The 143,268-nt window shown below is 44.9% G+C and overlaps 6 protein-coding genes and 1 long non-coding RNA gene across 10 annotated transcripts; 5 read left to right on the forward strand and 2 right to left on the reverse strand.

Annotated features, from left to right (window-relative positions):
* Window positions 1–1,431: 1,431 nt before the first annotated feature.
* Window positions 1,432–2,739, reverse strand: LOC123484756. The gene is made up of 3 exons (XR_006658676.1): window positions 2,650–2,739; window positions 1,801–1,865; window positions 1,432–1,584 (listed from the first exon to the last, which is right to left on the reverse strand). It is a non-coding gene; the product is annotated as an uncharacterized LOC123484756 (long non-coding RNA).
* Window positions 2,740–6,006: 3,267 nt separating this feature from the next.
* LOC121533298 (insulin-like growth factor-binding protein 4) lies at window positions 6,007–21,738 on the forward strand. Its single transcript, XM_045215447.1, has 4 exons — window positions 6,007–6,987; window positions 15,383–15,546; window positions 15,769–15,894; window positions 17,693–21,738. Exons 1-4 carry the CDS (start codon window positions 6,627–6,629, stop codon window positions 17,828–17,830), a joined length of 789 nt encoding a protein of 262 aa, XP_045071382.1. The 5' UTR covers window positions 6,007–6,626; the 3' UTR covers window positions 17,831–21,738.
* Window positions 21,739–23,527: 1,789 nt separating this feature from the next.
* Window positions 23,528–33,794, forward strand: LOC121533987 (SWI/SNF-related matrix-associated actin-dependent regulator of chromatin subfamily E member 1). Of its 4 annotated transcripts, none has more exons than XM_045215443.1 (11): window positions 23,540–23,817; window positions 24,883–24,935; window positions 25,433–25,485; window positions 25,999–26,103; window positions 27,012–27,092; window positions 27,429–27,560; window positions 27,767–27,938; window positions 29,556–29,728; window positions 31,484–31,585; window positions 32,072–32,312; window positions 32,525–33,794. In XM_045215443.1, exons 1-11 carry the CDS (start codon window positions 23,648–23,650, stop codon window positions 32,746–32,748), a joined length of 1,506 nt encoding a protein of 501 aa, XP_045071378.1. In that variant the 5' UTR covers window positions 23,540–23,647; the 3' UTR covers window positions 32,749–33,794. The 4 variants fall into 4 exon arrangements, with proteins under 4 accessions (XP_045071379.1, XP_045071378.1, XP_045071381.1 ...); XM_045215445.1 differs by lacking the exon at window positions 23,540–23,817 and adding an exon at window positions 24,012–24,131; XM_045215444.1 differs by lacking the exon at window positions 27,429–27,560 and having other exon boundaries at window positions 23,528–23,817.
* A 2,392-nt stretch (window positions 33,795–36,186) lies between these two features.
* On the forward strand, window positions 36,187–40,294 carry LOC121566761 (C-C chemokine receptor type 7-like). The gene is made up of 4 exons (XM_045215451.1): window positions 36,187–36,263; window positions 37,753–37,799; window positions 38,242–38,663; window positions 38,944–40,294. The coding sequence occupies exons 1-4, from the start codon at window positions 36,248–36,250 to the stop codon at window positions 39,599–39,601; spliced, it is 1,143 nt and encodes a 380-aa protein (XP_045071386.1). The 5' UTR covers window positions 36,187–36,247; the 3' UTR covers window positions 39,602–40,294.
* An 8,356-nt stretch (window positions 40,295–48,650) lies between these two features.
* Window positions 48,651–60,347, forward strand: LOC121532832 (tensin-4-like). Its single transcript, XM_041838625.2, has 13 exons — window positions 48,651–48,704; window positions 50,589–50,865; window positions 52,828–53,191; window positions 53,400–53,761; window positions 53,896–53,991; window positions 54,247–54,378; window positions 54,908–55,000; window positions 56,648–56,725; window positions 56,893–56,955; window positions 58,715–58,886; window positions 59,019–59,087; window positions 59,271–59,297; window positions 59,426–60,347. Exons 2-13 carry the CDS (start codon window positions 50,607–50,609, stop codon window positions 59,556–59,558), a joined length of 1,848 nt encoding a protein of 615 aa, XP_041694559.1. The 5' UTR covers window positions 48,651–48,704; window positions 50,589–50,606; the 3' UTR covers window positions 59,559–60,347.
* Window positions 60,348–62,189: 1,842 nt separating this feature from the next.
* Window positions 62,190–90,591, reverse strand: LOC121533986 (keratin, type I cytoskeletal 18). The gene is made up of 10 exons (XM_041840389.2): window positions 90,134–90,591; window positions 89,637–89,841; window positions 84,867–84,949; window positions 82,817–82,970; window positions 76,195–76,476; window positions 74,091–74,225; window positions 73,256–73,476; window positions 68,679–68,938; window positions 67,270–67,372; window positions 62,190–62,632 (listed from the first exon to the last, which is right to left on the reverse strand). Exons 2-10 carry the CDS (start codon window positions 89,832–89,834, stop codon window positions 62,401–62,403), a joined length of 1,668 nt encoding a protein of 555 aa, XP_041696323.1. The 5' UTR covers window positions 89,835–89,841; window positions 90,134–90,591; the 3' UTR covers window positions 62,190–62,400.
* Window positions 90,592–133,165: 42,574 nt separating this feature from the next.
* Window positions 133,166–138,477, forward strand: LOC121533982 (keratin, type I cytoskeletal 13). Its single transcript, XM_041840386.2, has 8 exons — window positions 133,166–133,653; window positions 134,605–134,687; window positions 135,049–135,205; window positions 136,008–136,172; window positions 136,468–136,593; window positions 137,183–137,403; window positions 137,845–137,891; window positions 138,077–138,477. The coding sequence occupies exons 1-8, from the start codon at window positions 133,243–133,245 to the stop codon at window positions 138,178–138,180; spliced, it is 1,314 nt and encodes a 437-aa protein (XP_041696320.1). The 5' UTR covers window positions 133,166–133,242; the 3' UTR covers window positions 138,181–138,477.
* The last annotated feature ends 4,791 nt before the right edge of the window (window positions 138,478–143,268 follow it).

Genomic DNA, 143,268 nt, shown 5'->3' on the forward strand with positions numbered 1-143,268 from the left:
TTTGTTGGCATTCTAGGGTCATGCACTACTCCTAAAACTTGTATTATTCAGAAACATAAAATACCATAAAATACCGCCATACCGTCAAAAATGAGAATAATATTGTGAAATGATATTTTGGCCATATCGCCCAGCCCCACACCAATAAGCCCAGCAAGAGTAGGCCTACACCCCAAGCATTGCAAGTTTAAGACCCAAACCCTGCAAGTGTATACCCCAAACCCTGCCAGTGTATACCCCAAACCCTGCAAGTGTATACCCCAAACCCTGCAAGTGTATACCCCAAACACTGCAACTGTGCACCTCATACCCTACAAGTAAACCTCAAGCCCTGCAGTGTATAGGCTATGCCCTAAGTCCTACAGTCTATATATCCTACACCTGCAACTGTGCACACCTCAAGTCCTGGGCTCTGGCCTGCAACGCCTGTCCCTGCTGAGTGTCAACCAACCCTTGTTGAGACTTTAGTTATATTCCATCCAGAAACCACACTGTGGTCTCAGCAGTGGCAGATGTGCTGAAAAGCGGCGCTTGGTTGTCATGCAAAGCGCTCAGTGGTGCGATGGAAACTTTGCACAGAGAGAGGCCCCGAATATATGAAAAATCTGCCGATGTGCGCGTGAGCAAGCAAATTTGAAACAAATATAGAGTCCAGGGCCTGAGAGCAGTGAACTGCGGGGCGTGCTTCAGTAGAAAAGCAGAGATACAGGGTTACACCATGTAGCTGTGGCAAAAGACTAAAATAAGGAAGAGCATGGCCTCCAATAGTAGCTCCAGTAGCCTGTCTCTTACAGCACATCGGTAACACTTTATTTAAGGGTCCATAATAAACCATTTACAAGGCATTTAAAAACAGTTTGCTCACCATAAAAAAAAAAAACATTACTCCCACATCTGTAAATGTTAGTAAGTTAGTTATTCACACACATATATATGTTGTGTGTCTATTCTTTTACCAGGTACTGCAGGAATGTCTACCAATGGCCTGCCCATCTTTTGGTGAGAAATTACACTGGTCACTCAAAACATTTATAAAGTACACATAAAGTATAAATAGCGCTCACTTAAGATTAGGGACTGTAAAAAAAAACTTATGTATACTTATAATTACGAATGATTAATAAATGGTTTATAAATGGTTTATTACAAACCCTTAAACTAAAGTGTTACCAGCAACTCCTCTAACTCAGGCTGTACAATGGAGTCAATGACTGGTTAACACTTTGAATGTGTCCCAGAGAGTATCTGGGCGTCTGACCCCCTTTGTTCGCAGCCTCTGTTACGCCCAAGGGCTTGTTGCATATCATCCCATAGGTCGGTTGCGTATTGAACGCAAGTGGGTCAAACTAGTCAATACAGCATGGTTTTGGGACAATGTTCTCATGAACAATTTGGGACACGTCTCATACAACGTGTGTTTCGTACCTGTCATTCCTTCGTTTCCTGTGGGTTCCGAGCACTCCATTCCACTCTCTGAGTTCTTCTCTGGGGCCTCCTCTTCCTCTCCCTGTGTCTGCCCTGCCTCTTCTCCTCCCTCCTCCTCCTCTGCCTGTGGCCTCTCATCTGTCACAGCGCTGCTAACGTCTGTGAAGAGACCATCACCATATTAGTCTTTAACACAGAGCCTAACACACATCTCAAACCGTATACGTTTTTTTGGCCACCATTTTTCTTTTGTAAGTCAACTTATGACCATTGCACTATGCACAACATCCTTTTTGCAACAATAAATATTATTAGCCTACGTTATGGAATATAAGTCTTATAGTGAAAGTTCTAAGTTGAAAAAAGCTGTCATACCCATCGTTTCATCTTGTGATGACTTGAGCTCTTGTTTTTCCTCTGTGTTCATCTTCAATGATTCTCTGTGGAAATAAAACACAAAAGAGGCAGTGCGTCAATCAACCCATTACTGCAAAAGTTAACATTTACCTCAGAAAGTTCTAAATCAGTTCTAAATCAGTTATTATATGTGAAATAATAATAATTTAATTTAGCATATTCACATGGAATTAGTGACTTTTCATGCAAGACTACTTGAACAGCAATATACTTTCACAAGCCATTAAATAGGGCATACTCAATGCAATATGTACATAAATTCAAACATTTAAGTGAAAATAATGGTGAAAACTACTAAATAAATGTGTGGCTAATTGTTCATGCATGGTCCATTGCTCAACCCTAGCAGTTCATTCAAATGAAGAAGAAAAAATATGACGTTCACTGAACATGCATTTCCTGCCAAGTTGATGCAAATAGAAAACTGTGAAAGAGACATCCAACTCCTACGGCATTTTAGCCATACTATTCTCCAGAATATTATTTTATTTTCAACAGAAAAGACACCTTGCCATTGAAGTAGTTAATTTATTTGACAAAATTAAGCCCTATTTCTTCCAGCACACTTACATCTGTTTTTGAGGATAAATTAAAAAAACTAATAGTTGATGCTTAAAATAATATAAAACTCTCTCATTATCACAAGACTTATAGAATTGTAGCTAAATGCACCTATTTTAATGCGAACTATTCTGTTTTTATACAGTAGGCCTATCTTCCTATTCACATTCCCTATTCCTATGAAAAATATGTTTAATTCAAGGAAGACAACAGCAGCTTTCATAATCTCTTTTTAAAATGTCTTACCTGTATGTATCTTCCACCTGATATTGAAGCGCTCACGTGCAGTTTTAAATTCACCTGTCTCTCCCGCCGTTCAGATTCCCTTCTCCGCCACTGGAGAGGCTCGTGGTATGGAAATGCCAAAGTTGAATACGCTAAACTTTGGAGACCGTCTTAAAGGAACAGGGACTGATTTTTGCCATAACGAAGTGATGGAAATACTTTGTAATAGTATAGGAAGATGAGACTGAAAACATTTTAAGAATGGAGGTGAAGTGAAACTGTTTAAGTGGCAAATATGCATTATACATTTATGAGTGGTTTTATCATTATGATATGAATAATTACGATCGATCAAAACAGGATATTACAGTAGCTGTTCAACGACGGCTCCATCTAAGATGCAAGTAACCCTCCTTGTGGCCAAAGACTGCTACTGCCTCCTCTTTCCGTTTAAAGTGTTTTTGTGAATGAATCCCTGCCAAATATTTAATCATTTGCCAGTAAGTCTATCCACTGATTGCATGAATAGACCATGACCATGCTTTCAGAAGAAACTTTTGTTTGGGTAATGGATAATGATGCATTCAAGTGAAGTGCTGTGGTCGACCGGTTCAAACACAGCCTTTTGTTCTGTCTACCACAGGTAGCCTTTTGGTTATAACGGGATCGTTGCTTTATATTTTCAATTTTTAAATAGGCATATGGATTGTAATTATGGATAACCCACTGACAGCTCTGATACTAGTTGCTGGGTTTGACTGAATGATAGTCAGGTTTTCTATAGCCTACTATAATGTGCGTGTGTGTGAATATGTGCTTTTTAGAGTAGTGGCATTGGACATTTCGGACTAAGACAGAGCAGCAAAAAGTGCTTTACTGCAGCTAGGGACATGCAATCAGGTGTGTGTGTGTGTATTGTAGGACACTGACTAACAGAATCACAATCTTATCTGGAAATTTGCTGTAAGGGCTGATGCAGACCGCACATTACTGACTCACCCCCTTTCCCGGCCTCATTGCTAACTAACCACCAACTGACCCAGGCAGCACCCAATGTTGTATCCCTGTCTCTCAAACACATACACATCACATCACACACACACACACACACACACACACACACACACACACACACACACACACACACACACACACACACACAATGCACACACATGCACACACACACTCACACCTCATAAATGGCACACCACCTATCCAGCGGGTTGAGCTCACTACAGTTGGCCTTATTATTTCAGGAGAGATGGCAGACCAATAAACACCTCCACTGATGACACCTGTGGATTTCTCTGCCGCTGTTACAGTACAGGCTTATTCACAATCCAGTTGACATGCCAAAACTAAACAGTTGAAGAAAGGTTTTGTTGTACTATTTGTGTTCTAATATTGTACTAATTTCTTATTCATTACTTAACGGCCCCTATACCAAGAGACTTGGATAGGTATTACAAAAGGTATTGCCAAAAAGCAATAATGGGTAATGTGGGGATTTGTACTGAATATCAGTGAGGCCCACTACACCAGTAAAGAGGACTACTAATGTAGTCCAAAATGCAAAATACTTAGATTCACTGTGCGAGACTAGACGTTGATATCTTGCAGAAAGCTGAGACATTTGTTGCATGCCCCTGTCGTTTTCTGCTCATATATCAAGAGAGGGAAGGAAGGAATCTCATTGCTAACAACACGTAGCACCCACCTGAGTGGTACTACACTGCCTAGTGAGGTTTGGCCCACGGCCCATGGCCCAGCCTATGACAGCAGGCCACCAGCCTGAAGAATGAAAAAAAAGACGGAAGTAAAGCACACAAAGGCATTACAATACATGCTGGGTTACCATGGTAAAACACAAGCAGAGGAACATAAAAGAGAATTGCCGTCGTCCCAGCGCTCTGTAAGCCTTGGAACCAAATTGTTGTGAATGAGAAAGAGCCTGGACACACACATATACACACACACATATACACACACGTATACACACACATATACACACACAAAAGACACAGACACTAACACACACATAGGTGACCTACTAATTTACATTCTCTAATTTACAAACACACACCCACAATCGAAACACTCCCAGCTAGCGGTGTAGTTCAAAGTTAGCTGGCGAAGCCCTCTGTGGGAGAGGGGAGGCTTTTTTAAGACCTGTGGGGGCAGGACTACCACGTGGAGGGCACTGTCCATTTGCCTGTCCATTTGCCCTTTTATAGCTGCACCGCACAGTTAGTTGGAGAGAGAGAGAGCTAGAGAGAGAGAGAGAGTTTATTTCACTTTTGTTTATTATCTATTTCACTTGCTTTGGCAATGTAAACATATCTTTCCCTTGCCAATAAAGCCCCTTGAATTGAATTGAATTGAGAGAGAGAGAGAGAGAGAGAGAGTGAGTAAAGGGCAGATGCAAAGGGAGGAAAAGAGGGATGCTGGTGCCACACACACACTGGCCACACTAACCAAGGCCATGTGCAGGAAAGGGACATGAGGTTGCCCATGCTTTGTTATTTCAACAATGCTTTGTCATTATCTGGAGGTGTATGTGTGTGTCTTTGTGAAAGAGAGTTTAAGATGGTATGGAAGTGATGTTTCTTTATACCCTTTCTGTGTATATGAATGCCTTTTATTGCGAGTGAAAATAATAGCTTTCCAGATAAGTTTTTCTCTCTGTGTGTGTTTGTGTGTCAGTGTGCAAGTGCATGTTCATGCTAGTGTGTATTTAGAGAGAGAATGAGGGGGGATAAGAGAGAGAGAGAGAGAGAGAGAGAGAGAGAGAGGGGAGAGTAGGGGTTAGTGGTTCAAGGCAAGCTATTGTAATGATGTGAGTTAGCAAATTTTTGTGTACACAGTCATTGTGTTAGGGTGAAGGTGCTGCCAGCTCTTGAGTCTGTACGTGAGAGAGGAAAAGGCTTTAGTTACATATTTTGTCCCTGTGATTCTGTGTTATTAAGGGACAAAAAGTGAAATACTCATTGTGTGAATATTCAACACAGGGAAAGAGAGAGAGAAAAAGTGAGAGTGGGTATAGAGAGTGAACGTGTGTGTGTGTGTATGTGTTAGGAAGAACGGGTGAGAGGGTGATTCAGCCCAGTCTTTCTTCCCTGCAATTCTGTGTGAGCATTCAAGATTGAGAGAGAAAAAGTGAGGGAGAGAGTATGTGTGTGTCTGTGTGTGAGAGCATGAGTGAGAGACAGCAAGAGAAAAAGAGAGAGTGAGGGAGAGAGAGAGAGAGAGAGCGCTTTAGCCTGGCATTTCTTCCCTGTGCCTTTCAGCTCCTCTCCCCCTGAAGAAGGAGGCGTGTCCATTGGCCAGCAGTATAAATTCCAAGAGGAACCACTTGTGTAGAGCCATTCTCAGGAGCAACCCATTGCACTGCACACCAGTGGAAGAGGAAATTGCTACTCGACTTGAAAAACGTGTGTTTTGATGCCCCTTCCCTACACCTGGACATTGGCAAACAGACTTTTTGTCTTTGCACTATAAGAGGCCTCATGGGCTCTGTGTGAATTCTACTTGAAGGGAGAAAGACTCACCTGAATAGACCAGTGGACATCCGTTGGTGCATTTGTTCTACTTCCCAACATATGAAAAACCACTTTGTGCGACTCAAAGACTTAAAGACTTTCGCCGCATGGGAGAGCAAGGACTAGATATTTAACATTCTTTGATCTACCTGCATTCTTTTTCCAACATCCTAGGACTAGGAAATTCAGCGTAAGAAAAGACGAGGTTAAACAGCAGGGGCATTGTGTTCCAACTCCTGCCAAAACCCCTGCCACCCGAAACACCAACCAGCGGGCAACATCAAAGACCAAACCCTCCATCCGACCTCCCTCCTCCTCCTTACCCTCCAAAACTAAAGCAGAGACCAAACAGTTGTGGGTGAGAGAGCAGAGAAACAGCAGGAATACTAACAAACGAACTGCGGGAAAGTGCAAGAGAAATCAAGGGCAAAGGTTTGAGATCACGCCTTCAGAACTGCCATGGTGCGAGGTGGCGGTGCGGCTATAGCGCCGCCCTGTTGGGGCCTGTGGGCGGTGGGCGCCCTTTCGCTGGCGACGCTGTGCCTGACAGAGGAGGCCATCCGCTGCCCCGTGTGCTCCGAGGAGCGGCTGGCCAGCTGCCAGCTGCCTGATGGCAGCTGTGAAGAGACGGTGAGGGAGACGGGCTGCGGCTGCTGCCCCACCTGCGCCCTAGCCAAGGGGGCGCACTGCGGCGTCTACTCGCCCCGCTGCGGCACGGGGCTCCGCTGCTACCCGCCACGGAACGTGGAGAGGCCCCTCCACTCGCTCATGCATGGCCAGGGAGTGTGCACCAATGAGAGGGACGTGGAAGAGAACTCAGGTGAGACAAGAGGGAAGGAATGGTTGCGGGCTACCGGTATCTTTAACGTTTGTCCACTGATGTGGCTGTATGTGCAGGTGGCATCACTGTGGTCACCCTCCGTTTAAAATGGGTGCTGCATTATGTTATCCCACCTTATTTTCTTCAGTGGTTACTTCTGTTGTGGTCCAGCACTCCATCTTGTATTTTAGGCTACTGTACTCAACATTCTTAGTGGCGCTCTGGCATGCCTACCCAGAATTAGGACATGTGTGTGTATGAGAACATCGCCACCTCAACAGTACCCTCAGTCGTTTTCCAGGTTAGTACTGTATATAATAGGATGTAACTGTAAATCAAGCCTGGCGGACTGGTTGGCATCTCTCTCACACTCTCTCTCCCTCTCTCTCCCTCTCTCATGTTGGATCATAGCCGGTCCGGTTGGACCATACGCAGTTAAGAGGGCCAGGGTGCCGGGGCTGGGCCAGAGTGCTCTCTTCCTGCTCCATGCTCTTACCTGAGCTGGGGAGGGTGTGACAATGTGCTGCTTGTTTGCTCTAATCTCCGCTAAGCCTCGGCCCAGAGCACACACACCAGCTCGTCACGCACGGCCTGACGTGAGAGCACACAGTCCCCCCGCTGTTTTGCGCCCGGCCGTACACAGTAAAAGGGCACCTTCTGCCTTAGACAGAGCAGAAAAGGTTTCGGTCAGAGAGAGATGCACTGTGGGGATAGTATGGCTGGGCGTGTGTGTGTATGGATGTATCCGTGCTCTGTGTGTGGGTTTGTATGTGTATGCATGTGTTTTTACGTGTGTGTTCAGTGTGTATGTGTGTGTGTGTGTGTGTGTGTGTGTGTGTGTGTACGTACGTACGTACACTATATATACAAAAGTATGTGGACACCCCTTCAAATTAGTTGATTCGGCTATTTCAGCCACAGCCGTTGCTGACAGGTGTCTAAAATCGAGCACACAGCCATGCAATCTCCATAGACAAACATTGGCAGTAGAATGGCCTTACCGAAGAGCTCAATGACTTTCAACATGGCATCGCCATAGGATGCCACCTTTCCAACAAGTCAGTTTGTCAAATGTCTGCCCTGCTAGAGCTGCCCTGGTCAACTGTAAGAGATGTTATTGTGAAGTGGAAACGTCTAGGAGCAACAACGGCTAAGCTGCGAAGTGGTAGGCCACACAAGCTCACAGTATAGGACCGCCGATGCGTGTAGCGCATAACAATCGTCTGTCCTGGGGTTGCAACACTCACTACCGAGTTCCAAACTGCCTCTGGAAGCAATGTCAGCACAAGAACTGTTCGTCGGGAGCTTCATGGAATGGGTTTCCATGGCCGAGCAGCCGCACACAAGCCTAAGATCACCATGTGCAATGCCAAGCGTCGGCTGGAGTGGTGTAAAGCTCGCCACCATTGGACTCTGGAGCAGTGGAAACGCATTCTCTGTAGTGATGAATCACGCTTCAACATCTGGCAGTCCGATGGACAAATCTGGGTTTGGAAAAGCCAGGAGATCATTGCCTGCCCCAATGGATAGTCCAACTGTAAAGTTTGGTGGAGGAGGAATAATGGTCTGGGGCTGTTTTTCATGGTTCGGATTAGGCCCCTTAGTTCCAGTTAAGGGAAATCTTTACGCTACAACATAAAATGACCTTCTAGATGATCATGTGCTTCCATCTTTGTGGCAACAGTTTGGGCAAGGCCCTTTCCTGTTTCAGCATGACAATGCACCCGTGCACAAAGCGAGGTCCATACGGAAATGGTTTGTCGAGATCGGTGTGAAAGAACTTGACTGGCCTGCACAGAGCCCTGACCTCAACCCCATCGAACACCTTTGGGATGAATTGGAACGCCGACTGCGAGCCAGGCCTAATCGCCAAACATCGGTACCCGACCTCACTAATGCTCTTGTGGCTGAATGGAAGCAAGTCCCTGCAGCAATGTTCCAACCTCTAGTGGAAAGCCTTCCCAGAAGAGTGGAGACTGTTATAGCAGCAAAGGGGGGACCAACTCCATATTCATTCCCATGATTTTAGAATGAGATGTTCGACGAGCAGGTGTCCACATACTTTTGGTCATGTAGTGTCTGTGTGAGTGTGAACTGAATGTGAATGTGTGAGAATGCATTATATGTGTATTTGTATGTAGTTGTGAGTGTATGCATGAGTGTATTGATGTAGCTGGTGGGTGTATGCACCATATGTGTGAATGAATGTCCATCTCTGTGTGTCTCCTGTTATTGATCTCAGCATGGTGGTCATGCATGTGTATGTGTGTGTGTGTTTGTGGATGTGTGTGTGTGTGTGTTTGTGTGTGTGTGTGTGTGTGTGTGTGGGTGTGTGTGTGTTTAACGAGAGGAGGTAATAAAAGCTGCCTGTCTGCCTGTATGAAATGACTCTGTAATGGAGTGTGGCCAGTCTCAGGCTATTAGATCTCTCTGCAATCAGTAATTCATTCTCACTCTCTTCATGGCCCCCATTCCTCCTCCTCCTCTTCACTGGCACTGCAGATGTCTGACTGACTGACTCCCCTTTTACTGGAGATGTCTTGTTCACTTCTCTCGGCAGACATCTTGATTCAACTCCTGTCTTTTTCCTCTTACGGTAGTCACATTCTTCTTCCTACTGCAGCAGCAGAGGTCTGGTTCCACTTTAACATCTAATACTGTATGTCTTATCTGCTATTCCTGTTCCATCTTATTCTTCAGATGGCAACAGACTCTTTTTTTGTTCTTCTGTAGCAGATGAAACTGTTCCTCCTCTTTTATTCTTCCTCTTCCCTTCCAAAGCAGGGGAAACTCGTAGGCAGTTTTTCACAGTGGCGATTTCCATTATGCCAAATAAGTTTGGTAGCGATCGTAAAAGCGCACCGCGAACGAAGCAATTCTCTCATTTGTTCCAGATCTCATCCACACTGATTGTTCCAACATTGCTTCTTCCACCAGCAGCACTGCTGCCGGGACCTCAAATGGTTATTGGTAATGGCAGTGAACTATCTCCCAGTGCCAAGCAGCACAGCAAGGCAAGACTTTGGACAGACTTGAACAGCCCTCAACTTCCAGGCTGCGTCTGCAATGTCACCCTATTCTCAGGGCTCTGGTCAAAAGTAGTGCTCTACTTTAGGGAGAATAGGTTGCCATTTCAGATGCACTTCCAGAGACTCAAGTCTCCAGTCGTCTCTAGCACTGCTGCATCTGTTTCCCCCTGGGCCTGGGTGAGTTGCTGCTCCTCTCCCCCCTGCCTCGGAGCGCATCGCCCACCGTCCAGCTCCGCTAGGATGAGCTCATCGGCACGCTTGCTGCCAGAGCAGAAATGAGAGCCTTCTGCTCTTAGAGCGAGGCCAGCCTAGGTTAGGCCAGCACATTGCTTGACTAAACGGAATCAGAGAGAGGGGGAAAGCTGTTTAGTGCATGATAAAAGGTTGACTGTCTTGGTTTTGGCTTCGTACCGTCCTCTGCATTGCTTAATCTGGCTGAATGTTTTTCCCTGAACATTGTTTACTGAATAACTTCGCCATCCATGCCATTATGTTGTCCGTTTGAGGCGAGCAGCGCTGAAGCAGAAGTGGGCTAAAGTGTGAAGGTTAAGCGGTTTGGGAGTTCTGGTAAACTCTCTCAACAAACTCTCTGGTGCATGGGGTTGGAAAGTAAACCAAAGCTCAACACTGGGATAGTGGGATTCCAGAACATTGAAAACAAAACGTGTCAGCGATTGATGAAATGCTAAATGGTGTCGAAATGTTTGGACGTTTTGTTTTCAATGTTCTGGAATCCCACTATCTCAGTGTTGCGCTTTGGTTGACCCCCCCCCGGGTCCTATCATAAAGCAAAGTAGCCCTACTCAATAAGTCTTACATCAACACTTCAGTGCAACGCCTTTGAAACCCCATGCACCAGAGAGACAGGAAGAAAAGGGAAAGAGAGAGAGAACAGAGAGAGAGGAAGAGAGAGGTAGGAAGAGAAAAACTCAAGCCACAAGTATACGAGTTCCTTTGTGGCACATTTGCCAGGTTTATCCATTATTAAACCGAGGGGTACATCTCCTTGAGACGCTTCCCGCACTGCCCCAGACCTAGCAACAGTGAACGTGCCTGATAAAAATAGAAGAGGGTTTAAAAAAATATTTTACGGATTCCCAAAGAAAAGGACACCGTAGGGAGAAGTGTATGACTGATTCTGAATTAACAACACATGTACAGATGAAATACTACCATCATGCAGCAGTCCAAGAGACTGCAATGCTCCCTCATATCCCAATCAAACGGTCAATACTCAGACAATATAACATTTCCTACGTTTTGTAAATAAACTTTTCTCAAAGCTAGCCTACCATTTCAATGGACCGATGCACAGACCATTTAAATCTGATGAATACATGTCCAGATGCAATCTACTGTACACCTTCTGTCACTTTCCTTTGTGAAATACATATGGATACAATGTCCTGGATTGTCCTCTCAATTGAATCAAGTTGAAAGCTACAGTATTCGTAAACTCAATTTCCATAGCAACTGTAAGTACTGGAATACATTCTGCATATTATCATGTCCTGCAGGTCTAATGCAGTTCCTTAATACCAGATTCTTAGAAACGCTCTCTCAATTCTAATTCTTAGAAATTGTTATGTGGGCTTGAAATCCATTCAAACATTCCGACTGGGTCTCCCTTGGTGTCATATTCAAATGCTTCACTAACCTTTTAAACTTAGAAACGTATAGTATTTACAAGCAGATACAGATGTCAATGGAAAAGTCATTACTGTCATAAGGTGTTGCGAATGCCATTCATGCTGGTTTGAAGCTTACATACGTGTGTCTGATGTACTGTATGTAGAGTATCTGCATTTTAGGCTGGCCTTCGGTGGCACTTCTGGTCAACCATCTGTTCTTGTCAACCATCCACAACTCCTGTTCTTCTTATGATGTGAGGAAAACACTTGTCTGTGTGCTCACTGGAATTTTGAAACGGATTAAATCATTTCTCTGTGGCCGATGAGGATCTGTTGGGAATAGGGCAAACCAATTGCAGATGTCCCTGATGACATGTTTTGGTCCTTATTATTTGTTTACTTTGAGTATTTATCCCATTTGCAGCAGAACTCAGTAAATGTGATTAGCTAATTGCTCCCTCCATGGAACAATGGATCTAGGACCCCCTCCTGGTGTTGGAGCTGTGGAGACAGAGATACACAAACAAACCAACTGATGCTGAGTAACAACACAGAGCGATGATGAGCGCTCACTAGCTGGTCATAAAATTAAAATACGCCTAATCCTCGGAGCACAGTGAATTCAAAGTCCCTCATAAACTGTGTGAGTTCATGTGTGAACGTATTAAACAGCAACCGCAGCAACATGCTTTGTTTGGAAACATCCCATGCAAACACTGATATTACAAACATCTGGCAGGGGATTCAGCCAATGGTGCATTGTTTGAACAATCGTTCATTAATTTTGAATTAAGCCTGTTGTATGTATGTATGCACAGTTTGCACACTAAACATGTAATTTATTAATTCAATGACTCACTTATCTAATGATCCAGAGACTAAAATATACTGCAATTAAAATGTGCTTAATCACTATGAACAATGTTACTATTGGCATGAGTAGTGTGTTGCTGTAATGTTTTTTGTTGTTGTATTTTCGTGCATGATCCAGTTTTTTGGGATATTCTTACTGTATATGAGCAAAAACAACCCATACCTACCAGTAATTATGGTTCAGTTCTTATTTCATGGATAATTCATTTTGGCCCACTTTTGTGGGGTACCTACCTCTATTTATGGCTGCTACATGGTTTTAGCAGGAAGTCAAATGAAAGTTGAAGAAAGAAAGGGAAGGGCAGTTTTGAACACAGCCCTTTTTATTGTAATGATGTCCACATGTATTATTTTACAGTATAGAAATATGTCACACAAAGCACTTTTCTATGGACCAATAAGCTTAAAATACCCTAAAAAAGTGGAGGGTAACACTTTAGTTAAACACATTGTACACATTCTTGCTAATGCCAGCTTACATAAAGAGCAATGAGTTGACATAGGATATGCAGTGGGAGACAAATTGTGTCAAACGTGCACTATTTACATTTAAGGGTGCCAAACGCCCACTGTCTCCTCACCCAGATTTCCACTGATGCAATGACGGCTGACGATAAGCATCTCGCTAGCTGACATACTATATAGTGTAACAAAGTCCAGCCTACGGAGCCATACATGTCCCCCAGGACAGTGTTGAGACTAGTTCACATGCTCCATCCAGACTCCCAGTGACAGCTGCAACTGGAACATTGGTGTTCCATGCCACTCTCTGAACCTCTGTGGGCTGGGGGCTGGGAGTGGGAACGCACCACCAACACTCATTGGAAGAAGGTTAAGTCAGAGCAAAGTACTGAAAAATGGTTTGCAACTCGGTCGGTTGCAGACTAGTCTGCGCTAATTCAATGATATGATGGAAGATGACGATGGTTTGAGGGACCCAGATGCTCTTGAACACACATTAACTTTACATGAACCTCCCTGTTGACATGTTCATGGCCTTTGGTTTTTAAACGCTGTCAAAACAGAGGGAAATCATAGAACCTTTATCAGAACAGTCTTAAAATCGAGTCCTTCTTTATCTTGGCTATGCACCTGTGGCTGGGCTTGGATGCGAGTGCATACTGCACACTGTCCATACTTGTGTTCTTCATCGTAACTCTTGACAATGGAATCTAGCTGAAATGGTTGGCCCTGGCTTTTTTTCTGTTTATTTAACATTATGATTTTTTATTAAAAGAAGATTATACTTGGATTATTTTCCTGGAGTGCGTCCCCCCTTTCTATTCTTCCTCATAGCAGCCTGCCTTGTGCCTAAGCCTGTCTGTGTTTGAAACTGAGATGTTGATACAGTCCTCCCGAAACCACACAATGAAGCAGCAGCTTCCTCCCCAGAGAAAAGCAGTGGCAGCAAACAGGACATGGCACCCCTGACCCACTTTTAAATAATTTTGTGCTTGTGTGAAATGGCACTCCAAAGGAGCATGGATTCGGCAAACCGCTAAATGGCAAAAGAGAGAAATAACAATTTACAGGGAGACGGGAAAACAGCTGAAGTCGTGCTGGGTCTGGCGGAAAGTGCTGATGAGTAAGGCCAACAAAAACATACAAACAGAGACACTTCCCCCCGGTCGGCAGAGCACAGCCTGTCAATCAACTTCAGAGCAACTCCCTCACCTCAACCTCATGTAGAGAGGTACAGTATAGAAATGTAAACCACTCGTCTCATGACTAAAATATGACTAGAATAGCTAAAGGCAAAACCCTTTACCCCAAGTCTGAAACAGGCAAAGGTCACCGTACCTCACGAGTAGGCTAGTCTATCCGTTGTTCAATAACAAAAATAACTTCACAACAAAACCTGTTGAAAGCTAATTGCCATTTAATCCTAATTACAGGGTGAATTCCTTTGGAAAACTGGAAAGGTCAGAGAGAGCAATGCCTTCACATTGCATAAGATCTGACTATGAGAGAAAGTAGGCTCCCAAAAGCAACGCTGACATGAGATGCCGTTCGTGCTTTGATCTTTCCAGTGATCTGACAGACAAAGCTCACGGCCAGGCTCTGGGTGCTATAGTTGCAGTGCCAACCCATGAAATGCCACAGGTCACAACCAGATCAGCAAAGAACAGTTGGTGGGGGAATAACTTGTTTGGGTTACCAACCTACCCTGCAAAGGCCACAGGTGAACAGCCAGAACAAAACAGCTGTAAAGCCCTCCACACTCCATACGTTTGCCCACCGGCACCTCGTGACACTGCAAAATACCCTCTTACAATCTCCATCTGGCACAGTAAGGGTTTATTCTGCTGTAGGGGAGGGGGGTGCACTTTCCTGAGGAAACAGCTGGCTGTCTGCAGGGCCAAAGAACTGGAGGATTATTGTAAGGTAAATGTGGCACAGGCCACAATGGGTGGGCAGGCAGTGAGGAGAGAGGGGGTGGTAATTTAAAATGCATCAATAGCTCTCCTTGGCAGAAGTATGGTGCCAGTGGTTAAACAAAGACCAAGAGAGCTGAGGTCCAAATTGGGTCAGATCAGTGATATACTGTAAATGACATACATTATATTATACATTTTCATGCAATCAACAAATTGCATAAAGTCTCTGAGAGGTGGTGTAATTGACAGAGAATCTTGTCAAAAATGGCATGGTCTATTGTTTTAACTGTTGTGTTGTGACACGTATGAGTTGCGACTTTGTACGGGTTGGGATTGCGATTCTGTGTAGGTTATAGCTCTAGAGGTTTCCCTTGTAAAAGAGGTCTATTGACATTGATGGGACTTGCAGGATAAATAAACGTTTTAAGTAAAATGTCTGTGACTTGTAGTGTTGTGACTCAATGTTAACTCGTGTGTCCCACAGCGATGGAGAGACAGGATGAGATCATCCCTGAGCACCCCAATAACAGCAACATCCGCTGCAGTCCCCAGGACAAGCGCTGCATCCAGAAGACCCTGGCCCGCCACCCCGCCAAATCCACCAATCAGAGAAGCAACAACGCCAGGGAGGACCCAAAGGCTGCCCTGGTGAGAGCGCCAACCACCGTTCACCTCAGTATAGGAAAAGATTACACATAAAGATTACGTATAGGAAAATATTACATACGCACATTTAAAGTATTTGAGCAGGTGCTGGATATTTAAAAAAAAATGTCACCCCATAACTTTCAACTAGAGTCTAGTTGAGGCTAGTTACTAGACCAACACAGGTCTAACAGTTTTAAGACTCATTCCATCTGTCTTCCTCAGGCTCCATGTCGTGCTGAGCTGCAGAGAGCGCTGGACAGACTGGTGTCCAATACTCGCACTCACGAGGATCTCTACAGCATCCCCATACCCAACTGTGACAAGAACGGAGACTTCCATGCCAAGCAGGTTTGTCGACTGACAAGCAGTCATTATCACACTGTTATCTATATTATGCACTATTCATGAAGTAATCCTTGACGTACTCTGAAATGGCAGTTTATTTATTCCCTATATAGTGCACTAATTTTAACCAGAGCCCTATTGGGCACTACCAAAAAAGTAGACCACTATAAGGAATATTGTGCCGTTTTGGATGCAGACATTTATCCAGGTAGTCTGTGGAGAAGGTCTTTAGCAAGGGAGATCCGATCGTCTGTCATTCACTCTGTCTGGTATCAGACAGGCACATACGAACACACTTGTTTTACTGCGCAAACAATCCCGTCTAATTTCGTAACGGCTCTATTAGCCAAAACACAAAATGTGCGTGTAACAGTATTGTTTTATGTGAGCATTTTCTCCTGCCAAGACTCCACATCTTCAGGCAAGCAAAGTGATTTATCAAAGGAAAATCGAGCTGAACCGTGTACGTACAACACAACACAGTGGTTAACCTAAAATGTTTGACAGTAATCGCTTCATTGCTGTGATGGATGTCATTAGCTTTTCGAATGAATTATTTCTTGCTATGTCTGAAATGGGCAACTTTGTAGATAAGACTGGGAAGAATCTTAGAACATGGAGTCAGATAAGGCTTGTTGCTCTGTAGAGCTGAATACGCTACAAAGCAACAGGCGTAGCAGAGTCAGTCAGTGATGAAAGGCTTACCCTGCCAAGGGCATCAGAGTCTGGGGTTAGGCTCGATTGTGTAACTCAGTTAAAGTACCCTTGTCTGCTCTTTATAGTGTGTCAAAGGCATCTGTTTACTGTTTAACTATAATTGCACTATGGTAGAACTCTACGGCACCATTTGTGAGCATAACTAAGGTTATGAGAGGTCATCTGGCAACTTTTCATTGCACAGGAGGAATCTCAATAGGAAAGTTGAGCCAGGCTGATGGGTTGTTTCAAAACCACCCCAGGCAATGTAGAGATACTAATCATTCAGTGGTTGTGAGTCATCCAACTTGCGGTTTCTATTACATTGATCCATGTTCACACTGCTGAGATTGAGGGGCTTGAGAAAAAGTTAATAACTAAGGGAACAATGTCGAATATAACAGTGGTTTGAATTTTAAGGTACCTCAGGTTTGAATTTTAAGGTACCTTAAAGATGGAATCCGCAGTAGGGGGAAACATCGCAACTGGCCACCCAACACTGTTGTTATTGTTTTAGTTTTCGTTTCTGAGCTGAGGAGCGTCGTGCAACATGGGAAAAAAATAATTGCAGTACATATTGCGCTCTTCTATCGCGCGTGCAATGATGTCCGAGGGGGACAAAAAGTGTTTGTTTTTTGCAGGATCTAAGTGCTATAACAAACTGCATACCTTATGCCAGAGTCCCCGCGGTTTTTCTGAGCGAAGTTTTCTGAGGCAAAAATATATATTTAGTTGTTAGACATAAAATACTATAAAGTCACCAGGAAATCAGCTCAAAGTGATTTTAATTTAGAAAATCTGTTCCCAAGTATTCCCATGCATAAATAGAGAGGCATATGTGATCGAATCGCAATGTAATCAAGGTTTGAAATGATTCTGTTTTTGTCAAATACTATATCTGTTTGGGATTCTTGCACCCAATTTGCAGTGTACAAATTATTTATAACTATGACCAACCAAGGCTGAATGTATTTGGGGACCCCTGCCTTATGCCATCTATCTATATCATATCCCTACAGTAACAACTATGTGTTCTTACTTCCTATCATGCAACAAGTGCCATTTGGCTTCTGAGTGATACCTGTCTTGTTTCTTGTGTCTACAGTGCCAGCCAGCGCGTGACGGGCAGCGGGGAAAGTGCTGGTGTGTAGACCAGAAGACGGGCATGAGGCTGCCGGGGCCCCTGGAGCTGCGGGGGGAACTGGACTGCCACCAGCTAATGACTGCAACCATGAGAGAGTGAGGAGGGGACCGGCGGGGCTCCCGGGGGGGGGGGCAGGGCTTAGGGCCAGCCAAATTCTACTTGTGCTGATTAGTTACAACTATGGAAGGAAAGGACTTAACCCTAAAGCCTCACTTCACCTGAGGCCAACGGTACTTGTTGAATTTTACTATTGTTTGTTTCCGTGTGTGAGTCTGTATGCATCTTTTTGAGCACGTGTGTGTTTTGATTCTGTGAAGTTAGGCAGGCTCTTGCTTTAAATAACAGGTGGCAAACAACAGGCCCCCTGTTAACATTCTTCTCAAAACAGGACAACATTGGTTTTGTTTAGTCTAGTTGAACTCTGATTTCCATCTCTTAGCATCTTTGAAACAAAAAACATAAAAACTTTATGCATGAGTTAAGTGTCCTAATATGGCTCACCATCGACCATTTAGCAGCAGCTGTAGAAGATAATGAATATTGGGAGTGAGAGAGAGAGAGACAGAGAGAGAGAGAGAGAGAGAGAGACAGAGAGAGAGAGAGAGAGAGAGAGAGAAAGCAACCAGAGTCTCCCTGCTTTGAATTACCAATTGATGATAAACCGCAGCTTTTCACAACATTTGGAGACATGAAGTGAAAAGAGAGATTACTTTTGAAAGAATAAACTGTACCTCTGAGAGGAGCCGAGAATAGATGTGCTTTATCGCTATCCCCCCCTTCTCTCCCTCCTCTTCGCATCGCCCCTTCTCTTTGACTGGGAGCTCTCTCTCTGGCTTATTTGTCCAGGGGGACTGGCAGCATAGCTGGGCTCAGAACTCTGTACACTGCTGATAGGATAATCTTGTTTCTCCAGCTGGGGCTGAAGTGCTAAGACGCCAGTGCTGCTGCTCTCATGTTTGTATGAATATGCTTCTATATACAGGATTTCTTTCCAACCAAGAGACTGATTGTTGGCAGTATTGTGGAGTTTATAGTGGTGCTATACACTCATTGTGCCAAAAAAACCAACTGTTCTTTTCTGTGCTTTTTGGGGCATTGCTTTTAGAAGGAGACAGAGATACAAACTCCCAGATGAGGTGGACAATCTTAGAATGGCCTAAATGTGTGACTGACCACAAATACTGTCTAGTGGCAAAATATCTCCACGTTTTTACTACATTGATTAAATAAAACATACAAGTAAATGCACAGATATCAGTGGGAGCATTACTATAGTTAACTTCCTGACTGTTTTATGGACTAATGTAGTGACTTTGCATGCATAGTAGCATGTGTGGGTAGTGAAAACTTCTTATGGATATAAGAGAAGAGGACTTAGTGACTGCATGATGAAAAAACACGCTCTAGACAGCCTCTGTAATTGCTAGCTAGCTGAAATGTTCTGAGAAACGTCAGATGTCTATATAATAACATTAGAAACCTCACCGAGAGATAGCATCCTGGTCATATATGGACTCCATCCAGTATCAATAAGTGAACACCCTTGACTTTTACTCTGGCAGAGCCAGTTATCAGGTTTGACATCATCGATGAAGCAGTATATGAGCCAAGGAATCATTGATTTGTATTATTATGTTGACAAACTTACTGGTGCATCATGCTCTACCTACCTTGCCAATCATACCTTCCACATATACTACATGGACAAGACTGTTAACATCCCTACAGCGATTTGATTGTACTGTATTACAAATGGGAGGAAAATATCATAATTGGTTCCCTGGGGCTATGATCTATGATCTGATTGGTTGATTGACTGACTCAGGCTAAAGCTGTGGACCACAGGGAGTTCAGGAGAGAAGACGACCCTTGAATACATGACAGTCTGATCAGTGAGTTCAGCGAGGTCGGTCGTTTGTCATTTCTAGAAATGGATAGTGCACGTAATCCTCCCCTGAGAGAGTTGGGTTACTAATTGACTCCAGGAAGGATTCATCTCGCCTGGACGTTCATTACTAGGGTTAATAGTACACAGGCACAGTGAGCTTCATGTAGAGCGAGGCGAGGGGACAGGGCCGAGGGGGTAAACCAGACGGACATGGGGAGCTGTTGTCCCGCTTCCTCTTTCAAGAACTGAAAGAACAGTGCCGGACAGGACAGGTTGTCCGAAAATGGACTCCTACAAATGATAGCCAGCTCTTTTTGTCAGCTGAGATGTGAGTGGATAGACTAGAGGGAGAGGAAATAGAGACACCGTGTGAGAGAGAGCTAGAGAGTCCCAGCTACATTTGTATTGCACTGATTTACTCTCACAAAGCCACATTGTGTCCGTAAACTTTTACCATTCACTCTTTCTCTCACATACCCCTCTGGTTCGACAGAGGAGCCTAGAAATCATTCAAGGGCTTTCCTCTGGCTGTTATCAAGAGCAGCTGAACACATTGCTAGTCCAACTAAGCCCCACATAGCAATGCCCTTCATCATGGTCGTGCTGTCATTGCTGCCATGGGTAGTAAATGTTGGGACAGAAACATCTCATTTCATTAGGCAACATTGAACATTCACACCTCCCAGCCTGGGGACCAAGTAGATAGAACACCATCTGTGCTACATTGCCGTTGAGAATCACAATATCAAAGACATTTGGGTCGATGTGTGACATGACCTGACATGACATGAGCCGGTCCAAAGATAATTATTATGGACTTAGCCAACTGTATTGTATATGTAACTTGCTTCCTTGTAAAAAAATATAATAAAAAACTGCCAAAGTTATCCAAAGGATTTATGGGGATACTTTATGGTAATACTGCTGCAGTTTACCTAGTAGTCCCTCAGTCAATGACTTATCTTCTGAACTAATTACTAACCTGTAGAGATTTACTTAGCCTACACATGGTGAACTTTGACGAAAGCTTTGACCAACAAACAAACATCCCCAGTGGGCTGGCTGAACCGACATCCAGTTTTGCCTGCTGCTGGGTCATTAACCTTGAAACTGAGCCTTTATAGTTAATATTAGCTTTTTCTCAATTGACAAGTCCCTAAAACATATTTTTGGCTCTCTGAGGCTATTCAATGAAACAGGATGCTCTTACTTTCCACCACATTCCAACATGACATCCCCTATTCCCATAGAATACCTAAGAGCAGTTCCGCCCCAGCAGCCCCCAATGAAAAGCCCATCTTACAAAAGCTGGTCATATTTTAATTGTCATTGTAAAAATTCCTTGTTCTAAACCGTAATCACACATATCTTCAACAAAGCTACTGATGTCATTCCCAACTAGAAAGACATAGGAAATGGTATTAAGGAAGGAGGATATACTGCAGCAGATAAGTTGATTGTATTCCAAACACAATGAAGTGACATGAAGAAAGAAAGGTATCTCCAAAGAAGTTACGAGCAAGAATATTTTGAGGTATGAAACCCCAAAAAACTATAGGGGTGCTTTGTGTACATTAAATGTTGATATTCACTTGTCATGTACTGTATGAAAAAACACCATACATAAGTCTAAGGCCTTATCTGAGGCATAGTACATTCCATTTCAGTGCTACTGTAGATATTACCTCTAGGTAAAGTAGTGCTATGTTTCAAGTGAATGGTCCTGGTTTTCCTTTTGGATCCAAGACCTTCAGTGTTTTACCTACATTAAACTGTGTATACTTACGCTATATTACTTGATCTCTAACTTTTGCTCTACTGTACTTGTATTTCTGAGGGATATTCCTGTTTGCCTTGGACTTTACCTGTTAATTTTACTGTAAAAAGATTCAAAATAATGTTTGCATGTGTAGCCTAACTATATACTGGGTTTAAACATGTCAAGATCTTGTGTGTGTGGTCCAGAACAGGGCCATGCTTTAAATACATTGAAGAAAACGCAGCAAGAATTTGTGCTTGTCATGGAATAATGATTTGGTTACCTTAGAAATGTTTACTCAATGAGAGAATTGTATACATTGTATTAGATCTAATGAAATTATAAACGTGTAGCATCTCATCTCCCGCTTGATTCTTTTCCCGTCTAAACGGCTGCATGGCATGTAGTTAAATTGTTAATGTATGTTAGATCATGTACCAAAATATTCCACCACACAGTAGATACTGAGTTCAGGGAAAGTGCATACAGTGCTGAGTGTAGGCCATACTGATTGCACAAGAACTAAGGGTGCACTTCTAAATGGGTTGTTTCAGTCATTATGTCTGGACCATCAAAGGCAAAGAAAAACATAATCTCATTACCACCACACGATCATAGCTACATTTCAACAGGTCAATCAACCGGGTCAGAAAGGCTGAAGTTTCTGTCAAATGAAAATCTGAAAAATCTCAAGAATGTATTTTTCCGGATGTAACTTTTGAAGACTTGTTAACAGAAATATATATTCTAACTCCACTTAAATATACACGTCGTTAACAGTAATACTCAAGGCATGTCCAACGAATACCTCAGGGATGATACATCATAATAATGTGACTGCCACCGCTTCTAAAAATACCAGCACGGTCCACCACCAGAGTAAACTTTCAAGGTTGCTTAGTTCCACTGCCTGAGTCTATTTTGGTGAGCTCTACAGGCTTAAGAAGAACTGTGCCTGAATCAGAATGGGAATACAGCGGGACTTTCAGAAAAAATTCCTATGCCTAATCCAAAATGGGAAGTCCATAGGGATTTATGTGGAATCCTCTGCTTGATTTAAAATGGGATTGGCCTTTTCCAGCCTGCAGGCATCCAGAATCCCACAGCTGTGCCTAGGAGGCCTGGGGGTGTGTCTGTTAAGCCCTTACATCTGGCATCTAGTCTAGGGGTCATCCATCTCTGCACACCTCTGTCCAGGACATGAACAATAGGCAATATGAAATAATTACGAAATACAATGGACTACTGCATAACAGGTGCCACACATCAAGTAATTGATGCAGTGATGGAGGTCAAAGTACGCAAGCTGGCCTATCCATAGATATCGAACAGTACTATCTCAATGGGCCTATCTAATGAACTGTTGCAGAGCAAATAGCAAAGGTTTTTATGTACTCAAGGTATTTGAACTGTATTCAAGGTTGTGTTGGAGGACAATACAAATAGAGGGTCACACCATGATCAATAGCCTGACAAATGAAACAGCAAGTGGATTATAGCAGAGCCATTAAAAAAAAAAAGACACAATTTCAATCCAGGTCAGAATAGTTATTATAATGACTGCAACAAACAAAGAAAGCATTACTGTTGACATGTACAGCTTGCAAAGAATGTGAGCAAGAATGCAAAGTATTTGAGTTCTAACAACATAGGAGCTACGAATGGACCAGCCTTGGCTTTTCTCAAAACCCTTTTTGTCAGTGAAGCAGAATGAATGCAGCTAAGTTTCATGCTTGGGTGACATAAGAAATATGTTTTTGCATTTTTATCATAAAGAATTTGAAGCTAAGGATAACACTCCTCTTGGCAAGCCATGGAATATGAAAATGTATGGTCAGAATGAATTAGCAAGAGTAATTCTTCTGCCATAAGCAGTGGCAGCTCAACCTTGGATCAGTGCACCAATGACAAGACCTGTCATCATGTAACTGCAGCAGCATAGTTCAATTAGTGCAGCTTATATGGGTTATGTATAAATTATAAATGGTTAATGAATTCTTGCAATGTCCTCCTTATTGTATGTTCATGTTCATTACAGATTCATTCACAGTTCACTATAGTGAACCAGTGTATTCAGATTATTTGATTCCAAATCAGTAATTGGTTAATTATGAATTTGATAGTCTCAAATTCAGTATTATATTGCAACATCATCACACGTGTATTCATTATGTAGCAATTCCTTTAGTAATATATTGATTGAAAAATGTTAACAATGAAATTAAGTGATTCAATTTAGAGTAGGCTAGCCTTGGGGTGTAATGCAAACATGATGCCCTTAACAGAGGAGAAAGGAATAGTTCTGGAAAATTCTACTGAAATGTGTGTGGACCCCATATCATTTTTTTTTTTTTTCATTCTGAGGACTGTTTCTGCTAGCAAGCTAGCTAAACCTGATTCTAGCCTTACACACACTGGTGGGGGACAAAGGATTTTGGGGTGAGTTTGCTTTCCATTACTTTCACTTGCTTGCTATGTTAACTAACCAAAATATGAAAAGCAATAGTATTCATTAATTGATTTATGTTGAATAGTCTTTCAATTGTATGCCAGGAATTTATGTAAAATGCCACTTTTGTTTGAATAACAGATTTACAGATACATGCAAGGTGATGATGTGACCATTGTGACAGCTCTAGCTAGCAAATAGCTTATTCATATACAGCGTAGGAGGTAGTGGCTATCAAGCTAGCAGGGTGCTTGCTAAATTCTCTGATCCAAGGTTTTTCATGGCAAAATCCACATCCAAAACGGTAGTTTATCTGGTTCGGGTATAGTCACTGTCAATCTGCTGTTTTAACGGTTCAAATCAAAATTGAAATGTTTCAGTGACAGCTAGATAGCTAACGTCAGTTTGCTTTAATCTGAATGCTTAGTAGCTAGCTAATGCTAGCTAGCTGACAACGTAGGCGGAGTATCAAATATAGTATTCTGTATCTTAGCTTTTGTTAAATAATTTAAACTGCAGATTATTCGCCTTCTCCACAAGTTACCAAGCTAACTGATTATGTTATCTACGTTTGCATGCTCATCATCTGCTGATCAGATGGTCCAAGTTAGCCAGCTAGCTAGCTATAGCTAGTAGCTACATAGCAAGTAGTTAGCTCGACGTTACTAGCCTCGCTAGCTAGCACAGCTGGGTGTCAGCCAACTGCGCAAGATGACAGCGCTTTATTTTTCAGCAAATGCATTTCCATTTATCTGCTTTATTTACGTATGTGCAATTATAAGCAAATGCCATTTCAAATAATGTAAGCGATGTTTTTGCACGCGAACAGCTTGCTAGTCGTCACATCAAACCACTGTCATGTTCATGCCTGTCCACTGACACTGTTGTGATGTTGCACATACGTCGCCTGACATCATTTTGGCACCAACATCTCTTTTGTCCTCCCTCTCAAACTACTTACTTTCTTTGCTATTCAATTGTAGAAGGACTGTAATAACAAATGAAGTTAATGAAACACCTAAATGCTTTTCCCCATTATAATGTGTTTATTACAGACCCAATGACTGGAATAAACTGATAGAATTCTTCCTCTCTACCAAGATGTCAAGTAAGAAATTGTTTGCAATTATAAGTTTAGCCATCAGATAATGAAAATATGAGTACTTCTGTTAGGTCTCTGACAAAGCTGGGCAACTATGGCAACAAAAATGTGAATATACAAATGTATATGTTATCACAATAAAACAAATTGAGTTTCAGCATGAAATATTAACTTCTGGTAGCCTATATGATTTCCTAGTGGTCCGAGCTCAGGGTAGAGCAGGCGCAGAGGGGTCACACCACCAACACAAAAATGTATGCACGCATGACTGTAAGTCGCTTTGGATAAAAGCGTCTGCTAAATGGCATATTATTATATTATTATATATTATAGTATTATATAATTGATAGGTTAATAATTCGCCATCATGTATTTGCTGAGAGAGAAATAGAAAATCACAAAATTCATATCTACCTTGATGGGATTGATTTAATCAACAGTGAGAGATGTAAAAGTGGGCTTTTTGCCTCGATTTTAACATCTCACCTTTTCTTTCATAACAGAAAGAGAAAGAGAAAGGCCATATGCCCCTCCCCCTCCCCCAGCCCCTACAACAGTAAGTATTTCTGATGGCACATGGGAAGCCATTTGGAAAGGGATGTCCCATAATAACATTCATCCCGGCTATTATCTTTCCATGTTAACTTGCTACTGTCCATTTTGAGAGGCACACATTTTTTTGGTCTAACTTGTTTTTAAAAGTGGAATCCATTTGGCCATGCAATACAGTATACCCTGCAGATAGTCCTGTTACCACAGTAGAGTTGGTCAATGCAATAGGCTTTGCAGTCTCAGATAATAAGCTCCACTCCCTAAGATGTGAGGGACCATTTATAACATACTGTAGACTATACATTATTTTCATTACAAACAACACTAATGTATAGATAACACTGCTGTCTAGATTATCCTTCATGTTGCTTTAGCATGAGTGCAAGTCTTTTTCAGTTGCTTTTTTCAGCTTTCCAACATTCATGTTTTCACAAGTTTTTCATTGATTTTGTCTTGTTTTACCCCATTATTTGATGTCATTTCTCATCTGTGTTTCTATCTCATTTGTCTCCATCAGCAATTGCCCAACACCCCCGGGTTTGTGGGGTACAACCCATACAGCCATCTGGCTTACAACAACTACAGGCTGGGAGGGACAACAAGCAGCAACAGTCGGGCAACGGTAGGAATATAATGACGTAGCGAAAACACAGGGATAAAATCAGAGAGACACAGACAACTGAAGGAAACGAACGTCAATATTTAAAATAACTGTCTAGTTTGATTGAAACGGCCTAATGTAGCTTGCTTAGTGAAACTCAGTAATAACGTATATGCAGATGTGAGCTATAACAGCTCTTGACAACTTTGATCTTTTGCTTTGTTCAGAAATAGTACTTTTTCCAGTGCTTATAAGAGCAGACATTCTTGCACAGACAGACAGTATGATTCGTCTAACCCATTCCATTACCAAGGCTTTCTGAGATGTATGCCATCCCAACATTCCTCTGCTGCCTCCATCATACTGTGCAGACCGGCCAAGCGTCCATCTGTGTGTATTCAAAATCGCTCGATCCTGCCCTTCAAAGTCTGCATTGCTGACAGCCATGCAAAGTAACCCATGCCATCAGCGTTGCCATGGCATTATAGACCCACTGCTTGGCATGGGTTTCGGCTGCTACGGGAATAATTCAGTCGCTGCATGCAAGATGTGGTTGGCACTCAGATTCTGATAATGGCATTATGTCGCGCAGTGTGCAAATCTCAGCTTTAGGGAGATTTTGTATTTTCTTCAATCAGCGTTACTCAATCATAGTCTCTGTGTGACTTCTGTACACTGGTTGGGCTCAAACAGGATTTAATTTAAAAAAGGCGATTTAACTTATGGTGTTGTAGTTTGATGCATCTTTGTTGGAATTTTTACATATACTTTGTTGAAGGTTGGATGATCAACTATGTGGATGCGTATTTTTCTGCAGGGTGTTTCTCAGTCGAGACTTTGCTTAGTGTAAAGTTGTATGACTAGTCATTTTTAGCACCAGTTGGTGTCCTAACTTTGACTTCTCTAATAAGTGCCTTTTTATTTCCCAGAATTCTTCAGGAATAAACATTCCAAAGCCACCCAAGCCACCAGACAAGCCGTTGATGCCTTACATGCGATATAGTCGCAAGGTAAGTTGTCTACACGCAACATTAGTTAAACACAAACTGCTCCACCGTGCGCACCATTGCAAGACATATTCAAATGCTGTACTATACCCTTACAACACGCAGCACTTTAGCCAGGGTTAGGGACGAGCACTTTTAAGTTAAACTACACATCGTCTGCCCCATGAGTCCACGGAGGTAGGTGTGAACTGTGAAACTTGACATACAGCAGCCTAGTCATTAGGAGTACTACAGACAGACTGGGATATCTCCCTGGAGATGGAGTTTAAACACGGCCTACATAGGTTTGTGACCTATCTGCTTAGAGATAATGAGCCCCTGTCTGGTTCTCATCACCAGGTTTGGGATCAAGTAAAAGCCTCCAATCCCGATCTGAAGCTATGGGAAATTGGGAAGATAATCGGTGGCATGTGGAGGGACCTCACTGATGAGGAGAAACAGGATTACTTGAATGATTACGAAGCAGAGAAGGTTTGTTTTACCGGGGTGTTTATTTACGGGGTTGTTATGGGTGACCAGTAACAAGTGTCTCCAACAGTTGTCAGAAGGGTCCCTCCAGTCATCATTCCTTCCTTTGTAAAAATACTGAGTAACTTTTCTTCAATGTTGAATAGTTTGTTTTGCATTGAAGGGGCACGTGTCTCTCCCTTTGTTACATCTGTGTCTCTCCTCTACAGATTGAGTACAATGAGAGCATGAAAGCCTACCACAACTCTCCAGCCTACCTTGCTTACGTCAACGCTAAGAGCCGTGCCGAGGCTGCTCTGGAGGAGGAAAGCCGACAGCGCCAGTCTCGTCTCGACAAGGGCGAGCCATACATGAGTATCCAGCCAGCAGACGACCCAGACGGTAAGACACTCTCAGCACTACTAGTATTACCATGTCAGTCACACTCTGGTTCCCACACCATGTTTCAGCAACTGTGACATCACCTTGGTGTCAATTTCAATCCCTCCTCTCTTTGTCACACTTGCTACTTCACCATATAGGCCACACTCCATTTCAGCTCTGTAGTATAAGTCTGGGCCCTGTATTTGAGATCAATGGCTTCAATGAGTTCCAGCAAGGAACAAGGCAACACACATCACATAGAAAACTGGACTTCTGAGTTACACCCTATACGAAATGATCCTTGTCTCGGATCGAGCTGGATAATGGTTTACAGGAAATGCATAAAAAAACTTGTGGTAATTGGAAACACCCAAGATATAAAAATGTAATAATTAGTATCCCTATGGGTTACGTTCTCAACAAGCTGCACGTACATTGATGACTTCAAAAAGATTTGCCACATGAGTTGCTTTATAGACATTTGAAACCCCACCTCTTTAAGGAATACCTGGGATAGGATAAAGTAATCCTTCTACCCCCCCTTACCCCACCCCACCCCCCAAAAAAAAGTGGTTATCCCACTGGCTATAAGGTGAATGCACCAATTTGTAAGTCGCTCTGGATAAGAGTGTCTGCTAAATGACGTAAATGTAAATGTAAAATAGATACAGAGAATGGGGAGAGTCTGAACAAATTGTTCTGTTGGTTTTGGAGAAAAAGCACCAAACAATTATAAGTGAAGATCAACCAATGGAACAAGGCGTTGGATGAAGATGATGATCATTTTCGAATGACGTCTTTCTCCACCATAAAATGTATGATGTCAATATGAAGCCAAAATTGTATTTCTTGCTCTCAAATGCACAGACAATCAAATGCACCCATTGCTATTTTCAAAGGGTAGCATCCTTCACAGACTTCAAATGAAATGGGTGTTTGACTACTGCAATAAATCACTTTATTTATTTTGTTTTAGATTTTTTGTCAATTTAAGGACTTTTGGCCTAACGTGGAATAAATGAATTCTCCATGTGTTCAATAAGAAGTTGACCTTATTAAAGAGACAATTTCTTCTCCTACATTTATGACATACTTTGATGTTAGTATTATAGAGGACAGCTTAATTTGACCCTGGATCTTTAAAGAAAAGTGTCATGTACTTATAGCTTGGATGTTCACTTAGTTTCGCAATATCTTCTACTTTTTCTAAGAAATAGTAAGAGCACGAGCGCCAGTAAAAACCACTAAGACGTTTCTGGAGTAAATGTGTAAGGTTTTTGAGATTTAGGGAGAGAGAAAGATGAATCTTTAACTCTCTACCCACACATGAATGTCATTTCACCATTCACCACAACAATGTTGAAACTCCCTTTGTAAATGTGTATAAGTATATTCATACAACAAACATGTAAACAGCCAACTATGCAGACATTTCCTACTGATATAAATGATTTAAACAAACGTAGGTATATAAATATTAAGATATGTCAGATCAGATTTATTTCCTGATGCCTACGACCTCTATACTTGTTGGGTGAGAACTCCGCTCTGTACCCATTGACAGTTGTATTCATTGAGAGTGCCCAAACTAGCCCACATAGCACCCGCCACGTACCCTTTCATTCTCTTTCCCAGATTACGACGACGGATTCTCCATGAAGCACTCGGCCGCCGCCCGTTTCCAGCGCAACCACCGTCTGATCAGCGAGATCCTGAGCGAGAGCGTGGTCCCCGACGTGCGCTCCGTCGTCACTACCGCCCGCATGCAGGTCTTAAAACGGCAGGTCCAGTCTCTGATGGTGCACCAGGTATGCTACGCTGGGTCTGTCAGTCTTCCTAGATACATATACAGTACCAGTCAAAAGTTTGGACACACCTACTCATTCAAGGGTTTGTCTTTATTGTTACTATTTTTTACATTGTATAATAATAGTGAAGATATCAAAACTATGAAATAACACATATGGAATCATGTAGTAACCAAAGAAGTGTTAAACAATATTTTATATTTGAGATTCTTCAAATAGCCACCCTTTGCCTTGATGACAGCTTTGCACACTTGGCTTTCTCTCAACCAGCTTCACCTGGAATGCTTTTCCAACAGTCTTGAAGGAGTTCCCACATATGCTGAGCACTTGTTGGCTGCTTTTCCTTCACTCTGCCGTCCGACTCATCCCAAATCATCTCAATTGGGTTGAGGTCGGGGGATTGTGGAGGCCAGGTCATCTGATGCAGCACTCCATCACTCTCCTTCTTGGTAAAATACCCATTACACAGTCTGGAGGTGTGTTGGGTCATTGTCCTGTTGAAAAACAAATGATAGTCCCACTAAGCCCAAACCAGATGCTATGGCGTATCGCTGCAGAATGCTGTGGTAGCCATGCTGGTTAAGTGTGCCTTGAATTCTAAATAAATTACAGACAGTGTCACCAGCAAAGCACACCCACACCATAACCCCTCCTCCTCCTTGCTTTACGGTGGGAACTACACATGCAGATATCATCCGTTCACCCACACCGTGTCTCACAAAGACGGTTTGAATCAGAAATCTCACATTTGGACACCAGACCAAAGGACAAATTTCCACCGGTCTAATGTCCATTGCTCGTGTTTCTTGGACCAAGCAGGTCTCTTCTTCTTATTGGTGTCCTTTAGTAGTGGTTTCTTTGCAGCAATTTGACCATGAAGGCCTGATTCACACAGGCCCCTCTGAACAGTTGATGTTGAGATGTGTCTGTTATTTGAACTCTGTGAAGCATTTATTTGGGCTGCATTTTCTGAGGCTGGTAACTCTAATAAACGTATGCTCTGCAGCAGAGGTAACTCTGGGTCTTCCTTTCCTGTGGCGGTCCTCATGAGAGCCAGTTTCATCATAGTGCTTGATGGTTTTTGCGACTGCACTTGAAGAAACTTTCAAAGTTATTGAAATGTTCCTTATTGACTGACCTTCATGTCTTAAAGTAATGATGGACTGTCGTTTCTGTTTGCTTATTTGAGCTGTTCTTGCCATAATATGGACTTGGTCTTTTACCAAATAGGGCTAACTTCTGATTGGCTCAAACACATTAAGAAGGAAATAAATTCCACAAATTAACTTTTAAGAAGGCACACCTGTTAATTTTAATGCATTCCAGGTGATTACCTCATGAAGCTGGTTGAGAGAATGCCAAGAGTGTGCAAAGCTGTCATCAAGGCAAAGGGTGGCTATTTGAAGAATCTCAAATATAAAATATATTTTGATTTGTTTAACACTTTTTTGGTTACTACATGATTCCATATGTGTTATTTCATAGTTTTGATGTCTTCACTATTATTCTACAATGTAAAAAATAGTAAAAATAAAGAAAAACCCTTGAATGAGTAGGTGTGTCCAAACTTTTGACTGGTAGTGTAGATGTTACTATACCTAGCCCTATCATGTTGGATGTTCCCAGTCATGGTGTTATTGTCATGGTAACCTGGATATCTGATCCTTTCTCCTTATTTGATAATTCAGTAATGATTAAAAACATGTAATCAGTCAGGTAAATTGACAGGTCTCTCTCTGTGTGTCTGGTCCACAGAGGAAGCTAGAGGCAGAGCTACTTCAGATTGAAGACCGCCACCAGGACAAGAAAAGGAAATTCATTGATGCCACGGAGTCTTTCACCAGCGAGCTGAAAAGGGTATGGAATCATCATCTAGGAACTTGTATGCAATCCATTGTGTTGCACATAGTAAATATTACAGTGTTGACCTCAGGCTATGTGCAATGGGCCAGTTCTGTATTGTAGAGATCCGCAGCTGCTAACTTTATCCATGTGTATTGGCTAACATGCGGCGTCATCACTTAGAATTTGTAGACTGACTCGTTGCAGTTCTGAATCCAGATACTGCACTGTATAGTGAATACACTGTGTTGTCCATACCCCAGGTGGCGCCATTTACTTAGAGTCAATTTACTTCCTCTGCTTCACAATGGGCAATTCAATGTAGTATTATTGTAGAGGAAACAGGAACTGTGCCAAATCTGATCAAGGTATACTCACTAATCACAGTCCATGTTACTAATCACAGTTGCACAGGTGTGAGATTGATTGTGAGATTAATAGCATTAATCCCCAGCATTAATCCCCGGTGGGAGACTCAACATGTTGCCACTCTGTGCCCAGCTGTGTTGTATGAAAGTGGAGGTGGACATGGAGAAGATATCTGCAGAGGTTGCTGCGGCAGAGGAGGCATCCCGCAAGCGTATGTCGGAGCGGGAGAAAGAGGCATCCACGTCCTCTAGCCTGGAGGAGGAGCAGAAACCAGTTGGTCCGTCAAACAGCAGCAAAAGCCAGCATGAGTCTGTCAGTGACAGCAGCAACAAGGAGAGAGAGGAGACGGAACCCAGCCTCATGGATACTGGTGGTGAGGCCCAACAGTATTAATAACTAAACTGTATGGTTTTTTAATGTATGGTTCTGGTCAGGTCCCCTGAGTTAGGTTTTCTCTCTTGGGTAGATGCTTCTCTTGGTAGATTGACTGCTAAGCGCATTTTACAACGTTATTTTCACGTTTGAAAGTAAATTGGTACAAACGTGTTTGCTGTCTGCTAATATTTCCTGCTTTCTTGGTTACAGAGAAGTCAAAAGCCTCGGAGGAGTCGGCGGCTCGTCCTGACAGTGAGGTTGAGGAGGGTGCGCCGTCAGAGGACAAGGAGAGTGTTCCGGAAGGGGTGATGGAGGAGGGCACCAGTGACAGTAACACGGGGTCGGAGACCACCTCTGCCGTGACGGAGGACGCCCCGCCCAGCGAGCCAGCAGCCTCAGAAGGGCCCAGCAGGGCACGCCCTGCCGCCCACTGAGGAGTCAACCTCTGACCTTTGGGCCGAGAAATGTCCATGATGTGTCACTCCATCTCTTCAGTCACACTCAGATGATAACACATTGTACATTATCATCTATGTGAAAAAATCTGTGTTTAGATGGGCTTTATTTCAAATGTGAAGTTTTATGCAATTGGTTGAATCTTCGGAGCTCTGTTGACAGGGTCAAAATGGATCTGCTGTCAATTTGCAAAGCGCTTCAAGTCTGCAAAGCAAAGTAATTATCCCAACGAAAATGAATGACATCTAAATTGAGTCACAATAAGCCCACGTGAATTCACCGTATTTCCATCACAGACCACGGTGGCAGTCGAAACCAACCATCCATCCTGTCAATATATCAAAACATATCTCCTGTCTTATTCAATGGTACTATATCTGGCAGACACCAGATCTTACCGATTGAGGCTGGTTGTAAAAACTGTCACAAAAAATAAGTTGTTCAATGTTTAATTACTTGTTCTTTATAGTGTAATGTTATTGTTGCTTTCAATTTTATTTTTGCATGGTGTCGCAACTCCTCAAATGAAAGAGTTTGCTTAGTAGACTCTGGCCGATATTTTTTTATGTTTACTCGTAAGTATCAGTATTAAGTGACAGTATTGTCTCAGGAGTTAGTAGAAATAAGTCGTTGTTTTCATTATTTATTATTATTCTTGTGTATTGTGAGTCCTGGGCCCAGTCCATCCGTCCACCAACCTGTTGTATGCTAGGAGTTCATCCATGCTGTACAATGCTCTACCAGTCAGTGTTCTAAAGTCTGCTAGCTCTCAATCAAATCAAAAGCTGTATGCTTAGAACAACCTTTCAGTGTTATGTGATTTTGATCAGTAGTACAGTGTTCAACCCAGAACAAACTCTTAAATGTTAATATGCAATGTAATAAGCAGTGTTACAAGGTTTGCTTGAACGTGAGTGGTTTTTAATCTCATCCTAAAGCAACTTGAGCAGAGCGAGTCATCAACATACCGTCTTAAAATCGATTTTGTTTGACATATTTATACCAATAAACTTTTCTACCCTGACATGACGTTTGTTTTCAATGTCTCACGCGGTGTGTATAGAATGGTAATCATTTAAGGTGGTTCATATTAACAGTTCCCAAACTCAGGCTGAGGTGACAGAGGATAATTCCATTTTGGAATTGTGACCTATTTGAACTGGCCAGCTTTTATGAGACATAAAAAACTCTAGGCAGAATGTGGTACACTTCCAACGGCTTATCATATACAATCTATGGCACCCAATACTGATGATAGATTTGATACTATCTGTAAAAGATGTGGTCATCTGGTCTGTGTCTGATCTGCAAGGTACAAGGAAGTGGGTGAGATGAAAAGGAATTTGCATTGGTTTCCTGTTTTCAATGTAGCACCGCTCTTTCCAGCTGTCTGAGGTAGTGTTATCTTTTGTAGTTACCATGTTTTAAACTACAGTATTTATATTGTATTGACCTGATGTGAGCAAGAGAGACAGGTAGAAGATAAACAGAGAAAAGAGACTCCACGTGCATGAACCACACGAGCTGCCCCATAGAATTTGAATTAGTGGAAAAGACATTCCCATTCAAATCAACATTCCATGATGGGTGGACCGTTGACCTATTGAGTTTACTCCCCCCCCCCCTCACAATAATTACATTTCAATGAGCAGCCTTCTGCAATAGTGATGAGATTTGTCACAGCTTTATTGTAGCTGCAGAGGTGCACAGTTGCCACCCTGCAGCAGTCACCTGGATGCACAGAACTGTGGTTAGTGTTTCTTGCTGGGTTCCTTTCCTGAGCACAGTGAAAACTCAAAGCCGCAACCGCACAGGCAGACAGGTGTGCAGCTTGTGCAGAGTTGGGGAGAGTAGAGGAGAATAAGACTGAACGTGACCTTTACTGACCAAGGTAAACCAAGACAGCAGTCGAACTGCCACCACTGCCTAAACAAAAGTGTTGTGGTGGTAAACACACAATGACAAACGTATACTGTATGAGTATTGGTTTTACTTTTGGAGAAATTACTGAGACTTTTGTGTAAATCACTCATTTGTCGAGGTTGTCAAAGGGGACATGAAGAAACATTAGTATCTCTCTAATATTTTGGATTAAACACACATAAAGCATTGATTGTAATGAATCTGTCTGTATGTCGCTCTGGATAAGAGTGTCTGCTAAATGACTAAAAATGTTAAATGTAAATGTCTCACCTTAGAAGTACTCTACATATCAGCCACTTGCTCTGGGAGGCCTGTTTTGTAGTTGTTGGTTTGGCAAACATCCAGAATTGGTAAGACACTTAAAAAGAGTCCCTTCAATGCATGCTGTTTACAGAATGAGCATCCATCTTGTTTGTTACTTAACTGTGCAGTAAATACTGTTCAGTATTTTTTAAAAGTTATATTTGTACTTTTATTCTCGCTAAATGTAACTCAAAGTGGGGTATTTGCTATGATAAAGATTTCATTTTAATACAGACTTTGTAATACAGCCTTTTCATCCAACAGATTATAACCCTTTTGGTCCCAGACGGTTCTAAATGGAACCCAAAATAGTTCTACCTGGAGCCAAAAAGGGTTCTACCTGGAGCCAAAAAGGGTTCTACCTGGAACCAAAAAGGTTTCTCCTATGGGGACAGTCGAAGAACCCTTTTGGAACCCTTTTTCTAAGAGTACATACAGTACATCTATTGTAATGATAAGCAGTAAGCCCTGTCTAACCTTCCTCAATGCTCCACCTGAAAGGACAGGCAGGTGTGGGGATAAACTGCAGACAATAGAAAATAGTAGACAAAAGTAGAAAATACAATTAAAATCAATGTCTAATGGCTTTTAATCTAACATCAGCTGTAAACTCAGTCAGAGATGGCATGGCCAATTTCATCAACATCTAAGCCTATTGATAAGTAATGGGGTTGTAATGGCGAGGTGAGAAACCAAATCTATACCAATTTAGGGCCTAAATATTGTGTTCTCAATGAACTGATGTAGCCTATTCTTCACTGTAGACTAAAAATAAACATAAGTCTTAACAGCACAAGCGCAATGGTGTTATCTTTCTAGTGACTGTGGGTTGAAAATAGAACAGACGATACATTTTCCCTTGACCACTGCGGTCACTAAGATATTTGTGTGTCTGAGTGTCTGTGCTGAACATCATGAACACTAATTTCCTCTCATAGGGTGCAATAGCTGTATGCAACAGTTCAGGTAGTAAATCACAAACTACAAGCAGGGATGCAGTAGCTTCTCTCTGTACTGTCATACAAATTATAATACCGAGAATAGTTTATTAGCCAACAAAATTTGCATTCACTCTCATTCCTAATAATTGTTTTTCATTAGACACCCAGGGGAGTAAAGGTGTCTTTTTTTTTTAGCTTAGTTCAAAGGGGAAACTAGCACCTCACACAACCTCATCTAGACTAGCAGGCTGTCTCTCTACTTTCACAACCTGTGTACTGAGAGAAAGCACAGTTGTAACTCTCAATCAACATGACCTCTGTCAAAGGTGAGCACATCATTCAATGTTTTATGCATTTTCATAACTGTGGAAAAGTGATTTGAACATCTTACTACTGTAATGTAAACCATCTAATTAATGTATTTTAAATAGTTGATTATTCATAGGATATTAGCTTCCTGCAATTTTCCAACTAATAAGAACAAACACTTGAATCAAAAGGAATATAAATACTTTGTCCAAAAAATAAATAGATAAATAAATATGTTTTATAAAAGTAGGGGTAATGTTGAATTAAATTACTAAAAAGGCACTATTATGGGGCAAGTTTAGCAAAACAGTGTGTCAAGTCAATTGCTGCATGCACGTAGACAATGATATACATAAATAGTAGACATGCTTCCATTAGGTAAACGTAGTATATGTGATGTAGGGTGCTAAGAGGGAAAGGCTGATAACAAGCCATACAGCTGTATAGCTACAGTAGGCTGTAATCATAACATTTTGCTTTTACTTCTTATTAACACAATATCAGTGAATCACTGACATCCGCTGCCTTTGTTTAATTAATGGTTTTTAACTGTTAATTCACTTTTTTAAGTGTTTCAAATCAATTGAGTATAGAAATACTAGTGCTGAAACTGGAACCGGGTTTGTAAGACTGAGATGGTTGCAGGTACAGCCCCGGTTTCCTCATGATACGTTTCGTAATAGAGTCACTCCTGTTTTGAAGGTTTGAGAATTTCCAGTTTTCTGATAATGTGATGAGCCAAAGGGGGATTTTTGTTTCTTTGTTTCTTTTTCTCTCTTTAGAAAAAAATGATAGTTTTAATGCTTTTCATATTTGGATATGCTATGATTTCTTTGAACAACCAATAAATTGGTGCATCCCCTTCTGTTACTACCAGATGTCCTTACTATGTCTTTGTTGCACAAAAGGGGTCCTCAATTACATTAATCCGTGGGACGATTTTTTCTTGAGTGGATGGTCAGTGGGCTGGAACCTAGTTATAAATGATTTGTACACTCCAAATTAACTGCAAAAATCTCAAACAGATATAGCATTTGACAAAAACAGAATAATTTCAAACCTTGATTATATTGGGATACGATCACATATGCCTCTCTATTTATGCATGGGAATACTTGGGAACAGATTTTCTAAATTAAAATCCCTTTGAGCTGATTTCCTGGTGATTTTACAGTGTTTTATGTCCAACAACAAACATTTTATGCTAAGAAAACTTGGGGGGCCAAATAAAATCACCTGTGGGATGGATTTGGCCTGCTGGCCGCTTATTGGGGAACCCTGCGGTACAATCTAAATACTTAAACAGTTGAGACAACTCAGATTAATTATTGACACTTATAAAAACAATTTATGCTAATAACAAGGGACATCAACCCCCATGTATCATCATAAGTGACGTGTCTTGAACTCTTTCCAAAGGTTGTTCTTATAGTCAACTAACATATCAGTCTATTTATCAATCAACTGGTACTCTAGAGCTTTAACCACACCTTATCTGATTTTCAGACATTCAAGTCTTAGTACCAGCTCTACTGATCTGGACCTACTTTGACGTAAGAACAATGGATGAACACAATCTTCAGTATACCATATCATACAATATCATTTATATGAAGTATCAATAGTCTTTAGATAATCTTTTTCAGACAATCAATTAACTGATATGTTGATAACTCACTTAATAACATGACACATACTCTACCCACAGAAACACACAAACACTACACTGGTACTAACCACAGTCTTTCATTCAAGAGCATACTGTATAGCACTACTTCTTCTCAGGAAATGGTATACTCATTTGAAAGCATGCCAGTTTATCAAGGGGCCGGATGCAGGGTACATTGTGTCTGCTTTATTTTGGACACAGTTTACTGAACCTGAACCAAACACTAATATATTTCAATTACATTTTATTTGAATTCAAGGCATACGATTACACCAGTCAATCATCAATTACCCTGATTTACAGTATGCCCCATTGTCTTTTTTCAGATTTGCTTCTCTCAGAATGAAAACGTCACTACAGAGTCCACTGAATACACTGATTACCCCACGGACAAGAATGACTTGGATTATGACCATTGGTCCCAGCAATGCCTGAAGGAATCCAACCGCCACTTCCGCTCCTGGTTCATGCCCACCTTCTACTCCCTCATCTGTTTCCTCGGTCTGGTCGGTAACATCCTGGTAATCGGTACCTACGTCTACTTCAACCGACTGAAGACTGGGACCGATGTGTTCCTGCTCAGCCTGTCCGTTGCCGACCTGCTGTTTGCCGTGTCGTTGCCCCTCTGGGCGACCAACTCCATGACGGAATGGGTGCTGGGGCTGTTCATCTGCAAGGCCATGCACACCATCTATAAGGTCAGCTTCTACAGCGGCATGTTCCTACTCACCTCCATCAGCGTGGACAGGTACGTTATTGCAAATGTGAACGTGTTCTCAAAGACTAACCTGGTTAAATAAAAGCCTGAGAACAATCTGTTTGGTCGAAACGTGTTGCAGTATGCGTCCTGCTGTGACCTAATAGGCTGATCTGCTCCTATCTCTGCTCTGACCTAATAGGCTGATCTGCTCCTATCTCTGCTGTGACCTAATAGGCTGATCTGCTCCTATCGCTGTAAATAGTTGTGTATGGTTCACTAAAGTATTATGTGCAATATAAAAGCCTACTTTTTGTCATTTTTCCGACAGGTACTTCGCCATCTCCAAGGCCGTCTCTGCCCACCGCCACCGCTCCACGGCAGTGTTCATCAGCAAGGTGACCTCTGTGGCCATCTGGGTGACGGCGCTGGTCTTCTCCATGCCCGAGATGTCCTACACCACCATCAGCAACAAGACCTGCACCCCCTACGCCGCCGGCTCAGACCAGGTGCGCGTGGGCATCCAGGTGAGCCAGATGGTCCTGGGGTTCGTTCTGCCGCTCCTAATCATGGCCTTCTGTTACGGTGCCATTGTGAAGACCCTGTGCCAGGCCCGGAGCTTCGAGAAGAACAAGGCCATCAAGGTGATCTTGGCTGTGGTGGCGGTCTTCCTGCTCTGCCAGGTGCCCTATAATGTGGTACTGCTGCTGACCACTCTCGCCGCGGTCAATGGGGGCAGCGACGACTGCACCTACGACAACAGCCTCCTCTACGCCTCTGACATCACCCAGTTCCTGGCTTTCCTGAGGTGCAGCCTCAACCCCTTTGTATACGCGTTCATCGGGGTGAAGTTCCGCCGCGACCTCCTGAAGCTGCTGAAGGATCTGGGCTGTTTGAGCCAGGAGAGATTCTTCCAGTACACCTGCGGCAAGAGGAGGAGCTCAGCGGCCGCCATGGAAACCGAGACCACAACCACTTTCTCCCCCTAAAGCTGCCAATGCTGCCTAATCTGTCAGCCTTTTCAACATGGACAAGACCTTTTACCTATGTTTATTTCAGATTATTTTTAAAATGTTTGCTTGTAAGTGTTCTATAGGTCACTGAAAAGGTCTAAATGACATATATGTTTGATGTAGACAGAGAGCCTGCATCGAGAACATCATGAGAGTGTGCCTTGGTCTCCCCCCTCAGAACCACATGCACCTGGAGCACAAGCTGCAGAGGGGCTTCCTGCCTCGCCACGACAACCGTATTTACAAAGATGTGGCTACCAAGACCAAGATGGTCCTAAGCAACGGTTACCACGCCTCCCAACAGAATGGTGTCTGCGCACATGTGGTGAAAGAGGCAACGATTGGATAATGGCTGCAGATTAGGTCTCTGTCATCACAGGGAAGATTCTAGAAGTGTCCACAGCCATAGAGAAACAATTACATCCATAGTTTAGTTTACTAACTGTAAGTCGCTCTGGATAAATGTCTGAAATGTAAATGTAAATGTATCAGGCAGCTTACTTGTCGTCACCAGGTATTGATTTAGATCAAGTCTGTACCATTCAATTTTTTCCCGTTATAGAGCTGCCAGTGGAGGACCATCACTGTAAATACTCAATGTCTTTGTATTATTTCTGTGTTGTTTTGAGTCTTATTTTCAAAGTATTGTAAATAAAAAAGTGTACTCTGGTCTCTGAGCTGTCATTTGACCACTTGTTCAATTGACCACTTGTTCAACAACCCACATGAAAAAATAATAAAGGATACTATGGTATAAATACTGTAGTATTCACTGTAGTGTTTTTGCGGACTTTACTGTAGTATTCACTGCAGTGTTTTTGCGTACTTTACTGTAGTATTTACTATAGTGTTTACTGTAGTATACTGTATACTGTAGTATTTACAGTTAACTATAGTATAAATACTGTAGTAAAAGGAAGCTGTAGTATATACTATAGTAATTAATGTGGTGTTTTTGCGGATTGTACTATACTGTAGTATTTACTGTATTGTTTTTGCAGACTGTAGTATACTGTAGTATTTACTGTAGTGTTTTTGAAGACTGTAGTATACTGTAGTATTTACTGTTTTTGCAGAAGTGTTTTTGTTTTACTGTCTTTGAAATAGAAGTGGAGGCTTTCTCCTTCAGGAAACCTACTGGAGAAATACTAAAACAGGACATTTTTCATAACCTGTAGGTAGGTAGGATTGGGGTCTGAACAGCTAGTTCAGCGATTCTGTTCTTTTCTCTAACCTGTAGGGAAATGAATACAGTGGGGATAAAAAGTATTTAGTCAGCCACCAATTGTGCAAGTTCTCCCACTTAAAAAGATGAGAGAGGCCTGTAATTTTCATCATAGGTACACGTCAACTATGACAGACAAATTGAGAAAAAAAAATCCAGAAAATCACATTGTAGGATTTTTAATGAATTTATTTGCAAATTATGGTGGAAAATAAGTATTTGGTCAATAACAAAAGTTTCTCAATACTTTGTTATATACCCTTTGTTGGCAATGACACAGGTCAAACATTTTCTGTAAGTCTTCACAAGGTTTTCACACACTGTTGCTGGTATTTTGGCCCATTCCTCCATGCAGATCTCCTCTAGAGCAGTGATGTTTTGGGGCTGTCGCTGGGCAACAAGGACTTTCAACTCCCTCCAAAGATTTTCTATGGGGTTGAGATCTGGAGACTGTCACGGATTCTGCCGAGGCTGCTCCTCCTCCTGGTTCGGGCAGGCTTCGGCGTTCGTCGTCCCCGGAGTACTAGCTGCCACCGTTGAATGTTTCTATGTGTGATTGCTTTTGTCTGTCTGTCACACCTGTGTCCGTTTGTGTCTGATTACGTGTTCTATAAGTTGCCTGTGTTGTATTGGTTAGGTTGTGTGTTGTTTTTCGCCTGTCCGTAGTGCTGCATGTTTTGATTCTGTTTCGTTGTTTATTGTTTTACGCATAGTTTGCGTAATGCTCGCCTCTGTTTTTTAATGAGGCCGTTTACTGTATCGTTGACTTGTATTTTTCACCAGTAAACTTTGTTGGACTAGCTTCGGTGTCCTGCGCCTGACACACCACATACACCTCAGCCTTGACAGAACAACACACCAGTATGGAGTCAGCAGGAGCAGTGGCGGCACCCAAGTCGCTGGAGGAGCGGATCAGCGACCAAGACACCATGATCCGGCAACTTGGGACCGCCATGACCGAGGTGTCCAACACTCTGCGCCGGTTGGTTACGCGAGAGATGCCCACGCCTTCTCACACCATCCCGTCACCAACGGCCAGTCCTCCTCTCTCAGCACCGGGACCCAGGGGCATTCGGCTCTCGCTCCCGAGGGCATATGATGGTTCTGCAGCCGGGTGTCAGGGGTTCCTCCTGCAGGTGGAACTCTACCTGGCCACCATACACCCAGCGCCCTCGGGATACGAGAGCGTCTCCGCCCTCATCTCCTGTCTATCCGGCAAGGCGTTGGAGTGGGCCAACGCCGAATGGAGGGGAATAGACGCCGCTACCATCACCTACGCGGAGGGAGAGTCTGTTCCACCTCCGACAGGGGAAGAGGAGCGCACAGGAGTTCGCCCTGGAGTTCCGGACTCTAGCGGCGGATGCGGGGTGGAATGAGAGGGCCCTCATCGACCATTACAGGTGTAGCCTACGAGAGGACGTTCGTCGTGAGCTGGCCTGCAGGGACACCAACCTATCCTTCGACCAGTTGGTGGACATCTCCATCCGTCTCGACACCCTGCTGGCTACCCGCGGACGTCCCCGAGTGGGGGTCGTCCATTTCCACCCTCCAGCACCTCCGAGCCGATTCCCATGGAGCTTGGAGGTGCTGGCGCTAGAGAGAGGAGGAGAGAGAGCCCGAGGGGGGCCATCCCCTGCACCAACTGTGGCCGTGGAGGACACACCGCGGCCAGGTGCTGGGGAGGGTCTCCTGGGAGAGGGGACAACAGGTCACGCACTGGGGAGTCATTCCAGGTGAGTAGTAGCCCCACTTACCCAGAGCTCTCTGTTGGTCACATGTGTATACCTGTGAGATTTCCACAGGTGGCACCTCATTCCCAGCATAAGGCGCTAGTAGATTCAGGCGCAGCTGGGAATTTTGTTGATCGTGCATTTTGTCATAGGTTAGGAATTCCCCTTCGGCCGGTAGAAGCCCCTTTTCCTGTTCATGCCCTAGACAGCCGGCCGTTGGGGTCGGGGTTGATCAGAGAAGTCACAGCACCACTTAAGATGACGACGCAGGGGGGTCATGAGGAGATCATTCAGTTTTATCTGATTGACTCTCCTGCGTATCCCGTGGTGCTGGGGCTTCCCTGGTTAAGCGCCCATGATCCTACCATTGCGTGGCAACAGAGGGCTCTTATGGAGTGGTCTGCCCAGTGTGTAGGGAGATGTCTAGGTGTTCCCTTAGGGGTGACCTCGGTAGAGAGTCCGAACCAAGTGCCCGCAATGCGCATTCCCCCTGAATATGAGGATTTAGCACTTGTGTTTAGCAAAACGAGGGCAACACGGCTACCACCTCATAGACAGGGGGATTGTGCGATAGATCTCCAAACAGGAGCGGCACTTCCGCGGAGCCGTGTGTATCCCCTGTCTCAAGAGGAGACAGCGGCTATGGAGACTTACATAGCCGAGTCCTTGGCACAGGGATACATACGGTCCTCCACTTCCCCGGTTTCCTCGAGTTTCTTTTTTGTGAAGAAGAAGGACGGGGGTTTGCGCCCGTGTATTGATTACCGTAGTCTCAATCAGATCACGGTTAAGTACAGTTACCCTCTTCCACTGATTGCGACTATGACGGAATCATTACGCGGAGCGTGGTTCTTCACAAAGTTGGATCTCAGGAGCGCGTACAATCTGGTGCGCATTAGGGAGGGGGGATGAATGGAAAACAGCATTTAGCACCACCTCGGGTCATTACGAGTATCTCGTCATGCCATACGGGTTAATGAATGCTCCTTCAGTCTTCCAATCCTTTGTTGACGAGATTTTCCGGGACATGCATGGGCAGGGTGTGGTAGTGTACATCGACGACATCCTAGTGTACTCTTCTACACGAGCCGAGCATGTAGCCCTGGTGCGCCGAGTGTTGAGGAGACTGTTGGAGCATGACTTGTATGCCAAGGCAGAGAAATGCTTGTTCTTCCAGGAGTCCGTCTCCTTTTTGGGTTATCGGTTGTCCGCGTCTGGTGTGAAGATAGAGGTTGACCGTGTGTCGGCCGTGCGTAATTGGCAAACTCCAACCACTGTAAAAGAGGTGCAGCAGTTTTTGGGTTTTGCTAATTACTACTGGAGGTTTATCCGGGGCTTTGGACAGGTTGCAGCTCCCATTACGTCCCTGTTAAAGGGGGGTCCGGTTCGCTTGCAGTGGTCAGCTGAGGCGGACAGGGCATTTGTCAAACTGAAGAACCTGTTCACCTCGGCTCCGGTGCTGGCGCATCCGGATCCCTCTTTACAATTCCAAGTAGAGGTAGACGCGTCCGAGGCCGGTATTGGGGCAGTCCTGTCGCAACGGTCCGGCACGCCACCTAAGCTCCGCCCCTGTGCGTTCTATTCTAAGAAGCTCAGCTCGGTGGAGCGTAATTATGACGTAGGGGACAGGGAGCTGTTAGCTGTAGTCCAGGCCCTAAAGGTGTGGAGGCATTGGCTTGAGGGGGCTCAACACCCTTTCCTCATTCTGACTGATCACCGTAACCTGGAGTACATCCGGGCAGCTAGGAGATTGAACCCTCGTCAGGCTAGGTGGAACATGTTCCTAACCCGGTTTGTTTTTAAGATCACATACATCCCAGGGTCCCAGAACGGTAAGGCAGACGCCCTGTCCCGGCGGTATGACACAGAGGAGAGGTCCATTGAGCCTACTCCCATACTGCCTGAGTCTTGTCTGGTGGCTCCGGTTGTGTGGGAGGTCGATGCGGAGATCGAGCGGGCACTGCGTACCGACCCTACTCCCCCCGAGTGTCCTGTGGGGCGGACGTACGTTCCGCTCGAGGTTCGTGATCGCCTTATTTATTGGGCTCATACGTCACCCTCCTCTGGACATCCAGGTATTGGCCGGACAGTGCACTGCCTTAGCGTGAAATACTGGTGGCCAACGTTAGCTAGGGATGTGAGGGTTTATGTCTCCTCCTGCTCGGTGTGCGCCCAGTGTAAGGCGCCTAGACATTTGCCCAGGGGAAAGTTACATCCCCTGCCCGTTCCACAACGACCATGGTCCCACCTCTCGGTGGATTTTGTAACCGACCTACCCCCTCCCAGGGGAATACCACCATTTTGGTTGTTGTGGATCGGTTTTCCAAGGCCTGTCGTCTCCTCCCAATGCCGGGTCTCCCTACTGCCCTACAGACCGCTGAGGCCCTATTTACCCACGTGTTCCGGCACTATGGGGTCCCCGAGGATATTGTGTCTGACCGAGGTCCCCAGTTCACCTCCAGAGTCTGGGGGGCGTTCATGGAACGCTTGGGGGTCTCGGTGAGCCTTACCTCTGGGTACCACCCAGAAAGCAATGGGCAGGTTGAACGAGTCAACCAGGATGTAGGTAGGTTTCTGAGGTCCTATTGCCAGGACCGGCCGGAGGAGTGGTCTAGGTATATCCCCTGGGCAGAGATGGCCAAGAACTCTCTCCGCCACTCCTCCACCAATTTAACACCTTTCCAGTGTGATTTAGGTTATCAGCCGGTCCTGGCACCATGGCACGAGAGCCAGATCGAGGACCCTGCGGTGGATGAGTGGATTCGGCGCTCGGAGGAGACGTGGGACGCTGCCCATGTCCATCTGCAGCGGGCCATCCGTCAACAAAAGGCGAGCGCCGATCGCCACCGCAGTGAGGGACCGGTATACGCACCGGGAGATCGAGTCTGGCTCTCGACTCGAAACCTGCCCCTCCGCCTGCCCTGCCGGAAGCTGGGTCGGCGGTTTGTGGGGCCCTTTAAAGTCCTGAGAAGATTGAACGAGGTGTGTTACAGGTTACAACTGCCTATTGAGTACAAGAATATTAACCCCTCGTTCCATGTGTCTCTTTTCAGGCCGGTGGTAGCTGGCCCACTCCAAGAACATGAGATAGGAGAGACCCCTCCGCCCCCTTTGGACATCGAGGGGGCCCCGGCGTACAGGGTCCGGACCATCTTGGACTCAAGGCGCCGGATGGGTGGTCTCCAGTATCTCGTGGAGTGGGAGGGGTACGGTCCGGAGGAACGGTGCTGGGTGCCTAGGAGGGATATCCTAGATCCATCCCTCCTGACGGAGTTCCACCGTGGGCATCCCACGCGCCCGGGTCCGCGTCCTCCTGGCCGTCCCCGAGGTCAAGGGGGGGGTACTGTCACGGATTCTGCCGAGGCTGCTCCTCCTCCTGGTTCGGGCAGGCTTCGGCGTTCGTCGTCCCCGGAGTACTAGCTGCCACCGTTGAATGTTTCTATGTGTGATTGCTTTTGTCTGTCTGTCACACCTGTGTCCGTTTGTGTCTGATTACGTGTTCTATAAGTTGCCTGTGTTGTATTGGTTAGGTTGTGTGTTGTTTTTCGCCTGTCCGTAGTGCTGCGTGTTTTGATTCTGTTTCGTTGTTTATTGTTTTACGCATAGTTTGCGTAATGCTCGCCTCTTGAGGCCGTTTACTGTATCGTTGCCTTGTATTTTTCACCAGTAAACTTTGTTGGACTAGCTTCGGTGTCCTGCGCCTGACTCCCACACCACATACACCTCAGCCTTGACAGAGACTGTCTAGGCCACTCCAGGACCTTGAAATGCTTCTTACGAAGCAACTCCTTCGTTGCCCGGGCGGTGTGTTTGGGATCATTGTCATGCTGAAAGACCCAGCCACGTTTCATCTTCAATGCCCATACACAAAAATGTATGCACGCATGACTGTAAGTCGCTTTGGATAAAAGCGTCTGCTAAATGGCATATTATTTATTTATTTAATGCCCTTGCTTATGGAAGGAGGTTTTCACTCAAAATCTCACGATACATGGCCCCATTCATTCTTTCCTTTACACGGATCAGTCGTCCTGGTCCCTTTGCAGAAAAACAGCCCCAAAGCATGATGTTTCCACCCCCATGCTTCACAGTAGGTATGGTGTTCTTTGGATGCAACTCAGCATTCTTTGTCCTCCAAATACGACGAGTTGAGTTTTCACCAAAAAGTTATATTTTGGTTTCATCTGACCATATGACATTCTCCCAATCCTCTTCTGGATCATCCAAACTTCAGACGGGCCTGGACATGTACTGGCTTAAGCAGGGGGACACGTCTGGATTTGAGTCCCTGGCGACGTAGTGTGTTACTGATGGTAGGCTTTGTTACTTTGGTCCCAGCTCTCTGCAGGTCATTCACTAGGGCCCCACTGGCTATAAGGTGAATGCACCAATTTGTAAGTCGCTCTGGATAAGAGCGTCTGCTAAATGACGTAAATGTAAATGTAAATGTAAATGTTCTGGGATTTTTGCTCAAGGTTCTTGTGATCATTTTGACCCCACGGGGTGAGATCTTGCGTGGAGCCCCAGATCGAGGGAGATTATCAGTGGTCTTGTATGTCTTCCATTTCCTAATAATTGCTCCCACAGTTGATTTCTTCAAACCAAGCTGCTTACCTATTGCAGATTCAGTCTTCCCAGCCTGGTGCAGGTCTACAATTTTGTTTCTGGTGTCCTTTGACAGCTCTTTGGTCTTGGCCATAGTGGAGTTTGGAGTGTGACTGTTTGAGGTTGTGGACAGGTGTCTTTTATACTGATAACAAGTTCAAACAGGTGCCATTAATACAGGTAATGAGTGGAGGACAGAGGAGCCTCTTAAAGAAGAAGTTACAGGTCTGTGAGAGCCAGAAATCTTGCTTGTTTGTAGGTGACCAAATACTTATTTTCCACCATAATTTGCAAATAAATTCATAAAAAATCCTACAATGTGATCTTTTGGATTTTTTTTTCTCAATTTGTCTGTCATAGTTGACGTGTACCTATGATGAAAATTACAGGCCTCTCTCATCTTTTTAAGTGGGAGAACTTGCACAATTGGTGGCTGACTAAATACTTTTTTCCCCCACTGTATATGGCATGTACAGTACAGGGGAGGGGAATGGGCAGAGTATATGCAAATTAAATACTGTAGTGTTTACTATAGTAAAAAAAGTTTTGTGTTTTTGCAGACTGTCGTGTTTTTGCTGACATTACTGTAGCATTTACTACAGTGCTTCTTTTGCTGTTAATACTGTAGTATTTACTATAGTATTCTACAGAATGCGACAACATTCTATAGTAAGTACTACACATGGTCGAGGGATTCTACAGTGTGGTATAGTATTCCACAGGCAACCCTGGTCCTGGAGTGCCACAGGCACTTCATGTTTTTGGTTTAACTGACCTGGAATACCAGGTGTGTTGAATTTAGGCAGTCACTGAACTGATCAACGGTATACTACAGTTTACTGTAGAATTCTATAGTAAGTACAGTAGTATTCTATAGTAAACTAGTATTTTTTCATGTGGGAACCCTACTTCTAAGCTATTTGACATCTTAGTTTTCCACCAATTTATAGTACCTTGCTTCAATATGGGTCTTTGAAGCCCGTAATACTTTATTTGCATAGTCCATCTGTAGATGCTCTACAGACTATCTACAGACTATCAGTAACATTTCAGCTAACTATCTACTAACCCTAACCCTAACCTTAACCCTTATCCTTACCCTAACCGTAACCTTAACCCTTACCCTAACCCCGGGTTTCCCAAACTCGGCCCTCGGGACCCCAAGGGGTGCACATTTGGATTTTCTGCCCTAGCACTACACAGCTGATTCAAATAATCAACTAATCATCAAGCTTTGATGATTAATTCATTATAATCCGAATAATAATTCACATTTCCTGTTGCGGCAGGATTCTTTTCCTGTATTTGCTTCACACTCTGATGACATCATCAAACCGAACCCAGAATGTTAGAGCTGCAAGCAAGGGCTTGTGAAACAGGCTGCTGATTGGATGACAATAGGAGGGGTTGGGAGCTATCAATAAAAGCATTCTAGCCTTGGATTATCTTACTTTGAAACCTCAGGGATATAGACAAGCCCTTTCCTTACACATTGAGAATAAGACAACAAGAAAAACAGGTAAGATACCTCAACTATATTTCAACAAATACAGTATAGAGAATCTCATACATGTGACGGAGGGAGATTAAGAATGCATTTAATTAGAATATGTATACTGTGTTACACTTAACTCTTTGGAAAAAAAAGATTTATGCAAACAAGAATCATAAAACATTACTACTGTATTCATCATATTAGTAATCAACCAATTACTGAAGGATAGATCATTGTGTAGTAGTGGTTTTTCAGTAATACATCTATATATATTATTCTTAAGTGTAACGTGGTGAAGGTGGGAAGGGACCTCATGCACACGCTACCTGCACTTACACATACAAATTGGACGTCCTTCGCAGGGTCTCAGGAAGTTGAATTAAGCAATCTAATGCCACAGTACAACCTTGTGCTTCTGCAACTACAGTATGTGTTGCCCCCAAGGCTGATAGAATGATTTCGAAGTGTTTCATAATGGAGAGCAGTGCCTCAGGCATCAACTTTCCTCACTCTGCCTAGAATGTGGAAATAGTAGGCTACAGTACACTACAGCAACACTAAAGGGGCTCTTTATAGGAGGTAGGTTTTAGATGTAACATATGCACATCTTTTAATTGCTGTAAATACCAGTGGTAAATCAGGATAGAAAACGTATGGGCTCTGATTGCTGTATCAGCAATGGAAGTGTTGGGGGGACAACAAGGGTTGTGTTGTCATGGCGACTCCCTCTGGCCCTGTGACTCACTGGGTGCCTTGCCCTGTCTGAGCTCACAGGGGAGACGAGGGGGAGGAGGGGGCAGAGTCTATGATCTCCCTCCTACACACTACACACCCTTCCTCTGACTGCTTCATTCATCCCCTCAACTATCGCTGTGAGCAAACCTTTCACTTTCACAAGAGATTGCGTCATACTTTTAGGTCAAACATGTATCTTTCAGAATGACTATGGCCTTTACCTATACTCTTGCATGTGTGATGCTGTAAAGTTAACCACTGCATTGATAACCACTGGTAGGCAGAAAACTTTAAGGGAAGCATATGAGTATTTGTTCATCGCCAGTAGCTGTTAAGCCAACAGCAAGTATTACTCATATTTAGATGCAGCACCTTTCACTGGGATCACAAAGAGTTGACCTTTTCTGACAATACTATCAACAATACAATGACAGTTTGTGGAGGGTTCATGTAGTACACGGGACAGCTGCAAGTCTATTGAGACTGGGAAAGGCTGGGTGGGGTTAACACATAATGTGGAAGAGTGATATTTGAACTTAATTCACTCAAGATAACGTTGTGTCAAGATAACATTGTGTGTGAATCCAAGGAAAAAGCAATATGATGTGAATCATAAAGGAAACATGTCGATCATCTACCACATCTGGACTTTTAGTACTGACCCTTCTACTTGGGTTCTGTTGAATTGCAATGTCTTTTAACGGACACCTTTTTCCTAGTTGGCAACTCTTGTTAAAATGACGTTTCTTACAACCAGACAGTTCTGCTAACTTTTCCCTGCTGGGTTCCTAAACATTTGATCTGTAATGTAGATTTGTATACATACATGTAAATTTTACTAAAGTGTAAATATAACTCATATAGTAGCAGGGTCATGTCTAGGGTAGGCACAGCTGTCCTATTTGGGTCAGTTCGGACACAGTATAATAACCGTCATTCATCCCATTGACACACCATTGTAAGTGATCTCTCTTATGCGAATCAAATCAAATCAAAGTTTAATATCGGATGTCGGAATGAATCCAATTAACAACCCAAATAGCACTCTAACAGTAATCCAAATGCAATCATACATATGTACACCGGATGAATTTACACAAGATATGCTAAGAATGATATGTACAGCAGTAGATACATTAGCGTGAGTTAATCCTACTGGTGGTTCTGTTTCAGAGAGCTCCCCTTTACGTGATGCCTATAGCTGGAGCTATGTCCCACATAATACCCAATCACATTCTCAGGGTGGGTCAGAGTACCCGGCTGGACTCTGCTCATGAGGCGGCTCTAGGGTGCAGTCCGAGCGCCATGATGGACCCTAACGGGGGTTGCAGTGAACAGGACGATCTGGACATCTCCCTAGATAACCTGAACCAGCTCATTCTGGAACTGGACCCCACGTTTGTGCCCATCCACATCAACAAGAGATCCCAGTCCAGTAGCCTCCACACAGGTAGGATAATGAGTGAGAGAGCGTGTAAAACCCAATAGTTATTCATATGCTGTGATATAGGCCTATTTACTTTCTACAGTACAAGCTCACATGCTTTATTTAAACTGTAGTTTATCTACGCATAAAACAATATATATTTCTACGTAGACCTGTCAGGAGGCTTATGCCTACTGAATTACTTTCGGTCATTCAATTCAACAGTTTTGAACATTGCAAAAATGTCCAACTTAGTCAATGAAAGGATTCAGACCTAGGGTACTTTTCCGTCGTAAAAAAACAGCGGCTAGAAACATCTGCAGGTACGTTGGCTGGAGACCAAGCCTGAGAACCTTGAATAACAACTTCCATTGTGCCCCATTCATGTACCCATGGCCCGGGGCTATGTAAAAATCCACATCAGTTTAATGTTACAAAATAGAGTACATTTGTCTGGGGTTACTGCCCAGACAAAAAAGCATACCACACCCAGAACATCTGAGGTAGACACACAGTGGTGCTTTAAATACAGTCAACCTTTTCAACAGTCACAGTCTGACATGGTCTGAACAACTGAAAAACAGAATAGAGCAGAATTCCATATATATAGAAGCATTCATTCTTAGAAAACCAAATAACAAATGGCGTGGGATGTACTGAATGAGGTCAGAGTAATTGTGATGGATATAGTTACTGTTACTACCTACTCATCAATTTATCTTCCCCTTAGTATTAGTCACCTTTCCACGTCAACTCTAGTGACTATATCACAGTGACCCGCCCGTCTCACTCACACTGACCACAGGATACCCCACCTTAGTGGCATGGGGCAACAGACTTGCCTATTTCAATAGGTTACTGACAGGCAGGTAGGTAGATCATACAGTCAGCAATCATTTTTTTGGGACAAGTTGAAACTTCTCTAGAAATTCTCCATGGCAAAGCACTGTATTCTCATCATCACAGCAGGAACACAGTGTTTGCTTGGTGTATTTGAATAGGCAGGGTTGGGACTCACTTGAACAAGTAAAAGCCTGCATGACGTGGAGGAATTTCAACCTTATATCTTTAGCCTGCCAGGAAAACACTTGTGTGGTATACACTGAGTGTACAAAACATTAAGAACACCTGCCCTTTCCATGACATAGACTGACCAGGTGAATCCAGAAGAAAGCTAGGATCCCTTATTGATGTCACTTGTTAAGAATGGTCCACCACCCAAAGGACATCCAGCCAACTTGACACAACTGTGGGAAGCATTGGAGTCAACATGGGCCAGCATCCCTGTGGAACGCTTTCTACACCTTGTAGAGTCCATGCCCCGACGAATTGAAGCTGTCTTGAGGGCTAAAGGGGAGGGCAACTCAATATTAGGAAGGTGTTCTTAATGTTTGGTATACTCTGTGTAGTATTGACATAATAAAGCCACGCCCATCTAATACAGACACAAAGCCATAGAAGGGAAAGGAATGGGATGTATGAGTGTGTACACGTATGAGATTAAACGAGTCTCCACCATCTGCTCTGACTGTATAGTATGAGTATGTGGCACTGGAAAAGGCAATATATTTAATCTGTAACAGCATGCAATGGATATGATTTTTGATCATAGGAAGACATCTATTTCAACATTTCTCATTCATATTATGGGGAAGGAAACGTTTAAGACCTCCAACTTTAAATGTGTGTACTCACTTCTCGTAAGTGACTGTATGCTAGAAACACAAGGAGAAAAAAAGACCACGAATTGGGTGACTTATTGCTCGCAGAATAGGGAAGTTCAGTTCATTCATTGCTTAAGCCACTGAATATACAGTACCTTCCTCACGCTACTCTCTGATGTTCTTCCTCTCTCCTCTCGGATAACATAACGTTAACAATATAAGATTGCATAGACCTATTAGGTTTTACATTCCCTTTATCTATTCTATATTTTGCACCATTTGCTCCAACTTCCCTCTGGCATTCTCCCTCTCTCCTCTCCAGCTGACTTCTCCTCTCCAGATGAAGATGTCTCCAGATGTGTGCTCGTCCCCAGAGGCTGTTCTCCAAGGAACACCTCCACCTCCTTCTCCTCCGTCTCCCCCTCCTGCAGCATTCCCATCCCACTGTCCTCTGCTTCTGGCTCCAGGTGCAGCCCCCAAAGCTCCCTGGTGTTCTCTGATGCCTCCTCTCGCCCCCCACTGCCGTGTGGAAGTGTCCTCCGGCGGCAGCAGCCCTCAATGCAGGGAGGCGAGGTGGGCATGTGTTCATCCCCGGTCACCCTGCTCATGTCACACTCTCACAGGAACAGTGCCGTCTCCATGCTCTCCACGTCCCCCGGCTCAGAAACCAGCTACATGATGGGCAGGTCAGACCCCTTCACACTGTGTTAATACATGCTTTTGGAAATTACTTTAATATCTGAGTTTGATGCAAAGATAATGGCAAGTGAGACCAGTCATGACTCCATAGAGCAACACTAACTGGTGTTGACACTTGAAAGCTCAACCAATGCTCTGTCTGGACTCTACAGCGCTGTAAACATATTCTCTCTTCAACTCATCTCTCTTCCACAGCTGTCAGTCCTTGCTCAGTGACAGTGAAGGCGACAGCCCAGAGTCTCTCCTCCTCTACCGCACATCCAGCTCCTTCAGCGACGTGTCCAGGTCCTCGACCAGGCCGTTCACCAACAGGCAGAGCCCAGACAAGCCCTCGCCGTCCGGCCCATCACCACTCGGCCACTTCCAGGGGATCCACAGCAGCCCTCACAGCAGTCCTGCCTCCCTGGCCGGCTCCCTGACGGACATCCCTGTGGTGTTGGTCAACGGAGCGCCAGAGTGGGAGCTCAGCCCCCAGTCACCTCCAGAGGCAATGGTCCCAGACATACAGATCAAGCAGAGGCCCAGCTCCAGGCCGTCCTCGCCATCTCCCTCTCACTGTGAGTCCTGATGATGATGATCCTCGTCAATCTGTTTCAAATCTAAAATCTCTGTCCAGTGCCCTCTGCTGGGAAAATGGTTTGTGCGTATTCAATAATAAAATAATGTGCATTTCATTTTCATGGTCCCTCAGCTTTCCAAGGCCATTTCCAAGGCAACCAGCACTCCATGAAGTTTGTCATGGACACCTCCCAGTTCTGGTTCCGCCCACACATCAACAGAGTTCAGGGTAAGCGTTGTGAGAAGAAATGAGGAGCCAATATATTTGGCCACAACTGTATGTACTTTGTTGCATTTTATGTCCTGTAATACATTTTAAAGACGCAAAGCAAATGTATGTTTCCACAGAAAACAAAAGCTTATCTTATCTAAAATGAATTATTTTATTAATACTCGGTCTACAACAGAGTGACAAACAATGGTGACTCTATGGGGATACCCCTGCACTGTCTGAGCTGTGTCTGTGGTACCTGTGTGATTGTAGCTGAGGCCATAGTGATAGACAAGGAGCCGGGGACCTTCGTGGTGAGAGACAGCACGTCCTTCAGAGGCTCCTTCGGGCTTGCTATGAAGGTGGACCAGGTGCCCATCAATACATCCCCTACTGACCAACCAGGTAAACAATCCTGAAGTCCTTCTCAGTACAACACTGCTACTCAGAACAACCACACACACACCACATCACACAGTCCTATAAACACAGTATACAACTAAAGCACACTAAATGCCAGGATCAACACCAGTGTGTCCTGAAAGGACCTGACAGGACTTACCTAACTCTCTCTGCTGCTGACTTAAGTGGGCATGTCTGTCTGTGTTTATCGTGAAATCTGTGGTGCAACCCGAGACCGCTCTTTACTCATAATGTCTAACTCTGTGGCAGTGCAAACACTCAATAGCATTTGATTACCGGGATGTTATTATAGTGTTTAAATCTTGGCTTCTTATATCAACAGTAACTATGATCAATATTACAGTATTATCACAACACCACATCATCAACAATACCACAGTCAAAGTAGAACCAAAGGCTTCTGTCCGTATGTGATCTAACTGTCATATCTCATACCAGATTCGTTTACAGTAGCTACTACACTGCTTATCTGCCTTGTCTCTTTTCCTGACTCTTGGCTTCTTTATTGTAGCGGAGGGCAGCTCAGAGCTCGTGAGGCACTTTCTCATTGAATCGTCGGCCAAAGGCGTCCGTATCAAGGGCTCTTCACAGGAACCATACTTTGGTAAGAAGTAGGCTATGTTAACTTTGTTCATTCATAGCGTGACAAGATATCAATCCCACACTTATTTGTTTACCATGAATGAACAATCTGTCAATCAAACGTCTTGACAAAAGGCTTACACCCTGGTTAAGGAATTACAAGACTTGAGTCAGCCATGTATGGTTGGTCTGCTGAAAACTGGGAGGCAGAGGGATGGAGCTGTTTGCTTTTCAGGGCTCTGAGAGATGTGAGCGTCTATCCTATGTCCTGTAAGAACGTATGAAAGTAGATTAGATTTATATTGGCTGTACCACATCTCAAACAATCACACTACAGAATAATAAAAAACTAAGTTGGGTCTGATTGTGATAAGCTATGCAGATCTTAAACACACTTGTGACTTTGAGGTTGCTTTGGATCATCAAGGCTACTCTGGTGCATGGATGCAAAACCACGACTCAGAAAGATCATCCATGCCCTCTTGTGGACATTCCTTGAAACAACATTCATACTTTATCATTTGACATGTACAGTGCCTTCGGAAAGTATTCAGACCCCTTGACTTTTTCCACATTTTGATACGTTACAGGCTTTTGGAAAATGTTGCACAGTTATTAAAAATAAAAAACTGAAATACCTTATTTATATAAGTATTCAGACCCTTTGCTATGAGACTCGAAATTGAGCTCAGGTGGATCCTGTTTCCATTGATCATCCTTGAGATGTTTCTACAACTTGATTGGAGTCCAGCTGTGGTAAATTCAATTGATTGGACATGATTTGGAAAGGCACACACCTTTCTATATAAGGTCCCACAGTTGACAGTGCATGTCAGAGCAAAAACCAAGCCATGAGGTCGAAGAATTGTCCGTAGAGCACAGAGACAATATTGTGTCAAGGCACAGAGAAACCAAGATTGAACTCTTTGGCCTGAATGCTAAGCGTCACGTCTGGAGGAAACCTGGCACGATCCCTACGGTGAAGCATGGTGGTGGCAGCATCATGCTGTGGGGATGTTTTTCAGCGGCAGGGACGGGAGACTAGTCAGGATTAACGGCGCAAAATACAGAGAGATCCTTGATGAAAACCTGCTCCAGAGCGCTCAGGACCTCAGACTGGGTCAACTTCCAACAGGACAATGATCCTAAGCACACAGCCAAGACAACGCAGGAGTGGCTTCGGGACAAGTCTCTGAGTGTCCTTGAGTGGCCCAGCCAGAGTCTGGACTTGAACCACATCGAACATCTCTGGAGAGACCTGAAAATAGCTGTGCAGCAATGCTCCCCATCTAACCTGACAGAGCTTGAGAGGATCTGCAGAGAAGAATGGGAGAAACACCCCAAATACAGGTGTGCCAAGCTTGTAGCGTCATACCCAAGAAGCCTCGATGCTGTAATCGCTGCCAAAGGTGCTTCAACAAAGTACTGAGTAAAGGGTCTGAATACTTATGTGAATGTGATATTTCAGTTATTTATTTTAAATTAACAAACATTTCTAAAAACCTGTTTTTGCTTTGTCATTATGGGGCATATTGTGTAGATTGATGAGGAAAAAAACAATTAAATCAATTTTAGAATATGGCTATAACCTAACAAAATGTGGAAAAAGTCAAGGGGTCTGAATACTTTTAGTTAAAACAACTGGACTGTGTTTTTGATCCCCTTGCAGGTAGTCTGTCTGCCCTGGTCTTCCAACACACCATCACTGCCTATGCCCTACCCTGCAAACTTCTGCTCCAGTCACATGGTGTGCTATAATAATGTAACAGATAGCCTACATCTATTAAGCAACAAGCCACTGATGATTATGATTACATAAATTGTATGATGATGTGAATAATAGCATATTCCACATATAAGACTACCTTTTTATTTCTAAACCAGGCAATTCAATAGTATCTGTTTGGTCTACAGATCTGAACAAAGGAGAGGAGGGAACAAATGACAGGTCATCACCAGAAGACAAGACCAAGACAGGTGAAAATTGTGCACCCACCTTTCATCAATAGGTTATCTAGTTGTGGTGTCAATTTGCCAATCAACTAGCTAGTTTTATATTCTTCTGTCTCTAAAGAATAACTTGCATCAACATCATATTTCATGAACAAGGTTGGTAGGCCTACCCTTACGAAAAAAGATTGCAGTTTTGAAACTGCAATAAAAGTGCAGAACATGCAGTCGACTGTGGTATTTTGGACACAGTAATTGCAGAATAACTACAGTGTACTGCAGTTGAACTGCAGCTATACTGCACTGTAACTGCAGTTAAACTACAAAAGTACTGCAGTAAAAAAAACTATGTTATTTTGGACGCAGTATTTGTAGCGCACTGCAGTTATACTGCACTCTAACTGTGTGGGGACTGGCTAAAGAAGTAGGCCAAGCTAGCTAGCTATAGTATCTAGCGTTTCATTGTAATAATAGCTAGTTATCTGTTAATGGCTTGTCTGAGTAAACTTGCCCTTACAAGAAAATATTGAAACTGCAGTAAAAGTACAGTAACTGCAGTCGACTGTGGTATTTTGGACACAGTAAGTGCAGCATACTGCAGTTATACTGCACTCTGACTGCAATCTTTTTTCGTAAGGGGTGAAAACTACTGCACTACTACATTGGTTATCTTGAACTTGTTACAGTTCAACCATAAGTAATTTTCCCCATAATATACCTTTGGAAAATCGTTACATTTGTATGAAGTTAGAGAACTGCATCTTCAGATAAGCCGTGCAGAGATTCCCTAAAAACACGCCACTTTGATACAGCTCTGACTTTTTCGTAGCAGGTTAGGATAATTTAAGCAGCAGGTTAGGAGAATTGATGTAGCAGGTTAGGAGAATTCCGTTAAGGTTAGGGTTAGCGAAAATTCTTTAGTTTTTAGGGATTCCCAAGCCATGCATGCCAAGAAAGCTCACAGGTGAGGTGACCACCTGACCTCTCGCGACTCCAATTATCTGGATCATCGCAGTATGCTGGATACAGCCAGAGATTTGGATATTGACGAGATACCTATGTCTCCGTCCCAACAATGGAATGGCGGGCTGTCAAGCTCCCACCTATTCCTCTCTTTGGATTGGTGGATACATCTAGTTATTTGAATGCTCTTTTCAATATTCGATGAGGGGTATTGACGTCAACCGCCTGTGTTCAATGGAGAGTGAGAGTCTATGCTAGCCTCATGAATATTACCGTCTCGAATTTCAACAGGGACAACTCTGATATAAAGTGTTTTTCTCAAAGTTGCCAGGATGTCACGTGAACCACACTTATATCAGTACACTCGTAACAACCTAAGCATTATGAAACTTATATTAGATCAAATAAGCCTCACGTATAAAAATAGCAATTCATGTTTATCTTGACTAAATTCAACACTCTCATTGCCGCCCATACAAAACTCCTCACCTACTTAATAATGAAGAATCTGCTTAACGTGGACAGATTTTATACAACGCGGTATGCGTGCAACACAAGTTGCAACAATGTTGCAACTTCTTGCATTAAATAATTTATGCTACATTATAAACAGTCACGGTAGGCTACATTGCACACAGTATTTGGTCTCCTACAATAGTTTGGAAAGGACTGGTAAGTGTAGAAATCTGCTGTAGGCCAGAGTCCTCCAGACCTACATGCAACAGTAGACAGCTGTGGTAAAAAACACCACACTGGTTTTTTAAAATGATCTAGGTTTCTCTTCTCTCAAATTAATTAATGATCTTCCATGTCTTCTCCCTAGCTTGCAATTTCCTCTACCTGAGTGCTATCCCCACTGAGATGCTGACAGGGCCATGTGCTGTACAAAAGGCTGTGTCCTCCACCTTCACGATGGACTTGAGCACCATCACACCCACCATAGTCAACCTGAAGGTGTCACCCAAAGGTGTCACTTTGACAGACATCCAGAGAAAGTAAGAACATTTTGAAATGTCTTAATTACATTTTCTTTAGAGAATTCAATAACTCGAAAGCTGATGATGGTAATGACTTGTAAGACCTTTCTTGATGAAATGAAATCTGATGAATGTGTGTGTTCCCATCAGACACTTCTTCCGACGTCATTACCCTGCAAACCTGCTCAGCTACAGTGGTGAAGATCCAGACAAGAGACTGTGAGTTGATTCTTTCAAAAGCTTGTGTTTAAGGGCCCTGAGTTTTCCCTGGTAAGGTTATGTGGTCAGGAAAAACTCAGGGCCTACAAATCAGAAATCTAATTCCACTCTGAATGGACTGTTTCCCCTTCCATTTTTAAACATTGTTTTAATCTCTAAATTATACCACTTTTATCTTCACAGGTGGCACAAGAGTTCCAAACCAGCAAGGTAATGTTTTTCATTATTAGATCGCTTCAGCATGCATACGACCATATTGTAATAGGTATAATTTTGTGAATGAAAGCTAACAACAATTTAGGCTAATATCCAACTTTGTTGATTTTTTTTCCCTCCAGGATATTTGGTATAGTGGCAAAGGGCACTGAAGCTGGTATGGAGAATGTGTGCCACGTCTTCGCAGAATACGACCCTCTCCAGCCCTGTAATCCGACCATTGAGTTGACACGGGGCATCATATTCAAACCGTAACCACACTCCGTCCAGTGTGGGAAGATGAGATAAGACAATATCACCAGACTGAATGTCGGAAGCTCTTTAAGTCATTTCCGTCAACGAGGGTGCCCAGAGCCAGACCTGATACAGATACTCTGATGTGTCATAAAGACATGTAACAGGGATTCCTGTAGCATGTTGCAGGTCTGAAGACCCGCTGAGGCCAAAAAGCTTTCCACCAAAGCTAAGACTGTGGTGTCCGTTCAGGAAAATGTGGTACCCCCAATTCATTTGATAAAAGGTAGGAAGATACTGTAGATTTCAAAATCGATAAGTAATAGATGTTACACGGTATAACATTGTATAGTTTGGATGGAAAGGGTTTCACAAAGTACCCTACTGATGTACTGTAGATCAGTACCTTGTTTAATAGTCACCCCCTGATTATGTGGAGGGCACAGTAACTGGAGCTATCTTCATTTCTACAGGAAACTGTGATGTAGTAGTTATCGTAACGAGGTTGAAAAGCAATAGAGGTTCATTAGATAAGTAGAGATATCCTCTCAGGGACAAATTCTAACTTGAGATCCATGTCACTTGCATTTTGGCACAACTCTCCCATTTACACTAATGCATGGTTTATGAGAAAATGCGAGTTATGGGCATGCAAGTTAGAATTCGGCCCTAATATGGGTCATTTGATTTGACAATAATTATATTTCTTCCTGCACTAACTTTATCAGATCTATTTTCTCAGATGTTGTATATTCTTGTGTATTGAATACAAAACATATCTATTTCATATTTTGTCATATTTATTTTATATGTAGGATAATAATAAACTTAAAGTGACAAGAATGTTTGTGTCTTGTCCCGTAATGGATCTTTAATATCCCTGCAGGGTGCACCCATACCCCAAATACATACCTGCCAAATATTATTATTATTATTATTATTATTACATGAAATCATCTGGAAATACGTGAAATAATCTGACTCTGTGGAAATACTTTATCTCTGAAATATTCACAGCATTTGTACAAAAACCCATGACTAGAGAAATATACTATTCTATATTGATACAAAGAAACACAACAGACAGCGTTTGTGGTCTTTTTATTTAAATGAATACATTGTTAGATAAAAGCATAATTCTTCATTCTAAAGTTAAAGTGCTCCAAAAATGAAAAGAAGTTCTAGTCCCAAGTACTCCACGAAGCAGAGCAAATCAAGCACATGAAGAACTGCATAGAAGATCATTGTTTTTAACATTTTTACACAGGAGGCACCCAACTGCAATTCACAATGGTATTATTTTCGCGTCATATATTTGGTGCCAACTCAAAAACATAGCAAAAAATATGAAATAAAGATATTGTCTTATAGAGTGTAATCAGTCATATAGATATTATGAATACGACACCACAATCCCAAAATAAAGCATTCAAGATACTGTAGTGCAACTATTTACAAATACCGCCCCCTGCTGGCTAAACCAGGGTATATCTCTGCGATACAAGAGGCGGGGTTAGATTAGAACAGGGCTCTCTAACCCTGTTCCTGGAGAGCTACCGTCCTGTAGGTTTTCGCTCCTATCCTAATCAAGCGCACCTGATTCTAATAATTAGCTGGTTGATAAACTGAATCAGGTTAGTTACAACTAGGGTTGAAACGAAAACCTACTGGAGGGTTGCTCTCCAGGAAGAAGCCGCACTGCAATTTCGGCTCACAGTGAGCAGTGTGGGGGAAATAAATAGTATTTTTAAATTTTTTTTACTGTACATTTCTATTTTCGTTGCTTTGTTTTGACTGTGGCCATATTGTCCATATATAGATACAGCCATAGGCAAACTGTCAGTGCTGGGTTGATCCATGACTACATAGCAAAACCATTAGCATTTTACACACAGCGAATTGACAAGAAAAGAACCACCCTTAAATAGTCCACAGTAGAATGCCACATACAACTCTGTGATGGCTCAGCCTTTTCCATGTTTATATTTTTCACCACCTGTATAAAGTGTTAGTTGTTACTGAGGGATGGTTGGATTATACAGTTGTTAAATGTGGTGACCACAGGGAGTACTATATACTGGTATGATGTATTATTGACCACAGGGGAAATCTCTTGAACATGTTGTCACATTTGCCTTGATGGCAAATTCGTAAGTAAGCAATATGACTTTCTACTTTTATACATGACTGAGAAATGTTGATATATCAAATGAATTACATTCACTTATTTTCTGAATCACACATGAACCCCTCATGTGGTCTCGTGTGGATGTCACTGGGATGGTTTGGTCATGGGGGTTGCAAAATGGCTGCAGGTAATGCTGATGTCACAATGATGATTGTGGGTGATAGTGGAGTTGCAGGAACTTTGATGACATGACAATACCACTCTGGTCAATGGCTAGGTTCAAAATATACAGGTTAATACAAGAGGATTCTAATTAAGCAATAAGGCCCGAGGAGGTGTGGTTTATGGCCAATATACCACGCCTAAGGGCTGTTCTTACGCACAACGCAACGTGGAGTGCCTGGACACATCCCTTAGCCGTGGTATATTGGCCATATACCACAAACCCCTGAGGTGCCTTATTGCTATGATAAACTGGTTACCAACGTAATTAGAGCAGTAAAAATAAATGTTTTGTCATACCCATGGTATATGGTCTGATTTACCACAGCTGTCAGCCAATCAGCATTCAGGGCTCGAACCACCCAGTTTATAATATTTCATAACTCTGCAATGCTGATCTTATTGTGATATCACTGTCAAGGGTAGGGATGCTGTTGCCAGAGCACGACATTTATGAGAGAGGCAATTCAATGATGATATCACCTATCAATGATAGGTATACTGTTGCCTCGACTATACTGTTGCCTCGACATTTGCCGCGATGGTGGGGATGCTGCGGGACCTCTTCATCACCAGGCGGACCTCCACGTCGGGCAGGCTGTCCTGCTTGGTCTGGGCGCAGCCCTCATCCGCCGCCGCCATGTGCAGGTCGAAGCGTAGCGACACAGACTTCTTCCGCAGCTTGGGGTTCCCCTTGAAGAAGGAGCCCTCCCACTGCTTAATCACCTTGTCGATCCTGTCCGTCCTGGGTGGGGTGTTTGGGAAAACAATGGGTTAGGTTTTAAAATGCAATAGATGCTAGACTACAACTGGAAACGTAGAGTACATGTATAGGAACAATCAAACAAACAATCATTTACAGCTTAATTGGTAGAGCATGGCGCTTGTAACGCCAGGGTAGTGGGTTCGATCCCCGGGACCACACATACGTAAAAATGTGTGCGCACATGACTGTATGTCGCTTTGGATAAAAGCGTCTGCTAAATGGCATATTATTATATTATATTATTGAAGTGTACCCTGGCCACAGTAAACCAGGGTTATATCCTAATATGGTATCTCTAACTGATGATTGGTCCGATATGATTGTATGGGTGGGATTTTTACAGTAAAAAGTATAAGTCAGAGAACCCCTCCCAAACACACACAATGATTGTACATGCCTCATTGACAGTTAATTGTAATAATTATCTCATTCAGAGTTAAGGAAAGTTCACGAGATGACACAGTTAGTAAAACAACAGCTTAAGCACCAGACATCGGGGGTGGCGTGTCAGAGGGCGACGATGACTCTGAAAGCAAAAATATTTATGCGGCCGTTCCCATCCCAGTTGGTACAGTGTGTGGTTTTAACACCTGATGTGTACACAAATCATTTAGGAATGACAGACGCCACTCCCTCTTGGGAGACGCCGGTGTCTACACATCTAATGGAGCTCATTAAGGAATGTCTCTCAATGAGAAAAATTCCAAACAACCCCCAGACCAACAGCTCATGCCAACTGTTAATCACTCCTAGCTTAGGCATGCAGAGATACTTCCCTGTGTGTGGGTGTGGTTGTGCACGTGCGTGTCTGCACATCTTGTCTCTCAGACTAGATGTTGCCAGGGAGGGAATATAATAATATAATAATAATATAATATGCCATTTAGCAGACGCTTTTATCCAAAGCGACTTACAGTCATAATATGAGTGTGTCTATTGCTGCCATTATTAGTCGAACAAACACAATACAAACTGAAAGGTGCTTCATGTGAAAGATGCATTCAGCTGCTACCTAATGTGGTAAAAAACATTCAGTTTGTCCTGAATTATATTTAGAATACCTCATTTGACAGTTTGAAAAATTATCCCATAATAGTCTATTGAATAACATCATAAGTAAAGCATCCCTGCACCCTTCATCGTAGTTGACACTTTCTGACACTAAGGAACGATTACTCTTCACACTACCTGAACCAGGTGTGGCGGTAACATTGGGTCAACGATCATGATTAATAGGTCTGATTAGGGCTGTGATGGTCACAAAATGTTGTCAGCGCAAATAACTGCCGGTCTCACGGTAATTGACTGTGAATTAACATAAACAATTTTAGTATATCCTGGCTTCCACACATAGCCTACAAGCCACTGATGCAGACCTTTGGAACATATATATTTTAAAAAGTCCAATAAATCCATGTAATATAGCCTACACCTTCACAATAAATCCATTATTTATTCTAGACAGGTCTAAAGAAACATGATATGAAGAAAATGTAGTCTATTTCAGAAGAACAGAATAGCATACTCTGAGTTGGCCATGATGCCGCTGTGCCCTTGGCTAAATATAATAATTATAATTCCCTTCTCCCTAAGTGCTGCCTGCTCCGAAGCACCTCTCACTCACATGGCTCTCCATCACGTGACCGGATCTTTCTCACAGGCTACAAGTGAAGACAGACACATCGGGGACGCAACTGCGCGTGTCCTTATCCAATTCCGAGGTGCATATTGAAGATATTGGAAGACCTGTCCACATTTACTTTTCGTCAGCCAACAAGATGAGTAGGCCTAACAAACGGCAAAAGCATTAGCCTATGTCAATCTACTATCCCCCATAGTACAAAAGTTGACCTATTCTATTCTGTGCGACAGTTGTGGGATGCGATAGATCCCAAATTAATACAACCACTAGCATCAAAAAAAGGTTTTTAGGCAATGAGGCTGATGCAACAGATCAGAACGTTTAGCTTAAAATGTTGATAAACTATTAGGCTATTTCTTTACATTATAAGCGCAGCAATGCGCACAGGGCAGTAGGCTATAAGCACGAATGTTCCATTAGCGGGAAAACACCATTTTCAAAAGTGACCACAAATGCGATTATGCATGTAATGCCTTTATTATAAAGGTGCATTTTTATGGTGAAAATAAAAAAACTTGTATGCCAGTTAGGCTCTACACTCCTTTTAAAGTGGATTAATGTGCTTAATTTTAAGAAGTTATTTGGCCACTTTAGTTATGATACAAACCTTATTAAAACATACAGTGGCTTGCGAAAGTATTCAACCCTCTTGGCATTTTTCCTGTTTTGTTGCCTTACAACCTGGAATTAAAATGGATTTTTTGGGGTTTGTATCATTTGATTTACACAACATGCCTACCGCTTTGAAGATGCAATTAAACATTTTTTGTGAAACAAACAAGAAATAAGACAAAAAAACAGAAAACTTGAGTGTGCATAACTATTCACCCCCCCCCAAAGTCTATATTTTGTAGAGCCACCTTTTGCAGCAATTACAGCTGCAAGTCTCTTGGGGTATGTCTCTATAAGCTTGGCACATCTAGCCACTGGGAATTTTGCCCATTCAAGGCAAAACTGCTCTAGCTCCTTCAAGTTGAATGGGTTACGCTGGTGTACAGCAATCTTTAAGTCATACCACAGATTCACATTTGGATTGAGGTCTGACATTTAAATGTTTCCCCTAAAAACACCTGAGTGTTGCTTTAGCAGTATGCTTAGGGTCATTGTCCTGCTGGAAGGTGAACCTCCGTCCCAGTCTCAAATATCTGGAAGACTGAAACAGGTTTCCCTCAAGAATGTCCCTGTATTTAGCGCCATCCATCATTCCTTCAATTCTAACCAGTTTCCCAGTCCCTGCCGATGAAAAACATCCCCACAGCATGATGCTGCCACCGCCATGCTTCACTGTGGGGATGGTGTTCTCTGGGTGATGAGAGGTGTTGGGTTTGCGCCAGATGTAGCGTTTTCCTTGATGGCCAAAAAGCTCAATTTTAGTCTCATCTGACCAGAGTACCTTCTTCCATATGTTTGGGGAGTCTCCCACATGCCTTTTGGCGAACACCAAACGTGTTTGCTTATTGTTTTCTTTAAGCAATGGCTTTTTTCTGGCTACTCTTCCGTAAAGCCCAGCTCTGTGGAGTGTACGGCTTAAAGTGGTCCAATGGACAGATACTCCAATCTCCGCTGTGTAGCTTTGCAGCTCCTTAAGGTTATCTTTGGTCTCTTTGTTGCCTCTCTGATTAATGCCCTCCTTGCCTGGTCCGTGAGTTTTGGTGGGCGGCCCTCTCTTGGCAGGTTTGTTGTGGTGCCATATTCTTTCAATTTTTTAATAATGGATTTAATGGTGCTCCGTGGGATGTTCAAAGTTTCTGATATTTTTTTATAACCCAACCCTGATCTGTACTTCTCCACAACTTTGTCCCTGACCTGTTTGGAGAGCTCCTTGGTCTTCATGGTGCCGCTTGCTTGGTGGTGCCCTTTGCTTAGTGGTGTTGCAGACTCTGGGGCCTTTCAGAACAGGTGTATATATACTGAGATCATGTGACACTTAGATTGCACACAGGTGGACTTTATTTAACTAATTATGTGACTTCTGAATGTAATTGGTTACACCAGATCTTATTTAGGGGCTTCATAGCAAAGGGGGTGAATACATATGCACGCACCACTTTTCCGTGATTAATTTTTTTGCATTTTTTGAAACAAGTTATTTTTTGCATTTCACTTCACCAATTTGGACTATTTCGTGTATGTCCATTACATGAAATCCAAATAAAAATCCATTTAAATTACAGGTTGTAATGCAACAAAATAGGAAAAACACCAAGGGGGATGAATACTTTTGCAAGGCACTGTATAGACCTATGGGCTAGGCTGCATGAGGTGTGCGACTATGATTAGAAAAAGTCGCCAAAAAAAGGCATTGTTTCTTATGCTGTGCATCATTCACAAGTGATAATATATAATTCACAAGTGATAGGCTAATATTGTCACCCATCAGACTATTCTTGATTTAATCTTGTCTTTACAGATACTAAATAATATATGCGTGAAATTTGTTTTGATTAATAATGGACCATTATTATGCACCTGTATCGAAACAGGGGCAGCGGAAAAAATATACTTAATTGCATTTAAATAGCGAATGGAGGACACGTTTCCCGTGGTTCATTTTTATGCCAGCCAGGTAGGCTATACTCCTGTTATAAAGAGAAGCAATGTGTTTAATATTAGGAAAGTTGAGAAATAAATATAGTAGGCCTAGTCTATAAAAAGCTGATGTGATCCTCTTTTTAATAGAGGCAATCACTCAGTTTTTTCTCACACAATTGCATAGCCTATAGAAATGTTGCACAACATGAGCTCATGGGCTCTCATTGATGTCAGAGTGATTAGAGGGACAATAGAGTGCTGAGTACCAGGCAGTTAGCAAGTTTGGTAGGCTACTAATGACCATCAGCAGCATCAGAGCTTGGAGAAGCCTAATTACCATGACTAAATGGTCACGTGGAATTTGACTGCCTTCATGACTCGTGACCGCCAGTGTGGCGGTAATACGGTCACCGCAACAGCCCTAGGTCTGATCAATACTTACTCCACGGTGCCGGTACCCTCTGCACTCTCCCGCACCATGTTGCCTTGGAGGATCTCCTGGGTCTTCACTGTGGAAATTCTCAGATCGTTGTCTCGCTCTGGCTCTGCACATAAAACACATACTCAAAACAAATAAAATCAAATTTGATTGGTTGCACACACATTCACTACATGACCAAAAGTATGCGGACACCTGCTTGTCGTACATCTAATTCCAAAATCATAGGCATTAATATGGAATTGGTCCCCCCTTTGCTGCTATAACAGCCTCCACACTTCTGGGAAGGCTTTCCACTAGATGTTGGAACATTGCTGCAGGGACTTTCAGACACAAGAGCATTACTGAGGTAAGGCACGGATGTTGGGTGATAAGGCCTGGCTCGCAGTTGTTGTTCCAATTCAGGGCTCTGTGCAGTCCAGTCAAGTTCTTCCACACCGATCTCGACAAACCATTTCTGTATGGACCTCGCTTTGTGCACGAGGGCATTGTCATGCTGAAACAGGAAAAAGCCTTCCCCAAACTGTTACCACAAAGTTAGAAGCACAGAATCATCTAGAATGTCATTGTATGATGTAGCATTAAGATTTCCCTTCACTGGAACTAAGGGGCCCGAACCATGAAAAAGAACCCCAGACCATTATTCCTCCTCCACCAAACTTTACAGTTGGCACTACGCATTGGAGCAGGTAGCGTTCTCCTGGCATCCGCCAAACCCAGATTCATCACTCCAGAGAACGCCATTCCACTGCTCCAGAGTCAATGGCAGCAAGCTTTACACCACTCCAGTCGACGCTTGGCATTGTGCATGGTGATCTTAGACTTGTGTGTGGCTGCTCGGCCATGGAAACCCATTTCATGAAGCTCCCGACGAACAGTTCTTGTGCTGATGTTGCTTCCAGAGGCAGTTTGAAACTCAGTAGTGAGTGTTGCAAACAAGGACACATTATTTTAACGCGCTACACGCTTCAGCACTCGGCGGTCCCGTTCTGTGAGTTTGTGTGGCCTACCACTTTGCGGCTGAGCCGTTGTTGCTCCCAGACGTTTCCACTTCACAATAACAGCACTTACAGTTGACCGGGGCAGCTCTAGCAGGGCAGAAATTTGATGAACTTGTTGGAAAGGTTGCATCTTATGACGGTGCCACGTTGAAAATCACTGCGCTCTTCAGTACGGCCATTCTACTGCCAATGTTTGTCGATGGAGATTGCATGGCTGTGTGCTGGATTTTATACACCTGTCAGTAACAGGTGTGGCTGAAATAGCCAAATCCACTAATTTGAAGAGGTGTCCACATACTTTTGTATATATAGTGCATTTAGCATACTGTATGAGTGTGTGTGTGTGTGTGTGTGTGTGTGTGTGGTACTCCTGCCATTCTGTGTGTGTATGTGCTTGACCACATCCCCCACCTGTGAGGATGACCAGGCTCTGTTGCCTATGCAGCGTCAGCGCAGGGCTCTTCCTCAGACCGTTTTCCGTCACAGACCACCGCTGGGGTCGCTCAGGCAGGGGCTCGGACAGTGGCTCCTCAGGGGTCACCGTGGGGTCACTGAGGCCGTTCTCCTCCACTCCATTCTCCTTGGGCTCCTCCCCTATAGGGTCTGGCTCTCTTATGGGGCCCCTCCAGCGCCGTAGCCCCATCACCTGTCCGTTATGCCCACCTGGGTACCTGTGAATAGATGAGGAAACATGGTGAGTAGGTCCCAATGGAATCTGTGTCGGGGGACACTCCTTTGGCAGCTGTCTCAGATGCTGTCTACCTATTTGATGGATAACTTCAGCCATTTCTGTGCACTCAAAGAAATTGCGGGGCTGAAGGATATCTTATAGTGTGGTCAGCACATCCGAATCATGAAATGACAGAGCAGATTGATACAATACAGAGCCTGGCATCTTGAGTTGAGCGAGTGCATTGTGATCTTCTGAGAATATAGATATAAATCCAATAGACTGGTAGAAGATCTAGGATGCATCATCGAGCGTCACCTTACTCAACCTGGATGGTCATAAAACTAGATAATGCGGGGCACTTCCCAGATAAATAAAAGGTGGTAATAAAAACATAATTATGAGGTCTGCTGGGGTGCTAAATTGAGGGACAGATCTGCGATGTACAAACATTATGGCCGTGAACTGTCTGTGATTGAATGCATTCGTGTGACCAGCCTGTGAATTCCTCAGTGATGATAATTGAGTATAATCTGTAGGCCTGTAAATCGAATGGAATCTTTCCTAATAAAACCAACCTTGATGTTAAGAGGAAACGACATTAAAGATCTGAACGAAAGCCATGAGGTTAAGACGTGAATGTGGGGCTGTCTGGTACAGAACAGCTGGTAGTTTAAAACTCTCTTTTATCTGTGCACACAATGCAGAGGAATGTGTCTGTCTGCCTGTATGTCTGTCTGTCTGCCTGTCTTCCTGCATGTCTGTCTGTCTGTCTGTCTGCCTGTCCAGTCTTCCTGTCTGTCTGCCTGTCTTCCTGCCTGTCTTCCTGCCTGTCTTCCTGCATGTCTGTTTGCCTGTCTTCCTGTCTTCCTGTCTTCCTGTCTTCCTGTCTGTCTGTCTGTCTGCCTGTCTGTCTTCCTGCCTGTCTGTCTTCCTGCCTGTCTGTCTTCCTGTCTGTCTGTCTGTCTTCCTGCCTGTCTGTCTTCCTGCCTGTCTGTCTTCCTGCATGTCTGCCTTCCTGTCTGTCTGTCTGTCTGTCTGTCTGTCTGTCTGTCTGTCTGTCTGTCTGTCTGTCTGTCTGTCTGTCTGTCTGTCTGCCTGCCTGCCTTCCTGTCTGTCTGTCTGTCTTCCTGCCTGTCTGTCTTCCTGCCTGTCTGTCTTCCTGCCTGTCTGTCTTCCTGCATGTCTGCCTTCCTGCCTGTCTGTCTGTCTGTCTGTCTGTCTGTCTGTCTTCCTGTACTGTATGTAGGTAAATACACTGAGTGTACAAAACATTAAGGACACATTCCTAATATTGAGTTGTGTGAAGTTGGCTGGATGTCCTTTGGATGGTGGACCATTCTTGATTCTTGAAACTGTTGAGCGTGAAAAACCCAGCAGCATTGCAGTTCTTGACACAAACCTGGCACCTAACACCATACCCTGCTTAAGGCTTAAAAATCCTTCTTTAACCTGTCTCCTCCCCTTCATCGACACTGATTGAAGTGGATTTAACACGTGACATCAATAAGAGATCATAGCTTTCACCTGGATTCACCTGGTCAGATTATGTCATGGAAAGAGCAGGTGTCCTCTTGTTTTGAATTTCCAGTAACCAACAGTTTCACTGTTATATTGAGTCGCCGCCAGAACATCTCTGTCTCAACCTGCAATTATTTTTGATTCTCTATGCAGATAAGACTTTCTTAAGCTGCAACAGTTAAGAAAGCCATCTGTCACACTCCTCAACAAAAGAGAAAGACTCAACACATAAATCGAGCTGTTTTGACAGAGAAACAAAGTGGTAGATTAAAAGGAATCCTTTTTTAAATTACCTTCATCCTTTAAGCTCCTTTTGGGTGGTTTTTGGATGTTTAATTTCACTGAAAATGTTTGGGAACAAGGTGGTGCTTTCCTATGTACAGTGGGGAAAAAAAGTATTTAGTCAGCCACCAATTGTGAAAGTTCTCCCACTTAAAAAGAGAGGCCTGTAATTTTCATCATAGGTACACGTCAACTATGACAGACAAATTGAGAATTTTTTTCTCCAGAAAATCACATTGTAGGATTTTTTATGAATTTATTTGCAAATTATGGTGGAAAATAAGTATTTGGTCACCTACAAACAAGCAAGATTTCTGGCTCTCACAGACCTGTAACTTCTTCTTTAAGAGGCTCCTCTGTCCTCCACTCATTACCTATATTAATGGCACCTGTTTGAACTTGTAATCAGTATAAAAGACACCTGTCCACAACCTCAAACAGTCACACTCCAAACTCCACTATGGCCAAGACCAAAGAGCTGTCAAAGGACACCAGAAACAAAATTGTAGACCTGCACCAGGCTGGGAAGACTGAATCTGCAATAGGTAAGCAGCTTGGTTTGAAGAAATCAACTGTGGGAGCAATTATTAGGAAATGGAAGACATACAAGACCACTGATGAACTCCCTCGATCTGGGGCTCCACGCAAGATCTCACCCCGTGTGGTCAAAATGATCACAAGAACGGTGAGCAAAAATCCCAGAACCACACGGGGGGACCTAGTGAATGACCTGCAGAGAGCTGGGACCAAAGTAACAAAGCCTACCATCAGTAACACACTACGCCGCCAGGGACTCAAATCCTGCAGTGCAAGACGTGTCCCCCTGCTTAAGCCAGTACATGTCCAGGCCCGTCTGAAGTTTGCTAGAGTGCATTTGGATGATCCAGAAGAGGATTGGGAGAATGTCATATGGTCAGATGAAACCAAAATAGAACTTTTTGGTAAAAACTCAACTCATCGTGTTTGGAGGACAAAGAATGCTGAGTTGCATCCAAAGAACACCATACCTACTGTGAAGCATGGGGGTGGAAACATCATGCTTTGGGGCTGTTTTTCTGCAAAGGGACCAGGACGACTGATCCGTGTAAAGGAAAGAATGAATGGGGCCATGTATCGTGAGATTTTGAGTGAAAACCTCCTTCCATCAGCAAGGGCATTGAAGATGAAACGTGGCTGGGTCTTTCAGCATGACAATGATCCCAAACACACCGCCCGGGCAACGAAGGAGTGGCTTCGTAAGAAGCATTTCAAGGTCCTGGAGTGGCCTAGCCAGTCTCCAGATCTCAACCCCATAGAAAATCTTTGGAGGGAGTTGAAAGTCCGTGTTGCCCAGCGACAGCCCCAAAACATCACTGCTCTAGAGGAGATCTGCATGGAGGAATGGGCCAAAATACCAGCAACAGTGTGTGAAAACCTTGTGAAGACTTACAGAAAACGTTTGACCTGTGTCATTGCCAACAAAGGGTATATAACAAAGTATTGAGAAACTTTTGTTATTGACCAAATACTTATTTTCCACCATAATTTGCAAATAAATTCTTAAAAAATCCTACAATGTGATTTTCTGGATTTATTTTTCTCATTTTGTCTGTCATAGTTGACGTGTACCTATGATGAAAATTACAGGCCTCTCTCATCTTTTTAAGTGGGAGAACTTGCACAATTGGTGGCTGACTAAATACTTTTTTCCCCCACTGTATTTGATGTGTTTGGTGATGAGGTTTTGACTGTCTGCATATGCATGAGAAACAAAAGATGTCTCATTATAGGTGTGGGACCCTCATGGGAGAGTTTTTATAGCAAGTTTTCATGTTCTGTTAAAAGCAACTGGTGCATCTTAATTTCGTTTAATTTGCAACCACCCTTCCTCATGTCCTCACAGGTCCTGAGATCATCTTTCTCATACTGACTAATGATTCAACACCTTCACTTTCGATCCCTATTCTTTAAAAGGTATAGTGCCCTCAAGAAGTTTCTCTAGTAAAATAACTTCAAGTTCCTTCACTGTCTTGTTAAGAGATACAATTTATTTTTTGACACTAATATTGTACGAAAACGTATCCTGCCTGTTTATTTCAGCCATCTTCATTCTTTAAGCAGAATATCATTTTGGGTCATGCCATTTTGTACCGCTCAGCACTTTATGGTTCTTATTAATAGTTCAGGTTTACGGTTTAGGATGAAGACCTGCCAGCTCATTGTGGTGAATATGCCCTGTAGCATAAAACTGTTTAATCATTTAATATCACAATACATTATACCTTTATATCAACTATCTCACCCTTAGTAGGTGCGTATTCATCTATGTGCATCTATGTCTGTTTAATTGACCAGAAATCTAACTTAGCTCAGCTGCTCAATTCTAGAGTAAAGCCTTTTGTTCTGGGGGCTACAGTTACATCTCAGGAAAGGATACTCATCACCATGTAGTTCACCAAACCACCTCTGCTACATCTGCCCCAGGATCCGTCCCAAATGGCACCTATTCCATTTCTGTGACCGTTGGCCCCCTCACCTGCCCTCCTCGCGCTCCAGCAGGCGCCTGTAGGTGGCGATCTCTCTCTCCAGCCTCATCTTGGTATTGAGCAGCTGGCCGTGACGCTCTCGCTGCGTGGCCAGACCCCCCCTCACCTGCTCCAGCTCGCCCTCCAGGCCCTGGATGACCTGGGACAGGCCCTGCAGCTGGCTGGAGTACTGACGCTGGGTGTGGTGGAGGGAACTCTCTAGACCTTTCTCCTGGTGAGGGGAAGGAGGGGGATGGAGGAGAGAGGGTGGACAGGATAAAATGATGTGGGACAGAGAGAGGAGAGAGGGAGCAGGTAGAAAAGGGAGAGAAATGGCAGAGGAGATGGAGGAGAGAGAGGAGAGTGGAAAATAGCAGGATCAGAGAGATGAAAGAATTGTAAAAATGGAGAGGTGGAGAGAGAGGGGATGTAAAAGGTGGAGCACAGTGATGGAGAGTGAGGACAGCGTAGAGGGAAAAGAGGGAATATGATAGAGAGGGTCGATCGGGACGAAAGGGGATGAGAGGATGACACAGAAGGTGGAACAGAAGAGAGAGTGAGAGGGGACGGGGCAAGAGAACAAGAGTGAGAGGGGATGGGGTAGAGGGGACGGGGCAAGAGAACAAGAGTGAGAGAATCACCAATAGTGTTTTCACAATCAATAAAGATGAATGTTCTCCAAACTCTACTGATCCATTACGGGTGTTTGGCAGAGATGGGAAAGTACTGTATGTGTCTGCCACAATGCCGAGGCTATAGTGGTGTGGTGTGTGTGTGTGTGTGTGTGTGCATGTGTGCGCGTGTGCGTGCGTGCGTGTGTGCGTGTGTGTGTGTGTGTGTGCTCACCAGAGCATGTAGGGACTCTATCTCCACCTGCAGGCAGTGCCACTGTTTCCTGGCGTCGGCTAGCTCTGCCCGCGCCTCCCTCAGGGCAGCCCCGCCGAGGTTCACCTGGGCCCATGCTGCCTCTTCTGCATTGAGCTGGGGGAGAGAGAAGGAGGTCAGATAACACACACACACACAAACACACACACATACACCTACACGTGCACACGCAAGTACGCATGCATGCACCTACACACAAACACACACACATCATTCACATGGAAGAACACAAAATTAAAGTTCTGATGGAGATAGATGCTGACGTTCACACAAACAGGAACAGTTCACATGGAATTCTGGGACACACACACACTCGTACAAATTCGCACCTACACACACCCATAAAAACTGACACCCACACACATTGGCACACAGCCAGAGGACTCCGGGCACAGATGGAACAGGTTGATGTGGGTAATCTGACACCCTAGACGTTAACACGAACTGATGAACTAACAGGTACACAAAGTAAAACAACCCTAAACCAAGACTTAAACTTGATGACACATTGTAAATAGGCTTCACACCTTTATAAATCTACCTGTAATCCTTTTCACCACAGATTCCCACAGGGCACAAACATGTTGAATCAAGGTTGTTAGTTAAACATGAAACTGACACTTGTTCTCAGTGGATTCTTCAAAACTGTGGACTTCATAATATTATTCTGTAATTACCATGTAAATAACCATGTATTAGGGGCACTTACTGTAAATTGGAACCGTAACCAGTAATTTTACAGTAAGAAGCATAACATAATAGCTAGTTAGCCTCGTCTCATACAATATGTTACAGTATGTCCTTTAGCCAACTCTGCTTCCCCGACAGATCTGGAACCAGGCTGTAACAGGGCTGTATTCTGCTCCAGACTCCAGTCCACTCTGACATAACGGGGCTCTAACTAGGAGGGCAACAAACAAAGTCATTCTGTAGAGCAGACGCTGGTTAAGTACCAGTCGCTGCCTGCCTGCAGCCATGGGCCAAGGTGCTTAATCAAGCTTGACACATCAAAGTCACTGGTTGCATCCCAAATAGCACCCTATTCCCTAAAATTACACTACTTTTGACCAGAGCCCTATGGGCCCCGGTCAAAAGTAGTGCACTATCTAAGGAATAAGGTGCCAATTGGGATGCAACCAGTGTGCCACAGACGGCAAAACTGACCAGACGGAAACAACACAGCCATGATGAGTGACTCATTCTATTCCCCCTACTCGATTGAAACCGAAATGCTCCTATTTCAAAACCTGAAATATGAGCTGAAATATCATCTCATGGGTAATAAGCAAAACTGACCAGACGGGCTGTGTTGTTGTTGAAAACAACATAGCTATGAGAGGAAGTCATAGGTCAATTGCTAAATATATCCTATTCCCTATTCAACTGAAATCAAAATGCTACTATTTCAAAGCCTGAAATACTGTCCCCATCTGATGTGATGTTGTCGAAAACAACAGCTATGGAAGGTGGCTATAGGCTACATGCCAATTGCAAGTTATCCTTTTAAACTGAAATCTAAATGCTCCTATTTCAAAGTCTGAAAATAATATTGTCCTCAGCTGATGCCTTATAAGTACTTAGCAGTAAACAGATCAGAGAGGCCCATTTCAAGTGGTGTATTACAATGCTGCGATTGTGGTTTACGACGTATCAATATCTAAAGAGGTTGTACGGAGCAGCGTTTCAATATCGTAGTAAAAGTTGATCTCTTCTTCGAGGTAATAGACTGTCTATGGGGTACCTTTATGTATGTGGAGGGGTGTGATGGGGATAAAGAGGGAAGGAGAGAGAAAGAGAAGGAGAGAGAGAAAGAGGGATAGAGGTAAACAACCCATCTCAGACCTCAGACCTCCTCAGAGCTCCGACTAATTCAGTACAACAAATCAAAATAAACCAACTCCTCTTCTCTTACCACATATCACTGTGTTGCCTGGAAACAGCCGAGGTGAGCTATGATCAGGGTGTGACTAGGTGGCAGGGAGCCAAAGGAGGATGAAAGGAAAGAGAGAGAGAGGGATGGAAGGAAGGGAGAAAGGAGGGAGGAGGGCAGTGGGACACTGCGTACCTGTGGGAGAGATCCTCCGTGGGCTCGGGATCCGAGTGTGGCTCCGAAAAGGCTAGGCCCGGCAGCGGAGCATGGAGCTTGATATGGGCCGGCGGCCAGGCCGCGGTGTCGGTCATCTGGGACTTGATTTGGGCCGGTGAGGCTGAGGCGGTCGCACTGCGTCCTGATTCGGTCGAGGAGCTGGGAGAGCTCCATCCCTGTGCCATCCTCCTCCCACGCTGTGGCCGTCACTAGCAGCGCATCACAGGAGTCGGCCTGCTGCTGCTGCAGAGCACGGGCTGCCTGCACAACGAGCCAACCAGCGAGAGAGAGAGGGAGAGAGAAGAGGGAGAGAGAAGAGGGAGAGAGAGAAAGGGAGATATATGAGTGTAAGAGAGTATACAAGAGTGTGTGTGTGACAGCAAGAGGTGATGGATCAGAGAGTGAATCTGAGAGAGAAGGAGAAAAAGGAACAGAGAGAGAACGAGGGCAGAGGAAGAGAGAGAGAGAGAGAGAGAGAGAGTGAGAGAGAGAGAGTGAGAGAGAACAGTCTGAGAGCAGACACACGCAATGCAGGGGAGGGGTAGAGTCTGTTATTGAGCATGAGCCTGTGAGTGTGGGACAGTGTGTGTGTGTGTGTGTGTATGTGTGTGTGTGTGTGTGTGTGTATGTGTGTATGTGTGTATGTGTGTATGTGTGTGTATGTGTGTATGTGTGTATGTGTGTGTGTGTGTGTGTGTGTGTGTGTGTGTGTGTGTGTGTGTGTGTGTGTGTGTGTGTGTGTGTGTGTGTGTGTGTATGTGTGTGTGTGTGTGTGTGTGTGTGTGGGAGAGAGAAGCTGGATCACGTAAAGACCTGAGTGGAGGAAGGGAAGGGGAGTATTAGTCAGCAGGAATAAAAAAGGGTTAGTAAAAGAGAGACAGAGAGAGTGAGAGAGAGAGAGAGTGAGAGAGACAGAGAGAGTGAGAGACAGAGAGAGTAAGAGAGAGAGAGAGAGACAGAGTGAAAGAGAGTGAGAGACAGAGAGAGTGAGAGACAGAGAGCGTGAGAGACAGAGAGAGAGAGTGAGAGAGAGAGAGAGTGAGAGTAAGAGACAGAGAGAGTGAGAGAGAGACAGAGAGAGTGAGAGACAGAGAGAGTGAGAGACAGAGGGAGTGAGAGACATAGACAGTGCGAGACAGAGATAGAGAGAGAGTGAGAGTGAGAGAGAGAGAGAGTGAGAGACAGAGAGAGTGAGAGACTGAGAGAGTGAGAGAGAGAGGGTGAGAGTGAAATAGAGAGAGTGAGAGACATAGAGAGTGAGAGAGATAGAGAGTGGGAGAGATAGAGAGAGTGAGAGATAGAGTGAGAGAGAGAGAGAAGGGTGGGAGGATGAAAGGAAAGCAGTGAAAGGGAAAGGAGGGCGTGAAACCTAACAAGCCTTGCCACTGAGGTCAATAGGGGAGGTATGAGAAAACAAGAGTAGGCATTCTTCTGGCTAATGGGCTACTGAGGAGAAGGTGTTCTGAGACGCTGCTCTTTCTTTACAGTAGCTTTCTTGTGTCTTTTTCTCTCTATCTCTATCTTGTCTCACCTTCCTTCTGTCTCTCTCTCTCTTTTCTTTCTCTCTCTTTCTCTCTCTCTTCTCTCTTTCTCTCACTTTTTTTGTCTCACCTCTCTCCCCTCCCCCACACACAAACATAAAAAAAAGAATGATACAATGGGAGTTATCAAAGGTGGAGTATACTGTACAAACACACTGGATGCTGATCAGTAAAAGGTCAACGAATTTCCTCCTAATGAACAGGACGTAGAGTTGGCTAACCCCTGCCAGAGTAACTTCCCACTGGGCACAAACTGGTTGAATCAACGTTGTTTCAACATAAGTTTTGATTGTATTGTGATGTGGAATCTACGTGGAAAATACATTGGATTTGAAAAAAGTAATCAAAGTAAACTGTAGTTTAAATGTTGAAACTTCAACCACAGGATTGTGTAATCATGGTAACCAAATATCAACATAGACAAACCTTGTATAAAATATGTTGAATTTGTAACTTTAAAACAATGTGAGATCTTCAACGTTATATCCAGTATCAGAAGAAAATACTATAGGCTGGGCAGCACCTCCTACTGGAGAATGTATATTTCTACAGCTATCCTTTGGTCTCCCAAGCCCAGCCCTGCTTAGCCTTGATATTTGTCACTGACTATTACCAATATGCTATCGTGAGAATGATCTCCACTTAAAAACAAAACGTATTCACTGTTGTTATCGAAGTCACGCTTAATAGAGCAAATAAATTGTGGCCATACTTTATCACTCATATATCATCAATGATGGTATTTAGGCTTATATAACAATTACAAAGTCATCAATAGTTATTGTTTCAATTCAACCCAGAATTCAACTTAAAATGGTCAATACAATAGGCCTAAGGTTTCGAGCTCTGGTTGATTTCAAATGTAATGATATTTAGTGATATTGAATTATTTTTGGTTGTCAACGCAACCAAATTAACATTTGAAGGAGATATATCTTCTGCTTGGATAGTTCCATCTGTGCCACTGACTTAGTCTGACTTTCAATTTTGTCTACAAATTAACAATTGATATGTTGGATTCACGTCTGCATCTCAACCAAAAATCTAAGTTAAAGAATAGGACTGAATCAAAACAAACTTTGATTAATGGCCATTTAAAGTTTGATTTGATTTAGTCCTGTTCTTTAACATATATTTTTGGTTGAGATAGATGTAAATCCAACATATCAATTATTAATTTGGAGACAAACTGGAATTAAATCCGGACTAAATCAGTGGCACAGATGGACCTATCCAAGCAAGAGATAAATCTCCTTCAAATGTTGATATTTGGTTGCGTTAACCACCAAACAAAATTCAATATTACTTTTGAAAAACAATAAATAGCCTGTTAACTTGTCGACATGTTAACAAATTACAGTTGAAGTCAGAAGTTTACATACACCTTATCCAAATACATTTAAACTCAGTTTTTCACAATTCCAGACATTTAATCCTAGTAAAAATTGTCTTAGGTCAGTTAGGATCACCACTTTATTTTAAGAATGTGAAATGTCAGAATAATACTAGAGAGAATTATTTACTTTCATCACTTTCCCAGTGGGTCAGAAGTCTACATACACTCAATTAGTATTTGGTAGCATTGCCTTTAAAATTGTTTAACTTGGGTCAAACGTTTCGGGTAGCCTTCCACAAGCTTCTCACAATAAATTGGGTGAATTATGGCCCATTCCTCCTGACAAAGCTGGTGTAACTGAGTCAAGTTTATAGGCCTCCTTGCTCGCACACGCTTTTTCAGTTCTGCCCACACATTTTCTATAGGATTGAGGTCAGGGCTTTGTGATGGCCACTCCAATACCTTGACTTTGTTGTCCATAAGCCATTTTGCCACAACTTTGGAAGTATGCTTGGGGTCATCGTCCATTTGGAAGACCCATTTGCGACCAATCTTTAACTTCCTGACTGATGTCTTGAGATGTTGCTTCAATATATCCACGTAATTTTCCTTCCTCATGATGCCATCTATTTTGTGAAGTGCACCAGTCCCTCCTGCAGCAAAGCACCCCCACAGCATGATGCTGCCACCCCCGTGCTTCACGGTTGGGATGGTGTTCTTCAGCTTGCAAGCTACCCCCTTTTTCCTCCAAACATAACGATGGCCATTATGGCCAAACAGTTCTATTTTTGTTTCATCAGACCAGAGGACATTTCTCCAAAAAGTACGATCTTTGTTCCCATGTGCAGTTGCAAACCGTAGTCTGGTTTTTTTTATGGTGGTTTTGGAGCAGTGGCTTCTTCCTTGCTGAAAGGCCTTTCAGGTTATGTCAATATAGGACTTGTTTTACTGTGGATATAGATATTTTTGTACCTGTTTCCTCCAGCATCTTCACAAGGTCCTTTGCTGTTGTTCTGGGATTGATTTGCACTTTTCGCACCAAAGTACATTCATCTCTAGGAGACAGAAGGCGTCTCCTTCCTGAGCGGTATGACGGCTGCGTGGTCCCATGGTGTTTATACTTGCAAACTATTGTTTATACAGATAATAATATGCCATTTAGCAGACGCTTTTATCCAAAGCGACTTACAGTCATGTGCGCATACATTTTTACGTATGGGTGGTCCCGGGGATCGAACCCACTACCCTGGCGTTACAAGCGCCATGCTCTACCAATTGAGCTACAGAGGACCACGATGAGATGAACGTGGTACCTTCAGGCGTTTGGAAATTGCTCCCAAGGATGAACCAGACTTGTGGAGGTCTACAATTTTTTTTTATGAGGTCTTGGCTGATTTCTTTTGATTTTCCCATGATGTCAAACAAAGAGGCACTGAGTTTGAAGGTAGGCCTTGAAATACAGTGGGGGAAAAAAGTATTTAGTCAGTCATCAATTGTGCAAGTTCTCCCACTTAAAAAGATGAGAGAGGCCTGTAATTTTCATCATTGGTACACGTCAACTATGACAGACAAATTGAGAAAAAAAAATCCAGAAAATCACATTGTAGGATTTTTTATGAATTTATTTGGAAATTATGGTGGAAAATAAGTATTTGGTCACCTACAAACAAGCAAGATTTCTGGCTCTCACAGACCTGTAACTTCTTCTTTAAGAGGCTCCTCTGTCCTCCACTCGTTACCTGTATTAATGGCACCTGTTTGAACTTGTTATCAGTATAAAAGACACCTGTCCACAACCTCAAACAGTCACACTCCAAACTCCACTATGGCCAAGACCAAAGAGCTGTCAAAGGACACCAGAAACAAAATTGTAGACCTGCACCAGGCTGGGAAGACTGAATCTGCATTAGGTAAGCAGCTTGGTTTGAAGAAATCAACTGTGGGAGCAATTATTAGGAAACGGAAAACATACAAGACCACTGATAAACTCCCTCGATCTGGGGCTCCACGCAAGATCTCACCCCGTGGGGTCAAAATGATCACAAGAACGGTGAGCAAAAATCCCAGAACCACACGGGGGACCTAGTGAATGACCTGCAGAGAGCTGGGACCAAAGTAACAAAGCCTACCATCAGTAACACACTACGCCGCCAGGGACTCAAATCCTGCAGTGCCAGACGTGTCCCCCTGCTTAAGCCAGTACATGTCCAGGCCCGTCTGAAGTTTGCTAGAGTGCATTTGGATGATCCAGAAGAGGATTGGGAGAATGTCATATGGTCAGATGAAACCAAAATAGGACATTTTGGTAAAAACTCAACTCGTCGTGTTTGGAGGACAAAGAATGCTGAGTTGCATCCAAAGAACACCATACCTACTGTGAAGCATGGGGGTGGAAACATCATGCGTTGGGGCTGTTTTTCTGCAAAGGGACCAGGACGACTGATCAGTGTAAAGGAAAGAATGAATGGGGCCATGTATCGTGAGATTTTGAGTAAAAACCTCCTTCCATCAGCAAGGGCATTGAAGATGAAACGTGGCTGGGTCTTTCAGCATGACAATGATCCCAAACACATCGCCCGGGCAACGAAGGAGTGGCTTCGTAAGAAGCATTTCAAGGTCCTGGAGTGGCCTAGCCAGTCTCCAGATCTCAACCCCATAGAAAATCTTTGGAGGGAGTTGAAAGTATGTGTTGCCCAGCGACAGCCCCAAAACATCACTGCTCTAGAGGAGATCTGCATGGAGGAATGGGCCAAAATACCAGCAACAGTGTGTGAAAACCTTGTGAAGACTTACAGAAAACGTTTGACCTGTGTCATTGCCAACAAAGGGTATATAACAAAGTATTGAGAAACTTTTGTTATTGACCAAATACTTATTTTCCACCATAATTTGCAAATAAATTCATTAAAAAATCCTACAATGTGATTTTCTGGATTTTTTTTCTCATTTCGTCTGTCATAGTTGACGTGTACCTATGATGAAAATTACAGGCCTCTCTCATCTTTTGAAGTGGGAGAACTTGCACAATTGGTGGCTGACTAAATACTTTTTTTCCCCACTGTACATCCACAGGTACACCTCCAATTGACTCAAATTATGTCAATTAGCCTATCAGAAGCTTCTAAAGCAATTTTCTGGAATTTCCCAAGCTGTTTAAAGGCACAGTCAACTTGATGTATGTAAACTTCTGACCCACTGGAATTGTGATACAGTGAATTATAAGTTAAATAATCTGTCTGTAAACAATTGTTGGAAAAATTACTTGTGTCATGCACAAAGTAGATGTACTAACCGACTTGCCAAAAGTTTGTTAACAAGACATTTGTGGAGTGGTTGAAAAACGAGTTTTAATGACTCCAACCTAAGTGTATGTAAACTTCCGACTTCAACTGTATGTGTTGGATTCATGTCTCCAACTTGAGTTGAAGAAGTTGAATAATTGGATTAAGCCAGTGGCGCAGTTGGAACTATCCAAGCGGTAGATACATCTCCTTTAAATGTTGATGTTTTGTTGCGTTGTCAACCAAACACAATTCAATATTACTTTTACAGTAAATAGCCTAATGTTAAGGTTATCTTACAAACTAATGTAACATTCAACCTTAAAATGAGTAACACATCCTTGGCTACATTTATTCAATGGATGTCTTTACTTAACGAATGCAGGTGTACGCAACCGTACAGACCCTTGCATGTGCACACACACACTTGCACAAGACCGTACCATATAGTCCTGGTGCATGTCCTGCAGCTCTGTCATGGAGTGGTGTAGCTCCGCATCCAGTTGCACGTTGGTATGCTCCACCCTCATCTTGTTCTCCCTCAGCAGAGCCACCTGTTGCTCCAGACACTTGGTCTGCCTCTCTTCCACCTCACATCTATGACAGGACACACAACACATCTCATCATATCAACTGGGTTGTGTTCATTAGAGCACTCAATGGAAAACGTTTAGAAACGTTTTGAAATGGGAGAACAAAACAATTTGTGTTTCTTACTGGACAGGTAGTCTCTGTTTCCATGTTTCAACTGGTGATATTGACTTGTAATTAGCTTTGACCACAGTGGTCTATGCAAAGCAGCTATAGGCCTACACTTTACCAAGAGGTGGTGATGGTTACATAGAAAATGTTTTTCAATGTAGGGCTACTGAATGTACCCGACTATGGGTAAACTAGTCAGGGTACTCTACATGGGTGGTGAAACAGCTACACATACTGTGCATGTAAGTAAACACTGTGACACAGTATATGGAAATGTTACAGCCGCACATCCATTGTATCTAAGCAGGTGCGTAGCCCTTTCCTGCAGTCAATGACCAAAAGCACCCTCTTTGGCCTCATGGCTGAAATGTTATTAATATTTTTCTTAATTTCATAATTAATGAAGTTGGGTTTTTTTTACCGACGAAAATCCAGTGTTTCTATGTCGAACGGTTTTGTTATATTTCAGTCTTCTGTGATGCATATAAAGTGTAATAGTGGGATGCAAGCTTAAAATGGAATACATTTCAACTCTATATCTGACATGGTACAGGTGTTTTCTTTTTTTAAAGCCCTTAACCATGTGTGTGAGGTGTATACTTTTGTTTCAAAGTAGATTTGTTTAAGACTACCAAGAATCACTCTGTGTGACCCCGATTTAGCCCACTGCAAAAGGTTTTAAGATATACAAGTGTTTTCAGGTAAAGGTACATAGACTGCACACTGCAATCTATGCTCCCATGTGTTTTAGTGAGCCTTACGTCTTCATCAGATCTGACCTAATCACGTAAAAGTCCTTATCTCACAATGGGAGAAAAAAATCTTGCAACAGTCATTCAGTAGTTGCAATAGTCCTCACTTCCCAAAAGATGCTAAAGTCACAGACATCAAATCAAAGTTTTTTGGACGCGTACACAGCTTAGCAGATGTTATAGCGGATGCAGCGAAATGCTTATGTTACTAGCTCCTAACAATGCAGTAAAATGTCAACAAGTACATATAATATAATAATAACAAATAAATAATAACAAATACAATATAAACCTTGTGACACAGTGATGCAGACAACATCGTGACAGTGACCCAGGTAAGGCCAGCAGGACACAGTATATAAATAGAGGAGATGTGTATTCATAGCTCATAGCTGCCTGCATGTTGTTGCCCTCCCTTGCCCTTCAGGGGTTAATGGATCTCTGTCTGCGTCCCAAATGGCACCCTATTCCCTATTTAGTGCACTACTTTTGACCACACTCCGATGGGCCCTGGTCAAAAGTAGTGCACTAAATAAGAATTAGGGTGCCGTTTGGGACGCAGCGTCTCTGGCAGTAGCAGAGGGGCCGGTGTGTCACTCTGCATCAATACAGATGGGAAAGTGCCGACGAGGCACAACGCAGCCGGGTTGCGATTTGTATGCAGGTTGTTGAACCGGAGTGGGAACGAGCCGAGCTATAACAAAGCATGGACTGTACTGCTGCTACAGTAGAGAAGTGATTATAAAGTCTCGCTGCAGGGGGAAATAAAATATCTGATTGTTATTCAAGAGGTGCATTTAAAGTGCATTTAAAAGTGATATAATCTGAAATCGGTCGTTAGTATTGTACTAACAGTAGGAGTAGGATTTGATGGATTTTAGCCCTTAAAATAAGATGTTTACAGAAGGCATTCACAACTGCTATGGTATATCTGTGTTTCTTTAGATATGATGAAAATAAATACTATGAGGCTATGTGTTACTGTATTAGTGGATGGCCCTCCATAGGCCTAACCTAGTGTGTCCCAAACACTACTGACCTGGCCTGGATGGTAGAAGCCTTGGACTTCATGTGGTCAGACTGCAGCGCCAGCTCAGCATTCTCCATCAGCAGTTTACCAACCTACAGAACCAAAACACAGTCAACACACGCAAGACAAAATAACAAGGAAGTGAATAAGATGTGACGAGAAGCATGCAAAACATGAACGTTTTCAGAATGTGTTCAATCTTGTTGATCCATGTAATGTAATTGGTCCAATAGGTAGGAAAACCCAATAAAACATGAAATCACATACAACTACACCTCAGTACACTGGAAGTTCACATTGACAGGTGCTGCATCAAATGGGGTCTTTCTCAAAATGTGAAAACGTGGGTGAGGCTTATCAAAATAGAACAACTGTAATAAAGGTTTCGCTTCCTTGTATTACACTAGCCTCGTCTCATACTGTATGGCATGACAATGACCAATAGAAGAGTTGGCTACAGCACATGGAGCATGGGACAAGGCTAATACACTAGCACAAGCATAAAATAGAAGCCTTTGAAAGTTCATCAAAGAAAGGAAGTTGGAACAGAGGTAGTTTTGCGGGCCAATGTAAGTTAGAGGTAGTTTTGCGAGCCAATGCTAACTTCCAGTCATTGCTAGCATTGGCACTGGAAACCACCTCTGACGTCCTTCATACTGGACACAGTGACATAACAATGGTATCCACGATTCCATCTGACTCTGGGGAAGTAGATAAAGGGCCTCATTGCCAAAATCCCGAAGTATCTCTTTAATCAATTTATACAAGCCAGTTGGAACTACTCTTTGTTTTGTGAGAATAAGATAACTTGAGGTTGATCCATTTCACATCCATTTAAAAGACTGCATGATAATATTCTGCCTGTTCATGCTTGTCAGATTGCCACCAGCTCAGAGAGTCAGTTTTATTACATGATGACATCCCACAATTTGGGTTCATTAAGACAAGGCCTGAAGCAGTTGTGGCACAGATATTAAATCCAAAGAGCCTCTCCCAGTAATTCTAGTGTTTAACCTGATAAACCATTTATTGTTGGCTTTAACTGCAATGTAAGTACATGAAACTTGAACTAACGTTATCCAAAATCCCTTGCATCTTTGATATTCACATTTTTACTGTACAAGCTAGGGCCATTTTGAGCAAACAGAGTTTCAATGTTGACTCTTCCTTTGCCAATCACAATTCACAATGCTTACTCAAGGCCAACACACCCATTTTGAAGGAAATCTAGGAATAACTTGGACTATTGTGTGGTATTTGCTTACAGAACCGCCTCAAAGATTATGATCATATTTTAATTGTTTTTAATTGTATCCTTTCCATTATCTTAGCTCTTCCAGTTATTCATCTCTGACTGTGTTGATTTATAGCCCTGTGAGAGTACAAACCAGATATCAGCACTTTGTTTTCTTCCAAAAGGGCACGTCTCCAACTGAACATTAACTGATTGATTTCAAATAAAATCACATCAAATTGTATTTGTCACATGCTTCGTCAACAACAGGTGTAGACTAACAGTGAAATGCTTACTTACAGGCCCTTCCCAACAATGCAGAGAGAAAAAAAGAAAAACTAGAAAAAAAACTAGAAAAATAATAATGAAGAATAAATACACAATGAGTAATGATAACTTCAAATCAAATCAAATCAAATTTTATTGGTCACATGCGCCGAATACAACAGGTGCAGACATTACAGTGAAATGCTTACTTACAGCCCTTAACCAACAGTGCATTTATTTTAAACAAAAAAAGTAAGAATAAAACAACAACAAAAAAGTGTTGAGAAAAAAAGAGCAGAAGTAAAATAAAGTGACAGTAGGGAGGCTATATATACAGTAAAATAAAGTGACAGTAGGGAGGCTATATATACAGGGGGGTACCGTTGCATAGTCAATGTGCGGGGGCACCGGCTAGTTGAGGTAGTTGAGGTAATATGTACATGTGGGTAGAGTTAAAGTGACTATGCATAAATACTTAACAGAGTAGCAGCAGCGTAAAAAGGATGGGGTGGGGGGGCAGTGCAAATATTCCGGGTAGCCATGATTAGCTGTTCAGGAGTCTTATGGCTTGGGGGTAGAAGCTGTTGAGAAGTCTTTTGGACCTAGACTTGGCACTCCGGTACCGCTTGCCGTGCGGTAGCAGAGAGAACAGTCTATGACTAGGGTGGCTGGAGTCTTTGACAATTTTGAGGGCCTTCCTCTGACACCGCCTGGTATAGAGGTCCTGGATGGCAGGGAGCTTTGCCCCAGTGATGTACTGGGCCGTACGCACTACCCTCTGTAGTGCCTTGCGGTCAGAGGCCAAGCAGTTGCCATACCAGGCGGTGATGCAACCAGTCAGGATGCTCTCGATGGTGCAGCTGTAGAATTTTTGAGGATCTGAGGACCCATGCCAAATCTTTTTAGTCTCCTGAGGGGGAATAGGCTTTGTCGTGCCCTCTTCACGACTGTCTTGGTGTGTTTGGACCATGATAGTTCGTTGGTGATGTGGACACCAAGGAACTTGAAGCTCTCAACCTGTTCCACTACAGCCCCGTCGATGAGAATGGGGGCGTGCTCAGTCCTCTTTTTTTTCCTGTAGTCCACAATCATCTCCTTTGTCTTGGTCACGTTGAGGGAGAGGTTGTTGTTCTGGCACCACACGGCCAGATCTCTGACCTCCTCCCTATAGGCTGTCTCATCGTTGTCGGTGATCAGGCCTACCACTGTTGTGTCGTCGGCAAACTTAATGATGGTGTTGGAGTCGTGCCTGGCCATGCAGTCATGGGTGAACAGAGAGTACAGGAGGGGGACTGAGCACGCACCCCTGAGGGGCCCCCGTGTTGAGGATCAGTGTGGCAGATGTGTTGTTACCTACCCTTACCACCTGGGGGCGGCCCGTCAGGAAGTCCAGGATCCAGTTGCAGAGGGAGGTGTTTAGTCCCAGGATCCTTAGCTTAGTGATGAGCTTAGAGGGCACTATGGTGTTGAATGCTGAGCTGTAGTCAATGAATAGCATTCTCACGTAGGTGTTCCTCTTGTCCAGGTGGGAAAGGGCAGTGTGGAGTGCAATAGAGATTGCATCATCTGTGGATCTGTTGGGGCGGTATGCAAATTGGAGTGGGTCTAGGGTTTCTGGGATTATGCTGTTGATGTGAGCCATGACCAGTCTTTCAAAGCACTTCATGGCTACAGACGTCAGTGCTACGGGTCGGTAGTCATTTAGGCAGGTTATCTTAGAGTTCTTGGGCACGGGGACTATGGTGGTCTGCTTGAAACATGTTGGTATTACAGACTCAGTCAGGGACATGTTGAAAATGTCAGTGAAGACACTTGCCAGTTGGTCAGCACATGCTCGGAGTACACGTCCTGGTAATCCGTCTGGCCCTGCGGCCTTGTGAATGTTGACCTGCTTAAAAGTCTTACTCACATCGGCTACGGAGAGCGTGATCACATAGTCGTCCGGAGCAGCTGGTGCTCTCATGCATGCTTCAGTGTTGCTTGCCTCGAAGCGAGCATAGAAGTGGTTCCAATATTCCTTATTATGGATCGTTATTCAATGCTTTTAAATAGAATGAGGGTGGCACCTGGTCTTGACACTTAAACCCACAACAATAACACTAGTCTAGGACTGAAACCGGACTTGAAGAAGATGCACATAACAAAAATAATTGTTACTATAAATCATGGATTCATGTCAAAGGAAGATTTGAAGAATGTTATCAGTTATGCGTATGTCAAGTCACTCATTTTTAATTTAATTTGATTTATTTAGCCAGGATAGTCCACTCAGTAACAATTGCCACTGTTGTCCAGGGAGTCCTGGCTTTCATAGAAGTCAACATTCTAGGTATTAGTCCAGGCGAAAGTGTAAGGAAATGTCATACATGAGTACATTTGTACATTATATATTCTCACATGGTAAAGCCTGCAGATATGATATCAATGCTGCTATGCATGATGGATCTTTATGATGATCAATGGATTGGCAATCGCTCATTTTTTACGCAACACTCTCACTGAAAGTAAAATTGAGCATAAAAGTCAACCCTCCCTTTGGCTTCAATACTAATAGGTCAGATCTAGGTGGTTTCTTCGCCTTTGTCTCCATTCACATCCAGAGACCATCAATCAAGGAGTGGTTGCAAAACCTCCAATCAGCTCATGTGAGCGAGCTGACAATTACAGCAGCCTGTGTTAATGGTCTACTAGGGCAACGGCATTTAAATCAATAAAAGGATCCGCATTCTTGAGTGTGACATTGGAATGATGGCTCGTTTCCAAATGTCATGACATAGAGTGTGACACTACTTCTCATCCTCTGTAATAGTGGACGTTGTCTTGGTATGAACCACTTTGTGATATGTCAGTTTTAATTTGACTGCTATTAAGTGTAATCATCACCAGGACTGAAAATGGTTAATAACTGGTTTGTTCAGCCAATGCTGTGTCTGTCTCAAAGCCAAAACCCTGCTAGCATGAAAACATATTTGAAGTAAAGATGCTTTGTACGCTATTTTCAGAGACATTTTGTCTGCTTTGGTCAACTATGGTTAAAAATGATATGGATAATATACAGTACAATGGGCAAGTTAGATTCTAAAAGTCAGTCCTACTTGCTACTGTATGGCCACAACACACTAGCTCAATCAAATCAAGGCATTACAGTACCTCAGCATAATCACTGGCAAACAAATGGACTGTCAGTGGACATAACAAAAACCATGTTTTGAATGAGTTGGGGTCCCTCAGGGCTCAATGTTTGGACCAATTAAAAAGGGAATAGATGCTAGTCTCACCTGGAAATGGAGCTCTTCCACAGTCCTCTCCTGCTGGGTCGATTCCTGGGGGTGCGGGGCATTCCTCAGGCCCCAGTCTGCTATCTGGTCCTCCAGACGCCGGTTGTCCTCTTGCAGCTTGTTTACCTGCTCCAGGAAGCCTTTCAGACGGCTGTTGAGGCCCTGCATGGTCCACCGAGAGTCCTGCAGAAAATCCATGGTGCCCCTACACAGTGGACACCCAAAAAACGCACACAGACGCCTCTCAGGGGTGCTATCAAACACTTACAGCCACGCCAACTCAGGAGAATGTCCGATACAAAGTGTCAACCCAAACGTACAGTAAACACTTATGCCATCCAAAAACTCTTTCACTACTATTGCAGCATACGTCCACACCACAGCCACTTCTACCCACTTGCAACCCTGGCAGGTGGCACCCTGCCTGCCACCGATACTGATGAGATTACGGACTCATGAGGTGTTTACTGGGTAAATATTTACCCAGCAATACTCACCTGTGAGGCAACGTGGCGTACCTCTCTCTCTCTCTCTCTCTCTCTCTCTCTCTGTGTCTCTGTCTCTCTCTCCAGGCTAGGCAGCACCGTGTGTTGGCAGTGGTAAGGCAACTACCAGTCCCAGTAGTCCCTGGTCACTGCAGCGAGCTGGTCCTGATCCTCCCCTCCCAGACGGAGCTGGACCACATTATTCTCCACTGCTTCAACAACTTTCACTTTCCCACTGGGTCCCAGGTCAGAGATGGTCCCCTGTCTGTGACAGATCAGATAGGTATGGTAGGGTTAGCGCTAGTCTCGCTATCGCTCTCGCACCAACTATGTGTCAGCTGTCATTGAGTCAGCCATGACAGGGCCAGTGGTACTGTCCCTGTTCTTTCCACCCCTAACACAGCCTGCAGCAGTGCTGTAGGGGTGAATGCTGGGGTAAAGCAAAGCACTCACTCGCTGGACACACTGCTGCTTACATCATTAGCGCTCTGAGGCTCTTTGTGCTCTCTGATCCAGGATTACTGAGCCCTGTGTGGAGGGAAGGTTCAGGCACACACTGCGACAACCCTCTCTGTTTGCGTGTGTGTCTGTGTTTGTGTGTGTTTGCGTACGTGTGTGTTTGTTTGCACACCTGTGTATCTTCTAATATTACACTTTATTAATTAATAATGAGAAACTAATGTCTATCCACTGACTCATCAGATCAACATCCTGTAATAAACATTGAACTTTGTGCTGTGTCACATGGGTTGCTCAATTCCTCCCTTGACCACCACTACCCTCTCATTGGCCTGTGTTGTGAGTGAGTGTGTGTGTGTGTTTGTGTGTATGTGTGTGTGTTTGTGTGTGTATGTGTGCATGCGTGTGTGTTGTGTGTATGTGTGTGCATGCGTGTGTGTGTGTGTTTGCGTGTGTGTGTGTGTGTGTGTGTGTGTGTGTGTGTGTGTGTTTGTCTGGGGGAGCAAGTGAGATCATTTCCCAGACATTCTCGCAAGTCACAACTTTTTCCTCCTCTTGAAGTTGACAACAATGTTATACTTGTATAAGAGTTATCAAATGTGTGTTGATTCGTCATGGCAATCATCAACCTTTCTTTCAATGTTTCACTGACTTTTCTTATGACTTTACCTTAAGTAACGTGAGGGTGTCATTTCCATTGTCAATTAATCTAACTTAGATCTTAGACATTTTGGCACTAGAACATAAGTCATAACAATACAACCTTTAAGTCAGCTGAGGTAATATGATAAGACGTGTGGTTAAGGTAGTTAAGGTGTGGGTGCAGCATCTAAAGAAGCCGGTGAACGTCTGACGGAAAATGACGCACTAAAACATAGAATCTAAGCCGCTCTGACAGGGTTTTTTGAATGTGAGTCAAGGTAACACAACTCATAGTCTCTCTCTCTCTTGGAGTAGGCACTTTCAAGTCCTTTCCAGTCCTTTACACTCTCAATCTACCTCATTATGTGATAAAGGCATCTGTGGGATTTACTTGTTGGATCAATAAAGGATTTCTCTTCCTTTCTGTGTAAACAGCCGCGCCTGCATTTGACCATTCACAGACAGGATCTAGGGATCATTAATATGAGGTCACACTTAAACCTGCTACAAACACTGTGTCTGTCTAGACTCTATAGTACAATTATCACCATGGAAACACTTTATGGACAAAAAGCAGAGTGGTTAAAGAGACCGTTGAACTGAACTGTTTCCCTCAGAGGTTGCCAGAGCTGTGGATTCGGCTTTGGGCCATAACAAGCGCGTACTATTAGAGAGAGTCATACAGTCTATTCGGACAGGGACGAGAGAGAGGTGAGAAAGGTTAGACCCACACATCCACCAGACAAAAATGTGAAACCAGGTGAGACCTAACAAGCATGTCAAAGGGAAACGAAAACTAGAGCAGGTGGAAGCTAGCGGCCACACAGGGCTGTTAGGGCTCTTACCATCACACATGCCCACGCAGAGCTGGCCCTCAGCCTCGCCTATCCCTCTGGTATAGAGGGCGTTGATGGTTTGATGGTTATGATGAGGGCGGTTGATAGTGCTGTCGTTAACGAGATGAAAACAATTCGGTGTAGCAAGCTCTTCTGTGCGCCTGGGAGAACCGATCTCAAAATGTGAGTGAATGCGCACGGGGAATGCGGCCTAGCCTGTTCCAGTCACTGACGTGCGTTGCTCCCACAAGCCGAGGAAGCAGTTTCGTGTCACGACATTCAGAGGGAACGTTGAGGCACGCAATTAACTGAGGGCATTAGGCAGGCAGGGAGTGACTCGTTGGTCTACATCTATGAAGCTAATAACCAGAGGAAAACCCATTAAAAAAAGGTGTCAGGTCAGGTGGTTATCAACTGAAATGGTCAAGTCGATGCAACCGATTGCAATATCATAAGGAACAACTAATCTTCTGTGTGATAAAATACATATCTTGATGGGTCGAACCCTGATAATGGTGTTACGCTCCACAGAGAGCAAGTAAACAAGTAAAAACCTGATAGAGGTCAGGTGTTGATCTTGACAGTGCTACTGAAGACCTCTAGTTCAGACTCCTTAACCCGTTGCCCCTCTTAAAGTACATTAATTCCTCTATATGTTTTCTACAGCAAAAGAGCAATTCTGACAGCTGACATTTTTTTAACCTATTCCTTTAGGCATTGAAGCTTTATTAAAGTAACAGTGGGACCTGCAGGTATCTGTCACGGTTTCGGCCGAGGCTGCTCCTTCTCCTTGTTCGGGCAGGCTTCGGCGGTCGTCGTCTCCGGAGTACTAGCTGCCACCGTTCTATGTTTCTATGTTTGATTGGTTTTGTCTGTTTGTTACACCTGTTCATTGTTAAGTGTTCATTATGCGTCCTATTTAGTTCTCTTGTGTTTGGTCAGGTGTTGTGTGTAATTATTCGATGTCACGTGTAGTAGTTGGTTCGCTGTTCTGTGCTCTCTGTATTTCGTTTTGTTTGAGAGAGTCCTGCACGTTGTGCGCATTTACTTTGGTTCTTACCAGTGTGCGTATGTTTCGCCTGTGGCCTGTTGCCGTGTTTGGCTTGTATTTTCGGACTTCACTAAAGACATCTGTTTCGAATCTCTGTGTGTCCTGCGTGTGATTCCACGTTACCTCTACACTCAACCCTGACAGAATTACACACCATCTCTATGGAATCAGCAGGAGCACCCGCACCCACAGAGATCATAGAGGAGCGCCTTCGTGGACAGGAGGACAGGATCAACCAAATCGGGCACGCCCTGGACCGAGTGATGAACACCCTCCATCGATGGGAAACCAGCAGGGTACCCACACCCCCACCTACCGCACCATCACCATCGGTCAGCCCGCCTGTCCAACTTCCGGAACCCAGTGGGATTCGGCTCTCGCTCCCGAGGGCGTACGACGGCACCGCTGCCGGGTGTCAGGGGTTCCTGTTGCAAGTTGAACTCTACCTCGCCACCGTACACCCGGCGCCCTCGGGACACGAGAGCGTTTCCGCTCTCATCTCCTGTCTCACCGGCAAGGCGTTGGAGTGGGCCAACGCTGAATGGAGGAGAATAGACGCCGCTACTATCACCTATGCGGAGTTCTCCCGCCGCTTCCGTGCAGTGTTTGACCATCCACCGGAAGGGAAGGTGGCGGGGGAGCGTCTATTCTACCTCCGGCAGGAGATGAGGAGCGCTCAGGAGTTTGCACTGGAGTTCCGGACTCTAGCGGCAGAGCGGGCACTCATAGACCACTTCCGCTGCAGCCTCCGGGAGGACGTCCGCAGAGAGTTGGCGTGCAGGGATACCACGCTTTCATTTGACCAATTGGTTGACATGGCCATTCGGCTGGACACCCTGCTCGCTACCCGCGGGCGTCCCAGGTGGGGGTCGCCCATTCCACCCTCCAGCACCTCCGAGCCGAGCCCTATGGAGCTCGGAGGTGCTGGCGCTAGAGGAAGGAGAAGAAGGAGCCCGAGGGGGGCCGTCCCCTGCACCAACTGTGGCCGTGGAGGGCACACCGCGGCTAGGTGCTGGGGAGGGTCTCCTGGTGGAGGAGAAGGCAGGCCACACATTGGGGAGTCCTCCCAGGTGAGTAGGCGCCCCACTTACCCAGAGCTTTCTGTCGTACACATAACCATACCTGTTTGTTTTCCACAGGTTGCACCTCGTTCCCAGCATAAGGCGCTAGTAGATTCAGGCGCAGCTGGGAATTTTGTAGATCGCAAATTCTGTGTAGAGTTAGGGATTCCCCTCCTTCCGGTAAATAATCCTTTCCCTGTACATGCCCTAGATAGTCGTCCGTTAGGATCCGGGTTGATTAGGGAGGTCACAGTGCCACTTAGGATGGAGACGCAGGGGGGTCATGAGGAGACGATTCAGCTCTATCTGATCGACTCTCCTGCGTATCCGGTGGTGCTGGGGCTTCCCTGGTTGATTACCCATGATCCTACTATTTCGTGGCGAGAGAGGGCTCTTAAGGGGTGGTCTGCTCAGTGTGAGGGGCTATGTCTGGGTGTTTCCGTAGGGGCGACCTCGGTGGAGAGTCCGAACCAAATGCCCGCATTGCACATTCCCCCCGAGTATGAGGATTTGGCACTCGTGTTTAGCAAGACGAGAGCGGCGCGGTTGCCACCTCATAGACAGGGGGATTGTGCGATAGACCTCCAGGCAGGAGCTGCGCTCCCGCGGAGCCATGTGTATCCTTTGTCACAGGAGGAGAAGAGGGCAATGGAGACATACATTGTCGAGTCTCTGAGACAGGGATACATACGGCCCTCCACTTCACCCGCGTCCTCGAGCTTCTTTTTTGTGAAGAAAAAGGATGGAGGTTTGCGCCCGTGTATTGATTACCGCGGTCTCAATCAGATTACTGTGAAATATAGTTATCCACTCCCGCTGATTGCGACTATGACGGAGTCATTACACGGGGCACGGTTCTTCACAAAATTGGACCTCAGGAGCGCATATAACTTGGTGCACATTAGAGAGGGCGATGAATGGAAGACAGCATTTAGTACTACCTCCGGTCATTACGAGTATCTCGTCATGCCATACGGGTTAATGAATGCTCCATCAGTCTTCCAATCCTTTGTAGGTGAGATTTTCCGGGACATGCAGGGGCAGGGAGTAGTCGTGTACATAGACGATATTCTGGTGTACAGTTCTACCCGGGCCGAACATGTAGCCCTGGTGCGCCGAGTATTGAGGAGGCTGTTGGAGCATGACCTGTATGTCAAAGCCGAGAAATGTCTGTTCTTCCAGGAGTCGGTCTCCTTTTTGGGTTATCAGTTGTCTGCGTCAGGGGTGAGGATGGAGGTTGACCGTGTGTCAGCCGTGCGTAATTGGCAAACCCCAACCACGGTTAAAGAGGTGCAGCAGTTCTTGGGTTTTGCGAATTACTACCGGAGGTTTATCCGGGGTTTTGGACAGGTGGCAGCTCCCATAACGTCCCTTCTGAAGGGGGGTCCGGTGCGCTTGCGGTGGTCAGCTGAGGCGGACAGGGCTTTTGGGAGACTGAAGGACCTGTTTACCTCGGCTCCAGTGCTGGCGCACCCGGATCCCGCTTTACCATTCCAAGTGGAGGTGGACGCGTCTGAAGCCGGTATTGGGGCTGTTCTCTCACAACGGTCCGGCACACCACCTAAACTCCGCCCCTGTGCTTTTTATTCGAAAAAGCTCAGTCCGGCGGAGCGTAATTATGATGTAGGGGACAGGGAGCTGTTAGCCGTGGTACAAGCACTAAAGGTGTGGAGGCATTGGCTTGAGGGGGCTCAACACCCTTTTCTCATTCTGACTGACCACCGTAACCTGGAATACATTCGGGCAGCTAGGAGACTGAATCTTCGCCAGGCTCGGTGGACTATGTTTCTAGCCCGGTTCGTGTTTAAGATCACTTACATCCCTGGGTCCCAGAACGGGAAGGCAGATGCCCTGTCTCGGCGGTATGACACGGAGGAGAGGTCCGTTGAGCCCACTCCCATACTACCTAAGTCTTGTCTGGTTGCACCGGTGGTATGGGAGGTCGATACGGAGATCGAGCGGGCATTACGCACCGACCCTAGCCCTCCACAGTGTCCGGTGGGTCGGACGTACGTCCCCGCTCGAGGTCCGGGATCGGCTCATTTATTGGGCTCACACGTCACCCTCCTCTGGGCATCCAGGTATTGGCCGGACAGTGCACTGCCTTAGCACAAAGTACTGGTGGCCAACGTTAGCCAGGGATGTGAGGATTTATGTCTCCTCCTGCTCGGTGTGTGCCCAGTGTAAGGCGCCCAGACACTTGCCCAGGGGTAAGTTAAAACCCCTGCACGTTCCACAACGACCCTGGTCTCACCTCTCGGTGGATTTTGTTACAGACCTTCCCTCCTCACAGGGGAATACCACCATCCTGGTCGTTGTGGATCGGTTCTCGAAGGCCTGTCGTCTCCTTCCCATGCCGGGTCTTCCTACTGCCCTACAGACCGCTGAGGCTCTATTTACCCACGTCTTCCGGCATTACGGGGTACCCGAGGATATAGTGTCTGATCGAGGCCCCCAGTTTACCTCCAGAGTCTGGAGAGCGTTTATGGAACGGTTGGGGGTTTCGGTGAGCCTTACCTCGGGTCACCACCCGGAGAGTAATGGGCAGGTCGAACGTGTCAACCAGGATGTGGGTAGGTTTCTGAGGTCATATTGCCAGGGCCGGCCGGAGGAGTGGGCGAGATATGTTCCCTGGGCCGAGATGGCACAGAACTCTCTCCGCCACTCCTCCACTAAACTAACCCCTTTCCAGTGTGTGTTAGGGTACCAGCCGGTTCTGGCACCTTGGCATGAGAGCCAGATCGAGGCCCCTGCGGTGGATGAGTGGGTGCGGCGCTCGGAGGAGACGTGGAACGCTGCACACATCCATCTGCAGTGAGCCATCCGTCGACAGAAGACGAGCGCCGATCTCCACCGCAGTGAGGGGCCAGTGTACGCACCTGGAGATCGAGTCTGGCTCTCAACCAGAAACCTGCCCCTCCGCCTGCCCTGCCGGAAGCTGGGTCGGCGGTTTGTGGGGCCTTTTAAAGTCCTGAGGAGATTGAACGAGGTGTGTTACAGGTTACAACTGCCCATTGATTACAAGAATATTAACCCCTCGTTCCATGTGTCTCTCCTCAGGCCAAGATGGTGAATTAGTGCAGTTGTGTTTTTATCGTCTGTCTGTAAATAGCCTGTAAATACCCTATTTTCGTACATTTTTCGTACATATTTCCCTATCAGACTTTTCATCCTTCTACAAGATATACTTTCCTGCAACCCGCCTCACTCAATGTGGAACGGATTCTATTATTGACTTACCTTTATCTAGAATCTAGAATCTCCAGTTGAAACTAGCTAGCCAGCTAACTAGCTACTTGCTTTTTGCTATTAGCCACAGCTAGCGGTGTTTTCACCCAGAACATTGGATTTTTTTCCGTGGGATTAATTTTAATCACTGGACATTGATCACCGGATATTCGGCCAGTCTGCACACAGCGTTATCGACCCAGAACATATCAGTTTTTCCGCGGAATCACTGATTCACTGGAACTTTAACTCCGGATTCATCGCTTCCAGCTGGCTACAACAAAACGGACGCTGTGGTCTGGCTAATCAACCTGAGCTAGGCCCATCTCCCGGCTATCTACCTCTCTATCAACCGGACGGGACCACATAGTATTGACACGGAGCCCCGCCGATCCTACACGACTGGTCTGCCGACGAAATCGTCTGATGTGGTTACGACGTAACCACGAAGATTCCATCCATCTGCTAGCCCTGGCCCGTTAGCACACGCTTACTCACTAAACTGAACTAGCTACTGGACTAGCTACTTGCTATTAGCCACAGCTAGCAGTGTTTCACCCAGAACATTTGATTTTTTTTCCCGCGGGATTAATTTTAATCACTGGACTTTGATCACCGGATATTCGGCCAGTCAGCACTGCGGCGTTATCGACCCAGAACATATCAGTTTTTCCGCCCGGAATCACTGGACCTTTAACTCCGGATTCTTCGCTACCAGCTGGCTACAACAAAACGGACGTAGCACACGCTAGCCGTGGCCTCTTACTCACTAGCACTTCACCACCGGACCTTATGATAACCCAGCTATACAGCTGATATCTGCTGGACTGTTCCTTTTTACGGTACTACATCCTGTTTATGTTTAGCCTCAGCCCAAACATGGTTAGTTTATTGTTGTTTCGGTTATTTCTAATTGTACTATATCACTGTAGACCCCCCAGCCTAGCTAAACCTGCCTTAGTTAGCTCCTTTGTCCCTCCACCCATACACTCAGAGACCGAATCAATTGATGCCTCTAGAGATACTATCTCTTTCAGTGTTACCCAACGCTTAGGTTTACCTCCACTTTACTCATATCCTTCCATATCCTTGTCTGTACATAATGCCCTGAATCTTTTCTATAACACCCGGAAATCTGCCCCCTTTATTCTATGTACCCAACGCACTAGAAGACCAGTTCTTAAAGCCTTTAGCCGTATCCTTATTCTAGTCCTCCTCTGTTCCTCTGGTGATGTAGAGGCTAACCCAGGCCCTGTAGCCCCCAGTATCACTCCTACTCCCCAGGAGCTATCATTTGTTGACTTCTGTAATCGCAAAAGTCTTGGTTTCTTGCACATAAATATCAGAAGTCTACTTCCTAAGTTTGAGTTATTCACTGCGTTAGCACACTCTGCCAACCCTGATGTTCTAGCAGTGTCTGAATCCTGGCTCAGGAAGGCCACCAAAAATTCTGAAATTTCCATCCCCAACTATAACATTTTCCGTCTAGATAGAACTGCCAAAGGGGGTGGAGTTGCAATCTACTGTAGAGATAGCCTGCAGAGCTCTATCATACTATCCAGGTCTGTACCCAAACAGTTTGAGCTTCTACTTCTAAAAATCCACCTTTCCAGAAATAAGTCTCTCACTGTTGCCGCTTGCTACAGACCCCCTCAGCCCCCAGCTGTGCCCTGGACACCATATGTGAATTGATTGCCCCCATTTATCCTCTGAGTTTGTACTGCTTGGTGACCTAAATTGGGATATGCTTAATACCCCAGCCATCCTACAATCCAAGCTAGATGCCCTCAACCTCACACAAATTATCAACGAACCTACCAGGTACAACCCTAAATCCTTAAACATGGGTACCCTCATAGATATCATCCTGACTAACATACCCTCTAAATACACCTCAGCTGTCTTCAACCAGGATCTCAGCGATCACTGCCTTATTGCCTGCGTCCGTAACGGGTCCGCGGTCAAACAACCACCCCTCATCACTGTCAAACGCTCCCTAAAACACTTTAGCGAGGGAGGCCTTCCTAATTGACCTGGCCCAGGTATCCTGGATGGATATAGATCTCATTCCGTCAGTAGAGGATGCCTGGTTGTTCCTTAAAAGTAATTTCCTCTCAATCTTAAATAAACATGCCCCATTCAAAAAATACAGAACTAAGAACCGATATAGCCCCTGGTTCTCCTCAGACTTGACTGTGTTAGGCCTACTGCTGCTAGGTAGCTCTCTCTCTGCTCTCCCCCTCCCCTCTGTCTGTCCTTGATTGCAGGAGTGAAGTCTGGTGTGCGGGAGTCAGGGTTCCAGCTGCAGCTCATTCACCATAATCACCTCAGCCTTTAAGACCCGGTCAAACTTTCCACTCATCGTCAGATCATAGTCAAGACAACCATGTTAGTCTCGCTGCCGACTCAACCTGTCTGTTTTCGCTCTTGTGTTTTTTGGACTGTTTATTTACTTTTTCTCCTGTGCCACAGATATTTGGAACCTGACTCCTGCCTCCGCTTCACTCCTGCCACCACCATCCTGCTCTCCACTATCGGGCCTCTCCTTTGGACTCACCACGGACACTAGGACATTACGGTACCACACCTGCCCTGACCTGGATCTGTACCCTCCCTGTAACCTGGACTTGCTCTTCCCCATTTATTGGAAACCTGGACTATTGAACATTATAATAAACCTGTTAAAACTTCTCTGGCTTGGTGTACTTGTCTGCATTTGGGTTCTATCCAGTTAAATCATAACAGTATGATCTGACCAACATGAACCCAGCAGACAGTAGCTCGGATACCACCCCAGAGTGCACTCAAATTTGGACTGCCATAGCCAATCAGGGCATTCTACTTGGCCAACATGATACCCTGTTTAAGACGATTGCTGAGGACAGTCAGGTGCTGCTTAATCAGGTTCAATTACTCACCAATCAAGTGTCTGTCCTTACTACCCCTTCAGCCCAGATCAGAGAGCCTTTTGTTCCTGCTCCAGAGCGCTATGACGGGAACATGGGAACCTGTGGCGATTTTTTTGACTCAATGCTCGTTAGTGTTTGAACAACAGCCCCTCACCTACGCCTCAGAAAGAGCCCGTATTGCCTACCTTATCAACTCTACTAGCGGTTCCGCTCGTGCCTGGGGATCCGCGGTCTGGGAGAGTCAGTCGGACATTTGCAACGCTTACGTGGCCTTCACCACGGAGATGAGGAAGGTTTTTGACCACCCCGTACGAGGCAAGGAGGCTGCGAAACGGTTGTTTTCTCTTCGGCAGGGGGCTCGTAGTGTGGCGGAGATGGCAGTGGAGTTTCGGACTTTAGCAGCAGTGAGTGGTTGGAATGACGAGGCATTACAAGGAGTGTTCATCAATGCTTTGTCTGAGACTTTAAAAGATGAATTGGTGTCATATGATGAATCGCCTACGCTGGATAATCTTATTTCACTCACTATCAGGTTGGATAATCGGATTCGGGAGCGCCGCCGGGAGAGGAGTGTTAGTTCCAAGCAACCTGTCTGTCATCAACAAACTCCTCCCTGCATCGTCCCTACGGAGAGAGCCGTGTCTTCCCGAGTCGATACGAGGAGCACTGAACCCGAAGCCATGGAGGTGGGTCGTGCACGGTTGTCCTCAGAGGAGCGTGCACGTCGTATTCAGGCTCGGGTCTGCCTGTATTGTGGAGAAGCTGGTCATTTCGTTCCTTCCTGCCCAGTTCGTCCGGGGAAAAGGGCCGGCTCATCATTTATGGGAGAAGTTTTGGTGAGCCGAGCAGCGGATTCTTCCTCTTCTCCCCGCATTCTGCTCCAGGCATCCCTCCAGTGGCAGTCCCAGAATTTCTCTGTTAGTGCGCTGATTGACTCTGGTGCCGACGAAAGCTTTTTGGATAGAGAGTGGGCTCAACAAATGGATTTGGAGACTGTTCCTATGGACTGTCCGCTGCAGGCTAAGGGTCTAAATGGACAATTTTTGACCCGCATTACCCATCAGACTGTTCCTGTTTGTCTTAGAGTGTCGGGAAATCATCAGGAGAACATTCAATTCCATATTATCGACTGCCCACAGACTCCCCTGGTCCTTGGTATCCCCTGGCTCATAAAACACAATCCACACATTGATTGGGTGACAGGTAGCATTGTTTCATGGAGCACATTTTGTCATGTGAATTGTTTGTGTTCTGCTCAGACTCCTGCCAGTACTGTGCCTCAACCTCCACTGGAGTCCATGGATCTTTCTGCTGTTCCTGACGTGTATCATGACCTGGCATCCGTTTTCTGCAAACACAGAGCTACTTCTCTTCCTCCTCACCGGCCTTACGACTGCGCCATTGACCTCCAGCCAGGAGCCCCGCTCCCCAGCAGTCGCCTGTACAATCTCTCCCGGCCGGAGACGGAGGCTATGGAGAACTACATTCGGGACTCCTTGGCGGCAGGTATTATGCGTCCTTCCTCGTCACCTGTAGGAGCGGGATTCTTTTTTGTTGCTAAGAAGGATAAGACCCTCAGACCCTGTATTGATTACCGTGGACTTAACAACATCACCATTAAGAACAAGTATTCTCTGCCTTTGATTAATTCTGCTTTTCCCCTCCTTCATGGTGCTACCATCTTTACGAAACTGGATCTACGAAATGCGTATCACCTGGTGCGCATTCGTAAGGGTGATGAATGGAAGACTGCCTTCAACACACCCTTGGGACATTTTGAGTATCGGGTTATGCCTTTTGGGTTGTCTAATGCCCCTGCTGTTTTTCAGGCACTAGTCAATGATGTCCTTCGGGACATGTTGAATCGGTTTGTTTTTGTCTATCTGGATGATATCTTGATTTTCTCAGAGTCCTCCCAGGAACATGAACTGCATGTGCGCCAGGTGTTGCAAAGGTTGTTGGAGAACAAACTGTTTGTGAAGATGGAGAAATGTGAATTTCATGTGTCTGAGACCTCTTTTTTGGGTTACATCATAGCTCAGGGGGAGCTGCGGATGGACCCAGCTAAGATCTCTGCTGTCACGGACTGGCCAGCTCCCTCTACCCGCAAACAACTTCAACGATTCCTGGGGTTTGCGAACTTCTATAGGAGGTTCATCAAGGACTACAGCCGCATTGCGGCGCCACTCACCGCTCTCACCTCCATCTCACGACCGTTCGCTTGGAATGAAGGGGGCCGAATCAGCGTTCGAAGAACTGAAACATCGCTTCGCCTCGGCTCCCATTCTGATGCAGCCGGACCCCGACCGCCAGTTTGTCGTGGAGGTGGATGCATCCGACACTGGGGTAGGTGCAGTGTTGTCACAACGTTCTCCTGAAGATAACAAACTGCATCCCTGTGCTTTTCTCTCAAGGAAACTTTCTCAGGCAGAGAGGAATTATGATGTTGGAAATCGTGAACTGCTCGCCGTTAAGCTGGCTCTCGAGGAGTGGCGACATTGGTTGGAGGGGCGGAACAACCCTTCATCGTTTGGACGGATCATAAGAATCTGGCTTACCTCCAGTCAGCGAAGCAGCTCAACCCCCGTCAAGCCAGGTGGGCACTATTTTTTGGGAGATTCAATTTTTCTCTGTCTTACCGTCCTGGGTCACGCAACGTCAAGCCTGACGCCCTGTCTCGTGTTCATTCGGCTGTTGATACTGGTAGTAACCCTGAACCCATTTTGCCTCCTACCTGCAGTATTGCAGTCATCACATGTGACATCGAGGGGATTGTTAGACAGGCTCAACATCATCAAGCTGACCCTGGGAGGGGTCCTCCTAACCGGATGTTTGTCCCTGAGTCTGCTCGCTCCCAGGTACTTCAGTGGGCTCACTCGTCTCCCCTTACCTGTCACCCTGGAGTTTCGCGGACCCTTGACTTTGTGCGACGGAAGTTCTGGTGGGCCACGATGGAGGCGGACACTCGAGCCTTCATTGCTGCTTGTACGGTATGTGCACGAAGTAAAAACTCCACCCAGGCCAGCGCTGGTCATCTACGACCTCTACCTATACCCAGCCGGCCCTGGTCGCATATCGCTATGGATTTTGTCACTGGACTTCCCCCCTCATCTGGTAAGACTGTCATTCTTACGGTGATTGATCGTTTTTCTAAGTTCGCTCATTTTTTGGCCCTACCTAAACTGCCCACTGCCAGAGAGACGGCTGATATTTTGGTTGAACATGTGTTCCGCTCTCATGGTCTACCCACGGATATTGTCTCTGACAGGGGTCCCCAGTTTGTCTCCCAGGTGTGGAAAGCTTTCTGTAAAGCTTTGGGCATTACATCCAGCCTGTCCTCTGGATATCACCCCCAGACCAACGGGCAAGCCGAGAGAGCGAACCAGGAGATGGAGACCGCACTTCGCTGTGTCACTGGGTCTAACCCTGGGTCATGGAGCTCCATGCTCCCCTGGGTGGAATATGCTCATAACACCTTGACTAACGCTTCCTCTGGTTTGTCTCCTTTTCTGTGTGCTCTGGGTTATCAACCTCCCCTGTTCCCTTCCCAAGAGAGGGAACTTGCGGTACCCTCGGTGCAGTCCCACATGCGCCGCTGCTGCAAGGTCTGGAGGAAGGCCAGGGTAGCTCTGTCCCGAGCTTCGGGCGTACATGCAGAGGCAAGCCAACCGTCACCGGTCCCAGGCTCCCGGTTACTCTCCTGGTCAAGAGGTATGGCTGAAGTCACGGGACCTTCCATTGAAGGTGGAGTCGAAGAAGATGGCGCCTCGTTTTATAGGACCGTTCAAGATACTGTCTATTGTTAACCCCTGCGCGGTTAAGCTACAGCTTCCTGCCTCCCTACGGGTTCATTCCACCTTTCATGTTTCCCAGATTAAGCCTGTGTCGGTTAGCCCTTTGTGCCCGCCCTCTCGTCCCCCTCCTCCGCCCAAGATCGTGGGTGGGGGTCCGGTCTACACTGTCCGGCGACTTCTGGATGTTCGCCGCCGGGTCGTGGTTTCCAGTACCTGGTGGATTGGGAGGGTTATGGTCCTGAGGAACGTTCCTGGGTGCCCAGGAGCTTCATTGTGGATCCTGCTCTGGTTCGTGAGTTTCATAGGTTACATCCTGATAAACCCTGTCGGCCGCCAGGTGGCGTCCGTAGAGGGGGGGTACTGTTAGGCCTACTGCTGCTAGGTAGCTCTCTCTCTGCTCTCCCCCTCCCCTCTGTCTGTCCTTGATTGCAGGAGTGAAGTCTGGTGTGCGGGAGTCAGGGTTCCAGCTGCAGCTCATTCACCATAATCACCTCAGCCTTTAAGACCCGGTCAAACTTTCCACTCATCGTCAGATCATAGTCAAGACAACCATGTTAGTCTCGCTGCCGACTCAACCTGTCTGTTTTCGCTCTTGTGTTTTTTGGACTGTTTATTTACTTTTTCTCCTGTGCCACAGATATTTGGAACCTGACTCCTGCCTCCGCTTCACTCCTGCCACCACCATCCTGCTCTCCACTATCGGGCCTCTCCTTTGGACTCACCACGGACACTAGGACATTACGGTACCACACCTGCCCTGACCTGGATCTGTACCCTCCCTGTAACCTGGACTTGCTCTTCCCCATTTATTGGAAACCTGGACTATTGAACATTATAATAAACCTGTTAAAACTTCTCTGGCTTGGTGTACTTGTCTGCATTTGGGTTCTATCCAGTTAAATCATAACAGACTGCCCTTGACCAGCACAAAAACATCCTGTGGCGTACAGCATTAGCATCAAATAGCCCCCGCGATATGCAACTTTTCAGGGAAGTTAGGAACCAATATACACAAGCAGTCAGGAAAGCAAAGGCTAACTTTTTCAAACAGAAATTTGCATCCTGTAGCACTAACTCCAAAAAGTTTTGGGACACTGTAAAGTCCATGGAGAATAAGAGCACTTCCTCCCAGCTGCCCACTGCACTGAGGCTAGGAAACACTATCACCACCGATAAATCTACAATAATCGAGAATTTCAACAAGCATTTTGCTACAGCTGGCCATGCTTTCCATCTGGCTACCACCAACCCGGCCACCAACTCTGCACCCTCTGCTGCAACTTGCCCATGCCCCCCCGCTTCTCCTTCACACAAATTCAGACAGCTGATGTTTTGAAAGCGCTGCAAAATCTGGACCCCTACAAATCAGCTGGGCTAGACAATCTGGACCCTTTCTTCCTAAAACTAGCCGCCGAAATTGTCGCAACCCCCTATTACTAGTCTGTTCAACCTCTCTTTCATAACGTCTGAGATCCCCAGAGATTGGAAAGCTGCCGCGGTCATCCCCCTCTTCAAAGGGGGTGACACTCTAGATCCAAACTGCTACAGACCTATATCCATCCTGCCCTGCCTTTCGAAAGTATTCGAAAGCCAAGTTAATAAACAGATCATCGACCATTTCGAATACCACCGTACCTTCTCCGCTATGCGATCCGGTTTCCGAGCTGGTCACGGGTGCACTTCAGCCACGCTCAAGGTCCTAAACGATATTATAACCGCGATTGTTAATAGACAGTACTGTGCAGCCGTCTTCATCGACCTGGCCAAGGCTTTCGACTCTGTCAACCACCGCATTCTTATTGGCAGACTAAATAGCCTTGGTTTCTCAAATGACTGCCTCGCCTGGTTCACCAACTACTTCTCAGATAGAGTTCAGTGTGTCAAATCGGAGGGCCTGTTGTCTGGACCTATGGCAGTCTCTATGGGGGTGCCACAGGGTTCAATTCTTGGGCCGACACTTTTCTCCGTGTATATCAATGATGTCGCTCTTGCTGCTGGTGACTCTCAGATCCACCTCTACGCAGACGACACCATTTTGTATACATCTGGCCCTTCATTGGACACTGTGTTAACAAACCTCCAAACGAGCTTCAATGCCATACAACAATCCTTCAGTAGCCTTCAACTGCTCTTAAACACTAGTAAAACTAAATGCATGCTTTTCAATCGAACGCTGCTAGCACCCGCCCACCCGACTAGAATCACCACTCTCGACGGGTCTGACCTAGAGTATGTGGACAACTACAAATATCTAGGTGTCTGGTTAGACTGTAAACTCAACTTCCAGACTCACATAAAGAATCTCCAATCCAAAGTTAAATCTAGAATCGGCTTCCTATTTCGCAACAAAGCCTCCTTCACTCATGCTGCCAAACATGCCCTCGTAAAACTGACTATCCTACCGATCCTTGACTTCGGCGATGTCATTTATAAAATAGCCTCCAACACTCTACTCAGCAAATTGGATGTAGTCTATCACAGTGCCATCCGTTTTGTCTCCAAAGCCCCATACACTACCCACCACTGTGACCTGTACGCTCTTGTTGGCTGGTCCTCACTACATGTTCGTCGTCAAACCCACTGGCTCCAGGCCATCTATAAATCACTGCTAGGCAAATCCCCGCCTTATCTTAGCTCATTGGTCACCATAGCAGCACCCACCCGTAGTCTGCGCTCCAGCAGGTATATCTCACTGGTCATTCCCAAAGCCAACACCTCCTTTGGCCGCCATTCCTTCCAGTTCTCTGCTGCCAATGACTGGAACGAATTGCAAAAATCTCTGAAGCTGGAGACTCTTATCTCCCCTCAATAACTTTAAGCATCAGTTGTCAGAGCACCTTACCGATCACTGCACCTGTACACAGCCCATCTGAAATTAGCCCACCCAACTACCTCATCCCTATATTGTTATTTAATTTGCTCTTTTGCACCCCAGTATCTCTATTTGCACATAATCTCTTGCACATCTAGCATTCCAGTGTTAATACTATTGTAATTATTCTGCACTATAGCCTATTTATTGCCTTACCTCCATAACTTGCTACATTTGCACACACTGTATATATATTTTTCTGTTGTATTTCTGACTTTATGTTTTTTTTTTACCCCATATGTAACTCTGTGTTGTTTTTGTTGCACTACTTTGCTTTGTCTTGGCCAGGTCGCAGTTGTAAATGAGAACCTGTTCTCAACTGGCTTACCTGGTTAAATAAAGGTGAAATAAAAAATAATAATAAAAAGGCCGGTGGTAGCTGGTCCACTCCAGGACTATGAGATAGAAGAGACTCCTCCGCCCCCGTTGGACATCGAGGGGGCTCCGGCGTACACTGTTCGGTCCATCCTAGATTCGAGACGCCGGATGGGGGGTCTCCAATATCTCGTGGAGTGGGAGGGGTACGGCCCGGAGGAGCGGTGCTGGGTGCCGAGGAGGGACATCCTAGACCCGTCTCTTCTGACCGAGTTCCATCGTGGTCATCCTACGCGCCCTGCTCCGCGTCCTCCTGGTCGTCCCCGAGGCCGGGGTCGGCGCACGGCTGGAGTCGCGCGTCAAGGGGGGGGGGGTACTGTCACGGTTTCGGCCGAGGCTGCTCCTTCTCCTTGTTCGGGCAGGCTTCGGCGGTCGTCGTCTCCGGAGTACTAGCTGCCACCGTTCTATGTTTCTATGTTTGATTGGTTTTGTCTGTTTGTTACACCTGTTCATTGTTAAGTGTTCATTATGCGTCCTATTTAGTTCTCTTGTGTTTGGTCAGGTGTTGTGTGTAATTTTTCGATGTCACGTGTAGTAGTTGGTTCGCTGTTCTGTGCTCTCTGTATTTCGTTTTGTTTGAGAGAGTCCTGCACGTTGTGCGCATTTACTTTGGTTCTTACCAGTGTGCGTATGTTTCGCCTGTGGCCTGTTGCCGTGTTTGGCTTGTATTTTCGGACTTCACTAAAGACATCTGTTTCGAATCTCTGTGTGTCCTGCATGTGATTCCACGTTACCTCTACACTCAACCCTGACAGTATCATTTCAAACACACTGTAGCACACAGTACTGTGTTAACGCCAAGAGGGTTTTGTCTGAGAATGATATCATTATGTAAGCCTCTGAGACTAGAGCCCTGATTTGTAGGGTTATTATGGTATTAATTACAAACCAGTTGAAAGGATTAACTGCAGTTAAACTCTTTAGCATTATCTCAGTAACTGGTCGTGTTTTGGCTTCCGCATACCTGACATGCCATTGTAAACCAGTAAACCATTATTATACTGTTGAAGATGGTCTGGGACATACAATTTACATTTACAATACTTCATAATCACACTTTGTAAGAATAGTGGTAATAATGTCTGTCTGGGCCAAATTCCTAACCTGGTCTAGCATACTATCATGGCCACCTAATTATCCCCAGCTTCTAAATGGCTCATTTAAAACCTGTCTACTTCCTCCTGCAATGCTCCACATGTCTCTGCTGTTAAATAAGTTGCTGTTATAGCTCACTTTCTAAGCTACACCACATTGTGAAAATGGATGTCTTTCGAACTGGTAATGAATTTTCAGGAAAACTGACTGGGTCCTGGTTAGAAAACATCAGTTTTGTTCACTTCGTGGGCCACAAACCTTTGTGAACTAACTTGTGTGAACTTTTAATCTTAATTCATCATGAACCATGGAGCTTCAGTCACTTAGTCAATAAGTCAGTAGAGAGTTCAAAAGGCTAGAGTAAGGCCTATCCATTGGGCCTTTCTCTCCTGTCACTAAGGGAGTGTGCAGGGGTGTTATGTTTTAGACCACCAGCATGGAGAGACACCCCTTAAATCCTACACCCTTTCACGACTTCCTCTGAAGCTTGTTCGGGCAGGCTTCGGCGTTCGTCGTCACCGGCCTTCTAGCCACTGCCGCTCCTCATCTCATCATTCCATTTGTTTTGTCTTGTTTATTACACACACCTGGTTCATATCCCCTCATCAGTACCTGTATAAGTGTTCCCTCTGCCCCCTTGTCTTTGTGTGAGATTGTTTATTGTGGAGGTTATATGAGCTCGGTGGAGCTCCTTGTACTTTGTATCGACATATATACAGAATAAACCTTTATTCTGTGATTTACCCTCCTGCGCCTGACTCCGTCCAAATCACACGCCACAGAATCACACAACCGCCATGGAGTCAGCAGGAGAAGAGCCCATGCCTGGAGTCATGGCACGGGTCCACGAGCATTCTAGGATGCTCACCAGCTTGGGAGAAGCGATGGATCGGGTTCTCCAGGTCGTCCAACGCCTGGAGAGGAGAGGACCCGACCCGTCGGGACCAGCTGAGCGACCGGATCCGGCCACCCACACTCCAGCACCCCGAGGGATTCATCTATCCCGACCGAGGGAGTTTGACGACACGGCTGCCCGCTGCCAGGGATTCCTCCTGCAGCTGGACCTCTACTTCATGAACTCAGCCCGGCTCTATCGGAGCGGGAGAAGATCTCCGCCCTCGTCACCTGCCTCTCGGGGCAGCCTTCGACCACCCGCCCGAAGGACGAGAGGCTGGCGAGCGTCTGGTCCAACAGAGGCAGGGGACGAGGACCGCACAGGACTTCGCCCTGGAGTTTCGGACCCTAGCGGCTGGGTCCGGGGGGAACGAGAGGGCCATGATCGACAGATTCCGGTGCAGCCTGCGAGAGGACGTCCGAAGGGAGCTAGCCTGCCGGGATGCCATGTTAACCTTCGACCAGCTGGTGGACATGGCCATCCGGTTGGACAACCTGCTGGCTGCTAGAGGACGTCCTGGGAGTGGCCTGCCCGTTTCACCCCCCCCCCCCAACTCGGAGTCCGTGCCGATGGAACTGGGTGGGGCAGCGATCCGGGAGAACGGAGGAGGACAGCTTCAGTGTCACTCTTGTGGCAGAAGAGGACATTATACTGCGCGCTGTCGTCAGGGTTCTCCCGGGTCTGGAGGCGGCAGGCAGGACACTCTCGCATCACCCCAGGTAGAGCAAACCCACACTCGGTCAGAGCCCTCTGCTGCACACTGCACCATACACGTCACCTTCCCTGACTACCCCGTAGTTTCCCAGTGTAAAGCGCTGGTTGATTCAGGCGCAGCTGGGAACTTTATGGACAGGTCCTTAGCTCTAAGTCTAGGTATTCCTTTGGTTCCCCTATCCACTCCACTGCCCATCAAAGCACTTGACAGTCGACCATTAGGGTCAGGGTTCGTTAGGGAAGTTACAGCACCAGTCACGATGGTTACCCAAAGGACCCATAGAGAGCACGTCACATTTTTTATTATTTTGTCCCCCAATTTCCCTGTTGTGTTGGGTCTTCCCTGGTTAGCACTACACAACCCCACCTTTTCATGGCCACAGAGGGTTCTCACGGGGTGGTCGCGAGAGTGTCAGGGTAGGTGCCTAGCTGTTTCCGTTGGTGCAACCACGGTGGAAAGTCCAGACACTTCCTCCACCGTGCGCATCCCCCCTGAATACCTCGATTTGGCGCACGTGTTTTCCCAAACGCAGGTGACCAAATTACCACCTCATCGGGGCAGGGGGGATTTCGCAATAAACCTACGAGTAGACGCTGTGCCTCCCAGGAGTCATTTATATCCCCTGTCGCAGGCTGAAACGGAGGCGATGGAGACATACATCTCCGAGTCCCTGCGTCAGGGGTTCATACGTCCTTCCACTTCACCCGCCTCCTCTAGTTTATTTTTTGTGAAGAAGAAAGACGGAGGTCTGCGACCGTGCATTGATTATCGAGCATTGAACAAGGGAACAATACGTTATAGTTATCCTCTGCCCCTCATCCCATCTGTGATCGAGTCAATGCATGGGGCGTGCTTTTTCACAAAATTAGATCTCCGGAGTGCGTGTAACCTGGTGCGTGTCCGAGAGGGGGACGAATGGAAGACACCATTCAGCACAACCACGGGGCATTACGAATACCTGGTGATGACGTACGGTTTGATGAATGCTCCATCCGTTTTCCAGTCCTTTGTGAACGAGGTGTTTCGGGACATGCTTGGTCATGGTGTAGTGGTCTACATTGATGACATTCTGGTGTACTCCGCTACGCGCGCCGAGCATGTGTCCCCTGGTTCGCAAAGTGCTGGGCCGACTGTTGGAAAATTACCTTTATGCCAAGGCAGAGAAGTGTCTGTTTTTCCAGCAGTCCGACTCCTTCCTCGGATACTGCATTACCACCTCAGGTGTGGAGATGGAGGGAGATCGCATTTCAGCCGTGCGTAATTGGCCGACTCTAACCACGGTAAAGGAGGTGCAGCGCTTTATTGGCTTTGCCAACTACTATTGGAGGTTTATCCAGGGCTTTGGCAAGGTCGCAGCTCCAATCACATATCTGTTGAAGGGTGGGCCGTCCCGGCTCCGCTGGTTTGCTGAGGCTGACAGGGCCTTCAGTAACCTGAGGGTTCTGTTCACCTCAGCCCCGGCACTGGCCCATCCCGATCCATCACTACCATTCGTAGTGGAGGTGGATATGTCCGAGATAGGGATAGGCGCTGTCCTATCTCAACACTCGGGCAAGCCACCCAAGCTCCGCCCCTGTGCCTTCTTCTCCAAGAAGCTCAGCCCGGCGGAGCAGAACTACGACGTTGGTGATCGGGAGCTGCTGGCTGTTGTCAGAGCCCTGACAGTGTGGAGGCACTGGCTCGAGGGGGCGAAACACCCTTTCCTCGTCTGGACGGACCACCGTAACCTGGAGTACATCCAGGCAGCGAAGAGGCTGAATCCACCTCAGTGTCCAGCTGGGCTGCAGTACGTGCCGTCTCTTGTCCGTGACCGTCTGATCTATTGGGCCCACACATCTCCCTCCCGCCTGACCGGAAAGTACTGGTGGCCTACCTTGGCTAAGGACATGAGGGTGTATGTCTCCTCCTTCTCGGTGTGCGCCCAGAGTAAGGCACCTCCCAGCGGGTAAGTTACAGCCCTTACCAGTTCCACAACGGCCATGGTCCCAGCTGTGTATTGACTCAGGCCGGTGGTGGCTGGTCCGCTCCAGGAGTCTGAGTCCCTCGATGTCGAGGGGGCCCCGGCGTACTCTGCCCGTTCCATCCTGGATTTGAGGCGTCGGGTGGGGGCCATTCAGTACCTCGTGGAGTGGGAGGGGTACAGTCCGGAGGAGTGGTGTTGGGTCCTGGTGAGGGATATCCTCGATCCCTCCCTGTTGCGGGATTTCCACCGTCGCCAATCTGGCTCGCCCTGCTCCGCGTCCTCCTGACTGTCCCCGAGGCCGGTGTCGGCACGCTGCTGGAGCTGCGCGTCAAGGGGGGGTACTGTCATGACTTTCTCCTCTCCTTGTTCGGGCAGGCTTCGCCGTTCGTCGTCACCGGCCTTCTAGCCACTGCCGCTCCTCATCTCATCATTCCATTTGTTTTGTCTTGTTTATTACACACACCTGGTTTCAATTCCCCTCATCAGTACCTGTAAGTACCTGTAAGTGTTCCCTCTGCCCCCTTGTCTTTGTGTGTGATTGTTTATTGTGGAGGTTATATGAGCTCGGTGGAGCTCCTTGTACTTTGTATCGACATATATTCAGAATAAACCTTTATTCTGTGATTTACCCTCCTGCGCCTGACTCCGTCCAAATCACACGCCACACACCCATTCTAATCCAGTGTGAAAGCCCTTTTATCAGATTACTTCCCTGAACTTCAGATAGTTTGCATACAGTGCCTTCAGAAAGTATTCATACCCCTTGATTTATTCAATTTTGTTGTGTTACAGCCTGAATCCAAAATGGATTAAATTGATTTTCTTCCGCACACAGTTTTTCGAATTTTTTGCAGATTTCTTTCAAATGAAATTCAGAAATATCTCATTTACATAAGTATTCACACCCCTGAGTCAATACTTTGTAGAAGCACCTTTGGCAGCGATTACAGCTATGAGTCTTTCTGGTTCATTCTCTAAGCGCTTTCCACACCTGGATTGTGCAACGTTTGCCCATTATTCTTTTCAAAATTATTCAAGCTCTGTCAAATTGGTTGTTGATCATTGCTAGACAACCATTTTCAGGTCTTGCCATAGATTTTCAAGTAGATTTAAGTCAAAACTGCAACTCGGCCACTCAGGAACATTCACTGTCTTCATGGTAAGCAACTCCAGTGTAGATTTGGCCTTGTGCTTTAGGTTATTGTCCTTCTGAAAGGTGAATTCATCTCCCAGTGTCTGGTGAAATGCAGACTGAACCAAGTTTTCCTCTAGGATTTTGCCTGTGCTTGCTCCAATTTGTTAATTTTTTATCCTGAAAAACTCCCCAGACCTTATTGATTACAAACATACCAATAACATGATTCAGCCACCACTATACTTGAAAATATGGAGCGTGGTACTCAGTAATGTGTTGTATTGGATTTGCCCCAAACATAACACTTTTTATTCAGGATAAAAAGTTAATTGTTTTGCCACATCTTTTGCAGTATTACTTTAGTGCCTTGTTGCAAACAGGATGCATGTTTTGGAATATTTGTATTCTGTACAGGCTTCCTTGTTTTCACTCTGTCATTTAGGTTAGTATTGTGGAGTAACTGCAACGTTGTTGATCCATCTTCAGTTTTCTCCTATCACAGCCATTAATCTCTGAAACTGCTTTAAAGTCACCATTGGACTCATGGTGAAATCCCTGAGCGGTTTCCTTCCTCTCCGACAACTGAGTTAGGAAGGATGCTTGTATCTTTGTAGTGACTGGGTGTATTGATACACCATCCAAAGTATAATTACCATGCTCAAAGGAATATTCAATGTCTGCTTCTTTTTTCTTTACCCCATCTACCAATAGGTGCCATTCTTTGCGAGGCATTGGAAAACCTCCCTGGTCTTTGTGGTTGAATATGTGTTTGAAATTCACTGCTTGACTGAGAGACCTTACAGATAATTGTATGTGTGGGTACAGAGATGAGGTAGAAATTCCAAAATCATGTTAAACACTATTATTGTCACGCCCTGACTTATGGGACTCTTGTATGTTGAGTCAGGGTGTGGATATCTATGTTAGTATTTCTATGTTTGCATTCTATGTTGTGTGTTTCTATGTTTGGCCGGGTGTGATTCCCAATCAGAGGCAGCTGTCGCTCGTTGTCTCTGATTGGGGATCATACTTAAGTAGCCTGTTGGCACTCATTAGTTGTGGGATCTTGTTCCGTGAGTAGGCTTGTTTTGTGTTTAGCCTTAGGACTTCACGTTTCATTGGTTTGTTGTTTTGTTAGAGTGTTTATCGGTGAAATAAACATGTACGCATTTCACGCTGTGCCTTGGTCTGACCCGTCCTACAACAGCCGTGACAGAAGATCCCACCAAACATGGACCAAGCAGCATGCCCAGGAGCAAACACCCTGGACACAGGTGGGGAACATTTGGTCTTGGGAGGAGATATTTGCGGGGAAAGGACCCTGGGCGAAGAAGGAAGCCCAGGCAGGAGAGGAGCAACGGCAACACAGAAGGCGCCGGCCGAGGAGGAAGCCCGAGAGGCAGCCCCAATAAAAAAAATGTGGGGGGCTAAAGGAGTGGTCGAGGAGTGAGAGAGAAGAGCCCCGACCACTGCACCCGGTGGGTTTCCAGGTTGAGTCCCTACGACCATGTGAAGAAGAGGAGTCGGAGGATGACGACAACGATGAGTTTCTGTTCCCTAACTCGTGGGGGCTCCCGGAGGAGTCCTCACTGGAGGAGGAGGGCCGAGAGAGAGAGAAGGATTGGATCTGCAAGGTAAGAGAGGAGGCCACCACATTATGGGGCTGATAGCAAGAATAGAGCGGGAGAGCTCCATTCAAGAGGAGGCACTGCAGGAGGCTCGTAGGGAGAAGGAGGAAGTAGATGCACGGAGAGAGGAGCTGGTTAGGCAACATAAGGAGCGTGGGTTAATAGAGGAACCCATGTATGCGGAGACATGCACTGTATCGCCAGTGCGCATGCACAGCCCAGTGCGTTCTGTGCCAGCGCCCCGCACGTATCGTGCGAAAGTGGGCAGCCAGCCAGGACGGGTTGTGCCGGCTCAACGCTCCTGGTCTCCAGTGCGCCTCCAAGGTCCAGTATATCCTGCTCCGGTTCTACGCACTGTGTCACCAGTGCACCTTACCAGTCCTGTACGGCCCGTACCTGCTCCTCGCACCAAGCCAGTGGTGCGTGTTCCTAGTCCGGCCCGGCCTGTGCCCGCTCCTCGCACCAGACCAGTGGTGCGTGTGTCCAGTCCGGCACGGCCCGTGCCCGTTCCACCGGTGCCTGGTCCGGCACCGGTCTGTTGCTCCACTCCGGAGCTAGAGCAGTCCGCTCCACCGGTGCCCAGTCCAGCTCCGGTCAGCTGCTCCACTCTGGAGCCAGAGCAGTCCGCTCCACCGGGGTCCAGTCCAGCTCCGGTCAGCAGCTCCAGTCCGGAGCCAGAGTAGTCCGCTCCACCGGTGTCTAGTCCAGCTCCGTTCAGCGGATACACTCCGGAACCAGAGCAGTCCGCTCCGTCGGGGTCTAGTCCTACTCCGGCAGCAGCTCCAGTCCGGAGCCAGAGCAGTCCGCTCCACCGGTGCCCAGTCCAGCTCCGGTTCAGCGGCTCCAGTCCGGAGCCAGAGTAGTCCGGTGCCCAGTCCAGCTCCTGTCAGCGGCTCCAGTCCAGACCCAGACGTCAGCCCCTCTCCAGGTTCGGGGTCTCCCACACCAGGGTCCAGACAGGGCTTGGTACATCGTGGGAGGAAGGAGAGGGGAAGCAGCGCGCCGAGGTCCAGACCAGACCAGGGGCGTAACGGGGAGGCTGAGAGAATGTGGTCGTCACGCCCGGAGCCGGATCCGCCTCCGAGGCGGAATGCCCACCCGGACCCTTCCCTGTCATGTCAGGTTGGTGCGGTCGTAGTCTGCACCTTTGGGGGGGTACTGTCACGCCCTGACTTATGGGACTCTTGTATGTTGAGTCAGGGTGTGGATATCTATGTTAGTATTTCTATGTTTGCATTCTATGTTGTGTGTTTCTATGTTTGGCCGGGTGTGATTCCCAATCAGAGGCAGCTGTCGCTCGTTGTCTCTGATTGGGGATCATACTTAAGTAGCCTGTTGGCACTCATTAGTTGTGGGATCTTGTTCCGTGAGTAGGCTTGTTTTGTGTTTAGCCTTAGGACTTCACGTTTCATTGGTTTGTTGTTTTGTTAGAGTGTTTATCGGTGAAATAAACATGTACGCATTTCACGCTGCGGCTTGGTCTGACCCGTCCTTCAACGAGCGTGACAATTATTGCACACAGAGTGAGTCCATGGAACTTTTTATGTGACTTATTAAGCACATTTTTACTCCTGAACTTATTTAGGCTTGTCATAACAAAGGGGTTGTATACTTATTGACTCAATTATTTCAAAAAACATAATTCCACTTTGACATTATGGGGTATTGTCTGTAGGCCAGTGACATAAAATCTGAATTTAATACATTTAAAATTCAGGCTGTAACACAACAAAATGTGAAAAAAGTCAAGGGGTGTGAATACATTCTGAAGGCACGGTATACTGTAGAGTGACAGTCGTAAACCTTAAACCCTTTATAATCAAACTATAGGTGAACACACCCATAAGATGACTCTACTGAAGCACAGATAGTACATGTTTTTATCTACTGTCCTTGCCACACCTTAGACATAAATTATAACCACGACAGGTATTCAGAGAGGTGAGATCCAACCATTTCTGTGGTTGTCCTCTAAGTAGGCAGCAGACATGCTAGGCACCAATAATAAGAAGTGTGCAAAGCTGTCATCAAGGCAAGGGTGTCTACTTTGAAGAATCTAAAATCTAAAATATATTTTGATTTGTTTAACACTTTTGGTTACTACATGATTCCATTTGAGTTATTTCATAGTTTTGATGTCTTCATTATTATTCCACAATGTAGAAAATAGTAAAAATAAAGAAAAACCCTTGAATGAGTAGGGGTGTCCAAACTTTTGACTGGTACTGTATGTCGTCTTTATTTCATATGTCTTCTTCTGTTACTTCCTTTTCTTGTAAATTTATGATTCAAATCTAGGACAATAAATGTGGACTGTTAAACCAATATGTGTTTTATGACCGAGACTGTTGATCTTAGCACAAAATGTAGCACAACTGAGGCATGATAAAGTTATTCACATAGTGTTCCAAAGTTCCTTGGGTTCTAAGAACTTTTAATGTCAAGAATAAAAAATAAAAAAGTGGTCCGATAAAGGTTTATAAAATGAATGAATGCACTCACTGTATCGCTATTTCATTAAGGATAGAATATGATAAAGTGATAAAACATCAGTAAAAATCTGGCTTGGTATTCCAGTAGGAGGAATTCTGGCCACTCTTGCATGCATAACTGACTTGTGAATGTTGACCTGTTTAAAGGTCTTACTCAAAGCACTCGCTCAATACGGAAGTGATCAGATGACGTAGATGCTAAGGACAGCGTGATCACACAGTCGTCTGGAACAGCTTGTGCTCTCATGCATGCTTCAGTGTTGCTTGCCTCGAAGAGAGCATAAAAGGCATTTAGCCCATCTGGTAGGCTCACATCACTGGGCAGCTCGCAGCTGGGTTTCCCTTTGTAGTCCTGCCACATAGTTTGCAAGCCCTGCCACATCTGACGAGTATTAGAGCCGGTGTAGTCGTAGTCCTGTATTGGCGCTTTGCCTTTTTGATGGTTCGTCTGAGGGCATAGCGTGATTTCTTATAAGCATCCGGATTAGTGTCCCACTCCTTGAAAGCGGCAGCGCTAGCCTTTAGCTCGTTGCGGATGTTGCCTGTAATCAATGGCTTCTGGTTGGGATATGTACGTACGGTCACTGTGGGGATGACGTCATCGATGCACTTATTGATGAAGCCGGTGACTGAGGTGGTATACTCCTCAATGCCATCGGATGAATCCCGGAACATATTTCAGTCTCTGCGTCATCTGATCACTTCCATATTGAGCGAGTCACTGGTACTTCCGGCTTTAGTTTTTGCTAGTAAGCAGGAATCAGGAGGATAGAATTATGGTCAGATTTGCCAAATGCAGGGCAAGGGAGAGCTTTGTACGCCTCTCTGTGTGTGGAGTAAAGGTGGTCTAGAGTTTTTTCCCCCTCTGGTTGCACATGTGACATGCTGGTAGAAATGCAGTGTTTGGTTTTTTGCCAGACATATAGGGACCCATCTCGTTCAAAAAAGTTGACTGAAGTTTGCCAAAAAAGCAAATGGAAGCACCTGGATGATCATCAAGACTCTTGGACAAATGTTCTATGGACAGATGAGTCCAAAGTATAACTTTTGGACGACATGGGTCCCATTATGCCTGGTGAAAACCAAACACTGCATTCCACAGTAAGAAACAGTACCAGTCAAAAGTTTGGACACCCCTACTCATTCAAGGGTTTTTCTTTATTTTTACTATTTTCTACATTGTGGAATAATAATGAAGACATCAAAACTATGAAATAACTCAAATGGAATCATGTAGTAACCAAAAAAGGTGTTAAACAAATCAAAATATATTTTAGATTTTAGATTCTTCAAAGTAGACACCCTTGCCTTGATGACAGCTTTGCACACTTCTTATTATTGGTGCCTAGCATGTCTGCTGCCTACTTAGAGGACAACCACAGAAATGGTTGGATCTCACCTCTCTGAATACCTGTCGTGGTTATCATTTATGTCTAAGGTGTGGCAAGGACAGTAGATAAAAACATGTACTATCTGTGCTTCAGTAGAGTCATCTGATGGGTGTGTTCACCTATAGTTTGATTATAAAGGGTTTAAGGTTTACGACTGTCACTCTACAGTATACCGTGCCTTCAGAATGTATTCACACCCCTTGACTTTTTTCACATTTTGTTGTGTTACAGCCTGAATTTTTAATGTATTAAATTCAGATTTTATATCACTGGCCTACAGACAATACCCCATAATGTCAAAGTGGAATTATGTTTTTTGAAATAATTGAGTCAATAAGTATACAACCCCTTTGTTATGACAAGCCTAAATAAGTTCAGGAGTAAAAATGTGCTTAATAAGTCACATAAAAAAGTTCCATGGACTCACTCTGTGTGCAATAATTGTCACGCTCGTTGAAGGACGGGTCAGACCAAGCCGCAGCGTGAAATGCGTACATGTTTATTTCACCGATAAACACACTAACAAAACAACAAACCAATGAAACGTGAAGTCCTAAGGCTAAACACAAAACAAGCCTACTCACGGAACAAGATCCCACAACTAATGAGTGCCAACAGGCTACTTAAGTATGATCCCCAATCAGAGACAACGAGCGACAGCTGCCTCTGATTGGGAATCACACCCGCCAAACATAGAAACACACAACATAGAATGCAAACATAGAAATACTAACATAGATATCCACACCCTGACTCAACATACAAGAGTACAAGTGTGTTTATCGGTGAAATAAACATGTACGCATTTCACGCTGCGGCTTGGTCTGACCCGTCCTTCAACGAGCGTGACAATTACCCCCCCAAAGGTGCAGACTACGACTGCACCAACCTGACATGACAGGGAAGGGTCCGGGTGGGCATTCCGCCTCGGAGGCGGATCCGGCTCCGGGCGTGACGACCACATTCTCTCAGCCTCCCCGTTACGCCCCTGGTCTGGTCTGGACCTCGGCGCGCTGCTTCCCCTCTCCTTCCTCCCACGATGTACCAAGCCCTGTCTGGACCCTGGTGTGGGAGACCCCGAACCTGGTGAGGGGCTGACGTCTGGGTCTGGACTGGAGCCGCTGACCGGAGCTGGACTGGGCACCGGACTGCTCTGGCTCTGGACTGGAGCCGCTGAACCGGAGCCGGACTGGACACACGCACCACTGGTCTGGTGCGAGGAGCGGGCACAGGCCGGGCCGGACTAGGAACACGCACCACTGGCTTGGTGCGAGGAGCAGGAACGGGCCGGGCCGGACTGGCAACACGCACCACTGGCTTGGTGCGAGGAACAGGAACGGGCTGGACTGGGAAAACGCACCACTGGTCTGGTGCGAGGAGCAGGAACGGGCCGGGCCGGACTGGGGACACACACCACTAGCTTGGTGCGGGGAGCAGGCACGGGCCGTACCGGACTGGGAACACGCACTACTGGCTTGGTGCGAGGAACAGGAACGGGCTGGACTGGGAAAACGCACCACTGGTCTGGTGCGAGGAGCAGGAACGGGCCGGGCCGGACTGGGGACACACACCACTAGCTTGGTGCGGGGAGCAGGCACGGGCCGTACCGGACTGGGAACACGCACTACTGGCCTGGTGCGAGGAACAGGAACAGGCCGGGCCAGACTGGGAACACGCACCACTTGTCTGGTGCGAGGAACAGGAACGGGCCGGACTGGGGACACACACCACTGGCTTGGTGCGGGTGTCTACTTTGCAAGGGTGTCAATGTAGAAAATAGTAAAAATAAAGAAAAACCCTTGAATGAGTAGGTGTGTCCAAACTTTTGACTGGTACTGTATGTCTTCTTTATTTCATATATGTCTTCTTCTGTTACTTCCTTTTCTTGTAAATGTATGATTCAAATCTAGGACAATAAATGTGGACTGTAAAACCAATATGGGTTTTATGACCGAGACTGTTGATCTTAGCACAAAATGTAGCACAACTGAGGCATGATAAAGTTATTCACATAGTGTTCCAAAGTTCCTTGGGTTCTAAGAACTTTTAATATCAAGAATAAAAAATTAAAAAGTGGTCCGATAAAGGTTTATAAAATGAATGAATGCACTCACTGTATCGCTATTTCATTAAGGATAGAATATGATAAAGTGATAAAACATCAGTAAAAAACTGGCTTGGTATTCCAGTAGGAGGAATTCTGGCCACTCTTGCATGCATAACTGACTTGTGAATGTTGACCTGTTTAAAGGTCTTACTCAAAGCACTCGCTCAATACGGAAGTGATCAGATGACATAGATGCTAAGGACAGCGTGATCACACAGTCGTCTGGAACAGCTTGTGCTCTCATGCATGCTTCAGTGTTGCTTGCCTCGAAGAGAGCATAAAAGGCATTTAGCCCATCTGGTAGGCTCACATCACTGGGCAGCTCGCAGCTGGGTTTCCCTTTGTAGTCCTGCCACATAGTTTGCAAGCCCTGCCACATCTGACGAGTATTAGAGCCGGTGTAGTAGGATTAAATCGTAGTCCTGTTTTGGCGCTATGCCTTTTTGATGGTTCGTCTGAGGGCATAGCGTGATTTCTTATAAGCATCCGGATTAGTGTCCCACTCCTTGAAAGCGGCAGCGCTAGCCTTTAGCTCGTTGCGGATGTTGCCTGTAATCAATGGCTTCTGGTTGGGATATGTACGTACGGTCACTGTGGGGATGACGTCATCGATGCACTTATTGATGAAGCCGGTGACTGAGGTGGTATACTCCTCAATGCCATCGGATGAATCCCGGAACATATTTCAGTCTCTGCGTCATCTGATCACTTCCATATTGAGCGAGTCACTGGTACTTCCGGCTTTAGTTTTTGCTAGTAAGCAGGAATCAGGAGGATAGAATTATGGTCAGATTTGCCAAATGCAGGGCAAGGGAGAGCTTTGTACGCCTCTCTGTGTGTGGAGTAAAGGTGGTCTAGAGTTTTTTCCCCCTCTGGTTGCACATGTGACATGCTGGTAGAAATGCAGTGTTTGGTTTTTGCCAGACATATAGGGACCCATCTCGTTCAAAAAGTTGACTGAAGTTTGCCAAAAAGCAAATGGAAGCACCTGGATGATCATCAAGACTCTTGGACAAATGTTCTATGGACAGATGAGTCCAAAGTATAACTTTTTGGACGACATGGGTCCCATTATGCCTGGTGAAAACCAAACACTGCATTCCACAGTAAGAAACAGTACCAGTCAAAAGTTTGGACACCCCTACTCATTCAAGGGTTTTTCTTTATTTTTACTATTTTCTACATTGTGGAATAATAATGAAGACATCAAAACTATGAAATAACTCAAATGGAATCATGTAGTAACCAAAAAAGGTGTTAAACAAATCAAAATATATTTTTGATTTTAGATTCTTCAAAGTAGACACCCTTGCCTTGATGACAGCTTTGCACACTTCTTATTATTGGTGCCTAGCATGTCTGCTGCCTACTTAGAGGACAACCACAGAAATGGTTGGATCTCACCTCTCTGAATACCTGTCGTGGTTATCATTTATGTCTAAGGTGTGGCAAGGACAGTAGATAAAAACATGTACTATCTGTGCTTCAGTAGAGTCATCTGATGGGTGTGTTCACCTATAGTTTGATTATAAAGGGTTTAAGGTTTACGACTGTCACTCTACAGTATACCGTGCCTTCAGAATGTATTCACACCCCTTGACTTTTTTCACATTTTGTTGTGTTACAGCCTGAATTTTTAATGTATTAAATTCAGATTTTATATCACTGGCCTACAGACAATACCCCATAATGTCAAAGTGGAATTATGTTTTTTGAAATAATTGAGTCAATAAGTATACAACCCCTTTGTTATGACAAGCCTAAATAAGTTCAGGAGTAAAAATGTGCTTAATAAGTCACATAAAAAGTTCCATGGACTCACTCTGTGTGCAATAATTGTCACGCTCGTTGAAGGACGGGTCAGACCAAGCCGCAGCGTGAAATGCGTACATGTTTATTTCACCGATAAACACACTAACAAAACAACAAACCAATGAAACGTGAAGTCCTAAGGCTAAACACAAAACAAGCCTACTCACGGAACAAGATCCCACAACTAATGAGTGCCAACAGGCTACTTAAGTATGATCCCCAATCAGAGACAACGAGCGACAGCTGCCTCTGATTGGGAATCACACCCGGCCAAACATAGAAACACACAACATAGAATGCAAACATAGAAATACTAACATAGATATCCACACCCTGACTCAACATACAAGAGTACAAGTGTGTTTATCGGTGAAATAAACATGTACGCATTTCACGCTGCGGCTTGGTCTGACCCGTCCTTCAACGAGCGTGACAATTACCCCCCCCCCAAAGGTGCAGACTACGACTGCACCAACCTGACATGACAGGGAAGGGTCCGGGTGGGCATTCCGCCTCGGAGGCGGATCCGGCTCCGGGCGTGACGACCACATTCTCTCAGCCTCCCCGTTACGCCCCTGGTCTGGTCTGGACCTCGGCGCGCTGCTTCCCCTCTCCTTCCTCCCACGATGTACCAAGCCCTGTCTGGACCCTGGTGTGGGAGACCCCGAACCTGGTGAGGGGCTGACGTCTGGGTCTGGACTGGAGCCGCTGACCGGAGCTGGACTGGGCACCGGACTGCTCTGGCTCTGGACTGGAGCCGCTGAACCGGAGCCGGACTGGACACACGCACCACTGGTCTGGTGCGAGGAGCGGGCACAGGCCGGGCCGGACTAGGAACACGCACCACTGGCTTGGTGCGAGGAGCAGGAACGGGCCGGGCCGGACTGGCAACACGCACCACTGGCTTGGTGCGGGGAGCAGGCATGGGCCGTACCGGACTGGGAACACGCACCACTGGCTTGGTGCGAGGAACAGGAACGGGCTGGACTGGGAAAACGCACCACTGGTCTGGTGCGAGGAGCAGGAACGGGCCGGGCCGGACTGGGGACACACACCACTAGCTTGGTGCGGGGAGCAGGCACGGGCCGTACCGGACTGGGAACACGCACTACTGGCCTGGTGCGAGAACAGGAACAGGCCGGGCCAGACTGGGAACACGCACCACTTGTCTGGTGCGAGGAACAGGAACGGGCCGGACTGGGGACACACACCACTGGCTTGGTGCGGGTGTCTACTTTGCAAGGGTGTCAATGTAGAAAATAGTAAAAATAAAGAAAAACCCTTGAATGAGTAGGTGTGTCCAAACTTTTGACTGGTACTGTATGTCTTCTTTATTTCATATATGTCTTCTTCTGTTACTTCCTTTTCTTGTAAATGTATGATTCAAATCTAGGACAATAAATGTGGACTGTAAAACCAATATGGGTTTTATGACCGAGACTGTTGATCTTAGCACAAAATGTAGCACAACTGAGGCATGATAAAGTTATTCACATAGTGTTCCAAAGTTCCTTGGGTTCTAAGAACTTTTAATATCAAGAATAAAAAATTAAAAAGTGGTCCGATAAAGGTTTATAAAATGAATGAATGCACTCACTGTATCGCTATTTCATTAAGGATAGAATATGATAAAGTGATAAAACATCAGTAAAAAACTGGCTTGGTATTCCAGTAGGAGGAATTCTGGCCACTCTTGCATGCATAACTGACTTGTGAATGTTGACCTGTTTAAAGGTCTTACTCAAAGCACTCGCTCAATACGGAAGTGATCAGATGACATAGATGCTAAGGACAGCGTGATCACACAGTCGTCTGGAACAGCTTGTGCTCTCATGCATGCTTCAGTGTTGCTTGCCTCGAAGAGAGCATAAAAGGCATTTAGCCCATCTGGTAGGCTCACATCACTGGGCAGCTCGCAGCTGGGTTTCCCTTTGTAGTCCTGCCACATAGTTTGCAAGCCCTGCCACATCTGACGAGTATTAGAGCCGGTGTAGTAGGATTAAATCGTAGTCCTGTATTGGCGCTATGCCTTTTTGATGGTTCGTCTGAGGGCATAGCGTGATTTCTTATAAGCATCCGGATTAGTGTCCCACTCCTTGAAAGCGGCAGCGCTAGCCTTTAGCTCGTTGCGGATGTTGCCTGTAATCAATGGCTTCTGGTTGGGATATGTACGTACGGTCACTGTGGGGATGACGTCATCGATGCACTTATTGATGAAGCCGGTGACTGAGGTGGTATACTCCTCAATGCCATCGGATGAATCCTGGAACATATTTCAGTCTCTGCGTCATCTGATCACTTCCATATTGAGCGAGTCACTGGTACTTCCGGCTTTAGTTTTTGCTAGTAAGCAGGAATCAGGAGGATAGAATTATGGTCAGATTTGCCAAATGCAGGGCAAGGGAGAGCTTTGTACGCCTCTCTGTGTGTGGAGTAAAGGTGGTCTAGAGTTTTTTCCCCCTCTGGTTGCACATGTGACATGCTGGTAGAAATGCAGTGTTTGGTTTTTGCCAGACATATAGGGACCCATCTCGTTCAAAAAGTTGACTGAAGTTTGCCAAAAAGCACCTGGAAGCACCTGGATGATCATCAAGACTCTTGGACAAATGTTCTATGGACAGATGAGTCCAAAGTATAACTTTTTGGACGACATGGGTCCCATTATGCCTGGTGAAAACCAAACACTGCATTCCACAGTAAGAAACGTATACCAACGGTCAAGCATGGTGGTGGTAGTGTGATGGTTTGGGGATGCTTTGCAGCCTCAGGACCTGGAAGACTTGCCTTAATAGAAGGAACCATGAATTCTGCTCTGTATCAGAGAATTCTACAGGAGAATGTGGTGCGGACTGTGGTGCGCATATCCAGTCCGGTACAGCCCGTTCCTGCTCCCCGCACCAAACCAGTGGTGCGTGTCGCCAGCCCGGTACGCCTTGTACCTGCTCCCCGCACCAAACCAGTGGTGCATGTATCCAGTCCAGTACAGCCCGTTCCTGCTCCCCGCACCAAACCAGTGGTGCGTGTCGCCAGCCCGGTCTGGCCCATGCCTGCTCCTCGCACCAAGCCAGTGGTGCGTGTTCCCAGTCCGGCATGGCCCGTGCCCGTTCCACCGGTGCCTGGTCCAGCACCGGTCAGCTGCTCCACTCCGGAGTCAAAGCAGTCCGCTCCACCGGTGCCTAGTCCAGCTCCGGTCAGCAACTCCACTCCGGAGCCAGAGCAGTCCGATCCACCGGTGCCAAATCCAGCTCCGGTCAGCGGATCCACTCCGGAACCAGAGCAGTCCGCTCCACCGGTTCCCAGTCCAGCTCCGGTCAGCGGCTCCACTCCGGAGTCAGAGCAGTCCGCTCCACCGGGGTCCAGTTCAGCTCCGGTCAGCGGCTCCACTCCGGAGCCAAAGTAGTCCGCTCCACCGGTGCCCAGTCCAGGTCCGGTCAGCGGCTCCACTCCGGAGCCAAAGTAGTCCGCTCCACCGGGGTCCAGTTCAGCTCCGGTCAGCGGCTCCACTCCAGACCCAGAAGTCAGCCCCTCTCCAGGGTCGGGGCCTCCCACACCAGGGTCCAGACAGGGCTTGGTGCATCGTGGGAGGATTGCCGATCCAGGCCCAGACGTCAGCCCCTCTCCAGGTTCGGGGTCTCCCACACCAGGGTCCAGACAGGGCTTGGTGCACCGTGGGAGGAAGGAGAGGGGAAGCATCGCGCCGAGGTCCAGACCAGACCAGGGGCGCAACGGGGAGGCAGAGAGGGAGAGGTCGTCACGCCCGGAGCCGGATTCGCCTCAGAGGCTGAATGCCCACCCGGACCCTCCCCTAATGAGTCAGGTTGGTGCGGCCGGAGTACGCACCTTTGGGGGGGTTCTGTCACGCCCTGATCGAGAGAACTCTTGTTGTTTGGGTCAGGGTGTGAGTTTTCTGTTGAGATCTATGTTAGTGTATTTCTATGTTGTAGATCTAGGTTGATCTATCTATGTTTGGCCGGGTGTGATTCCCAAACAGAGGCAGCTGTCGCTCGTTGTCTCTGATTGGGGATCATACTTAGGTAGCCATGTTGCCTACCTTAGTTGTGGGATCTTGTTCCGTTTAGACTTGTATGTGTATAGCCTGAGGACTTCACGTTACGTTGTTTCTTGTTTTGTTTTATGTTTATTGAGTTAATAAACATGTACGCTTTTCACGCTGCACCTTGGTCCGACCCGTCTCTCAACGATCGTGACACCCCTTGACTTTTTCCACATTTTGTTATGTTACAGCCTTATTCTAAAATGTATTAAATTGTTTTTTCCCCCTCATCAATCTACACACAATACCCCATAATGACAAAGCAAAAACAGGTTTTTAGAATGTTTTACAAATTTATAAAAAATAAAAAACGTAAATATTACATTTACATAAGTATTCAGACCCTTTACTCAGTACTTTGTTGAAGCACCTTTGGCAGCGATTACAGCCTCGAGTCTTCTTGGGTATGACGCTACAAGCTTGACACACCTGTATTTGTGGAGTCCCTCACATTCTTATGTGCAGATCCTCTCAAGCTCTGTCAGGTTGGATGGGGAGCGTAGCTTCACAGCTATTTTCAGGTCTCTCCAGAGATGTTCGATCGGGTTCAAGTCCATGCTCTGGCTGGTCCACTCAAGGACATTCAGAGACTTGTCCCGAAGCCACTCCTGTGTTGTCTTGGCTGTGTGCTTAGGGTCGTTGTACTGTTGGAAGGTGAACCTTTGACCCAGTCTGAGGTCCTGAGCGCTCCGGAACAGGTTTTCATCAAGGACCTCTCTGTACTTTGCTCCGTTCATCTTTTCCTCGTTTCTGACTAGTCTCCCAGTCCCTGCCGCTGAAAAACATCCCCATAGCATGATGCTGCCACCACCAAGCTTCACCGTAGGGATGGTGCCAGGTTTCCTTCAGACATGATGCTTGGCATTCAGGCCAAAGAGTTTAATCTTGGTTTAATCAGTCCAGATAATCTTGTTTCTCATGTTCTGAGAGTCCTTTAGGTGCCTTTTGGCAAACTCCAAGCATGCTGTCATGTGTCTTTTACTGAGGAGTGGCTTCCGTCTGGCCACTCTACCGTAAAGGCCTGATTGGTGGAGTGCTGCAGATATGGTTGTCCTTCTGGAAGGTTCTCCCATCTCCACAGAGGAACTCTGGAACTCTGTCAGAGTGACCATTGGGTTCTTGGTCACCTCCCTGACCAAGGCCCTTCTCCCCCAATTGCTCAGTTTGGCCGGGCAACCAGCTCTAGGAAGAGTCTTGGTGGTTCCAAACTTCTTCCATTTAAGAATGATGGAGGCCACTGTGTTCTTGGGGACCTTCAATGCTACAGAAATGTTTTTGTAGCCTTCCCCGGATCTGTGCCTATACACAATCCTGTCTCTGAGCTCTACGGACAATTCCTTCAACCTCATGGCTTGGTTTTTGCTCTGACATGCACTGTTAACTGTGGGACCTTATATAGACAGGTTTGTGCCTTTCAAAATGATGTCCAATCAATTGAATTTACCACAGGTAGACTCCAATCAAGTTGTAGAAACATCTCAAGGATGATCAATGGAAACAGGATGCACCTGAGCTCAATTTCTAATCTCATGGCAAAGGGTCTGAATACTTATGTAAATAAGGTATTTCTGTTTTGTTTTGTTTATACATTTGCAAAAAAATCTGAAAACCTGTTTTCGCTCTGTCATTAAGGGGTATTGTGTGTAGATTGTTGAGGGACATTAAAAAATATATATATTTTAGAATAAGGCTGTAACATAACAAAATGTGGAATAAGGGAAGGGGTCTGAATACTTTCCGAATGCACTGCATATATACTTATTTAGGAAAACCAAGAATGGGGGGACATGACTTTAAAAATGGCAGAGTAATTAAAAATGTAAATGAGTTTTGCGTTACATGACGTTCTGTGCACTTCTAGTGTTAAAGCTGAGGAGAGAGGGACAATTAAAAAACGATTAGGCCACATCATAATCTGCTTCGACATGGTTTTGTGAAAACACCTCCGGGCTTAGGAGTCCTTGTTTTTCTGAAAAACAATTACATCTAGGAGTGGCACACTTTCCTGCCATCTCCTTTCTGTTGAACAAGGATGGGGACATACTTTATACACGTCCAAACAAGTCAAGGCAAAGGCTCCATAGACAGCAGGAGGGGTCGCCAGAAGAGCAAGAGGTGTGGAGTCTGTGTGCACTGGCATTATCTGGTTTAGCCTCTGACCATCACAACTGATTTAGGATTAACCGTTCCTTCCTAAGTTATAACTGATCAATTCAACTTGGTTAAAGCTAAAATACTTAGTTGCTACTTCCTTTTTTGTCATAAAAATGTATTATGCATACCCATTGATTCTTGAAGAATATGACTTATAAATGCCACATGAGCTTAGTTCAACTGTCATACCCCATCAGAACACAAAATAGAAGCTATTTTTACCCCAATGTTTGTAAACAAAGTAAATGTAAACTAACACTATATAGCCTCAAAACATGGTTTAAACTATAATGTTGATATCATGGATGGTCAGTCGTTGCATCCATAGATCTGTCTATGAATTTGAGAGTGGTTACATTTCTCCAGTCCCATTCCTCAGCTTTTACAAAAACAGAGGCAGGGTTTGGGCTTTGTTATTGTTTCAACTACGGATTATAGCTTTGAGGGCTTAAAAGAACAATATGTGCAGGCTGGCCCAAAAGCATTACAAGGATTGTGGTCAGACAAGCATGGCTTACACAACCACAACACTGGAGAGAGCAACTTTGCTACAAAAAGGAGTGTCAGACAGTTATATTAGAGCTGTATGATTGGTTCCTCAATAAGCTTGATACTGTAGTGTACATACTGGTATAAATTGACTAAAAGGCCTATTCAAAAATAAATAAAAAATAAAAATAAATTTGAAATGCAGCACACAGAGCAAGTAAACAACTTGATATCTAGGGGGAAAGAACAGCAGTGTTTAGACAGGCAACCCAAATCTGATATATTTTCCACTAATTGGTCTTTTGACCAATCACATCAGGTCTTTTCACATCACATATTTTTCAGAGCTGATCTGACTGGTCAACAGACCAATTAGTGAACAAAAATAATTGGGCTGCCTGTCTAAACGCAGCCTAAAATGTCTGCTCTGTTTGTCACTAGGGCTGTCTGCTTAGATCTGACAAGGCACCCTGAAGGTGCACACTGTCTGTCCACATCCTTTGAAGCCTAATGCGTTCACAATGGCTCAAATCCACAGTTCAGTTCAGCTCAAGTCACAGAGTTAATGTCAGTGGACACCCTATAGCAGGGGAACTCCTACTCCAACCCAATTGGCCAAAAGTAATCTGTCAATCATTTTAGATTATTCCATTTCATGTGGTTAATTAAGACAGTCTTAATTAAGACCGTGTTAATGATAAATTACTGTATGTTGAGAAAACAAATAAGATCATGGGAACACTTTAAATGTGTGTTGTGATGAGTGTTGCAATGAGTAAATAGTCTGTGTGGCACAAAGTGTGCATGAATTCTGTCTGTCTGTTACTGTTTTCACCTAGAGGACACAACATTGCATTCAATTTCTCCATCAGGTAATGAACTGATGTACAGATGAGGAAGCCGTGTGGGCTTGAAAATAACTGCTAAGTACTTACTCACTGAGCACAGACATCAATTCAACATCTATTCGACGTTGGTTCAACATCATTTCATTGATGTTGATTAAACCAGTGTGTGCCTATTGGGTAGTAATTCAATAGGCATCTGTCAGTACGCTGTGTCACTCATGAACAGGCAGAAAGTGTAGGGACGTGACATGGACCTCCATCACACCTGTGTGAAGGCCATCGAAATTAAATTAAAGCATGTTGACAAACCAGCTAACATCAACCCACTCTGACCTTTAAAATGATCACATGAGAGAGAGAGAGAGACAGGGAGGGAGAGCAATTACAGTAAAGAAACTCTAAGCCCTTCAAACTCAACTCGCTTTCAAAACCAGTTCCACTGCATTTTTTCAGCGTTCCCCTCTAATCTAGGACTGATTTAAACCTGGGACACCAGGTGTGTGCAATTCATTATCAGGTAGAACAGAAAACCAGCAGGCTTTGGCCCTTCTAGGGTAAGAGATGAACACCCCTGCTCTAAGCTATGCATGGGTAATTTTCAGCAACATGGCATATCCTGTAAGCATCAAAACCAAAGGGGGAATTACAGGTCTAAAATAGAGAAGTATTTTTTAATGGGGCAAAGCTGTGATTATGAGGGTGAGGATGGGAAGCGTGCTCCTCTCCAGCCTTGTTCATCTGAAAAGCTATTCATGTTTTTTGAATGGAACATCATACAGCGGTTTTCATTAGAAAGTACATATTGTTCTGAAAGGACCAGGTGGCTCTTTCGGAAAAGCTCATGTTCTTTCATTATGTTTTTTGTGATCTCTCATTGAAGCCCATAAGTACTAATTTGAGGCTATTATCTACTTGATTCTCCTAAGTAGAAGATTTCTGCATTGAGGATTGCCAACAGTGAACTACTACAGAGAAAGCTGTTTGTTATGAGTCAAGAATAGTCACAGACACAAGAACACTTTCTCAAAGTGTAAACAATTGTGTTATTCTGAGGTTATGACGATATAATAGATATCAGAACAGGGATTGAAAGATAAGGGATGGAGTGTATTGCGTTTGAATGTTTCATTTCCCTAAAACAGCTATGAAGGCATAATAATGCGTACATACAGTACATAGAACTGTGAAGGTGTGTTAGTAAGTGATTCATTAGCCTACCCACACAGATGAACCATAACCACAGTATGGCAAAGGCTATATAGGAATGGATAATGGAAATTATAACTAAGCATGACTTGCAGCATTCCGTCAGATACAATCATACAACATGCTATTGAACATATAATAGAGTTTGATTTCCCAAAAGACTGATAGATTCAATTCAGAGGTGAAAAGTACATCAGCATCAGTAACCGTTAAGGGCAAGTAATGAGAACATTTACCAGTTTGTGCTTGCTTTCTATTTTGCAAGCTAATCATATCATTGCAAATGTCTTACTCATACTCGAGAACATGTCTGTGAAAACAACTCCAGAGAGGGATGGCAAAGACCCCACCTGTGCTGGAAAGGTTGTGTTCACACTCAACATCTGGGAAACACCTATGTTGTGATTCACACTTTGCACCTGATGACAAAAAAATTGAGACTTGAGTTTGACAGGAGAAGACGTCTAGTGGTCCATATACCAACACTGGCCTATGGCAGTAGCCAAACATGAAACCAGTTTTCTGTGCAATCAGTTAATATCAATGGCATATCAATCTTTTTAATAAATGGCCTATCAATCTTTCTGCATGATATATGTGCTAAATTAACTCAATATTAGGAATGTGTTCATAGTGTTTAGTATACTCAGTGTATATTAATGTGTTTCTGTGTATTGTTTGGGTCATTCCACACATACGTGTACTGTGTGTGTGTGTGTGTTTTGTGCAATAATGGGCAACCAACTATAGCTTTGATGTGAAGTTTAGAGTACCTGTTAAAGGTAATTGTTCTCTCTCTCTCTCTCTCTCTCTCTCTCTCTCTCTCTCTCTCTCTCTCTCTCTCTCTCTCTCACACACACACTTTCACTCTCACTCTCACTCTCTCACACACACTTTCACTCTCACTCTCTCACTCTCTCACTCTCTCTCTCTCTCTCTCCCTCTCTCTCCCTGAATGCCCTCTTGATTCAAGTGACATCTCTATAACAATTTGTAACTTCATCGTTGAATCTTTAACATAGTAAACCATCAAGTAAATATCAGGGTAACCATGTCATAAATTCCTCTTTATCATGTCACCGACTACTTTTATGGTATGATGATCAATACTGTAAAGAGCCAAGGAGCATCTACATGCATTTACAACATGTTCTAAATGGAAAAATATTTTTTTATTTTTTTTATTTTGTAGTTTCACTAACTATGAGGAAATAATGGAACCTATCTGTATTAGACCTAATGACTTCTGATTTGGATTAGCCTCCATATTTGGGAGACTTCAATACCTGTTACTATTACCCTTGAACCTAATTTATTTGCCAAATAATATTTGAAAAATAAACAGAATATTGGTGAAATGTATAATTAGTATTTTAAAAATAATGTATTTATGGTCTCTCCAAAACATAGCCTACCAACATGAGCATGTCATGTGAGCTAGCCTACTGTTCTACTAAGTTTAGGAGAGATAGTGTATTTTACTGTATCCTACATTTTTCGGTGACTAGAGGGGAAAGTATACTTTTTGTTGCGGGATTCAGTTGTTCCTCATCTCTTAAAACGTAAGCTACTATTTTATCATATTCATAACTTGCTTACCTGTGGTTTAACATGACATGAGAGTTGTCATACTTTAAATGAGAGCGGTACATATTCTGGAGGCAGAATGTCAGCTAACTCTCACGCGCAACACACCTTAGTGCCCGTATTTAATGAGCTGACTAAGGACACACCTGTTGGATGCCTGATGAATATCTATTCACGTAAATAATTATCTCAATACGCCCTCCAGCAGCTCCCACCTCCAAGGGGGTATATATTCCGCTGCCAGGCTTGGACTGGTTCACCAACTCTTCGAAGTACCACTCCGGGTTTTGTCAGCTCTACATACCAATCATCACAACGTCGCCATGAGTGCTTTATCACTTCGCAGTTATGGAGGCAGCCGAGGCTCATCCTCCATGTCTCTCGGAGGAGGGTACCAGAGTCGCATCGCATCACGGGCACCAAGCGTCTATGGAGGGGCAGGGGGACAGAGTGTCCGCGTATCTTATGCTTCGGGCACCAGGAGCGGTTTTGACCTGTCCAGTGCGCTTGGAGGTGACAATGGCAGCTATGGTAGTCATGCAGTGTCGGTCAGCGAGAAGGCTACCATGCAGAACCTCAACGACCGTTTGGCCACCTACCTGGAGAAGGTGCGCTCCTTGGAGACGGCGAATGCCCAGCTCGAGCGTCAAATCCGCGAGTGGTACGAGAAGAAGACACCGGTCATCAGTGATTACAGCAAATACGATGCTACTCTTGCCGACCTGCGCAGAAAGGTGAGCATTTTTGGGCCATCGTAAATACAGTAAATTGCTATATTGAGCGAGATTGATATGATGACATTTTCTTTCATCAACCTCACTCCTGTTGACTATTGAGTTTAGATCAAGTTTTATTGAATGAGATTATTTTTTTTTTTGGCTATATCATTTACAAAAGGAAAATGTCTAAACATTTCTACTCTGGCAGGAAACAACATCTATTCTCATAAAATTCAATTATGGTATACAAGACACAAGTCATACCCCGAAGTTCATTGACTGGCTGCGTCTATGAAGCTGTCAGGTTACAATACAAGTGTGCCCTCGGGATGTACATTTGTAAACCCTTGACTTTAATAGAGGAATCAGTTTACAGTAGTAATGGATTATAGGATTTAAATGGCATGAGTGTTGCTTACATGGGTAGTTTAGTTTGTTTGTCTCTATTGAAAGAAAGAAATTACCAAAAAAAAAAGGGCTTGGCAAGTGAAACTGTCACTTCCATTCAACTTATCTCCCTGTCAACATTTACATTCACACTCATGCCGCCTACATTACTTATTTCAAAGGGGAGAGCCATGATGATGACGCTAAAATGAATCATACCTTCTGTTCAATAGCATTTTGTATTATTGCATCTGATGGGATTCAAGTCATGCTTATTATTGTCATTTCCCATACATAACTGTGTGGCCTTTGCCATAGATTGGCTACAGTATATCTGTGTGGGCAGGAGGCTAATCAATTACTTACTAACAGACCACTGTAGCTCTGGTAGGCTTCACCTTATCACACTTTAATAGTCTCTCATTACAGCTATTCATGGTTATGGCTTGGGAGAATGCACCTTCATTGTTTATGATAATGAAAAGCAAATTATGTAATAATTGTGATAAGCCTGACAGTGTGTAATTTTTTTCCCCTTTTATGTACCATGTACCAACCTGTTTTTTGTCCTGTTCTCAGATCAGTGCTGCCACTCTGAGCAACGCCAGTATCATCCTGCAGATAGACAATGCCAAACTGGCAGCAGAAGACTTCAAAGTCAAGTGAGTACAAAGGGTCTGTAAGATGGAAGCAGCAAACAACAGTTGAATTCACCTTAGAATAATACTTTCAGTCAGGATTGGAATTGGAACTACACGTCATATGTCAACTTTAGTCATGCAACTTTTAAACCATTATTAGAGTATGAAGCCACACCTAGTATAACCGTACTGAAGGTCAACAAGCCCATGACGTGATGTTAAATTTCACATTACTGTACACCTTAGAAACATCATCAGCGGTCAACTATACATAAAACTGGTCTGACTGGTTTTGTGCCATTTGGTATGTTTACTGTTGGTGGTAACTGTCAATAATGCTGGGAAATTCACATGCCCTGTTTGTCCTTTTCCCTCTGGAAAGGTTTGAGAATGAACTGATTATGCGTCAGTCGGTGGAGGCAGACATCGCTGGACTGAGGAAGGCTCTGGACGAGTTGACCATGTCCCGTTCAGACCTGGAAATGCAGATTGAGGGGCTGAAGGAGGAGCTGGTCTACCTCAAGAAGAACCATGCAGAGGTGGGTGTTCCTCAGGGCACTGTAGTGGGACCTGCCCAAATTCACAAAATGGCCCCCAAGGGCCTTGGAAGCCCTCTTTTATCATACCATATCCCCAAGAGTCATGGCATAGCCCTGCCAATAGCAAGACCTCCCCACAGTTCCAAATTCTTATATATTTTACCTAGATGAAAACAATGTGGTTGTGAGAGTCTAATGGAGTTGTCAGAGACATAATTCATTCTCATCGCATGCCAAGCAGTATTGTCTTTGGCTGTATCAATGATAATGCAAACAACAGATCAAACAGACCTTGTTTGGAGTCTCTGCGCTGTCTCTGTTTGTGTAGCTTTAAAGCTGTCAGCAAATGTGTCACAAGCCCTACGACAGTATGGCAAAACCGTTAAAACCACACTTGAGATCACATGGTGGCAAGTCCTATTTCCTGTTGGAAATTACCTTGAGTAGTTTCACAGTAATCATCTACTTACTTTAGGATGGTTGTACAGGATGTCAGACAAGCTGATGGCAATACACCATGAACAATGTAACTAGGTTATGAAAGATGGTGACAGTTTGTGACACCCAAGTACCTCATTGATTTCTCATGTGGTTGAACCTGAGACACCCGTGCACCTCACCTGGCTGTGGCCCAATTTGTCCCCTCACCCCTGTGTAATCGTGCTAGACTATTTCCCTGTCTGGGACAGTAAAGTTCTATCTTATCTTACCCAGTGACAGCCTATCCGGTGACAACCTCCATTGGCCTCTCACCTGGTGTTGACCCTAGTTGACGTCTGTCATCACTCTGTGCCCCTTATAGGAGATCGCTGCCTTGCGGGCCCACTTGAGCACCAGCTCAGTGAACGTAGAGGTGGACGCAGCGCCCCAGCAGGACATGGCCAGGATGATGGAGGAGATCCGAACTCAGTACGAGGGCATCACCGAGAAGAACCGCCGCGACATGGAGTCCTGGTACAAGGACAAGGTGAGGAGAACAAGAGCCCAACCTTGTCTATGGAGAACCTCTTGATCCATCTGTTCTGTTTTAGATCATATGGAAATAGTTTAGTATATCTTACAGGGAAAACCTATGTCCTATGAGAACAGTATTTAAAGTGCTTATAAACAACTAATTACTGTGATCACATACTTGAAGCTATCTTATCCTTGTTCGATCATGCCAATATAGAGATATCAGACCATAGAGAATGACTTTTGTGCTTATTACCAGTACTAGTGGAGTTACACAACTCTTACCTTGTTCCTTCTGTCCGTCCCAGTTTGATGAGCTGAACAAGGTGGTGGCCAGCAGCACAGAGACCCTCCAGACGTCCCGCAGCGAGATAAACGAGCTCAAGAGGACCATGCAGGCACTGCAGATCGAGCTGCAGTCCCAGCTCAGCCTGGTGAGGAAACCAATGCCCCCTCAACCCCATTAATGACACACCCCTCTCTGCCTCCTAGTTGTTGCTAGACGTATGAGTTTGAGTTAGAGCTAGACCAGGGTGTAATTACTGTAGATCACTCGGAATTCGGAAATACATGTCATTTACAAGAGTACACCTCCAGTTAAACAGTACAGTACAACTGACACATCACTGTAAAACCATGATCATTTAGACCTCATAAATACATTCCTACCCTACGGGTTACATATGAGTCCTCAAGTTGACCTTTTAGCAACTGAAGATGATGGATTAGTTACAGAGAGAGAGAAGCAATCAGTCAACTCAGAGCTCTGTAATTATCACAAGCCATAATAATAACACATTTCATTTTTGACAAGCTCTTCGATTGATGGAGAGATGAAGTGAAGTTGAGGAGAACCGTTTTTGTTATACTATAGCTGTTCTCCTCAAAACTGAATTCTAAAAACATGTGCTCACCAGGAACTTCACCTCAATCATGCTCTGATGTCATTTGGCCTATATCAACATCACTTGTTGAATCACCTGAAGCCTTTAACCATTCCTCTTCCTCCCGCTCTCCCAATAGAAAGCAGCCATGGAGGGCCAGCTGAATGAGACCGAGTCCCGTTACAGCATGCAGCTGAACCAGCTCCAGGGCATGGTCAACAGCCTGGAGGAGGAGCTGGGTCGCATGAAGACGGACATCGAGAGGCAGGCCAGCGAGTACCGCATGCTCCTGGACATCAAGACCCGGCTGGAGATGGAGATCGCTGAGTACAGGAGGCTGCTGGATGGAGAGGATGTCGGGTAAGGAGAGGAGAGAAGAGTGTAGATCCCTAATTTACATACCCAATGGGATTTACATGGGCTTCACATACCCAATGTAAATGCTAAATGTGCAGTTACATACCCAATGACAAATCAACCCCTAGCCCGTTGCCCCTTCAGTAGCCCCTACCCCTTTGGCACATAAACACCTGCTGTAGGCACTTTTGATTTAAAATGATTGGATACATGCAAGAACTATGGTGTGAATATTACTAGAGGGCAAGATGGAGCAATCATCATTATGCTAATGTCCTACAGTAGCCTATCTAATCGTTGCAGATCTACAAGAAGTGCACTAGGGAAGGGGCCAGGGGTCGATTTGGAACTGGGCAATAGAGACTGTGTTACAGAGTAGAGAGTTCAATGTAGAGTTGTTAAATAGGAAGATACTTAACACTCAAACTATATTCTGTCCACCAGGAGAACTGTCATCACCAAGAAGGTTGAGACTGTTCAGGTCCAAAAACGTAAGTAGAGCGAGACCATTTTCTATCATATCAAATTCCATATTGATTGAACCCAGCAGTAGTAATTGTGAAACACTCTAGAACACAAAGGATTTGGTTGATTAGAATTTTAAGGTGGTTCTTTCCTTTCCTCTTTAGCTAAGCACTAAGTGTACTAATGGTTATTTGTGCCTTCTTTGAAACAGTGCCAGTGGTGACAAAGAGAGTGCGGACGGTGATCGAGGAGATGGTCGATGGAAAGGTGGTCTCCCGTACAGAGGATGTGGACATGGAGGTCCCGCAAAACTAGATCCCTTGCCCTCAACCCACCCAAACCCACCCGTCATTAAAAGCCTGGCTCCGCCTACAGCTAAAAGGAATACCAGAAATGTTAAAATGTTATAATCTCCTCTGGATGGCATCGCTTTGGTGTTGCCTGTATGCTCGGTGAATGTACAACACTGTGCAATCTTTGATACATTTACCATATTTGATATTTAAGTTGACAAAACAAACATGCTTTTGAATATCATTGTTGATCAAATGATCATGTATGATGTTTGGTTGAATTGTCCCAAAATACATAATAAAACATGTTTCACTACCATATTTGATCATTGTGTATTTGTTTTGAGCATGATCTCACAAATCATTTCTCCTCTCAGTCCACTGTCTTATCATTGGAAAACAACATTGTTCAAAAGGGGATGATAAACAAATATCAAGGAACATTTAAAGAGATGATCTTATATCAGTCTATGTTATACTGTACAGTCATGGTCAAAAGTATTGGTCTTCACAAAGTTCGCTGCTTCAGTTTTATGAGATATTTTTGTCAGATGTTACTATGGTATACTGAAGTATAATTACAAGCATCCCATAAGTGTCAAAGGCTTTTATTGACAATTACATTAAGTTTATGCAAAGAGTCAATATTTGCAGTGTTGATCCTTCTTTTTCAAGACCTCTGCAATCTGCCCTGGCATGCTGTCAATTAACTTCTGGGCCACATCCTGATTGATGGCAGCCCATTCTTGCATAATCAATGCTTGGAGTTTGTTCGAAATTGTGGGTTTTTGTTTGTCCACCTGCCTCTTGAGGATCGACCACAAGTTCTCAATGGGATTAAGGTCTGGGGAGTTTCCTGGCCATGGACCCAAAATGTCGATGTTTTGTTCCCCGAGCCACTTAGTTATCACTTTTGCCTTATGGCAAGGTGCTCCATCATGCTGGAAAAGGCATTGGTCGTCACCAAACTGTTCTTGGATGGTTGAGAGAAGTTGCTCTCGGAGGATGTGTTAGTACCATTCTTTATTCATGGCTGTGTTCTTAGGCAAAAATGTGAGTGAGCCCACTCCCTTGGCTGAGAAGCAACCCCACACATGAATGGTCTCAGGATGCTTTACCGTTGGCATGACACAGGACTGATGGTAGCGCTCACCTTGTCTTCTCCGGACAAGGTGTTTTGAAAATAACTTTACCCCTGTCCTCAGCAGTCCAATCCCTGTACCTTTTGCAGAATATCAGTCTATCCCTGATGTTTTTCCTGGAGAGAAGTGGCTTCTTTGTTGCCCTTCTTGACACCAGGCCATCCTCCAAAAGTCTTCACCTCACTGTGCGTGCAGATGCACTCACACCTGCCTGCTACCATTCCTGAGCAAGCTCTGCACTGGTGGTGCCCCGATCCCGCAGCTGAATCAACTTTAGGAGATGGTCCTGGCGCTTGCTGGACTTTCTTGGGCGCCCTGACATCTTCTTCACAACAATTGCACCTCTCTCCTTGAAGTTCTTGATGATCCGATAAATGGTTGATTTAGGTGCAATCTTACTAGCAGCAATATCCTTGCTTGTGAAGCCCTTTTTGTGCAAAGCAATGTTGACGGCACGTGTTTCCTTGCAGGTAACCATGGTTAACAGAGGAAGAACAATGATTTCAAGCACCACCCTCCTTTTAAAGCTTCCAGTCTGTTATTCTAACTCAATCAGCATGACAGAGTGATCTCCAGCCTTGTCCTCGTCAACACTCTCACCTGTGTTAACGAGAAAATCACTGACATGATGGCAGCTGGACCTTTTGTGGCAGGGCTGAAATGCAGTGGAAATGTTTTGGGGGGATTAAGTTCATTTTCATGGCAAAGAGGGACATCTGATCACTCTTCGTGACATTCTGGATAATATGCAAATTGACATCATCAAAACTGAGGCAGCAGACTTTGTGAAAATTAGTATTTGTATCATTCTCAAAACTTTTGACCACGACTGTAGGTTAGGGGTATCAAACTCATTCCATTGAGGGCCTAGTGTCTGTGGGTTTATGGTTTTTCCTTTCAATTAAGGCCTACTAATTAGTGACCTTAATTCATCAATCAAGTACAAGGGAGGAGCGAAAACCCGCAGACACTCGGCCCTCCATGGAATGAGTTTGAGACGTGCAGTAGTGTTATAATGTTATCTTCATCATAACATTTAGTATATATTTGATATCATACAATTTCATCCAACAATTTACTAATACACATTGGATGATAGTATGATTCAGTATGATGTCATTAACAAATCAACACGGACAAATAAATATGTGGCAAACTCTTTATGTGATTCCTTTAAAGAAGCATAATCCTGGGTCATTGTCAAGAGAGGGTTAGTCTAATGGGTGTGGATCACTACCCTGTACATGTAGCAACTTTGGCATCTATAAAGTTGAGATAATCTATCAAGTTTGATCTCGGCTGACAACACTGAAGCAGTCAGACATCTCCAATAAAATATATGATTTGAGGTCACAGTCTGAATTCCCCAAACAAATTACTTTAATTAAAGATGATAACAAGGATACTGGAGTCAATAAACAGGGAGGTGAATAACTCAATTGAAAGGCTTCAAGTTGTTCCCAAGGGTGGAAAGGAACTGACGTAATAAAAGCATTGTAATGGTGATGTCTTATTGGGTCAGGTTGGGACAAGGCCAATATAAACAGTGTGAGTGAGGATAGTTGAGTAAGACAAACTCAGAGCTATATACAGTACGCTATGTAAAGGTTCACGCTTGAGCTGGCCTGTTATTGACTTAGGGGTGAGATTGGAGACAGCGAAGAATGGGGTGGCAGGTAGTCTAGTGGTTAAGCGCATTGGGCCAGTAACTGAAAGTTTGCTGGTTTGAATCCCTAAGACAACTAGGTTAAAAATATGTTGATGTGCCCTTGAGCAAGGCACTGATCCCTAGTTGCTCTGGATAAGAGTGTCTACAAAAATATATATTGGATGAGAAAACAGTGTGAGTTAGAGATATGATTGATAAATTGGCCATATTTAAGGTGACAAAATAAATATGCTTTTGAGTATCATTGTTGATCAAATGATCATGTATGATGTTTGGTTGAAATGTCCTAAAATACATAATAAAATATCAGTTTTAGTATCTACCGTATTTGTTCATTGTGTATTTGTTTTGAACATGATCTCTCAAATAATGTATCCTCTCATTCAGCTGTGTTCCACCAGATGGCAGCAAGCACTTCCCACTGTTTGATCATTAAACTTGGTTTTGGTTTTGATTTTCAATGGTGCCAAGTAAAATATCAAATGGTGGCAATCTGAGAAGGCTTTAGACAACTCCGTCATCATCACAACAAACATTTGTGGGACCTGCACTAAAATTAGTGTTTTTTCCTTTTAACAAAATGTGGTTGTCCTTGTTTTTCATATGCAGGACTATCTACATCCACATAGAGGTTGACAAAATCACAACCTCACCAACCTTAGACAACCATCATGATGCCACCTTTCCAACAAGTCAGTTTGTAAAATGTCTGCCCTGCTAGAGCTGCCCCGGACAAGAGCTGTTATTGTGAAGTGGAAACGTCTAGGATCAACAGCGGCTCAGCTGCGAAGTGGTAGGCCACACAAGCTCACAGAACGGGACCGGAGAGTGCTGAAGCACATAACGCGTAAAAAACGTCTGTCCTTGGTTGCAACACTCACTACCGAGTTCCAAACTGCCTTTTGAAGCAACTTCAGCACAAGAACTGTTAGTCGGGAGCTTCATGACCTGGTTGTTTGGTGCCAGGATAACAACCTCTCCCTCAACGTAATCAAGACAAAGGTGATGATTGTGGACTACAGGAAAAGGAGGACCGAGCATGCCCCCATTCTCATCAATTGGGCTGTAGTGGAACAGGTTGAGAGCTTCAAGTTCCTTGGTGTCCACATCACCAACAAACAATCATGGTCCAAACACACTAAGTCAGTCGTGAAGAGGGCACGACAAACCCTATTCCTCCTCAGGAGACTGAAAAGATTTGGCATGGGTCCTCAGATCCTCAAAAAGTTCTACAGCTGCACCATTGAGAGCATCCTGACTGGTTGCATCACCGCCTGGTATGGCAACTGCTCGGCCTCCGACCGCAAGGCACTACAGAGGGTAGTTCGTACGGCTTAGTACATCACTGGGGCCAAGCTTCCTGCCATCCAGGGCCTCTATACCAGGCGGTGTCAGAGGAAGGCCCTAAAAATTGCCAAAGACTCCAGCCACCCTAGTCATAAACTGTTCTCTCTGCTACCACACGCAGTACCGGATGGCCAAGTCTAGGTCCAAAAGGCTTCTTAACAGCTTCTACCCCCAAGCCATAAGACTCCTGAACAGCTAATCAAATGGCTACCCGGACTATTTGCATTGTCCCCCCCCCCCTTTTACGCTGCTGCTACTCTCTGTTTATAATCTATGCATAGTCACTTTACCTCTACCTACATGTACATATTACCTTGACTAACCTGAGCCCCCGCACATTGACTCTGTACCGGTACCCCCTGTATATAGCCTCGCTACTGTTATTTTACTGCTGCTCTTTAATTATTTTTTATTTTTCTTATTTTTTTATTTTGTACTTATCTATTTTTTACTTAACACTTAAAAAAAAAAAAAACATTGTTGGTTAAGGGCTTGTAAGTATGCATTTCACTGTAAGGTCTACACCTGTTGTATTCGGCGCATGTGACAAGGATGCTGTGATTTTGAAGGAGTCAGACCTAACACAACAGGGAAATCAGGAGACTCGATGAGTCTCGTGCGTAACCATAGTGACTTGTGCTGTAACTTCCCTTATGAATACCGACCCTAATGGTTGACTGTCAAGTGCTCTGATGGGGAGTGGAATGGATAGGGGAACCAATGTAATGCCTAGACTATGTGCAAATGACCTGTCCATAAAGTTCCCAGTTGCGCCTGAATCGACCAGCGCCTTACACTGGGGAACTACCGTGTAATCAGGAAAGTGGATGTGTAGGGTACAGTGCGCAGCAGAGGGCTCTGAACGAGTGTGGGTGCTCGATACCTGGGTGACGTGAGAGTGCCCTGTCTGCCGCCTTCAGACCCAAAAGAACGCAGATGACAACGTGCAGCA

This window comes from Coregonus clupeaformis, unplaced genomic scaffold, assembly GCF_020615455.1.
Source record: "Coregonus clupeaformis isolate EN_2021a unplaced genomic scaffold, ASM2061545v1 scaf0443, whole genome shotgun sequence".
NCBI lineage: Eukaryota > Metazoa > Chordata > Actinopteri > Salmoniformes > Salmonidae > Coregonus > Coregonus clupeaformis.

What these genes read in the sequence shown, in the direction of transcription:
- LOC121533298 (XM_045215447.1), top strand. Translation starts at nt 6,627, where the DNA reads ATGGTGCGAGGTGGCGGTGCGGCTATAGCGCCGCCCTGTTGGGGCCTG. An exon ending in GGACGTGGAAGAGAACTCAG is followed by an intron (nt 6,988 to 15,382) that starts GTGAGACAAGAG and finishes TGTGTCCCACAG; the next exon opens with CGATGGAGAGACAGGATGAG. An exon ending in AGGACCCAAAGGCTGCCCTG is followed by an intron (nt 15,547 to 15,768) that starts GTGAGAGCGCCA and finishes TGTCTTCCTCAG; the next exon opens with GCTCCATGTCGTGCTGAGCT.
- LOC121533987 (XM_045215443.1), top strand. Translation starts at nt 23,648, where the DNA reads ATGATGCCCTTAACAGAGGAGAAAGGAATAGTTCTGGAAAATTCTACT. An exon ending in CTCCCCCAGCCCCTACAACA is followed by an intron (nt 25,486 to 25,998) that starts GTAAGTATTTCT and finishes TGTCTCCATCAG; the next exon opens with CAATTGCCCAACACCCCCGG. An exon ending in GCCAGCAGACGACCCAGACG is followed by an intron (nt 27,939 to 29,555) that starts GTAAGACACTCT and finishes TCTCTTTCCCAG; the next exon opens with ATTACGACGACGGATTCTCC.
- LOC121566761 (XM_045215451.1), top strand. An exon ending in TGATCTGGACCTACTTTGAC is followed by an intron (nt 37,800 to 38,241) that starts GTAAGAACAATG and finishes GTCTTTTTTCAG; the next exon opens with ATTTGCTTCTCTCAGAATGA. An exon ending in ACCTCCATCAGCGTGGACAG is followed by an intron (nt 38,664 to 38,943) that starts GTACGTTATTGC and finishes TTTTTCCGACAG; the next exon opens with GTACTTCGCCATCTCCAAGG.
- LOC121532832 (XM_041838625.2), top strand. Translation starts at nt 50,607, where the DNA reads ATGCCTATAGCTGGAGCTATGTCCCACATAATACCCAATCACATTCTC. An exon ending in ATCCCCTACTGACCAACCAG is followed by an intron (nt 54,379 to 54,907) that starts GTAAACAATCCT and finishes TCTTTATTGTAG; the next exon opens with CGGAGGGCAGCTCAGAGCTC. An exon ending in GAAGATCCAGACAAGAGACT is followed by an intron (nt 59,088 to 59,270) that starts GTGAGTTGATTC and finishes TTATCTTCACAG; the next exon opens with GTGGCACAAGAGTTCCAAAC.
- LOC121533986 (XM_041840389.2), bottom strand. Translation starts at nt 89,834, where the DNA reads ATGGATTTTCTGCAGGACTCTCGGTGGACCATGCAGGGCCTCAACAGC. An exon ending in TAGAGTCCCTACATGCTCTG is followed by an intron (nt 73,477 to 74,090) that starts GTGAGCACACAC and finishes TCCCCTCACCAG; the next exon opens with GAGAAAGGTCTAGAGAGTTC. An exon ending in CTGGAGCGCGAGGAGGGCAG is followed by an intron (nt 68,939 to 73,255) that starts GTGAGGGGGCCA and finishes ATCTATTCACAG; the next exon opens with GTACCCAGGTGGGCATAACG.
- LOC121533982 (XM_041840386.2), top strand. Translation starts at nt 133,243, where the DNA reads ATGAGTGCTTTATCACTTCGCAGTTATGGAGGCAGCCGAGGCTCATCC. An exon ending in AGTCCTGGTACAAGGACAAG is followed by an intron (nt 136,173 to 136,467) that starts GTGAGGAGAACA and finishes TGTCCGTCCCAG; the next exon opens with TTTGATGAGCTGAACAAGGT. An exon ending in CTGGATGGAGAGGATGTCGG is followed by an intron (nt 137,404 to 137,844) that starts GTAAGGAGAGGA and finishes TCTGTCCACCAG; the next exon opens with GAGAACTGTCATCACCAAGA.